Source organism: Rattus norvegicus, chromosome 2 (genome assembly GCF_036323735.1).
Source record: "Rattus norvegicus strain BN/NHsdMcwi chromosome 2, GRCr8, whole genome shotgun sequence".
In the NCBI taxonomy this organism is placed as follows: Eukaryota; Metazoa; Chordata; class Mammalia; order Rodentia; family Muridae; genus Rattus; species Rattus norvegicus.
The window spans coordinates 235,166,490-235,310,668 of record NC_086020.1 but is presented as its reverse complement, the minus strand read 5'-3'; the positions used below and the strand labels follow the sequence as shown (position 1 = coordinate 235,310,668).

General features: G+C 40.9%; 1 long non-coding RNA gene across 1 annotated transcript; it reads left to right on the top strand.

Annotated features, from left to right (window-relative positions):
• Window positions 1–45,384: 45,384 nt before the first annotated feature.
• Window positions 45,385–97,854, top strand: LOC102546938 (uncharacterized). The gene is made up of 7 exons (XR_591376.4): window positions 45,385–45,469; window positions 51,103–51,419; window positions 56,401–56,649; window positions 67,208–67,387; window positions 69,056–69,311; window positions 82,590–82,702; window positions 97,619–97,854. It is a non-coding gene; the product is annotated as an uncharacterized LOC102546938 (long non-coding RNA).
• Window positions 97,855–144,179: the final 46,325 nt, after the last annotated feature.

The window sequence follows — 144,179 nt, the reverse complement described above, 5'->3', positions numbered from 1 at the left end:
ACAAGATGGTCATGATTCCTATCGCTTTGGAGCTTAAGTTCTACTGGAAGGAACTTATCAGTAGTGACACAGAGTTGAGAGGGAGATATATTTGAAAGATTATGTGGAGAGTCAGAGGTGGGAAATTTGGGAGCTTATAATTTACTTTATACGTCAATAAAATTCTCAAGTATAAAGAAAAATTTAAAGACCCAAAGTAGTTATTCAAATAATTATTTATTGTCTGTGATAGTGGCTGTAAAGACCAAGAAGGAGCTCCCTCAATGATAGAGAATATGAACCCTGATCTGTTCCAATGGACATCTTTTTCTAGGTGGTAGCCTTTACACTAAGTCAAATTGGGCAGCAGAATGTGCCAGTGGGACTGCATGGGGGAAAGAGCATCAGACAGGAGAAACAGACAGCACAGGCTCCAAGGCCAAGGGAAAAATGCAATGGAAACCAGCATTGGCTAAATGTCTGTGATGGGAGAAAGGAGAGTAGGGTGAAGTGAGGCTGGGGGATGGAGAGGAATGCTATTCTGTTGGCACTCATATGCAAAAGCAAAGGTTTTAACACCTGCTAAATGTAATGGGAAGAATTTAAGACACAGATTTCTTCTTCAAATTAGCGCTTTGGGAATAAACTAGAAGGGGTTGGAAGCAAATGGGGTGCACCCATTAGAAGAATACCTCAATCGATGTTCATTTTATAGATGAAGAAAATATAAAGCCAGTGAGTTGCCCGCGTTCACAGTTTGTGTCAAAGCCAAGATTTGAATCCAGTTCTCTCTGAGAGTCGAGGCCACATAACTTTCAAAAACATCGACCTCTACTTATGATAATGACTTGTGTGTCACCACTTAGAGAATGGACCACGGGGTGAGGGTGGGGCTGGGAGACATTCTAACGGGCTAGCGCTCGGCATATGCTCTGTGGTACAGCCTCCTTTACTTTCCACGCTGCTACCTTTGCTGGGAGCCAACACTATGTTTCAAAATGATCCCTCTTAATGTTAAAAATGGAAACCCGCAAGTCTTAAATAACATTAGGGTCATAAATACAATGTGTGGAAATACCTGTCCAGTGTATTTCACAGGGTTGTTATTGAACTTGAGATAATGTGCATTGAAACACTTCATACATTGTCAAGTGTTCTACAGAAGTGAAGCATTACTGGTGTTTGTTACATAGAAAATCAGAGTGTCATAGCAACTTGTCCAGTAGGAGTGGGCCTCAGTCCTGAATGTTCCTATGAGTTGCCAAAAAGAGCTCGAAGAATGTAACATGTCTGTATATTTCCAAGATTCTTGTGAGTCAGGATGAGAGCCAGAGAAGCAATTGGATCCCTGTTTCCACCATGCTCTGTACACAGTTATGCCTATTTGCAGTTCAATTGGATAATCTTCACGATAATTACTTGTTCTACAGGAACCTGTGTGCCTCAGAGCGCTGCCCGATATGTCATTATTGGAACTCCTGTTTTACGAGGCAACGGCATCTTTCTTCACACCTGAAGCTGAGAATTTATCTTTGCAATTTAAATTCTCAAGGAGAATGAAACATGGGTACACAGACCAAATCAATAGTCATCTTTCTTCCATTAAAGAACTTTTAGGGTCTTTTATAGGATCCCATTTCTTGTTAGTAGCCAATTCCTAAAGATACTTTTGGTCTGACTCCGTGTTACTCAAACTACAAATCATGACTCATTGGTGGGGTATGAAATCAATTTAATGGTTATAAGTAGTATTTAAAACATGAACTAGAAGACAGGGAAACAATCTGAATGTAGCATAGGTAATTGCTTTGGGAAGCTGTCTTCAGCTGTAAATGCATGTCCCTGTGTCCTGGATTACAGTAGAAAACATGTTCACCACCACCACCACCACCACTACCATCATCATCATCATCACTATCATCATCATCATCATCATCATCATCATCACTATCATCATCATCACTATCATCATCATCACTATCATCATCATCATCATCACTATTTAATATCAGTCATACTAGAAAGATGTCTGTATCTAATTGGTATTTTACATTCAGGAACAATACTGATGTCTCTCCACCTTTATAAGATGGCTATATTTAAACTAGTGTCTGTCTTCAAGATGGGCAGTACCCATCGTGCCTGATGCAGTCACTGACTGCTTTAATTTAATTATTCCCTGAAAAGTTCTAAAAGCGGAACCACATGGAAAAGGTATGAGTTAGGTTGCAGCAAAAGCTGCTTGCAGAAGGAGCTCTGAGAGAATGGCGTCTTACAAGGGCTGAAGAATTTTCAGAGACTAACAACGAATAGGACTTCTTCAGACGTACAGATGAGATATCCAGGCTCCTCGTTATCTCAATTGTTTCATTAGTTTTCCAAATACCTGAGCGATCTATCTGATTTGCCAGGCCTTGCTCTTGGTTCTCTACACATGTTTATGCTTGTGACCCATGAGGCAGCTGTGTGCTATGTCTAACTCCACTCTGAAGAAGAAATTGTGCCAATAAGAAGACATTGTGGATGCCCTTCAATGTTCTGTAGCATTGGGGAGGATTCAGAGTACTCACTAATAAGAGTGTCTTGCCATGAAGTAAGAGTGTGTGTGTGTGTGTGTGTGTGTGTGTGTGTGTGTGTGTGTGCCATGTCCTACATGTTTGCATTCAAGAAAAGGCAGCTCATATGAAACTTGCCAACACAATCCTAAAAGGGACAAGTTGTAGTAAAATGCCAAATGTAATGACTTCCAGGCATGACTTTCAGTCTGCTGCTTCATGGCCCTGGTTAAGAAATAGATCAATAGTCATGAGATGTTGGGCAAGTTACCACTTTCCTCTCCTCTCCTCTCCTCTCCTCTCTGTCTCCTCTCCTCTCCTCTCCTCTCCTCTCCTCTCCTCTCCTCTCCTCTCCTCTCCTCTCCTCTCCTCTCCTCTCCTCTCCTCTCCTCCTCTTCTCTCCTCTCCTCTCCTCCTCTCTTCCTGCTCCTCTCTCTCCCTCTCGCTTCCCCTCTGTTATCAAGCTAAGTAAGATTTCTAAAGAAACTCTCTGTCTAAGGCCAGCTTTTGCATCCTGAGGGCTGGTATTAGAAGGAAAGAGAGATCTGGAGAGAGGCTATACATGATTAGCAAGTTTGAATGAAGCTTTGTTATAACTGGGGGTTAAATAGAAAACCCTTCTAAGGTGAGTGCAAAGGGCTTCCAAGACTGGCCAGAATGATTGAACAGTTTGCCTATTTAAAAAAAGAGTACTCAAAACACAAAAGGAACCTAGGCCTAAAAGGAAAGGAGAGTTAAGTAGCAATCCCTAAAATTAGCTTCACAATGCAAATAATATCTATCTTTTGCATGTAAAATCATTTCTTAGTGACCTTGGAGAATCATAAGTTTGCTGCCTAGGCTTGCTTGTCAGATACATTTTAAGGGAGAGGAAAAAGCTTCCTTGACCTTTTGTGAGACAGGACTGAAACTTTGCCTCAGGTAGGAATTATTTGACCTGACTGGAACATAAAAGATTACTGGATACCCAGAACCACAAAATCTCATTAGTCATTAACATTGCTTCCATGTGTTTTTACATGGCTGATAGGAGAATGATCCTGTTTAGATGTAAGTGTGAGGTGAGTAGAGCTGAGAGCGCTGGGAACTGGTCCCAGGAATAACTCTATTACCTGAAGGAAGTTTGATGGCCTGATTGGTATTTCAGAGCTCATGGGTGATCCTTGAGAGAAGCCATTTTCCTGACTCCTTCTTTACTTCTTTGCCTTCTTGATGCAATTTTACTCTATTTGGATTTCTACTTTAAATTTCTTATCACCCACATTAAGGTGAAAGTCCTTGGAAGGCAGAGACTGGGAAACTGGCTTTGTGGAACACACACACACAACCTGGAATGTTATGTTCCTTCCATAAATGTTTATTGAGTGACTGAGAGGCAAGTTCTAGACACAGAGACTTTGTGTACCCCTGCAGCTACCACGGGCACTGCGTTTTTCTTCTTTTTATGTTGCTTTTAAGAGCCTTCTAATCACTTGTTTGTATTATATCTTAGCCTTTTGGGATATTTGTTGGAGACCACCTCCCCAATCTCCAAAGTTTTGTCCCAAGTTGGCAGTGACCATGATGGAAAATTTAAACACACAGAGAAGATGCCTCTTCTCATTCCCTGGTGAATGCTAAAATGGAGGAAAAAAAGCCATCCTGCGTTGGAGTCTCAATTCCAGGCTATGGATCTCAGAGGCAGCTAGGCTGTTTTTTTTTGTTTGTTTGTTTGTTTGTTTTTTTGTTGTTGTTTGTTTGTTTTTTAAAGAGGAATCACAGCTTTCCTGAAACTGAGTCAATCCTCCTCAAAGTTGAAACCATGTACCCAAGCTGCCATACCCACTGTACCCATGGACACTGGTGAAAGCATGGTGGTCTCCTGACCTCTTCTGCTCCTGTAGTAAAGAATGAAGACACCAGAAGGTCAATAGTGTGGGATTTTAACTGGATCTTCCGATTATGGAAAGATTTATACACAGCGATGGGAAACCAGAGTGTCTGTTTGTGTGTAACACAACCCAGAGGAAAGAGGACATCAGCTTAGGCAATGCCAACTACTTTGCTACTTAGAGGTAACAAGGGACATTAGGAAAGGATGTCGGGGATGGGTGCTCAGTTCTCCATTTAATACTTTTTTACACAGAGTGTTCTAGGATGAAATGCTCTCCTTGGCTTCTATATCACAGGAATGTTGTTCTTTGGGCATCTCTGTCCTAAAATTACCAGAGTATTAGCAAGGAAGGATGATGGGAAGGAAGAACGTTGGGTGAGGGGAAAGAATGGCTCAGAAATGGATTCTAGAAATTCCTTCTTAGGCTCACCCAGTATCCACATGGTAGGTTAAGGAGCTTTATATGTGGGTGAACTCCATTCCTTCTCACACAGCACGGAGCAGCTCACAACCCTGCCACTGTCTCCTGTTGAATTTTGTTCGTGAAGCACCGTCCACACCCCAGCATGGGAGTTAGTGTCAGACCTGTGATTTCCTCATCAAGAGCCAGTGTGAGCTGTGAACAAAACCCTCTGTGCCCTCACTTACCTTGAAGTCCTGCCATCCAACCTTACCACACAACCTTGTGGTTCTTTACCCCTCACACCTGTTCCTCCTTTGCAATGTGCTTCCCACAGGTTTAGTTCACTGGATCTTTTGTTCATTCAACAATTGTTTTTATTGAGTGTCTATTTTGTAAACATCATTGTGCTGGGTGGTGATGGTGCAAAACTCACAAAATACATTCCTTGCTCTCAAGTTGCCCCTGGGAAAGCAGACACCTTAAGCAAATACTTCACACATTATCCTAGTCTGTTCTATGCCAAGTTGCTATGGGAACACACAAAAGAGGCACTTAACCCAGTCTGGGGTAGAGATGGGCAGGGCAGGATTCAGGAAGAAGTGGTGCTTGGGCAGTAGGAGATGATAAAGCATTAAACTGGGAATTTGTGGGAGGAAGAGAAGGAGGAAGGGAGCCAGGGGAGGTTTCTGGAAGCTTTTGCAAAGGCTTAGAATGGAGGAAAACCAGTGCCAGACTGGGGAATTGCAGGTTGCTCAGTACTGATTTAATGTGAGACAGGAAAAATAGACCGAGACTAGTGATGGAGAAGCATCTCGAGTGGTGTCAAGGAGTCTCGGCTTTCTCCTGAGGGCCATGGGGAATGCTGAAGGGTATAAGTGGGAGGGGCAGCTTTCATTTGCATTTTATAAAGGTCTTTCCAATCCCAGCCCGAGGAAAAGATTGGAACAGAAGAGAGACTAGCTATGCAGACCCTTTAGTGACCTAGAGAAGGCTGGGTCATGAGAAAGGTGTGGTGTGTGGCAGTAATGAAAGCTAGAGATGTCCCCTGGGTTCTGACGATGGCATGCCGCCAACCACCTAGCCAGCCAAGTGGTGTAACATGCAATTATCAGTTAAAATTTGATTGTTCATTTCCTCTTGTTATTTTATTCTATTTATTCTATTTATCTTTTATATGAGAAAATATCATTAACAGCTGTTGGCAGTGGCCTCTTTTCCTTTTCCTTTCTTTCTTTTTTTTTTCTTTTTTTGTAAAATTGGAAACCAATAATAGCACATACAGATGAAGCAAACTCACAAAAAAAAAAAGTTTAAGAACACTAATATTATTTTTTCAAAGGGAAGAAAAACCCTACACCATATGCAGAAACTTTCCAATTAGGTTAATGTACCTTAAACTGTATTAGTAATTAAGTGCTTTGGGTATTAAAATGCCTAATCTAGCTTCAGGCTATTTTTGATAAATCCTTTGACATTTTGCCAACTGAGTGGGAGAGACAGAGCTGAGGAGCCCTCGCCAAGGGATTAGGGAGTTTTGACTCTTATACCCGGCGTGGGCAGCTTACTGTATGACCTTGGTAGTCTTGCCTTCAGCTCCAAAACTGAAGTTGTCCTACCTGTTAAATGGCAAAAAACGACAAGGCAGCAATCATGATTATGTAACTGTTTCACCTTTCACAATTCTGGAAACTCAGTTATTTGTTTTTTGAGGGACTTTTGGGCACTGAGTAGGGGTGGGTTCAGTTTGGTTTTTCTGCAGTCTATCCTACTTAGAGTTATACTAACCTCCCAATAAGCCTATGGTCCTGGTGATTATATGTTATTGTAGGTGTAATTTGTGAGTGTGTGTATATTCTGTGTACGTCACAGAAGGAACCACTTGCCTCCTGACCCACCTCCTCATCCCCATCCCCACCCCCGACCCCCACCAGGAAGCATGAGCGACAGTGACCTGTTAATGTTCCAGATTTGAGTTTTCCACTCTGCTTTCCTTGTGGCTTGATATCTGGGTTTAGGCTACATCATTTCTACATAGGGCAGGACGCGAGCAGGAAGAGTTGATGCCAGCTGTAGTTTCCCCATTTGTTAAGAAGGAAAGCATAACTTCAGAGGCAGAGGCTTTACTGTAGTGGACGGTGATGGCATCCCGTGCACAGAACAAGGGAAGCATCATAGAGTTCTTCCTGCCTCCGCAGTAGAACACAGCAGGGGAAGAGGCTGAGAGGGTCACCATGGCAGGGTGCTGAACAAGGTTGGGGGAGTGAACTATTTTTGAGAATGGGATTTTCCAAGATGAATCTAGAACCACAACTGGGTTGTCTTTCACTTGGGGATTTGCTTGTTCAGTGGAAGCATTTTGTTTGTTTGGTTTTGATGCTGAAAATTGAACGTAGGGCCTAATGCAGGTTACCCGAATGCTCCACCACTACGCTGTAGTCCCATCCATGGCCTTTTGGTTTTTTAAGACATACTCTTTCATTTCTTTGGTTTACATTTATGAAAATCTGACAGAAATAAGGAAATTTCATTCTCTATTTACTTGGAGGATTTGACTCTGAACAGAAATTCACACTTAAGGGGACAAGAAAGAATGTCGTACTTAAAAAAGTAGAAGGCACACCAGTCATTGATGAAGCCTAGCTGTCTCTGACCTTTTTGACTTATTTACTATCAGACAGTATAAAGAGACATTAAGTCCAGGAAACCAGAATCAAACTGCATGCTGTCCCTGGAAGGGTACTGGCCCAGCGTACTGGGGCTCAGGACTCAGAGCTGGTCAGTCGTGCAAGCGCTCACAGTTTTCTTGTCCAATGTTCTCATGAAGAACTATAGAAAGATCTTGCCTTTTCCTGTAACAAGATAGCAGAGAATGGTTATTATGATATCACCATCAAATTTCAATCAGGTCTCAGTTTCCCCTTACAGATGATTAATGAACAAGTTCAGTCCTTCTTCTATGTATCTCTTTAAGCCCATTATGAGAGTAGGGGAAATTGCCACTGGTACTTTTAAAAACCTGAAAGCATGTAGAATTGTATTCTTAGAAAAACAGAATGACTCTGGGTCCGACCTATCTCTTTCTTCTGACAAATTTGTACCGGGCTTGCTAAGGGAGGCTCTCTAACTGTCATTCCTTGTGCATATTCTTTTATACAAGCTTTTATAGTCACTAAGATGCAGAGAGAAAGAGAGAGAGAGAGAGAGAGACAGAGACAGAGACAGAGACAGACAGAGACAGAGAGACATGAGACAAAGAGAGACAGAGAGAGACAGACAGAAAATCCTTTTTTTTTTCCCGGAGCTGAGGACCGAACCCAGGGCCTTGCGTTTGCTAGGCAAGCGCTCTACCACTGAGCTAAATCCTCAACCCCAGAAAATCCTCTTTTAAATTCATCTTCCTTAGGAAGACTGTCCCTTCCTCTTTTCTCCAACAACTTGTTTTTCTGGAGAGACACTGTTTATGTTTACAAATATCTCAGTCTGGTTCAGGACCTTAGCTAGAAGTACACCAGGGAACACATGGACTGCAGACGGAGCTGGGAGAGGAGAACCAGACTCCTGAACTGGTCTAAGTGAACTAACAACTCAATTTCAGGGACCCAGGAGAATTACCAGGCAGGCTCTGACTACAGAGCAGAGCCTTGACTGTGTATTTTTGCATGCATTTGTGCCACTACCAATCTGTCTGTTTGTAATGCTATAGCCCAGCTCCTTTGCTGGATCGAGTGGATCCAGGAGAAGAAAAGCAAGTTCACCCACAATTAGGACACATCCATGAACAGCACAGGGAGAGAAATTAAGGTCAATGCATACCAAGTCTATTTTCCTATTACATTGCTACCCCTTGCTCCAGTGACTCAAGCCATGTAGCTCTTAGTTTGAAAAACCACCAGAGAAACCTTGGTATCTTATGAAGCTTCCATATTATGTTTTTCCCAGAGAATTATCAATAATAGCAATACATTAAAGCCCTTGGGCGCCATGGTTTGCCAAACATGTCTAAAGAGAAAAGTATTGGTTCAATCGCCCCTTGATTCCTCCCAGAGAAGACATCTAAATAATGTCAGAACAAGAATTCTAAAGACACTCCTACTGTGAGTAGAAAGGGGTGACAAATATTCTCTGGGCTTCCACCTTTTCTACATAGTGCCAAGGAGGGAGGTTGGATGGAGGTCCCACAGAGACTGGCATTTGCTACAGAGTGAGTTATAGTGAGAGACCTTAAGGAGGCTATAATAACATGGCTTGATTTCTTTGGAGAGCTTTTCCTCTAAGGGGTTCAACGACAGCAGTTTCAAAAATCTTCTCAGGTTTGAAAAAGCAGGCACTCTGACTTTGTGTTTCAGGGCAGAGTGAATTCAATCAATTCTTCTCTTTCCAGCAGTTTTAAACTTTCTTTCAAACTCCTAGGCCATGGTAACAGTATCATGGTGATAACCTAATCCTCACTCAACCAATGCTCTGTAACACATTTATGATTTAAATCAGAGGAACCTTCCTTGATCTGATATATACCCATTTGACACAGGGGAAACTGAGGACTGATACAAAAAGAATCGTATTCTTGTCCTTGCTCAGAGTTAAACCAGGGAACTCTGTTTATATTTGACACATTCTGTTATAGTGGCTTGGTCCTTTTGAGTCCTTTGAGAAGTATCATCCAAGAGCCGATTTACTATATGAGGTGGCTCTGAAGCGAACTTGTCTCTATGAACTGTTACATTTTTTGGCATCCCTGTCAGTTCATCTGTGGCCCCTACAAGAGCCCAATGAATTCTGATTCCTTTTGGACACAGCCTGCTCAGATGGTCCAGATTCGGGTTAGTGTAATAAGCATTAGCCATAAGAGAATTAGCCATAATTCTCTCTTTTAGAAGAGAATGTGAAAATGTTCTGTAGGGGACAGGTCATGCTGGGTGTTTTCCATGGTAGCTGTGGCTCCCCCTGCTGCCAGGCTAATGGCGAGAGAGGACAGCTCCAGTAATCAGCATCTCTCGTAGCTGGTTAGCTCCAGCAGACAGAGCTCTAGACCCATGAATCCAGACAAAAACAATGAACAATTCATGCAGGCCTGCAGTGCTCATTTGGTGGTGAGAGTGGTGCAAGATAGAGTTTACAATGATGCCACCAAACTCTTGGTTAAAATCAAACAGACCTGCGGCCACAGGATGCGTGTTCATACAGAAGTGGTGCCCAGAGAGGTCTGTGTTCTTTCCGTTCTTTGTCTGTTTCAGGAGACATCGCTCTCGGTGTCTTCAAACATCATTCCTACCAGCTTAACCCAGGGAAATTTGCATAACCCTTGCCTTATGCTTCAGCTCTGAAAGTGGGGGTTTATGTATGAAAAATACAGAGACCCATGACAATGCCAGGCACTGCCAGAGAAGTCTTGTTCTTTTGAGTCCCACCAATACCATTTTTGTTAAAAAGCCTCTGTCCCCCATCACTAAAAGAATTTTTAAAACTACAATAATTATTATCATAGGTTATGGTTTCAGAGTTATCGCCAACACTCGAGTGTAAAGCCATTGTTCAAGGTCTCTTCACCATTCATGGGAATCCAGTGTCTCCAGAGAAGGAAAAGAACTGGATGGAGGAAGCCACCTGCTGCAGTGCTGGAGAAGCTTTGGGTCACAGGGAAATGCCTCACTCTTGGTGGGTCGTCCTGAGATCACAGCAACCGAGTCAGCCAGAGCATTTAAGACTCGTGGGTTTTACCCAGACCTACTAGCTCAGTCTTTATTTGAACAAGATCTCAATGTGATCTGAACAGATTCCATTTGGGAATCTCTCTCCTTCTCTCTCTTTTTCCCTTCCTCCTCTTCTTCCTCCATTTCCTCCTTCTTCTTGCTATGACTTCTTGGATTCAGTATATAATAAACAATTCCTTGGATATATATGACAAGGTGGGGGTTGGAGGAAGGCCCCAGGCCTTTATTTCAATAATCCTTTTAGATCGAAATCTCCATAAACTACATTTTTTTTCAGTTGTGAGCTTTAGTTAGAATTTCTAATGCCTGTCTCAACTCACAAGCACCCTCTTCATGAGTGCTGACAGACTACAGTGGGCCTCTTATACAGTCTCTAAAAGTATTCCTTATAGGGCTGGTGCAAAAGCCCTGTCAGGACAGGCTCTGGTCTGCTGTTGAGACAGGATCAACCTCTGACAGAGTATCTTTGGTCCGTCACAGCTGTGGGAGCAAATTTAGGGGATGATTGTTATTTACTAAGGGCTCAGGATAAAAACCAATCTTCCATCAGAACCCAGTCATTAAGGTTAGCAATGACCCCTAGGAAGAATGGAACACTGGCACTGTGACCACGTTTCCCCCAAAACACAATGCAAATGGGGTCAGCTAAAATGTGGGAGACAGGACTGACTGGCTTTGCAAGAAAAGGAAGGAGCAGAGTGAGTGTTTTAGGGAAAGGAATGGATCTCTATGGGAACTGCACTTCTTTCTGTCTCCCTCACTCTCCTACTTCAAAACATACAGTGAAGCATGAGTCTTAAAAGATTCATATTGAGACAGAAACATTACACAATCCCCTTTGCTCTCTCCCCATTTTTTCAGACTTATTTTCTTCCTAGAGGCATGGAGTCCTCTTTATGATGCTTTTATGTCTATAAATTGTTTAGGAGAAGCCACTGAAACCTAATCTCTAAACGTGCAAGGCCCCTGGATTGGTGGGGAGGGGCGGGGTGAGGGAGAGACACAAATTGCAAAGAGCAGAATAATCAGATACAGAGGGACTTTGATCTTCTGGAGACCTAAGCTAATAGATGTTAAGTGCAGTTCAGTGGAAGTAATAACCCATGAAGAAAACAAAATCTGCAAAATGATAAAATGCTGCAGTCTACTGATCAAGGAAGACATCGGAAAATTACCATGAAAGCATCCTTAGCCTGGCAGATCCAAGGTGAAGAAAGGGCTCCTTCTGCCAACCGGCAGCCAGACACTCCAGGCAGACCTAGCCGGCTCCCTTCCTCCAGCCAGATTATCACTCTATGTAACCTGAATGCTTTTCACTGCAGAGGCAGGCACTGGCACCATCGGAGGCCTGGGCTTCGTCATGTCTTCTCCTGACGCCACAGTGAATCACCATGTCCTCTGCTGAGGCATTTCAGAGGATGTTGTTTCTCAGAGTCCGTCAGATTTTCTCCAGGACTGATTCCTTTTGACAGCAAGACAACATATTAAAGACAAATATTAGGTATCTTTCAAGACATTGAAATCTCACCAAGCCAACTATTCAGGAAGACACTGGGAATTTATGAACACTTAAACACAATTGAAAAATAAGAGGTAACTCCTTCATGCTAGTTTGCTTAAGTATCTGTTTATTGAATAATGAGTATGTTATGCATCTTGGGCTGAATTAAATCTGCAGAGGTAATGAATTCCTTAGTATTAAAAGAAAAATGTAAAGATCGAAACCGCTAGATAATTTTATTATTAGGAGAACTAAACAAACAAACAAATAAACACAACCCCCAAATGTGAGTTTTAAAAACCAAGAAACTAGAAGAAGAGTAGCATCCGGTTTCAAAGCTTAGCCTCTTTATACTCCATGTAACGGCTAATTAAACATATGGCATATATTATCTGAACCACAAATTAATTTGTTTGGCTAGAGCGGGTACAAACAAATGAAAACAAAGGGAAACTGGCCATTTTAACTCAAGCCGGATGTGGACAGCTTTGCCGGCCACTGGCATTTGGTTCCTGTGTGAGCAGCTCATGGGACATTTACATCATGCCGAGAGGAGTCTCCTCTTTGAGTGGGAAAGTGAAACTGGCAAACTATGTAAGAGCACAGATGAGTGTAGTGATGGCCTTTATGACAGAAAGGAAAAGGAACTGAAATGGGGGGAAAGTGCAGAAGGGATCAGAGGGAAGAGGATGGGAGGTGGGAGGAGATAGGACAGGGAGGGGAAGATAGGATGGGAGGAGACTGATCCCAAGGCATTGAAGCCCTCCGGACAGCACAGTGAAGGGCGTCTACATCTATTTTTACTATGATGTTGACTCTTCGTCGCCATGTTTATAGAAAGACTAGCCCTTTAAAAGAAGTGCTTTACCCATAAGGGAAACTGAGAGACTACATGATATTAAGAAGAGTCACTGGAAAATCAAAACTTGGAGCCTTCAATTGATTGTTGGAGATTTTATGTAACATGTGCTTATTTTTCAAACAAATGGAGTCCTTGTCTGAAAGTCCTGTGGGTACAGGCCTGGTGCCCAGAGTAAAGTAACCAAGCGAGTGGTTAAGATGAGGAGGGCCCACTCTGGGTTAGCAGTCCATCACTCGGCGTGTCCTGCTGCCTGTACATCAGACGCAACCCTTCTTATCTGTTAAGTGCATAGAACAATTTAGACCAAGCATGCTGAGTGGATTAACTAATGATCGTGAACCACTTTGGAAATAGAAAATTCCCCATGTGCATGCAGAATTAATAATGATTAGATAACAGACTGTCCTAAATTTTACTTTTGATTCAAATAACCCTTTTCTCGATGGTGAAAGTTATGCTATTAAACAAAAGACTTTATTTTAACTAGAGGTTTTCACGGTATTTTCATTTGAGTTGAATTTCTGTTCTTCAGATCCATATTTCTGCCAATTTCTATCTCTTGTGCTTTCTCTGGCACAACCAAAAGAACAAAGTTAATAACAGAGAAAGGACAAGCTTTAAGAGCGCTGCATTTATCGTCGGCTGTAATTCTGCTATTAAATGGTCTTGGCATTTGCGAAATTCTTCTCAATCTTACATTTTTTTTCCTCAGAGGGGGGAGAAAAGCCACTGAAAACATGGAGTTTAATCCAAAAATAACCCTTCTCCACATTCTATGTTCTAAGATTTTTCTCTTGGCACTCAGAGTGTGACCTTATGTCTCCATGGGGCAATCTGCAAGATAAACTCCCTGCCTTTGTATCTTCTTAACCATTTTAGAAAGAACACATATGCATGCCCTTGTCCACACACACACACACACACACACACACACACACACACACACAGACGTGTGTGTGTGTGTGTGTGTGTGTTCATGTACCTATGAAACACAGAGGATCTGTACAGAATTATTTTTCCCTTTGATTTCTGCCTGTGGAACAGATTGAAGATTTTACTCCACTGTGATCTTCAGAACTTCCACTCAGTTGGTTCGCCTGCCAAGCGCAGTGACCAGTGCGGCCGCTCCTGATGGTGGGGAGCATATGGTACCGCTGGGAATAGTTTTGCTCTCACTGCTGTGAAATCCCACGCCTTCCTACAGAATGTGTTTGGAGGAGCAAATGGTAAGTGTTTCTCTTTGCTGTAGCTCCCCTTCCCTGCCTGCAGAACCCAGTCAGTCAGTTCCACAGCAGAAGGAAGGGAACCCTACAGACTCCTAGGCAATGGCTAATGCTCAGCTTGGGAGTTAATGGTACACGTTAACTATTTCTTCTGTCCACGGACTCATCCTGATTTTCCAAGTTCAATAATCCTAAACCAACCAGCCCTCACTCAGGTTTGCTTTATTCTCCTTCCTCTGTCTCTTTCTCTCTGTAAAAAGGAAAGTCTCAAAGCAGGGCAGGGTGTCTAGATTAAGCTGGTCACTTGTCCCTGGGTTTATGCCTGCACTGCCCTGGAGTGCTTCTGTGTATCCCTGTACAAAGCATGTTCTTTCTCTTCTGAATTTGGTGAAAGAGAACGACACTTTAGACTTTAGCTGTAGTAACTTTTCTTATTTATACCAGCTCTTCTTATGGCACTTTGAAGCTATGGTCCTTAAGACGTGCATCCTGATGTCCTTACAGTTGCTCTCTTGCCCCCTTTGGCCTCTGCCAGTCACCACTCTCCCGTTCCGCCAACACAGACATGGTCTGGGTTGGCTGCTGAGATGGAGCCCTTTGCAAGTTTGGCTGTGAGTCCCTGTGAGCCATATTTAGGTCTCCGAGAGCAGAGAGGTATGAGAGCAGACGCTCCTCTTGTGCTGAAGAGGGCTGTGCAAATGTCGGCCCTCCACATGCGACGTTGAGAGGTGAGAGGATGAGGATTTGCCTGATGGGAGGCTTCAAGTGCAGAGGCACTTGTACATCTACTTATCTTCAGTCTCGATGATGCTGTTTATGAGCGAGTGATTTAAATGGGAGAAGAAGCTCACAGAGAAGGAGAAATCACAGGTTGGAATGATTATGTTGAGCAGGAGAGGCCTGAACACAAGTCCAGTGGGAAAGAAGGAAGGGGATCAAATTAAGAATGATTAATGGCAGATCCCCAGTGGCTTCACTGCATCTGAAAGAGAGAACAGCTGAGAAAGAAGCACTTGATATAGAAAAAGAGCATGTGTGCGAAGGAAAATGCATCGCTCTGCAGATGTCAGCGGCTGCTGAGGAAGGGGAAGAGGCACTGTGGAAAGGAGGAGATGTACAACTTGTGCTCAAGGCACCCTCCCTGTCATTGCATCTTCCCTGGCCTTTCGGAGAACCCCTTTCAGATGCATTTTGATAGGGCCTTTCTAATGAACGACCATTGCCTCAGGATGGGATGCAACTCCAGAGCAACAGGTACCAGCCTGTGGGAAAACTAAGTGAAGGGGCTGCATTAACTCTGTTTTCGTTACATAATGAAATCATGTGACCAAAAGCAACTTAGAGGAGAACAGTGATCCTTTGGCTTCCAGACAGAGATGGATAGAATCCGTCTCGCTGGTCCTGGCCTGCTAACAGGCAGGGGGAGCATGGCCTCGTGAGCTCAAGCTGGCTTTCCACAATTTTATCTGTACCCTGGAAGCAAATAAGGAGAACAGGAATCCAGGTCCAGTTACAAAACCTAAAAACTAGCTCTCAATGACACACTTCCTCTAGCAAGGCTCTAACTCCTAAAGGTGCCACAACCTTCTCAAAGAGTGCCACCAACTAGGGACCAAGTGTTCAAATGCATATGCCTGTGGGGGACATTTCTCACTCAAGCCATCATAAGGGCCAGGGTACCCAAGGTACCTCTTCTTGTAAACATGCCCATGAAAGTCTTGTAAAGTGTGTGTGTGTGTGTGTGTGTGTGTGTGTGTGTGTCTGTGTGTGAATATATTTGCCTGAGAATAAGAAAACATAAGAAAATATTTCTAGTTGCAAAAGTCCCAGAGTCAAATTGGGGTGAGGGTGGGCACGTGTGTATGTGCAATGGGGGTAGGCACAGGAGTGCTGGTGTATGTGTGTGTGTGTGTGCTGGTGTGTGTGTGTGGAGGCAAGAGATAGATATCATATCTTCCTAGATTATTTTCCACCTCGTATATTGAGGCATAGTCTCTCACTTGAACCCAGAGTTTGAGAACTTGGCCACTCTAGCTACTCAGCTTGCCCTGGGGAACTCCTGTTTCTGTCTGGCAGTCTTGGGGATTCGAGGAAGCCTGTCATACTTTCGTGACATTTCAGTAGCTTCTCAGGACCTGACTGCAGTCTTCATGCTTTCACCCAGCTGAGCCGGTCCACCAACCCCATGGTCAGTTGTGTATGAGCCTCTTCCACATCCTCCTCACAGCAGTACTTTCTGTCTTGCCCATTAAGTGGAAGATCATATTCTGAGTGTTTCATGTATGTCATGCTATCATTTACCTCTTTTACACATGAGAAAACCGAGGAACAAAGACATAATCCGCCCATAGTCAAGGAGTTACTAGAAAAAAGAGTTTAGATGCTAAATAGTGTCTGTCTTCTGTCATCAAACTGCTAGCCTTGGAAGAATAACAATTACATTGCTTTTTTAACAGTATCCCTGATGCTTTGGTGTAGAGAGAACTCAAGCATGCTAGTCAAACAGTTGAATACAGACACTAAAGCTTTATTATCAATATGATGCCAGGTCCTCAGTAAATAATTGTTCTCCAAAATCAAGGGAAAAGCTAGACAATGATAACTAAGAGATTGATTCAATCCGCATTCACTCGGTTCATATTCATGGCACGTCATCTTTGTGCCAGGACCAAGTGTGCAGCCTTGTTCTTTTCCCATTGCGAGGGAAATTCCTGTTGTGTGACTTGTATTGGTCACCTCTTGTGCCCACTCAAGTTGGACTCTAACTTTTCTTGACAAGCTTGTGCCTCCTCCCAATGAGCCTGGCACCATCCAGAAACCAGTTCTGTTGCCATGCAAGTAGCTTAAGGCTATGTTTTTCTCCTTTCCCATCAGTCTTGGGCTTGTGGGACCCACTGGGGATAATGACTCCATTCTGGGGAGAGTGTGGTGATTGCGCATGGGGTGGGGTGCAAATTGCAGGCATTTTATTGTCCCCTCCCCTTTCACTCTGAAAACTTTCCAGAAGGAGAGATCTGTTTGAATAGTTTTCACAATCCTTCTTAAGGTCAGCTCTAATATAGTTAGGACCTGGCAACGGTATGATCTCAGCATCATTACGCAGCTGCCAACCCATACTAGATGCCACCTTCCCCTCAGGAGTGCGTCTCCGGCTGCCTGCACAGATGCCCTGCAGCCCCCTGGGTCAACCCAGTCTCTCAATTTCTGACATTGGTCAATGCCAAATAGAAAATCTGTCCGATGGATGGATGGAAATAAAAGGCTACAGGAGTGGGAATCTTGTTTTTTGGTAAATTTCAAGGTTGAGCATCCATCGAGTCCCACTGTAAATACACATATGACACTCCATTTCTCACCAGTTTAGTAATCTGCTTGGTGCTTTGGCAACAGAGACTCGGACTCACATAGTGTCTGGCACAAGCCAGCTATTCAATGAATATATGCCCAGTGACTAAAACGTAAAGCACAACGGAGAAATGAAGACTCAAGGAACCCTTGTCCTTGTGTCTCTAATTTTATAATTAGCATGGTAAGAACACTGGGAAAATCACCCTTCTTTGAATCAATCTCATTTGTAAAATGAGATTAAATAAAGCGAGTATTTATTTTTTCTCTTTGTGAGTTTTACGAAGAGAAGTTTCAAAACTTAATTCCACAGTAGAAATAAAATACACTAAACCCAGAATCAAAGGACCAGAGGTAGCTTTTGCCTCTGACTGTCCTTGACTGGCTATGAAAGTTCAGAGAAGGATGTAACTCAGTCAGCATATAGGCTTGAAGAGGAAGATAAAGAACACCTGGGGCAGAACAACCCTAGCCATGGCCAGTTTAGGCTGGCAGAATCACAGTTTAGCATATAAAAGCTAAATAAATCATTGCTTCAAGCCTCCAGACTTTTGTGTATGTTGTTACGCAGCAGTTCTACAGCAATGTCTAGCTGATACACTATGTGGTTACAACAGAAAGCAGGAGGGATAGTTTTGTTTTGAAATTGAAGTCTGTAAGCTACATTTTCAAATATATTTTCTCTTCTACATTTGATGAAATTTAATATATTTTGGTAAAACTTTAGAAGGTGAAAGAGTTGAAATTGGCTCAAATCATATTTTTGGTTCAAAATGGTGGTTTTAATGGTGTCAGAAGTATTTTCAGTGATACGTGATAAACATTTGAGACTCTATCATCAGCTCTGAGCATTCCAACTTTTGTTTTAGATTTGGGGAGTTTTATTACAAAGGGACTTAATATGTGGAAGCCCAAATTTGATTGCACAGTAGGTCTCTGCATTTCTTAACAATATAGTCCACTTGTAAAAACGCCAGCATTTTAGTAATAGCTTTATTCGGATTAGTGAAGTTATGAAACTGCATGTCAAAAGTAGACACTGATGGCTAAAAGAGCACCTGTTCACAAAGGCTGCTGGGTCAGTAAGAAGGAGGGAGCCTGGAAGAACCCCATCACCCGTGGTTTATCCTAAGCACTGAAGTACATACGTGAGTACACCAGGCTTTAGGACAGAAGCTTTATTCTTCTAAGCATTAGGACTGAAACTAGTTGGTAGGGTTCAGTGTAGCAGGTAAGAGGACATGCAGGCTGTTTGGTTAGCAGGAGACTAGCAAAAGTTCTCATCATGTAATACTCATCAGAAATGTAGTTCCAGCTGGAAGAATGTGTCAGTAACTGTCGGACACTACCCACCCCCGTGTCTCCCTCTTCCCATGGGTCAAAAGCCCCTCAAAGACAGGACACTTGCCTTCAAATACTTCTTTTGGATCCTCAAAGCCCACCAAGATAACTTCATGCAATGACTCTTCCATATCATGAAATGAATGGGCGATAGTGTCATCCTGACACTATCTGAGGCATCCTGACACAAAGCTGAGGGCGCAGAGAATCCGCAGGGTGAACTAATTTTGGACAAAGCTGAGAGTTAAACAAGAACTCAGGTGTGGCGAGTCAACAGCCTACCTTACCTCACACTTGAGTTGGGCTTTTGAGGCATTAAAGCAAATGCTCGTGTAAATCATGTAGCCTGTGGCAGACTCCAAGTAAATGCTCCTTGCCTTCTTCATAGCTCCTTCTGATTCCAGGAAATCTCACTCCTGGAGGGTCATTTTCCTCTCCTAAATGTTGTCTTCTTAGAAGATGCTGGTGCACTATCGACCAACAGAGAATAGAGAAGAAAGCAAACATTCCAGTGAATAAAGGCTAACTTATGACATTAAAATTAATCAGGTTATTGATCAGATTATTATTCATTACTATCTATGAATAGGAGCAGTTTAAATATCTCTGAAATCCAGTAGCGACAGTGCATTTTTTATTTGAAAGAGATCATATGGTATTTTTAATATATATGTATGTCTGCAGAATTATAACACACCGTTCTGAATACTGAAAAAGACATTCAAAACCACTGGAAATAAATCTTCGTGGTATCTTTCTTCAGGAGAGCAGGCTAATGCTTACTAGTTTACTGAAATTTCAAATTTCAGAAAATGAACAAGGGCCACCTGTAGTTATTGAAGATTTCACAATGGCCTCTAGGTTTCCATCTCTGTTTCTGCATCTGTTGCAGGAGGGAGACCACGGTCACTAATTAGCTTCAGCCTTATCAATGGCTCTCCACAGTTATCGTAGTATCTAAAGTCCTAGATTATAATTATTTCATATCAGCCTTGCCCGATACTTGAGCATAAACTCACTACATGTGTAATCTGCTCTAGCATATCCCTAGCACTTGCCGAGTGCAGTCTGTTGTGCATTTATAAATCTTTGCTAAATGAATAATATTCTCACTATGGAATTAAGAATCATTCCATGATCTCTAAGGCACTAGCGTAAGGGAGAAAATGCGTATATTTATGTCTGTGTGAAGTAACTGAGTCAGAGCTTCCAAATACTGTGTGACATGTTTTCAGGTCTTATTTCAATTTTGCACATGTACAAATTAAAAAATAAAATTTAAAATGTAGTGAGCTGTTTTTCCTCCCACATTGCCTTTTCTGAGTAACGATGAATAGTTCTCAATATGTCTGTTGGCCTAACACAAAGTCTGTAAATTTTCTGAATACAAGGGAAAATGTATGGAGATCACATCAGAACTAATTAAGTTTGCTTTCTTAAAATTAGGATGCAAAATATTTAGTTTCATGAGAAGAACAACTGATACAATTAGCGCTCATTCCTTGCCCACTCTTTTACTAAACAAATCAGTTAAGAAAATGCAGAGAAACACACTCAAGTTCGGAGCCTCCCCGTTAGGGTTCCAAGTTTCATATGTTAAACAAAGACAGACCAACCTTAAACCTTTTGATAAATATGAGGCTTGTGGTAACTGCAGCATTCACTTCGGATTCCATTTCTCCAAGTTCCTGTCAGCCAGATGTCACTTGCAATGCAAACACTAGAAAAATATGAAATAATAATTTCATACATCATCTATGTGTGCATGAGCCGGTCAAACATTCAATACAAATTCAAACTGCTACTACATACAGCAAATATCATCCAAATAATATTTAAAATGATTGAAAGGCTTTTGATTTGGAAGTGTATTCTCTTAAGCTAAGTGGTCCCCAAGACCATCTAGAAAATTCAATTGTTCCATTTTTAAAATGTTTTCTGCCCAAAATTATATCAAACCCTAATGTCTCAATAGAAATACATGAGATTGGATTGCTGACTGGGCGCCTGATGTCAAAGGAAAAATCTAATTTCACGATGGCATTTCCTCATACTGTCTCACCAAAATACAAAATTGATAAAATTTTAATGGATAATTTTCAGAAGCAGAATGTTAAGGTTGGAAGATCTCAAAGGAAACCGGCGTTGTGGTGCAGGCGCAGCAGAGGAGAGAGTGGACTATAAATTCACTGTATATGGTGCTATATAAAGAACACTCTAAAAGGGCCCTCTTATCAAAAACAGAACTTCAACTCGTGAAATGGCCCGGCGATCAAAATCTAAGCCTTGTGTGTGTGTCCCTTCTGCTTCTCTTTTCTAGTCCTTTCCTTTCCGTATGTAGTAGAAACAGGAATCAGACAGCTGCTTGCTTCAACTATTAGATATACATTAGTCCTGTGTCTATTTCTATTTTTGACATTGGCTACAAAAGTGGGCCTTTGGACACCTGGCTTCGATTAAGAGATAAGACAACAGTATCTGATTCTGCCCGCTTTTCTGCATTAAGGTTCTAAGCAAGCTCTGTTTTAACTTTCTGCAGAGCGGGGAGGTGCTCTGCCTGTTGAGGGGAAGGAAGAGCCCTCTCCCTTTGTTTTAGGGAGGGAAAACATAGTGCTACAAAGAGCACAGTTTCTGAGCAGGTAACCTTCCTCAGTAGCCTTTCCTCAGTAGCCTTCTGTCTGTCTGTCTCCTGTGTCTCTGTGCCTCACCACTCCCAAGAGAGTCAGCGGTCCTAAATATGCCATTTCCTTGTAAGGTCAGGAGCTTATATAGACTCTGCCGTCCTGCTTGGTGCAAAGTAGAATGGTGACATTATACTGTGTTTTTTTTACTTTAGTTTGTCTTAATAGTTTAATATCTGTAATCTTAGATTCTGCCTTTATTTTTTCTAACGAATCCTTATAACACACACTGCAGTCTTGAGTAGCTAAGAAAGGGAAGCCAACCTCATTACAGGATATGTTGGCCAAGGTCATTGTGGTCATTAGTGTGGCAAGTTGTGTGATGGTTTAAACCACTGCAGACATCCAAAGGTCATGGGGTAACCTAGAGCCATGGACTGTCAGGTCAGGAGATGGCATAAATGAAGGTACTGGGGACACCAGAGGGGCAGATGTGGTCTGCAGGAAGTGATCCCCCTTAGAGACTCAGAGGGTAGTTTCTGCTTTCTGGATCTCATCAAAATCAGCTCTACCCCATCTCCCTAACTCCTTCTCCTTCCTTACATAAACTTGGAAATGCACTCTTTCCTGTCTTTTGTCTTCATAAAGAACTTTGTATCTGGTGCCTGTTTAATAACTATTTTGTATTAAAACTGAAATTAACTTTTGCTCTTGAGGCAGCTTACTTAGCCAAGTAAAAGTTTAAATACCAGCTCTCTGCAAATGCTGAGATGAGAGGACTCTGTGGTCTAAGACTCTAGATGCGTATATATAAGGTTCTTAACCAGAGCCTGGGGAAATGGCTCAGTCAGTAAAGTGATCGTTATGCAAGCATGGCATGCTAAGTGTGGATTCCCAGCATTCACGTAGAAAGCCAGGCATAGCAACACTTCCCTGTAATCCCAGCACTGGAGAGGTGCAGACAGACAGATCCCTGGGGCTCTCTGGTCAGTCAACCTAGCCAAACCTCTGAACTCCAGGTTCATTGTCTCAAAAACACAGAGTGAACAACTGAGGAGGATTCCAGGTGTCAACCTCTTCTCCACTCAAGTACACGAGTGCCCACTCCCACAGGAAGACATACACACACACACACACACACACACACACATGAACACATGTACACACATATGTACACATGCACACACATACATACACATACATGCATACACATGCACACACACATACACACATGCACACACACGCACATACACACAGGCACACACACACACACACATTAAAATAGAGTTAGTCTGCTATTCATACTGTCATGAGTTATCATCAAGAGCAAATTTCTTAATGTTCAGTCTTTTTATCCTCAATGATAAATTGAGATTAATAACTCCTCTTCATGGTTATCAGTAAATTCCCAGAATAAAATAAAGGAAGCCTAGTTAAATATAAATTTCTGAAATATTGTTTGGAGCAAACATACTATTTGTCTGAAATACACATTTACTTGGTTAATATATACTTTTCTTTGCAAAATGAGGCAACCCTGAACCTAGTAACGATAATTGCTTGATTGTTATCATACCCCATCCTCTCTGCTGGAGTTGTCATGGGTGCAGTGCTTGGCCTAAGGCACCAAAACAATAGGCTTGCTGTTTCGCCTGAGGTTGTATCTCAAAAGAAGTTAGGACCTCTGGCTAAAAATGAGGGGCTAGCCTCAGCTGCTGGCGACACTGTCTCTAGGCTTCACTTCCTTCCTACTTCCTGATCTGTGCAGCAGGCAACAGAAGGTGTGGGTGGCCTTGTTAAAAGGACTAAACAGAAGGGACAGAGCCACTTCAGCAGTCTGCCCTCGATTTAAAGCAACTTAGTCTTTGACCGTCTGAACCTGCTGTGAGGCAGATGTACTAAGGCGTGATCACTCTCATTACTTTACAAAGTAAGCTGTCTGCAAAGGTCCAAAATAACTGGAGGAAGGGACGCAGCTTATGAAAGATAACTTGCTCAGAGAAGTCTGTCTCCTGGAATGAGTGACTTCTTTGCTTCCACAACCACCCCCACCCTGCACGTCACCTCTTTGGGACACTTTTATCTGGCAAGAAAGGCTTTCTATTGCAACTCTTGCCAAATGCCCTCTTGTTTGTGGCAATGCATGGACTTGAGTGTCCACAAAAGATATCATCAAGGGTCTTAAGGACATGTTGTTCGTGTTCTTCTGTGAGAAGCCAGAGATAGTGCATAGGGTATGATTCAATGGAAAGTCTTTGTAAGAGAGAGCCGCTCTTTGAGTGTGGGCTATCTGAGGATCAGCACATTTGGAGTCTGGCTGACCGTGTTTCCAGAATTACAGCTGGCTTTGCTGGACCGGAAGCAGCTGACAGCACCCAGCTCCTCTCAGGCAGAAACTGTCTCCTGTCCTAGTTCTGGGAAGAAAAAAAACCCACGTATGGAAAATAGCTAGGGCCTTGAGACCCAAAATATGTCTAGATCATATGTAGGGCAATTTCAAGGGGTCTACATGCTTGGTTGATAGCAGAAAGCAGGTCCTGTCCACTGTGTAGACTCCCAAGCTCATGTAAACAACTGGCCAGCACTTGGCACTGGCTGTGGCTGCTGGGTGGTCCTGCTAGGAAATTCCCATTGAATCACAAGGCAGTTCCATGGCTGGTGGTCCCACCTATAGGGCCAGCATCTGTGAGAGTAAGTAAAGTTATGTAGGCTATCTATGTTTTGGTCTGAGGTGGAAAACCAAATTAAATCAAATTTCCCAGAGAAATTTGTTTTCCAAAATTAAAAACAAAAAACCAGAACAGTGACCAAAGAAAACAAGAAGAAACCATAAAAGCAAAGAATGGGTTGATTGTACTGGCAGGCTGACCTGGATGTGCATCTCATTAGGGCTGGTTTCTTATTCTCTTGGCTATATGGAAGCACAGCCTCTTAAACGCATGCTAATGCACTGAGATTACTTCATACTAAAGTGTGATGCCATTGAGTGCCCAATGTCTTTTCTTAGGCAGGTGATTAGTGGATTAGTGGATTAGAATTCAACTGTTCAGCTTTTTTTTTTTTTGTTTTGTTTTTGTTTTTTTTTGTTTTTTTGTTTTTTTGTTTTTTTTATTAACTTGAGTATTTCTTATATACATTTCGAGTGTTATTCCCTTTCCCGGTTTCCGGGCAAACATCCCCCTCCCCCCTCCCCTTCCTTATGGGTGTTCCCCTCCCAACCCTCCCCCCATTGCCGCCCTCCCCCCATAGACTAGTTCACTGGGGGTTCAGTCTTAGCAGGACCCAGAGCTTCCCCTTCCACTGGTGCTCTTACTAGGATATTCATTGCTACCTATGGGGTCAGAGTCCAGGGTCAGTCCATGTATAGTCTTTAGGTAGTGGCTTAGTCCCTGGAAGCTCTGGTTGCTTGGCATTGTTGTACTTTTGGGGTCTCGAGTCCCTTCAAGCTCTTCGAGTTCTTTCTCTGATTCCTTCAATAGGGGACCTATTCTCAGTTCAGTGGTTTGCTGCTGGCATTCGCCTCTATATTTGCTGTATTCTGGCTGTGTCTCTCAGGAGCGATCTACATCCGGCTCCTGTCGGTCTGCACTTCTTTGCTTCATCCATCTTGTCTAATTGGGTGGCTGTATATGTATGGGCCACATGTGGGGCAGGCTCTGAATGGGTGTTCGTTCAGTCTCTGTTTTAATCTTTGCCTCTCCCTTCCCTGCCAAGGGTATTCTTTTTCCTCATTTAAAGAAGGAGTGAAGCATTCACATTTTGATCATCCGTCTTGAGTTTCGTTTGTTCTAGGGATCTAGGGTAATTCAAGCATTTGGGCTAATAGCCACTTATTAATGAGTGCATACCATGTATGTCTTTCTGTGATTGGGTTAGCTCACTCAGGATGATATTTTCCAGTTCCAACCATTTGCCTACGAATTTCATAAACTCGTTGTTTTTGATAGCTGAGTAATATTCCATTGTGTAGATGTACCACATTTTCTGTATCCATTCCTCTGTTGAAGGGCATCTGGGTTCTTTCCAGTTTCTGGCTATTATAAATAAGGCTGCGATGAACATAGTGGAGCACGTGTCTCTTTTATATGTTGAGGCATCTTTTGGGTATATGCCCAAGAGAGGTATAGCTGGATCCTCAGGCAGTTCAATGTCCAATTTTCTGAGGAACCTCCAGACTGATTTCCAGAATGGTTTTACCAGTCTGCAATCCCACCAACAATGGAGGAGTGTTCCTCTTTCTCCACATCCTCGCCAGCATCTGCTGTCACCTGAGTTTTTGATCTTAGCCAATCGCACTGGTGTGAGGTGAAATCTCAGGGTTGTTTTGATTTGCATTTCCCTTATGACTAAAGATGTTGAACATTTCTTTAGGTGTTTCTCCGCCATTCGGCATTGCTCAGCTGTGAATTCTTTGTTTAGCTCTGAACCCCATTTTTTAATAGGGTTATTTGTTTCCCTGCGGTCTAACTTCTTGAGTTCTTTGTATATTTTGGATATAAGGCCTCTATCTGTTGTAGGATTGGTAAAGATCTTTTCCCAATCTGTTGGTTGCCGTTTTGTCCTAACCACAGTGTCCTTTGCCTTACAGAAGCTTTGCAGTTTTATGAGATCCCATTTGTCGATTCTTGATCTTAGAGCATAAGCCATTGGTGTTTTGTTCAGGAAATTTTTTCCAGTGCCCATGTGTTCCAGATGCTTCCCTAGTTTTTCTTCTATTAGTTTGAGTGTGTCTGGTTTGATGTGGAGGTCCTTGATCCACTTGGACTTAAGCTTTGTACAGGGTGATAAGCATGGATAGATCTGCATTCTTCTACATGTTGCCCTCCAGTTGAACCAGCACCATTTGCTGAAAATGCTATCTTTTTTCCATTTGATGGTTTTGGCTCCTTTGTCAAAAATCAAGTGACCATAGGTGTGTGGGTTCATTTCTGGGTCTTCAATTCTATTCCATTGGTCTATCTGTCTGTCTCTGTACCAATACCATGCAGTTTTTATCACTATTGCTCTGTAATACTGCTTGAGTTCAGGGATAGTGATTCCCCCTGAAGTCCTTTTATTGTTGAGGATAGCTTTAGCTATCCTGGGTTTTTTGTTATTCCAGATGAATTTGCAAATTGTTCTGTCTAACTCTTTGAAGAATTGGATTGGTATTTTGATGGGGATTGCATTGAATCTGTAGATTGCTTTTGGTAAAATGGCCATTTTTACTATATTAATCCTGCCAATCCATGAGCATGGGAGATCTTTCCATCTTCTGAGGTCTTCTTCAATTTCTTTCCTCAGTGTCTTGAAGTTCTTATTGTACAGATCTTTTACTTGCTTGGTTAAAGTCACACCGAGGTACTTTATATTATTTGGGTCTATTATGAAGGGTGTCGTTTCCCTAATTTCTTTCTCGGCTTGTTTCTCTTTTGTATAGAGGAAGGCAACTGATTTATTTGAGTTAATTTTATACCCAGCCACTTTGCTGAAGTTGTTTATCAGCTTTAGTAGTTCTCTGGTGGAACTTTTGGGATCACTTAAATATACTATCATGTCATCTGCAAATAGTGATATTTTGACCTCTTCTTTTCCGATCTGTATCCCTTTGATCTCCTTTTGTTGTCTGATTGCTCTGGCTAGAACTTCAAGAACTATATTGAATAAGTAGGGAGAGAGTGGGCAGCCTTGTCTAGTCCCTGATTTTAGTGGGATTGCTTCAAGTTTCTCTCCATTTAGTTTAATGTTAGCAACTGGTTTGCTGTATATGGCTTTTACTATGTTTAGGTATGGGCCTTGAATTCCTATTCTTTCTAGGACTTTTATCATGAAGGGGTGTTGAATTTTGTCAAATGCTTTCTCAGCATCTAATGAAATGATCATGTGGTTCTGTTCTTTCAGTTTGTTTATATAATGGATCACGTTGATGGTTTTCCGTATATTAAACCATCCCTGCATGCCTGGGATGAAGCCTACTTGATCATGATGGATGATTGTTTTGATGTGCTCTTGAATTCGGTTTGCCAGAATTTTATTGAGTATTTTTGCGTCGATATTCATAAGGGAAATTGGTCTGAAGTTCTCTTTCTTTGTTGTGTCTTTGTGTGGTTTAGGTATAAGAGTAATTGTGGCTTCGTAGAAGGAATTCGGTAGGGCTCCATCTGTTTCAATTTTGTGGAATAGTTTGGATAATATTGGTATGGGGTCTTCTATGAAGGTTTGATAGAATTCTGCACTAAACCCGTCTGGACCTGGGCTCTTTTTGGTTGGGAGACCTTTAATGACTGCTTCTATTTCCTTAGGAGTTATGGGGTTGTTTAACTGGTTTATCTGTTCCTGATTTAACTTCGATACCTGGTATCTGTCTAGGAAATTGTCCATTTCCTGAAGATTTTCAAATTTGTTGAATATAGGTTTTTATAGTAAGATCTGATGATTTTTTGAATTTCCTCCGAATCTGTAGTTATGTCTCCCTTTTCATTTCTGATTTTGTTAATTTGGACACACTCTCTGTGTCCTCTCGTTAGTCTGGCTAAGGGTTTATCTATCTTGTTGATTTTCTCAAAGAACCAACTTTTGGTTCTGTTGATTCTTTCTATGGTCCTTTTTGTTTCTACTTGGTTGATTTCAGCTCTGAGTTTGATTATTTCCTGCCTTCTACTCCTCCTGGGTGTATTTGCTTCTTTTTGTTCTAGAGCTTTTAGGTGTGCTGTCAAGCTGCTGACATATGCTCTTTCCTGTTTCTTTCTGCAGGCACTCAGCGCTATGAGTTTTCCTCTTAGCACAGCTTTCATTGTGTCCCATAAGTTTGAGTATGTTGTATCTTCATTTTCATTAAATTCTAAAAAGTTTTTAATTTCTTTCTTTATTTCTTCCTTGACCAGGTTATCATTGAGTAGAGCATTGTTCAATTTCCACGTATATGTGGGCATTCTTCCCTTATTATTATTGAAGACCAGTTTTAGGCCATGGTGGTCCGATAGCACGCATGGGATTATTTCTATCTTTCTGTACCTGTTGAGGCCCGTTTTTTGACCAATTATATGGTCAATTTTGGAGAAAGTACCATGAGGAGCTGAGAAGAAGGTATATCCTTTTGCTTTAGGATAGAATGTTCTATAAATATCCGTTAAGTCCATTTGGCTCATGACTTCTCTTAGTCTGTCTACATCACTGTTTAATTTCTGTTTCCATGATCTGTCCATTGATGAGAGTGGGGTGTTGAAATCTCCCACTATTATTGTGTGAGGTGCAATGTGTGTTTTGAGCTTTAGTAAGGTTTCTTTTACGTATGTAGGTGCCCTTGTATTTGGGGCATAGATATTTAGGATTGAGAGTTCATCTTGGTTGATTTTTCCTTTGATGAATATGAAGTGTCCTTCCTTATCTTTTTTGATGACTTTTAGTTGGAAATTGATTTTATTTGATATTAGAATGGCTACTCCAGCTTGCTTCTTCTGACCATTTGCTTGGAAAGTTGTTTTCCAGCCTTTCACTCTGAGGTAGTGTCTGTCTTTGTCTCTGAGGTGTGTTTCCTGTAGGCAGCAGAATGCAGGGTCCTCGTTGCGTATCCAGTTTGTTAATCTATGTCTTTTTATTGGGGAGTTGAGGCCATTGATATTGAGAGATATTAAGGAATAGTGATTATTGCTTCCCGTTATATTCATATTTGATGTGAGGTTATGTTTGTGTGCTTTCATTCTCTTTGTTTTGTTGCCAAGACGATTAGTTTCTTGCTTCTTCTAGGGTATAGCTTGCCTCCTTATGTTGGGCTTTACCATTTATTATCCTTTGTAGTGCTGGATTTGTAGAAAGATATTGTGTAAATTTGGTTTTGTCATGGAATATCTTGGTTTCTCCATCAATGTTAATTGAGAGTTTTGCTGGATACAGTAACCTGGGCTGGCATTTGTGTTCTCTTAGGGTCTGTATGACATCAGTCCAGGATCTTCTGGCCTTCATAGTTTCTGGCGAGAAGTCTGGTGTGATTCTGATAGGTCTCCCTTTATATGTTACTTGACCTTTTTCCCTTACTGCTTTTAATATTCTTTCTTTATTTTGTGCGTTTGGTGTTTTGACAATTATGTGACGGGAGGTGTTTCTTTTCTGGTCCAATCTATTTGGAGTTCTGTAGGCTTCTTGTATGTCTATGGGTATCTCTTTTTTTAGGTTAGGGAAGTTTTCTTCTATGATTTTGTTGAAGATATTTACTGGTCCTTTGAGCTGGGAGTCTTCACTCTCTTCTATACCTATTATCCTTAGGTTTGATCTTCTCATTGAGTCCTGGATTTCCTGTATGTTTTGGACCAGTAGCTTTTTCCGCTTTACATTATCTTTGACAGTTGAGTCAATGATTTCTATGGAATCTTCTGCTCCTGAGATTCTCTCTTCCATCTCTTGTATTCTGTTGGTGAAGCTTGTATCTACAGCTCCTTGTCTCTTCTTTTGGTTTTCTATATCCAGGGTTGTTTCCATGTGTTCTTTCTTGATTGCTTCTATTTCCATTTTTAATTCCTTCAACTGTTTGATTGTGTTTTCCTGGAATTCTTTCAGGGATTTTTGCGATTCCTCTCTGTAGGCTTTTACTTGTTTATTAATGTTTTCCTGTGCTTCCCTAAGTGTGTTCATGTCTTTCTTGAAGTCCTCCAGCATCATGATCAAATATGATTTTGAAACTAGATCTTGCTTTTCTGGTGTGTTTGGATATTCCATGTTTGTTTTGGTGGGAGAATTGGGCTCCGATGATGGCATGTAGTCTTGGTTTCTGTTGCTTGGGTTCCTGCGCTTGCCTCTCGCCATCAGATTATCTCTAGTGTTACTTTGTTCTGCTGTTTCTGACAGTGGCTAGACTGTCCTATAAGCCTGTGTGTCAGGAGTGCTGTAGACCTGTTTTCCTTTCTTTCAGTCAGTTATGGGGACAGAGTGTTCTGCTTTCGGGCGTGTAGTTTTTCCTCTCTACAGGTCTTCAGCTGTTCCTGTGGGCCTGTGTCTTGAGGTCACCAGGCAGCTTTCTTGCAGCAGAAAATTTGGTCTTACCTGTGGTCCCGAGGCTCAGGTTTGCTCGTGGGGTGCTGCCCAGGGGCTCTCTGCAGGGGCAGCAACCAGGAAGACCTGTGCCGCCCCTTCCGGGAGCTTCAGTGCACCAGGGTTCCAGATGGTCTTTGGCTTTTTCCTCTGGCGTCCGAGATGTGTGTGCAGGGAGCAGTCTCTTCTGGTTTCCCAGGCTTGTCCGCCTCTCTGAAGGTTTAGCTCTCCCTCCCACGGGATTTGGGTGCAGAGAACTGTTTATCTGGTCTGTTTCCTTCAGGGTCCGGCGGGGTCCTGCCGCTCCTGGGCCCTCCCCCACGGGAGCCCAGAGGCCTTATACAGTTTCCTCTTGGGCCAGGGATGTGGGCAGGGGTGAGCAGTGTTGGTGGTCTCTTCCGCTCTGCAGCCTCAGGAGTGCCCACCTGACCAGGCGGTTGGGTTTCTCTCTCACCGGGTCTGGGAGCAGAGAGCTGCTGCGGGCCGGGATCCGCGGGTGGGGGACTTCCGGTAAACACAGAACGTGCTGGGTCCTAGAGAAATTCTGCTTCCATGTGTCCCAAGCTCACCAGGCAGCTTTCTTGCAGCAGAAAATTTGGTCTTACCTGTAGTCCCGAGGCTCAGGTTTGCTCGTGGGGTGCTGCCCAGGGGCTCTCTGCAGCGGCAGCAACCAGGAAGACCTGTGCCGCCCCTTCCGGGAGCTTCAGTGCACCAGGGTTCCAGATGGTCTTTGGCTTTTTCCTCTGGCGTCCGAGATGTGTGTGCAGGGAGCAGTCTCTTCTGGTTTCCCAGGCTTGTCCGCCTCTCTGAAGGTTTAGCTCTCCCTCCCAAGGGATTTGGGTGCAGAGAACTGTTTATCCGGTCTGTTTCTTTCAGGTTCCGACGGTGTCTCAGGCACAGGGGTCCTGCCGCTCCTGGGCCCTCCCCCACGGGAGCCCAGAGGCCTTATACAGTTTCCTCTTGGGCCAGGGATGTGGGCAGGGGTGAGCTGTGTTGGTGGTCTCTTCCGCTCTGCAGCCTCAGGAGTGCCCACCTGACCAGGCGGTTGGGTTTCTCTCTCACCGGGTCTGGGAGCAGAGAGCTGCTGCCAACTGTTCAGCTTTTGACAAATTACTTGACCTCTCTGTTCCTGTGTTTTGCCATCTGTAAAAAAAATGGCACTTGGAATTCTCTCAATGAGAAGATATATGATGTATTTACATACATAAATATTATACATATACATAAATATTATATGTGTGTGTGTTTAGAATGTCAAGTTTAGAATAGTACCAGGCATAAACTAAGCCCTAAGCAAATGTATAGTTTAAGTTACATACAAGAATAACTGTGTTGTCTCTCTGTGTGGTACCTAAGACGCCTCCTGTACCTTAACAGAGGAGGGATAAAATAAGCGTGATCATGGCTATATGATTTCATAGAAAGGGGTCTAAGGAGAAAGGTCAATCTGTGAAGTACTTGCCACTCACTCCTGTGCTCCAGAACTCACAACTAAAAAGCCAGATATAGTGGCCTAGGCATGGAATCCCCACCAATGGTGAGATCAGAGGTAGAGACACATATGTTTTCTGGGGACTTCTGGTCAGAGTCTAGCCTAACTGATATCTTCCCTGTCTCAAAAGAGAATGTGGGAGCACCCAGGGAACAACACATGATGTAGACCTCTGGCCTCTAGATGCATACATAGAGGCACATGCCAACACACACACACACACACACACACACACACACACACAGAGAGAGAGAGAGAGAGAGAGAGAGAGAGAGAGAGAGAGAGAGAGAGAGAGAGAAACAGAGAAACAGAGAAACAGAGAAACAGAGAAACAGGGAAACAGAGAAACAGAGAAACAGAGAAACAGAGACACATACAGAGACAAAGATACAGAGAGAGGAGATAGATAGATAGATAGATAGATAGATAGATAGATAGATAGATAGATACACACACACACACACACACACACACACACACACACAACCAGGAAATGTTGGTGTGTGTGATTAAGGATGTAAAAGATGGTTTCTATAATGAGATGAAGTAGACAACAACAGTGTTATTCAGGTCCAAAAGAACAACTGTGGAGACAGCCAAGAGACAGAAGCAGAATGTATCAGGCAAAAAGCTGTCATAGAGCTCACAATCCGAGCACTGAAGTTTTGGGGTGTGGGGTCAGACAGCTATGTGAAGCTACATGCAACAGTTTGAGAAAAAACTAACTTATGCATTTTACCCCAAAGTCAGTTGCAGGTGAATATTTAAGAGTTGAATACACAGAAAATTAAAGAGCGCAGTGTAACCAGGAGAAAATTGAGAATTTATCAAGCATTTGGGGCAAGTTTACTTTTCTAAGCCTATACTCGGTAGAAGGATATTAATATATAATGGCATTGTACAAATATGTTTGAGTATTCACATTTTCATTTTGATGCCTTTGAGCCAAATCAGGAAATTGATTTCAAGTCACATAGATATTACTTCCAGTAGAGACTCTTTGTTTCTCTGGGTCCTTCAAGACACTTAGTGCTGCATAATTTGTGGAGCCCATTGTGAAGAGAAAATTTGGAAGTTCTTGTTCAAAAGGTAAGAAAAGGTATTATTAAATGCACTCATTCCCTCCCTCTGTGGCATCTCTAGTATAAGGCCATGATGTTTGTAACTTTTTATTTAATGTCATTGTTAATAAGTAAAGGGAAACTAGCAGTTTTAATCATTGGCATAAATTCTCCTCCCTTTATATCGTATCCTATAATGCTAGCTCTAAATGTTTCTACTAGAGCATTTTCATTGTATATGACACTTATGAAGCTGCAATTGTAAGGCCAACATGCATACATATTTCATTACCAAAGCAGTGATACAAACTGAACTGTCCTTACTTAACAGCACTTCCTATTAATGCTCTGCTTTAAGATCTCTCATAAATAGGGACTCAAAGGAAAAGGAGCTTTGAGAGGTTCTACCATTTCTTCTATATTTACCTACCATGACCAGTATGAGTGACTGTATAACACACATTATACAGTACGAGTAGTTGTGACAGACTTCCGTGACTATTTCTACATGTTGAAATTCCATGCCTTCCTTCTGTGATCTGCATAGAATCCATTTTTTAGAATAATTGTTATTTATTCTCTCTCTCTGTGTGGGGGTGTGTGAGTGTGTGTGTTTGTGTGTGTAGGGGTTTGTGTTTGTATGTGTGAGTGTGTGAGTGTGTTTGTGTATTTGTATGTGAGTGTGTGTTTGTGTGTGTGGGGGGGGGAGTGGGTGTGTGTGCACGCACGCATGTGTACATATGTGTAGGTTTCTGAGGAGTCCAGAAGAAAATATCACATCCTCAGAAGTTGGAGTTAAGGACAGTTGTGAGTCTGGCATTAACCTGGAATCTGAGCGTGGGCTCTCTGCAAGAGCACAAAGTGCTCTTAACTGTGGAACTATCTCTCCAGCCACAAAAAGCCATTCATGCTAGAGTAGAAATAACCACCTCAGAATGATCCCAGTGCCCCATTCCTCAGAAGCTTTCCTCCTCAGATGACTCAGTCCTACATGCCGCACCTTAGCCTTGCACTTCCTCAGAATTTCCCTTTACTCTCACACATATAGTTTCCTATAGAATCATGTACACCAGGCATCAAGCACACTCCCTGTAAGGTGATACACTAGCAAAAACGGACATTTGGACTATTCTGCCCTATATAAGTCTCTGTGCATGCGCAAAGGTTTTCACCCTTTAGGACTCACTTCTAAATCACCAGCTCAATGATTACATTACTTAGAACTTCAATAGGGCAACATCAAGGACTGTAACAAGTAAGCAGTCTCCTGTGACTACACAGGCCTCTGATATAGGAATCCGCCAAAACCCTCGGCCAAGTTCTATTGTGCTGTCTTGGTTGTAAAGCAGTGAACCCCCTTTGCAACATCATCAGCACTTATGATTAAGTCGTGTTAAAAGGTTCATCCCAAGCCAGGAAGACTGTATTTTAAAACATTTTGCAGCATATTTTCATCTTCAGTGACTTAGCCACTACCTTGCATACACAGTAAGTAGCTTTTGTGGGTACCAGTCTTTGAGATAACAATAACCTCATGTACCACCAGACTCAGGCTCATGTTCTGATTTATGGAATCCCTTAACCCAGCAATGTTTGTTAGTCCACTCCTAGTTGACAAACTCTTTATTATCAAGTAAGAAAGGAACAAGGTGCTCTGACTAGTAATTCTGATTTTTTTAAGGGGAATTTCACATCTTAAAGTATTGTTTTTCTAATATGAATAAAACTTCTGGTTCTTTCCAAGCTCTCTGGAAACTAATTCAAACCAAATCTCAGTCCAAAGAAGTAAAAGATTCCTTTAGCACCTCTTCGTATATCTGCCATGAAGATGCTTTCCAGTATCTAGAGCCATGGTTTCTGGAGATTGAATAGTTTGGGTGTACAGGATGTAATTCTTACATATTCGAACACTTAACTCTCATTAACAAAGCAGAGAGAGATTACTGTGATTTAGGAACATACAACCCAGGCCAGCACACCCTAAGAACAGCCAAGATTCAGAAATGAGATGAAATGTTTGTCATGATGCTGAGTCTATTTCTCTTTGCCCCAAACCTAGACATTATAGTATAATTTAATAACCAGGTACGATGTTATGGGGAAAGATCTGGCAACATATCCTGGTTATGAATCCAGTGGATTTGCAAGTTGTATCTCTGGGTACAGAATCTATGAGGCCACAAGGAAAATACTTGCAAAGTGGAAAGGTCTTCCTAGATCAAGTAGGCGAGTATCCTCTTGGGAACTGAACCCTAGAATATTATGCATGCTCGAGACTGTAACAGACTACACACAGAAGGGCAAATCACAGGGAGTTTGGGTCAACTATTTGTAGGTTCAGCGGAATTTAAAGGCATGGAGTCTAGCCACTTGGTTACAGGATGAAGGACAAGACACAGTGGTCATTGTCCTTTTGAGGAGGCAGGGCCCCTCAAGGAAGGAAGAGAAATCAGGGAGTGCAAGTCATGTCCTTACTCCCCAGTGAGTGAGAGGGGAGCTGATCTTGGGTCAGTCTGGAGAAAAGTTGAATCTGCTCAGTGGATCAAATGGTAAGGGAAGATGTAGAAAAGGAAACAGGAGCAAATAAGAAGAGGAGACAAAGCAAGCTGCCATTTCCCCCAAAGCCCTTGGAGTGCACAAGACCCTATATGTGCTGGTGAGGTTATTTGAGGCCAATTGAAGACTGAAGAAATTAGAAAGAATATAAGCTGTGATTTAATTGGGCCTGGTGAAATTTTTCTCTTTGGCTCTGCCTGATAAAAAGGCCATGATTTACCCTGTGAGGAGAAGCTCGAAAGACAAACACTTAATTCAACTAGGTGGACGTCTTTCCTGAGGGTAGTCATTTTAGGATGGAGTCGAAGGCGAGGAAGGAAGGAAGGAAAATGAAGGAGAGAAAGATTGATACCTCACCCATCTATTTCCCATCTAAACCAGCTCAGGCAGCTCAGAGGGCAGCCCCTGTGGTATGGTTGCCAAACATACCATGGAGCCGTTGACTCCCTGGGATCCGCAGAGAGCAGACCAGCTGCGAAGGGCAAGCAGACAAAGGCAAGAAAGATCTCCTCAGCAGAGCTTCTCCAAGGGGCTATGGTTTCCGTGTTCATCAAGAAGCCTCGAAATCCTAGAAATTTGGAGGTAGTCAGAATTGATTTAATCCTTTTTTTACCATAAATCTCATTTCTGAAAATGATTAACAGAGGCAGAGACATCAATGGCAAAGTCTGGATCAGGGGAAATGCTGTCAGCGTATCATCTAGATAGATTAGAAAATGAACGCTCGGGTTTCTCTGAAGGAAGACTAATGACATTAAGTCAAGATGAAATAGAAAAGAGCATTGCACAGGCTCAAAAATCATAAACCATGTGCTCTCCCTGACAGAAGACCCCCAGCAACTTTCTGAACTGGAAAGCGACCAGAAGCTGGTAGGAGACTATTTTCTTAGGCCCCAGTCTCGGTCCCTGGCTTGTATATGGGGTTTGTCCTACAATTTGGGAAGACTTTGCCAAGGTTCTGACATCTGCACGATCCTTCTGCCTGAAGATTGTGGTGTAAGCAATTACACACCCAAGAAAACCCTAGAAAACAAGGGTTGGCTCACTGAAACAATAAATAAACATTGGAGATCCTTCCACACTGTGCAGTCATCTGATTGTCCATGTGTCACAACTCCAGTTCCCTGCAGAGAAATAAGACAGAGCTGTGGTCCTGAAATCAGTGGTGGCTAAAACCAACGTCCTTTGTTTAAATTCAGATCAAATGGTGAGGCAAGTATATAAATTCCTGACAAATGAAGCTAAAGCAGGCCTTCTGCTCTGTTTAGAAGTTCGATCATGCTGTACATCTGCTTCGCATGTGGCCCATCACTTGATTACTTAAGCCATGTCTCCATTTGAAACACACATGTGCGCAGGCGCAGGCACATGGGCATGCTCCCCTCCATAGGAGAGAGTGGGCTCAGGCAGAAGCACTATGTTTTAAAAATTAACCAGTGGAATGAATAATCTCCAACCTAAGTATCAGTTTGGTACCCTGGGCCTGTGATACGGTTAATAGAATCCATTCTGTTCTGATATAGCCTGCTTGCTTCAAGGACATAGAATGACCCAGGTGGAAACTGCTTCTGTTATCCTAGGACCAGGCATGGTAGTCCACACCTGAAATCCTACCATTCAGGAAACTGAGGCTGCCAGGAACATAGAGGAAGGACCTTTAGAAATCTTAAACAAAAAGGAGGGATCCCCTGTACACTAACTGCAAGTCTTTCCTACAAGAGGAACTTTGACCCTTGGGATTAGGGCACTGGCTTGTGCCTATCCTCAGAATGGTCTCCAAATTCCCTGACTGCATATAACTGATTTTTTGAAGATGAGAAACAGGCCTATAAGACTGTAATTCAAGGTAAATCTTCATCCTGTTTCAGAGTTGGGGTGGTTATATGAAAATTAATTCTGTAACCCTCCCTCCATCCCTTATTATGGCTATGCTATAAGGAGGCAAAAATAGACTGTTCTTCATCTCAAATTCTCAGAATTGCAGTATTTAATAGCTAGATGGATAGTTAGGTGGGCAGGTAGATACTTACTGTTCAATTCTACCATTTCTGACTTAAATTTTGAGGTCATTGTCTGCCTTCTGACACCTCTTACTACATCAACACCCCATTATATCATTACCGACTCATGAAGTAACTGCACTTTTACAGTTTGCAGGATAATGACTCTTTTGTATTTCAGTTTTTATCATAATATAAATCTTAAATTGTAATTTGCATATCTTTTGTTTAGAAAAAGAGAGCCCCTATTTAAGACTTTGTCATTTTAATACATAGGTTTTAAAGTGGCTTTTTTTTTAAAAAGAAAGAAATGCACAAAAATATTCCAATTTATTCCTCAACTGAATCTGATTCCACCTCTGCTGCTGCATCAATAAATTAGCAAGTGTCCTGAACAATACATTTCTAACAATGATGGCTCAAATGCTCAGGCCTCTATGCCAGTAGTCTGTCTGCTGTTAGAAGTTCAGTTGTAAATCCATAAAGACAATTTGGACAAGACTGTCAGAATGATATATGCATACATACACATGCAATCCATATGTGTGTATAAGTGTATGGTATTATTAAATTTATTTATTTCATATGAAAAATACACAGCCTACTCATCAGCTCCTTGATATCCCTCCTGTTTTTTTTTTTCCTTTGGTTCTTTTCTTTGCTACAACTGTCTTGAGGAAGCAATCTGGGAAATTGGTCACCATGGCAGACCTACAGGTGTCTTGAGAGAGCTTATAAGAGTCAGCGCTTCTGGTCTACCTCCACATAGCAGAAGGAAACAGTTAGAGGGGGAAAGGCATAGATAGCATTTGCATTGTATTCTACCTAACACAAAGGTATTTACCAAACAGCTGCTGAGGAGGGACTGAATGAAAGAACAGAAGAGACCTTGGGCCTTCACCCAACTGCTCCCAGGGGTCAGAATGACATCCCTCCAATTTCCTGTGTCCACTGTAAAGAAGAAAGTTTTATTTTCCTTTAAACATCTTGATCTTCAGATGTGGATAATCAAGGAGAGACAAGCTACAAGTTTATTTACTACAAGTTGGTGGGTACAGGACTTGCCTCCAGATCCCTAACACCCAGGTAAAGCTGGCCATGATGGCAAATACTTGTAACTCTGGTCTGAGGTTGGACAGGCAAATGCAGGAGGGTCTCTCTAGGCTTGGTGGCCAGTCAGTCTAGTGGAATGCATGAGTTCTAGGGCCAGTGAGAGACCCTGTGTCAAAAGCCAAGGTAGAGAGCACAGAAGAAGATACCAGAAACTGACAACCTCTAGCTTACACAGAAGCAAGCACAGTTGAGTCATATATACATAAATGGGCAGGAAAAAAAAGCAAAAACAAAATAAACATGAAGAAATCTCCATAGTCCATTAGCTAATATTTCAATTTCAGCTGTTACTGAACTTATTTAAGTCTCAACTTCCTAGTTTATCAAATGGCGGTAGTAATATCTGCTCCATGATACTTTTGTTAGGATTGCATGTGTCAGTGCACGTGGAATACTTGTTGAGTTGACGCTATTTTGCAACCCACGTTCACCTCCAGTCCTGACACTCCACCTCTACCCACATAATTTCAAATTAATTTTCCTTTTTGTTTATGGAAAAACTGGAACATTCACCTTTGGCTTCAAGGATTGCCAGAAGGGGGTAGAGAACTAAAATAACCGGAGCAGAAAGGCAGGCTAACTTGTGAAGGTAAGGACCTCCCTCTCAGGCCTTCGGCCTCCACTTGACCTTCCCCTTGGACCAGGAAGTGCTCCCTGGACACATCAAGAAGTCCACATTTGGCCAACCTGGCTGACAGTGACACTGTGGGAGCTTTGCAACCCCCCATAAACACAGGCAATTAAGCCCCTAAAAGCCCTTAGGCTTATTGCCCAGTAAACTCGCAATGAATAGCAACCTTAATAAATGTTATAAATCTCACCTCAGAGCCAACAGGAAATTCAAACTTTTGCATGTGTGGGAGCCAAAGAGCTGCTGAAACAAAAGGGAGGTTTGGGGACAAGGAGGACATTGTGCTCTGTCCTCCATCCCCTGGCAGCTCCAAAGAGCCCCGGGCCTGGGAAAGGCCCTTAATTGTATTTTGTGAGGCAGTTCTCTGGCCACCCTTCCCTGCCTTCCTTTACCTGACTTAACTCTTTCCCATCCCCATGGTCCAAGAGGCCATTCATGCACAAACATCTCCCACAGATTGAAAGAAATGACGGAAAGATTTGATGGGGGGTAAATTATAGAGCGCAAGTGGCTTCTTTAGGTCAACGTTTAAGTCAGAAGCAATTTTGGAAACTTAATTAAATCCTAAAACTGAAACATAAACTCAGCACTATTAAAGGGGCGTGGGGAAGAAATATCAAAGAAGAGAAATCAGTGGCTATTTTGATCCACACCCTCACAAAAGGGTGTTAGTTTTAATAAGCAGTCACAATTTAGGGTTGTTACGAACCATAAGGCACCCTCCTGGCCGTGTTTCCAATTTCCTCTCTTGCCTTTACTGCTATTGTATTAAGGTCTGTGCAGAGGCAAAATGTTTATTAAAAAAAGGTGAGGAGAGCAATATTCCAGATTAGATTATTGCACCTGTCCTAACTGCCCACCAGCCAATCAGAGCTGTGCACAGAAGGTTAAGACTGTCCTTAGTCAGTGCTCCTACCTCCTGGCTGAGGCGGGGGAGGCGTAGCCCGTGCTTTCAAAGCCGAATGCAGATTAGCTGATTTTAATTGCTGACTTCTGAATATGGAATACATTTTCCAGTCACAGGGAAAGGTGAATAAATGCACCCGGAGCCTCCTCCATGATGGAGATAATTACACTGGGGTTGAAAAACATCTTGGGGAGCAAAGAGCAAAGAGAGGATGGAGGCATTCAGACAGATCTTCCGAGATGTCCTTTGTGTCTGATGTGCCTTCCAAAGCAAACGGAGACTGTTCTCTTTGATGGTCCCCTTCCTGTGCAGAACCCCTCTTCAGATGAAATGGAGGGAAAGGTTCAGCGTGCTGGAAATAACCTAGAACGCAGTCCTCACACAGCAGAATCCCATTAAAACAGCACATGCCTTTGATTCTCTTGAGAGTTTCTTGAAGACAATAGACTTTCTTAAAGGGAATCCTCGGGGACTTCCAAACCCTTTAATTGTTCTGAATTTCTCTAATTGTAGGAGTTGCTGAAAAGTACTTTATATATTGAGCGAATTGTCTGTATTCCCCAGTGTTCATCCCCCTCCTTGAGCCCTTCCTTTCTTGTTGTCAGGTATACAATGCTGCTATTTCAAGCCAATGTCATGAAAGGGGCTTTACTGAAAACTTTATTACAGTTTAGGACAATCCGCTGGACACCGGTATCGCCCAATCTGTGTAATAACGAGGTGGTCTTTGGAAGCACGTTTAGAAATCGCTCATGTAAATGCTCGACTTCTCTCCTCCCACATTCAGCCTTCTGCTGGTATACATTCTGTAGTCCAGCAAACACCCACTGAAACCCATTCATGCCTCACACCCCACGGGCTGAGCCCCATTTGCAACTTCCCATTTTCTGTGGCCTCAAAACATTAAAAGGTACAGTTGAAATGAACATTAGCAGTACATTATCTGAACATAGCCCAAATTTTCTTACTTTTACATATATTTGGAGTCTTTTTTTCTGAGATAGGCCTTTTGAAAAATAAGACATTTTACAAGTTGGTTTTGTATCCCATAGACAGCCAATCTCCTTGATCGTGGTGATACTTCTCTGGCTCTCTGGTCACTGTGATCGTGGTATCTCCATTCTGCACATACTCACATCTTTCTAACTCGTTAAGGAGTTGAGCTGATTTCAGTCTTGGTTTTATTAGCTTTGGCATCTATCAGTGCTACTAGTTTCTTATCAGCTCCATGTGCTTCAAAACTCCACACGCCCTGTAAGGTCTGAGGAAAACCAGGGACCTATCATGTAACAACAGGCCCCTGTGGGCTCCAGTGAGCTAAACCTGATATATCTCAGTGTTTACTCTAAGTACATAAAGTCCTCTTCGTTTAAGATGCCTGTTTGCTTCATGTGTGTCCTCGGAACTACCAATCAGCACAAACAAGAAGAAAGGGCTTTTTCTGTGGGGGCAAAAAGCAAACCATCCAATCCTGTTCTCTGACCATGCTTTATTGAGTCCTGGCAATGGTTTCCAGTTCCTCTGGACTCTGTCTCCTCTCCATAGGACATTTTCAAACCCACGGCTTTGCAGAGTTTGTCTTTGGGCTGGCGTTCCTCTCTGGGCATTCTGCTACATGTTCACCCTGACAGGCTGTCACTGTAAACATCTCGAGCCTGTCCTCACCGTGAGATAATCAAGAAGGCCGTGCGGGTAGCTTTTAAGTTCAAACATTAAGAAATATATTAAATTCTCAATGCACATGTTTCTTCCCCCATCTTCCCATGCACCCCAATCAGAAAAGCCTGGAATTGGCTCTGTAATTGTTTCCCAAGGGGGGAAGAGTGTGGCCCGTGAAGGTGATCTTTAGCATCTGTCAGTATGAAGCAATGTCCTCTATGTTTACAGAGTCAAATTGCTTGAAATGTTCAGCTATGAAAGCAGCCACAAAGTAGGGGACGAGCTCATTAGTGAAGAAATAAACCTAAGGGCAGTTCCTTTCCCAGTTTCTCTTCTTATAAGACATGTCCTAGTATGTGTTCTAGAATTCTAACCCCTTCTGACCTGTGATCCAACTCGCTTTAAACTCTGCCGTACAACTTCAGAAGTCCGTGTTCCTAAAGACTGCCTTTTGATTTCATATTGTCTGCAACACAGTAAAAGCCTCAGCACATTAATTGTTAATGACTGGTGGGGTCAAAAATTTAGATTTAGAAGGAAAGTTAGTCACAAGTTACGTACTCATCTTTCAACTTTGTCCAACTTTATTTCCTTTCCAGTTGCTACATAATTGTTGGTATTTACTCATTAGATATTAGGATTGTGCTTATTAAAGAAAAGATATACATGAAATGATTTGAGTTTTAGTGGTTTCATTCACTTTTCTAGTTAATCAAGCCTGGGTACATGCTAGTTAAACCAAGACAACCAAGAGACGGAATGTTAACACTCATTTGATAGCAACTATCTGTGCCTCTGACATTGGACCAGCCTGATAGAGAAGGAAATAGATCAGTCCTTCAAATCGAAACCCACATGACAGAGGCAGAGCCCACAAAGCACTGGTTTCTGCTTTGGGTCTTGCTGTGGTTTCTGCTGCCATCTGAGCTGGGTCCTTCTTGCTGGGTCCAAATAGTGAGTCTTTGTTCAGACATAGCTTACAAGACTTTCTAGAGTGGGCAAATTGAAGCTTTAGGATTGCTTGAATGGCACAGACCCTATGTTCTCCCATCCTGAGGCTGAACCACGACACCCTGGTTGTGTTGTGGCAAAGGTCTGAGGCACTTTGAAGATGATGGATGAGAGGGCACTGTAAGTAAAGTGCAATGAGAGATGGGTACGAAAAGGCATAACAAAGTCTCTTATTTTGTCACTGACTAAAACAAGTTATGAGGAAAGGAACTGTTATGTTTTCATGTCCGATGAGATCTTATGAAAAGACCTGGTACAAAATTAAATGTATGCTATTAAGCAAAAGATGTCACCCCGGAAAGTTATGGTGTTAGCCCAGCCGAGACAGTCATGAAATTATAAAACTATAGAGCCCACAGAAAAATCCCAGATCCCCAGGGGCAACCCGATTTCGGGGCGAGTGGGCAGAACACAGAATACTTTTGAGGATGGGGAAACGCTTCTGTGATTCAATTGTGCGTGGTGGTACCTGTGATTTATACATTTGTTTAAAACCATGGCAGGTCCTGAAGTGGCCACTTCCTGTAGCCAGGCAGGACTCCCCGTGGAGGAATAAGGACAACAACCCACCCATAAAACCTTTGACCTAAAATGCATCCTGCTTACACGATATATAGGGACAAAGATGGAGGAGAGATAGAGGGAATGGCCAACCAATGACTGGCCCAAATTGAGACCATCCCATGGGTGAGAAGCAACCTCTGACATTATTAATGGTGCTCTGTTATGCTTGCAGACAGGATCCTAGCGTAACAGCCTTCTGAGAGGCTCCACCCAACAGCCAATAGAAACAGATGCAGAGACCCAGAGCCTAATATTTGATGGAGCTCACTGAGTCTTGCAAATGAGTTGGGGAAAGGATTGAGAGCCCCAAAGAGGACAGGACTCTACCAGAAGACCAGCAGGGTTATCTAACCTGGACCCTTGGAGGTTCCAGAGACTGAGCCACCAACCTAAGGTTGAACATGGGCTGGACCTTAACACACATATGTAGCAGAAGTGTAACTTGGGCTTCATGTAGGTCCCACAACAACTGGAGATAAGTCTGATGCCTGCCTGTGGATCCTGTTCCCCTAACTGGTCTATCATGTCTGGCCTCAGTGGAAGAAGGGGAAATTTCCCTTTTCAGAGTAGAAGAGGAGTGAGGAAAGGGAAGAAGAATCTGTGTGAGGGAGTACTGGAAGGGGGGCTGCTATTTGAATGTGAAGTGAATGAATAAATTGATAAAAATAATGAAAATAAAATAGAAATGACATAAAAATCCCATAGAATTTGCATTGCCAAAAGTCAACCTTGGTTAAACTGTGGACTTGGGGTGATGGCTATGTGTTGGTGGAAGTTCATCAGTCTTACAAATGTGACTTTCCAAGTGTCACGCAGGCCACGAGTGAGGCTTCACACATGCAGGGAGATACATGGAAAATCTTGTTAGCTTTTTATTAATTTTGTTTTCATGTAAAGCCTTTCTAAAACAACAATGTGTTTAATTTTTTTTTAAAGAAAGAAAAAGATCTTAACCATTAGCTAAAGGAATTTTGCCAGGCTGGTGTATCTCTCAGTGGTAAAGTGTTTGTTTAGCTTTCCCAAGCCCTTGGGGGCAATCTCCAGAAAACAAGAAAGGGAGAAAAGAAGGGAAGAAGGAAGGAGAGATGTGGAGAGAGAGAGAGAGAGAAAGGCAAGACAGAGGGGAAAGAGAGAAAGGGGAGAAGGGAGGGAACAGAAAATCCAGGAAATTTAGCTTTAAGTATATTAAGTGACTTAAGTAAAATCGAACACTTTAGGGAGGGAACAAGGGTTACATTATGTCAGTGATTTGGGAATTAAGAAGACAATGGAGCCAGTGCAAGCCTATGACAGTATTCTTGGGGGCTTGGACTGAAGGATCATGCATTTGAGACCACCTTGGTCTGTGTAGTGAGACCCTGCCTAAAATTAAGAAAAAATAAAGGTAAAGAACGAAAAGAAAAATGAAGGCATACCCTATGTGCAGCACCAGCTTGATAGCTCTTGTGTCTTTCGAATTAGAGCATCCTGAGACTTCAGAATATACCAGAAGTAAACCACATCCGGCTGGCTATTAAATGGCTAGGAAGCTGGGTATAGTTAGATTCTCTCTCTCTCTCTCTCTCTCTCTCTCTCTCTCTCTCTCTCTCTCTCTCTCTCTCTCTCTCTCTCCTACATGTAAAGATTTATCCCGAAAACACAACTGTGGGCCTTGGCTTTTGTTGTTGGCCCCAACTTCAGGACAGAAGGAATTGTTTCTATTTTCCCCTTTTCTGTCTCGGACTCAGTACCAGACGTAGGACATAACAAATAGATACTGAATGAACTAATGGACACATAGAGAAGGCAAGGATGAATTCTGAGAAGGAAAGTTCTTCATAGCAGCAAAACCCATTGATTTATATACACACTGTGCTCCAGTGAGGGTCTAGGAGGGGCTTGCCTCATCCTATCCGCAGAATTCTCTTCTACCTTCTGATGTCACAGCTTGGTGTAAGCATTCTCTTACCTCATTAACCATCTCAACTAACGCTGGCAACCAGACAGGAGCTTCCTAAAAGTCACACATTCTCCATGTGTTGGTGAGAACAAATGGCGCCTGCCTCCTGCATCTATTTTGTAAGTTGAGATCTCTGTGTGTGCCCCTACTGTTGCTTTATTACCTGGAGTCATCTGTCTAAAGCAAGACTGTAGCCACTACCAGCCAGGAACAAAAAGCGACACCTCTGAAAGGGCCGAGGCCCTGCGGTGCTGTGACAAGTGATTAAAAAGCAGAACAGGGCCATGCCTCAAGAACTCTTGCTCTCAGCTGCTCCCCTTGACCCCTGGGAGACCTGGGTTGCCATCAATTCTGTACCAAGTGAAGCTGTGTTTTTCAATTGAGAGGCAGTCAGGGGGACAGAGACAAACACCTTGGTATGTCAACCTTGAAGTCCCACCTGGAGGGCGCAAGCCTTTCACAGTTTAATAGTGGACAGAATGTCATGGTGAGGGCCTGGGTCAGGTGGTGAGCGAAGCAGCCACAGATCCCGAAACAACAGATGTCATGGTGACAGCTGTAATATCTAAGACTTATTTTTCTCTTTCAACAGCAGAAGCAAATAACAGACAACCACTCTCCCTATAGCGCAAGCAGCACTGCCTTTTCTTTATTAGTGTGTGGACTTAGGCTGCACATTGTTAAGGACTCACATCACGTGGGTTACACTGGAAGGGCCCAAATGTGCCAATCAGAAAGAGGGCCCATGCTGCTCCAAGGAGGCCTTTAACAGTTAATTAAAACAAATAACTACTTTGGTGCTCTGATCTCCAAATTCTCCCAGAAAGAAAAGTATCTGGCACCAGTAGAAGGGGAAGCCCTTGGTCCTGCCAAGGTTTGACCCCCAGTGCAGGGGAATATGGGGGGGCAGTAAGGGGGATGTATAGGGGGAATAACCATATGGGGGAGGGGGAGGGGAGGGAATGGGGGCTTATGGATTGGACACTGGGAAGGGGAATAACATTTGAATTATAAGTAAAGAAATATATCTAATAACAAATTTAAAAAAATAACTTTTGAGATTATATTTACACTTTTCCTGCTTTTACCATACTCCAAACTCTTCCTTGTTCCCCTCATCCCTCGCTCTCTTTTAAATTCACTACCTCTTTTTTCTCTTTAATTGTTGTTGTTACGTGTGTATGTGTGTGTTACAGAATACACAAATACAGTCTACTCGGTCTGTATAACGCTACCAGTGGATGTTATCAGAGCTAACCATTTAACACTGACAACCAATTGGTATGGCTTTTAAGAGCTTGCCAGCAGGTGGTAGACAATTACAATGGAGCAATAGCTTAAAGTCCAGAATATCACGATTATGAATATGCCATACAAGTTTTAAGTGGCCCAGTATATGGGATAGTATTTGAGGCTATAAATTTTATTGATTCATGAGACTCCGTGTTCATAATACTCTTTACAGTATTAAACAATGAACTGATAAAACTGTCCAACCTAACATGGGGCATAGTAGACGATAAATACTAAATAAATGAACCCCGAATGCCCCCAGGCTGATTCTGGAGCCTCAGTCAATTGTATCATGCTTTTAATGGTTTACTAACTTGCCCTCACACACACACTTTTCCTAACCCTAAATACCTTTCTGCCTTTCTCTATTTACACCTTGCTAATTAATCCTGTCCTACATAATATGATACACTGGGGTTTTTTTATTTGTTTGTACTTAAACTATATGAGGAGCAATAAAAGTAAATTAAATACCACAAGTTAAAAGAATTCTTAAGGAAAAACCCCAACAAAATGCCAGCATCCTTTACACTAGACTTTCACATGCCTTTGTCATCAGAATGACTGCTTGGTGGTTCTTAGCTTTGGGTGAAATTGGGTGAGCAGCTCCTGATGAGCCTACCCGTGTTCCTAGCCAAGCCAGCATCTTCTTGGAGGTGTTACCCACCATATCCTACCCAGAGACCAACAGATCTTGCCATCACTGTCCCTATCACAGCATTCTCTAGATCTTCAGCATGGTCCTAAATGTCTGGAATATCCCACAGGACATTCTCCATCAGTCTTAAACAAACTTGGTTAAGGCTATGGAATTATGGCCAGGGTTCAAATAGATGGTGGTTTTCCTGACGGTAGAAAGGAACAAATTGGACAGGACATGTCCTCTTGCTCATGACCATCATTGACTTGAAAGCCAGCCACAGCTTTTACACATGGAGACTGGGTTCAACTGAGAGATCTTCCTTCACTAAATAATGTAAAGAGCAATTGAGGAGGTCTCCAGATATCAGCCTCCAGCCTTCAAATAAACTAATGTGCACACAACACACACACACACACACACACACACACACACACACACACACACACACACACACACACGAAAACGTTATCTGAATTGGAAATCTAATACTGGCTGTCCCTAGAGGTATTATATACAAGTAGAAAGCACAACATGTTTTCTTGGAAATTCAGAAATGAGCACAAGAAGAAAACCAGCAACATAAAATTTGTAGCTCATGAACACAGCCCAAATGATGATGTAGGCCCCAACCGTGGGGTTGCAAGGAGGGCATGCACAATTGCAAAGCTATGGCTGAGACAGAATCCGATGACAGGGGAGAAGCCTAAGGCTGTTGAAACTAGAATTTTAAAGAAATAAAACCATGAAACGCCAAGAATAAAGGAGAGGGAGAGCAGAAAGAGAATGGAGAAGGAAGAGGAAGAAAAAAAGAAGATTGAGGAAGAGAGAGTTGATTCTTTTTCAAGCCAAAGTAAAAATAATCCCTAAAAGAAGAGTTTTATATTCGTAACTAGCAGATTAGAAACTAAGCCCAGTAAGGAATGTAATGAAAACAAGTTTGATTGCATGTGACTGTCAGAGTTGAAACTTTCGAATGATATCGTTGGGGGAAAAAAATCCCTGAACTTCTGGGAGCCTCTTGACAAGAGCCTACCTGTGGGTGGCCTGAGCTAATCATATGAGCGATTAGGACTGACTGTGGCAGGTCACAGCCTAGGTGAGCTCTCGAAATATAACCAAACATGAAGTGTTAAGAACAGAGAAGCGAAGACAAGGCAAGGAATCCTCAGCGGAATGAAACCCAATTTTAAGCCTCCAGAGCATAGCAGAGCCCGCTATTCATTAAGGGAGGTCCCACCAGCTATTTTCTCGGGAAGCTTGTGCTCACATTAATGAATGAAAGAGAGAATTTTAATGTGCACCTCTGAGAGAAGGAAGACCCCCCCAAAAGTTCATTCCCCAGATCCCTCTGGGTTTTCCCCCCTTCCCCTCTCCAAGTGCATAATAATGAGGTCTGATGGTTTGAGGAGGCAGAACCTCTGAACCACAGAGCTTCTGTTACCTGTGACCCTTGCTTTCTCCCACGCTCCTGTCTGTCTGTGGGCTCCAAGGAACGAGGCCTGTGGCAAGGATGTTCAGGAGAGCCCAGATCCACCATCATAGCCTGGGAGCAAGCTTCCACACACCTCCCAGCATTGGCAGCAGGCTCTCAGGGTGTCAGTCTGAACCCTTAACCATTCTCCCTCTCTCCAAAGCAAAGAATAAACCATCAGACTTAAAAGAATGGCTTAAAGGCAGCAAGCCAGAAGCCAGGATGTCCAAGTTATTTGCCCTCAAATATCCCTGAACTTGTAGAAATTCCTCCCTATTTGTTTATGTCGTAAGTGCACTAAATGAGCTAATTATAGTGATCACAACTCACAATTAAAAACAAACACAGTTAGAAATTTCAAAGACTTTCAATATCTTTTCTTTAATCATTCACCCAGGCTCAAAATATGCATTTTTCAGATTAAAGCATTAAAGTTGCTAATTATATTCTCAGAACTAACAATTATTTCCTTACCCTTTTACTACCTTCTTTTGGCAACAAAAAAATGTCAGCACTGATTTAATTTTTTGTTATTATAGGATTAAAAGAAGTTTCTAAAACTGCAATTAAATTCGCCCTGTAGCTAGGCTGACTTCCCTATCGCATCTGAAACCTCTTCCCTAAAACAATAAGCATTAAAGAAAAAAAATAAAATAAAAAAATTCCCGACTTTTGCCACGCGATCCTTCTGTGGTTATCGCCAATAAGGACTGAGCTGTTTTAATGAAACTCTCTGCATGTCACGTCCTCATGAAAGGTAGAACATATTAGATTAATAAAGAAAATGAAAGTTAAATTGACTGTCGGAGCACGAAGCCCTGCCTGTGTCATGCATGGGTTCCTCACCTTTGGGATGCTAGTTCAACTTCAGCCGGAGGCCCTAAGTGAAAAGTTCAGAAGGCTTGAGCGTGTCCCCACTTAACACATCACAAAATCAATTATTTTATAGTGGCACACTTGGTAACCTCTGCTCAGACAGAATCAAGTTTCGTTCCCACCGGGGATTCACCAATTATCTATTCAGTGAATTATTTTCGGATAGAGAAGAAACACCTGCCGTCAGCAGAGGGAGTATCTGCCTAGGACCTACGGTATCATTTGGAGCCTGACAAGTTTCTGCATTTGTCACGTGCAGGATGAGTACTTCGAGACTGTGGATGGATTTATCACATTGCCGCGATGCTTGATGGGACCCTCGAGCATGATTCAGTGCCCAAAGTCAGAGCTAAAGCACTGTAGCAAAGAGATCCAAAATGAAGCCAGGGGAAAAAAAATCAGGGAAGGGGGTAATCAAGTGTGCAGATGCCGCGACTCATCTGTCTTGCCTGATTTCCAATAAGTCAGCACAAATAAAATTTGTGATAATTCAGCACAATTTCCTTTTACTGGCTATTGACCTGGGCCAGATTCAAAGCAGAAACCAAAGAAGGGCACCACGGATGTTGATTCCATGATTGGGGCAAAGGTCAGACTTGAGACAAGGGTGGTTTATGAGGGCTGCTACCCTTCATTGTCTACCAGAACTCTGACTCTCTCAAGGTCTCTCTCTTCTCCTCAGAAGTCAGACAGTCTCAAGACACCCACAGTGCATATTTTTCTGTTGAGGGAAATTAATAATGTCTGAAACTCAAACAAAAGAACGAATGTAAGTCAAGGTATCTTACATTTCATATTTTCAGGGATTTAGCGCATGAACACCAGATCTCATGGTGACTTTCCCCCACCCCAAAGCAAACACCTACTGTATGGAGAGCATAATTGTGATAGAGGCTTCTGAGACTATCTACAGAGAAGTGTCGCTATCTGCCTTCTTGCCTGTTATGTTCTTCCCAAGAATCATTGTCTGTCAAAGATGCCAAGTCAGGAATGATGGAGAAAGATGTTATAAGATTATGAGGGAAGTTTATAGACGTGGTTAGATCTATATTCACATTCTACATCATCCTGATCATTAGGTGCATTATATGGGACATTGATTAAACTCTTTAAGCCTTCACTGTACCCCGAAGATGATGTACCATTTGAGCTGGTGAGATGGCTCAGCAGTAAGGACACTTGTCACCAAATCTGATGACCTCAGTTTAAGTCCTACAATTCACATGGTGGGAAGAGAGAAGTGTTTCCACTGCCCCTCGTCTGACTTTACATACCTAGAGTGCTATGTGCACATTTACATGAATAAATGGGGCTAGGGAGTCATAACAGTTTGAGAACTATCAAGCGGGCTCCTGACATAAGTAAACTTTGAGCACAATACTTTTCACATGAGAAGTTCTCTGAAAATTTGCATTGTTTTCAAGGCAGTGGTAATAGCTATGATTGTTATTATTCTGTTATTCATACAGAAGAGTCTGGCATGTAAATATGGAAGATGACTAAGACTGACCCACACAATTTTGGGTGGAAAGAAGCCAATAGCGAATGAGCCTGAAGCCAAAAAGGCAAAGAGGTGATGGTCTTGGAACAGTCATCAATATTGCTGCAAAGAATACTAAGTCAGCGCAGTTATCTCTGCTGGGAGAGGGGAGAAGAATGATCTAACACAACAGCTGACTCGACAAGCTGGCGCTTTGATCCTAATAAGAATCTCATGAGAGACACAGACACGCAACCTATCAGATTCTCCTCTGTATCTCGACTCTGCTCCTGGTTCTGCTTCCTGGTAGGTGCCTAGAACTCATTTCTGTCTGTGAGAGCTTAACCTTCCCGACAATACTCATACCACTGTCACACATCCCCTTAGGTCTCAGCTGTGAGACGGCTTTACTGAGACCCAACGTCACACGCGTTGTTCAACTATTCTCTTACTCAGGCCTCTATATTCTTCAGGTGGCTAATACATTATTTTATGGTCAGAAAAGTCTACTCATCTTAAGCCAAGTCTCTTTTGGATAGCTCATCATATTGTAAAGGTGTAACCTACACCGAGGCATGTGAATCTCCTTTCTCAAGTATAATAATTCTAGATCTTCCTAGGAGAAGCACATTTCTATTTCCCTGCTGGCTCTGCTCAGGACACAGTATTACACATTCAATGCATACTGCCAGAAGGGTTTGACATGGGACACAGGACGCATACCTTAAATGTGGACTCTCTTCTCAATCTCTGATTCCAAGACTCAGCCTTCTGCTCTCTGTCCCTCCACTCTGCCACAGCTGTTACTTCCTCAGCCCTGCTCAGCACCATAAACAAAAACCTGTGTTCACCGGGCCAACTTTTCTGACTATTTGAACAACTAGAAGAGACAAGTTAGTGGGGACATACAGGAAAAACACAGAACACATTTAAGCTTTTTATTCCTTGGCATGAAATTCAGGTGGAGTGTAGTTCAGGTGGAGTATAAGGTTGAGAAGAACTTTAGGTAAATATCAGCCTCCCATATCCTTTTTTATGCTGGGCACCACAATGCTTGCCTCTTCCCTTAACTCAAAACCTAATAGAACAGATAGCAGAATTGTAATGATTTGACAGAAATTCATTCATTATACAAATAATTATTCAACAGCAATTTATTAATTCATTCCTTCTGCAAATATTTGTACCAGCATGTACTGTCCTAAGGAGAGAGAGAGAGAGAGAGAGAGAGAGAGAGAGAGAGAGAAACAGAGACACAGAGACACAGAGACAGAGAAAGAGGGAGAGAATCTAAAATAGAAGCACAGATCCTTGATTCTAACCAGGGTGCATTTTTTTATCCACAATGTATTTTGCAAAATCCGAAGAAAACTTTGGTTGTTACAGCTGGTTAATGGGTGTGGCTGGATTCAGGAAGTAAAGGCTTTCATTAAGCATGGCCTAACAGAAGAAGGTTGGGAAGCCCATGAGACATAGGGGTTTCCGTACTTCTTCACTGACAACAGTCCTGTTTCTTTTGTCTACCTAAACTCCAGCACTTTGAAAGCTTTGGGGATACTGCATGAGAGAAAGTAAGAAGAAACTCAAAATTAATTTCATTTGACTTTGTTTGCACATGAATATGCTACATAGAAATTTGAAGGACTCTGGAGGAATCTGTCAGGATAGCATGTTCACAATAATACAGAGATAAAACTGTCCCCACTTGAGGGTTCCAGGGAAGTCATGTTGGAATCTGTTATGTGTGTTAAAGACTATATCCTTTCTCTCAGTACCCTATTAGACTGCCCCTCACAACTCAGTGGACACTCACACAACACATGGTAATTCAGCCTCAAATACTGTAGTACAGAGGTGAGCATCTTGAACTGTTAGTCATCACAAGCTGCATTTGATATGTGAGGGTGATAGAAGAAGGCAGGGAGGAGTGGGGGGACTCATTTTGCTCACAAGTAGAGTCTAATCTGAGAGGAAAGTGGTTTTTAACTACACACGGAATGTGGATGAGATTTTGAAAGATGGATATATAGTTACAGGAAGTAGAGAATAAGTTTCTAGCAAAGGGAAGAAAAAGTGGAGTTTTTAAAATGTGCTTTGGTCTCGGGGGAGCTCCATCAGTAAATAAAATGGAGTCAGTTGAGGAGCAAGATGGACAAGCAGGCAGAAGAAGAAACAGAATTTTCCAGGAATCAGATGCAGGCTGAAGAAATTAGCTTTTCCTTGTCAGAGACTATTCATTTGAACCATCAGACTGGTGAAAGCCAAAATAACTAATACTCTTACAGACTAAACTAACTTTATATCTGAAAACAAATGATGGGCTTCTTTTCATCAGATAGCTGTGTGTGACAGGCGAGGATGCTGAAGTTTAGGGAAGGTTTGCGAGTTGGCCATTCAGATAGAACCTGTTGCGAAAGATGAGGAATTACTCTCTTCCCTCAGCTTTTGTTATTCGACATTCATTGCTGTGATGAAATCAATTTACGGAAGGAAATCGTATTGTGGCACATTGGGTTAGCCCATGTTCAGCTGACTCCATTGGTTTAAGATCTGTGTAAACAAGGAGGGGAACTGAGAAAACTGTTTACCCATAGCAGCCGGAAGACATGCACAAAGAAAGTGAGCCAAGGACAAGATACAATCTTTTAGGACATGTTACCAGTGGCCCACTTCTTCCAACTATGCCTCACCTCCCACTTTTTAATTTTTCCCCATAATAGCATCAAGATCCAAAACTCTCCATGGATTAATGCACTGAAGAGGTTAGGCACTCACAACCCACTCCCTTCTCAATAGTTCATGGGCTGGGTTGAAGCCTACAAAACATGACTTCCAGGGACATTCATTCCTAAGCCAGGGCAGCAGTGTTGCTCCCTCCCGCATACTCTCCTTGATGGCAGAAGGTGCTACCGTCTACGTGTTGGATACCTTGTTATCTCATTTGGCCATAAACAGGAGAAGGTCAGTTGGCAATGCCTGGGAAGCCTATTTCAGCCATCCTCCACTGCTCTGTTGATGGTCTGTGGTAGTTGGTATAGGGAGAGTAACAGCATCGTCTAGTCAGCAATAAGCTGTTCAGAATCACTGAAGGATGTTCATCCAAATCAGCATAGCTCTTTAGATATTCTAATACATGCCCTGAGGTTTTCCAAGATGTCCAGCCAGAGGTGTTTGTGATTCACCACTTATGCCAATGGCCATCAAGCAAAAACAGAGTTGAGAGAAGTCACGTGGGCTTTAATAGACACAATAGATTCTGACATGACTTCCTTGGAATCCTTGAGCTGGGGGTGGTTTATCTCGGTGTTATTGTGCACATGCACTCTTGACATAGGTCCTGTCAGGGTCTTCCAAAATTCTGTGTCATGTGTCTATGTGTACATGAACTTAAATTAAATTGATTTTTGAGTTCCTTCTCACCACCTTCCCTGATGTAATACCTCAAACCTTTCAAAGAACTGTGGAGTTGAAATAGACAAAAAGAAATAGGGACGTTCTTGATAGTGAAGAGGTTAAGAACCCTATCTCTTGTGGACTTCCCATGACTGCTTTTATTAGTCCACACTTAATTAGCAGACTTCTATGTACGAAATGAAACTATGAACAAAGCCCACTATCTAACATGTCTGAGCCTTATAGGAATGCTGAGATGAGAAAATTGGATAACTTATCCACGCCCCCCCCCGACAAAAGGTTGACAACTGTTGAAACTTCATGTGTTGCCTGCATTTTCTTTTCCTTTTCCTTTTCCTTTTTCTTTTTCTTTGTATTTGCTTAAATAACTCTATGAAACAAAATGAAACACCCTCAAACTAGGAAAGTCTCTAAAAACGCAGCCCAGCAGGAAAGGGGTACAGGACATGTGATTGGGGTATAGTCTTCTCTGTGCAAACTTAATGTGCCAGTTGTTTTATTTAGGGAGAGAAGGGAGGGGTTGCATTAGAGAGAAAGTCCACAGCATAATTAGGAAACAATCAACACGTTTTTCTTGCTGTCCTAATTTTTTCTTCACTTTAAAATGCTCCATTGAGTTTAATTAAACTTGCCCTAGGCTTATACGCCTAGCAAACTGGGGAACATTTTTTTTGAATCTTGCTTTCCTGTCAGAAAGGTTTTCTTCAGCTGGCCCAGTACTGCTGTACTTCAAGGTTTCAGGGGATGTTAAAACAACTGCAACCAAATTAATGTAGATTATCTTCATTTTTTTCCTATTGATTTGAGCAGAAGGGATGGGGAAGCTGAACATGGCTGGATTTGGAAAGCAGAGTAAAGTTGGTTTTGTGCTGTTATAAAGGGAAAGGATAAAGCAGGCAAACTTTTGATGAATAATTACTGTCATTTCAATGGGTCCCTGTTAAGGATACCATTTCTTCTCTTCATCATGATGTTAGCATCTTCTGTGGCTTTGGGGAAGTAATTTCCTTTTCTGCAATTCCAAGGGGATTCTCAACTCTCTGACCCTGCCTTCCAGCACTAACACTTCCTTCTGTGCTAGGACAGGCTTCTGACTATTTGAACCGGAAGCAAATGTCTTCTCTACCAACCACCCCTACATTCCTCTCCTAAGTAATAGGATCTGGGCAGAGAGCCATACAAACAGAAAGTGCTTCATATAAATCATTAACACATCAAGACCATGTGAAGCTTGTCTGAGATGTCTTACCGTGTCCCAGATTCCAGGATACTTGATGTTTTGGTGTGTGTGTGTGTGTGTGTGTGTGTGTGTGTGTGTGTGTGTGTGTGTGTGTGTGTGTGTTGGAGGGAAGGGGGCAGTGTTCTTCAGCATTTAACTTTGTCATTTAGTTCATGGTCACACTAACAGAACCACAGCCCTGAAGCCTGACTGACTAACACAGGAGAAGGTAACATCTTGCTCATGTCAACTGTTGCCTGGAGATTTCCTGACATGCCATACACTCCTTACTCTCGGATGAAAATGTAATTTCTCTTTGGGAACTTGTCCCACTGGCAGCAAATAGAAAGGTACTACGAGGCAACCACACGGGGACCCCTAAATCCTCTTCTTGGGAGCAGCACGTTTCCCCTCACCTTCCTTGGCTCAGACAAGGTTGTCATAGTTGTTGCAAGCAAACTTCTGCTTCCAATAGGCCCTCCAGGGAGAAGACACAAAGAGGGCCAGCAAACATTTCACAGTAACACAAATGGAACTTCATTTCTGCCAAGTATTACTTGTGCAACAATGGAGAAATAAATGCCTGCAGCTCCTTGAGTTTCAATCTCTACCTTGAAAGAACTAAAGTCCTATACCTATCCTTTCTTTGTCTAGGCACATAGAAGATTGTACACTCATCCAGATGGATCCATGAAGCAAGCATCAGACAAAAGCATTACTTCCAGGATTTGCCACTTGAGATTCTCCAGAATTACTTTTCTGGAGATGCATCATATGAGAGACAGCAAGTTTCAGTGGGCGGAGTCAATGTCAGCTTGGGCACCTGAGTAACTATCACCCAGAGTAAAGTCCCTAGTATTGATCCAACTTGGACATCACAATGAAAGAAAAATCAGGCAATGGGTTGGTATTATAATATAAAGACTATTACAACATTGGCAGAGATGAGCCATTATATTTCTGATATTAAACGCCATCCTGTTTGAAATACTCAGAGTAGCTTTTAACTTCTTCACTAATAAAGCTAATATAGGTTCCCAACTCAACCAGGAGATGAGTAGGAGGGACCTCTTGTGATAAGTGACACCTGTCCTGTCTGAAGAAGAGCTCAGAATAAATGAGTTGGGAAAAGAAAGACCTGTTCAGACAGAGTGTACAGTGTCAGGAAAATCTCTGATGGAGAAAAAGTATTACAGCTATCTGTACTCCACTCTGTGGGCTCAGATTATAAAAATTATATATATTTGTGGAGATAAATAAGACATTTTCTTTCCTGCGATGGTGATAGCAGAGGGACGTTTTGTATCTAGTGCTAAGGTGAATTAAGTTACGATGCATATGTTGCATAGGAAAATTCTGCTAGATATTAAAGGGGAAAGGGAGGAGGTGAGAACATGGATTTTAGATAAATATCTTCATGTGCCACATGAAAGATGAGTTTGAAGGTGAGTCGGTGGATGAAGCGAAGACTGGGAAGTCATGGAGAAGGTTGTTGTTGGAAAAGGTAGTTGCCATAGTCAGTTTTAACTGGCTGTAGCTAGAGTTCCCAGAGAGGAAGGCCTCAGTGGAGGAACTATAGAGATTGGATTGGCTTGTGGGCATCTCGAGGGCATTGTTGAGCTTTTTTTTTAAACTTTTTTACTTATTTTATGGATGATGAGTACACTCTAGCTGTCTTCAGACACACCAGAAGTGGGCATCAGATCTCATTACAGATGGTTGTGAGCCACCATGTGGTTGCTGGGAATTGAACTCAGGACCTCTGGAAGAGCAGTCAGTGCTCTTAACTGCTGAGCCATCTCTCCAGCCCGAGTTGTTGAGTTTTAATTGATGCAGGAGGGCCCATCCCACTGTAGGTAGAAACCTCCTTAGACAGGTGATCTTGGACTACGTATGAAAGGTGCTAGCAGAAGACTAAATAAACCTCCAGAGACTGGGGTTTCTTAAAATTTAAAAAACAAGAACCCTGGAAACTTTCTAATCATCAGATCCCATGGTTAGAAATAGAGAAAGTTGTCTCAGAACTAGGTAATATGAGTTCTGAATATTTTTATGAGTGCTGAACAGAAACTTATAGTAGTTTATGAATTTAAGGGGACTTTTTCACTGATTCTAGTGACCACAATCCAAGGAGACGTGCACTGTAAAAGGCAGTGATAGTTATGACCCCAAAACTAGGGGATTTTACTGGGAATGTTTGACAGGACACATGGAAATTGAGAGGACAGAGCCCATTCAAAATTGAATTCAGAAGTATCCCAGCCTGGAAAATAAATAAAACAAAAAATTACCCTAGTGAAACAGAAAGTGAAATTTTAAGACTCACCTAAGTTTCAGCTATCAAAGGAGATGGAGATTAATTTTATGCATAGATTCAATATGTTGTGAGCCTGGAGAGATGACTCGGAGGTTAAGCAAGTTAAGAGCACTTTCTGTTCTTGGAAAGGATTTGTATTCCGTTCCCAGTACCCACATAGTGACTCATAACTGACTATAACCCCACTTTCAGGGAGTCTGAAACTGTCTTCTGGTCTCTATGGCCTTTGGACCTTCATATGGTACATACATGTAAACACTCAAAAATTCTAACAAAATAAGTCTCTTCAAAGCACAAGTAGGGAGCTCTGTGCTTAGGAGACGTTCTGGGAAGATGTTTGTACATGTGATTCCTTAAGTGTCTCCATGGTGACTGCATGACCCATAGGCCCTTCCTATTTGCTCTGTAAATTCCCCTCAGTCACGTGGCAAGCTCACTCTGACCTCATTACTCTCATCTCTCAAGCCTCATGTAATATCTCTACCTATGTTTAAATCTTCCACAGCTCAGTTTGAGTCATAGCTCTGTTATGAAACGGCCCGTGATTATAACCAGCTTTCTGGACTACTCTATTCAACGCACCACTGTGCACTTTTGGAATGTGTCAATGTGGGGTGCATCATTATAAGCTGTCTATGAATCACCGTGTTGACTTTGCTCCTCTAAATAGCTTGCAAACTCTTTGAAAGCGTGATCTGTCTGGTGGCTATTATGTTGGCTTCAATTTATTGCCCCATCCTCATGCTTTGAAGGAAGGGATTCTTGCCAACTGTAGCTAGACGTTTCTGTTGGAAATTGAGGTTGCCAGTTAAAATATTCACCCCATCTCTCCTCACAAAGAATTAACTGGGTAGCCATACCTCAGGATGACTAACCAGCATCCAGACCGACAATTACCCCAATGGAGAATGGGCAGGAAGGGAAGATTTCCTGTTTGCTTCATGCCTTTGGATGGAACGTCTTAGTTGATAGTGTACTCTCTGGTTGGTGAACTCTATGTATTAATTTGATTAGGCCACACAGCCCACAGACATATGATCCAACATTGCATGTGTTCTATGTGTGTGGATGTGCTTGCAAGTAGGAACCCATGTATGTATCAGCACATGCACGTAAAAACCAGGAGACAGTACCAAAACAGTTGTTCTACAGAAGTAGTTGACCTTGTTTTTTTGTTTGTTTGTTTGTTTTATTTTTTTTTTTTTTGAGACAAGGTCTTCTGAGCTAAGTAGCTTGCAGATTCTTTAGGCTGGAACTTACTAATGAACCTAGGCTGGGTGGCTGAAGAAATGGCTCAGAGGTTAAGAGTACTGGCTACTCTCTTCCAGAGGTTCTGAATTCAATTCCCAGCAGCCACATGGTGGCTCACAATCATCTATAATAGAACCAGATACCATCTTCTGATATGCAGGGGTACACACAGATAGAGCACTTATATATGCTAAATAAATAATTGTTTTATAAGAAGAGCCTCGGCCAGTTAGCCAGCATACCCAGGGACTTGTCTGGCTTTTATCCACCAGTGTTCTGATTGCAAGGAAGCGCCATTATACCCAGGTTTTAAAATTTTGGTGTTCTGGGTACGTACCTGAGCCATTTCCCTAACAATTTCCCTAACAATCTAGTCATGTTTAAAGAACATGTTTAAAGGATGTTCTTGTGAGAGTCTTTGCTGTTGGAATATCATTTCAGTTGGTAGGTTGAGTAAAACAGTTTGTTCCCCAAAATTTGAGTGGTTATCCTAAACGTAGTCAACATTCTAATGAGAACAGAAAAACTGATTCTCCCTTGGGTAATTCTTCTGTTTGGCTACCTTTGATTTGTTGTGTTTGTTGCCCTTAGTAGGACTGAGATACTGCCTCCTCCTTGGTCTTGATTCTACCAGCTACCCTACTAGACCTGCATCATTTCCATTGGGTTTAACCTCCTCTGGTCTCGGCTATCTGATGCTCTCAGGATGTCACAGGATTTAAACTTCTCCATAGTCCTACAATCATATGACCCTTTCAAAACAAGGAAATGGAGACTTAATGAAGCTGACACCTAAAGAGGCAGAAAGAAAGAGAAACATGACTTTAACATATTGCACTTTAAGACTTTACTTCACTGTTGATGTCTGTGTTTGCAGTAGTATGTCCTTCATTCTCTGACCTAACCCAGAGTCCTTCAATCAATTCACTTCTGGTGCTCTAACTAACATGAGTTGTGCTTCTGTGCCTTGTAACCCAAGGAATCTTACTATGCAAGCCTGATTTACATAACTAGACCTCTCACACTAAACACTGCAGAGAACAGAGCTGATTTAATGAAACTCATTGATTGATTGATTGATTGATTGATTGCTATTATTGGACTTACACTACTGTTTGGCTCAGACTGTATTCCTGGTCATCTCGATATTAAATTCTTAGTCTTATATTGAAGAAAATTTATCCAGACTTTCCCTAGGAGAGGTTCTAATTTTGAGAAAACAGCCTAGATTTCACAAAAATAAAACAGATTAGACAAACCAGAAACTTTTGGCTGAAATCATAAAAATGCTATTAGCCAAAGGCAAAATTGTTCCATGACTATTTGATCCTGAGTCTTGATAGTGTACATGGTAACGTGCTGGGTGTAGCGACTTCTGAAATCTTGATAGCTAAATTAATTTAAATTGACTGAATATGTAGATCTTAACATTTGAATACAGAAAACACGGGGTGAATATGATGTGGGGAGGTGTCTGTTTGGGATGTGAAGTCTGGATAATCAGATAATGGGGAATCAGTTTAGCTCTGTTATTGAACTGTCTTCGCTAATAGTATCTAAAGGGGTAAACATCATGTTAAGGAAATCTTCAAAGCATTGGTAAGAACATTAATAAATTAAACAAAGAACTTCAAGAGATATGAGAGATATGCTGACATAATAAAAGTTAGAATATTAGAGAGGAAAATATTCTTCAGATCACTTAGATCCCAAATGCTTAATTAGAAAGAAAAGGAAAGTGAGTTAAGTAAGATAAAGTTGTCAGATCTTAAAAGGATGCTAAGTCTCGAGTTAATTACACTGGAAGGCAAGCAGATATGACAGTCCAGAAAGTAAGTAGGGTAGAATGGTACATGTTCAGTCACGCCAATTTAAAATAGAAAATGCATACACAAATGTTATCTATGACCTTGAGAATCAACAGTTCTTCTAACAGCTGCCCCCACTTGCTCCTAATAGAGTGACCACTACAAGCTACTTTCCCTACTGCTCAATATGTAACTTTAAGGCATACATGCAATGTGTATAGTATGGGGAGGTGCCTGGTTAGAAAATGAAGACCTGATAAGCAGATAAAGAGGTATTGGTTTAACACTGTTATTGGGCCGTCTTTCCTAATAGTATCTAAAGAGACAAACAGCGCGTTAGGGCTTTATGGACAAGGACAAGATGAATACATTAAAATACAATCGACTACTTTGCAGCAGTATAAACCCAATCCTTTAGTGGACATTAAAAGGAAGTTTGCTCCTTTCTCACAGAGTCCTCTAGGTGTCAGTTGGTGAGGCAGCTTTGGTCTGATTATCCTCCAAAGTCTGTTATCACTAAAGAGATGACAATTACTTGATCATACTGAATGCAAGGTAGCCTGAGAAACACTGTCAAGCCCTGTGTTCAAAGGAGGGGAAAGAAGAGTCGAATGGCAAGCTTACATTCTCTACAGCCAGCACTGAAGAGTCAAGGTTCCGGATGGAACCATGGGATCCTTTCTTGGTGGTTTAAGGAATGACCAGCCCCAGAAGTGCATTCACTGACTGCGTTTGTTAACTCTTCAGGGGTTCTTCCATAGACTCCCCAGATCATCATAGCACCTCAGGTCTTAATGGTCCCATTAGGAGAATAAAACTGTGTAAGTATTTTCAAAATGTCTTTATATCATACTTTTAGCAAATGGAGAAGTCAAATTGAGATCTGTCTGATTTTATAGATGATCTCATTCTCTAGTCTACAGGACAGAGGGTAGATGAGCCCCGGAACACTTCATCTGTCCTATCTTGTTTAATGAAAGCCATATCTAAGCTTGTCACTAATGTTGTTCTTAGTCACTCAATTTCTAGCCAACATCAGTGAGAGCTTGATCTTTGGAGCCTTACTTCTGTCAATCCTTGAAGTCACTTCCTAGGGAGGGCATACTTATTTTCCACTATGTGCATATTTGGCCAAAGGGAAAAAAACACAAAACAAAAACATGACAACAAACAACCAAACAAACTGTGCATCAGCTCCTTATTCTGAAGCCCAGAGCTTCTTTGCCATCAAAATCATTGAGGTAGAGTCACCCAATTGCCCAGGTGGGGGATGGATATTGATTATGATCAATATTTTTAAAAAGGACACATTAAATAAACCCTTCCTTTGTTTTCAAACTACAACTTAATTGAGGGAAACAAAACACTTGAATCTACCCATTTGCATAAATAACACACACACACACACACACACACACACACACACACACACACACACACACACACAAGCAGAATGTAGTGGCATGGATTCCAGAGAAGGCCTGAATAATACACCTTAAAAATGCAATTAGACACATTAGATATGAAAGGATTGAGAGAGATGTCAGAGAAGAAAGAGAGAAAGGAAACAAGACAGAGTTCATCCAGGTTGGCAGAGGATCCCAGCCAGGGAATCTGGAAACAGACTTGGTTTTGTACAAGATAACCTGGTCTATAATACTTGTTGGAATAAAGGATGAGACAAGCAGAACTGCTTCATAAATTGGAGTTCTGGAGGCTTTGGTTCTGTTCCTTTCCCTCGTCTTGTGGCTGTCTTGAATTGGATTTTCTCTGAAGCACTTTAATTCTTGATCTGATTGCCTTCACCTATCCACTTTATGAATGAGTAAATGTCACAGTGCGAAGCTGGGCTGAGAAGCCTTCTGCCTCCAGAGACTGCACACATTGGTTGAGTAGTAGCTGCCAATGTTGCTCTTGTCATAGCTGTTTTCCTATGAAAGCATCTACAGTTAACTTTGTTTAGCAAGACTTAAACCTAGACACTTCCTGGAAAGCATGGGGCAGCACAGGAAGGATGGAATAAAATCCCTGAACTCCAAAACCCTTCCCGTTGTTGTCATTATTACTGCTCTGTTGTCTCACTGAACCAAGAGCTTCACATATTCGGTTCAGGGGTTCACTACTTTGACCAAGTTGTCAACGCTGGCCTTTATATCACAGGTGAGCATTGAGCAATTCTTCTCTTATCTGTCAAGTAGCTGGACTTACAGACCAACCACACCAGGCCCAGCCAAAAATTCTTTTTTAATGAAGTGATGAGTTGCTTTCTATCCTTCAAATAATATGGATACATTTTGAAGAAAAATATACCAGCCCTTTAGGAAAATTTTCTGCCCCCAAAATGAGCCTAAAGCCTCCCATTCGCTGAAAAAAAATATGGCTTCATGGGGTAAATGAGTCAAAGGGAGGAGATATGTATAAATCATAAGACACCCCAGTTGAGTCAGGTGTGTATTGGAGCCTTTTGAAGCACAGTTCTTGCTGTCCGACTTAACGTTGGTGCCAGAGATTTGAACCGAAGCCTGGATGAAAACTGACTGCTCATACCATCCTTCAATCTTGCAGACATTTATCATGAGGTAAATATTTATTTTTCTGCACCGTGAGTGAAGGCACACCTCTATGCATGAAGACCAGAGCAGTGGGCCTAACGAGATGATTAGTATTCAACCTACAGTTCTGTAAAGCACAATGCCTCAAGATAACAGGGGAAGAAAATGACAAGGACACATCTGAGTGACCTGCGAGGCATGATCCCGGAGGATGATGAAAAATCGGAGTAGCCTTGACTAGAATGAAGTGACAGGCAAGCCTGGTTGATATGAGCACAGTGTCAGATCATGAAGGGCTAAAGATACAGTCAGAGGGGCTAAGCAGAGGTAGAGTGAGCCATGAAGAAGGCCCATGTGACTGGTAAACAGTAACTTAAAGGGTGCACCGGGAGTGGGAGCAGTGGGGAGCAGGAAAATGTGGCTCCATTTGATCCTGAGTAACATTGGAAATGTTGCCATGGTTTGAACAGAGGAGTGGATTCGTCTAATTTGTTGTGTGCATGTGTATTTGTGGAGGTCAGGGGATGACAAATGTGTCTTTCCAAATCCCTCTCCCTCTTGTTTTTTTGAGACAGAGTTTCTCCTTGTGGTGGATTAATTATGCTTGGCTGAGGGAGTGACCCTATTAGGACTTGTGGCAATGTTGGAGTAGATGTGGCCTTGTTGGAGGATGTGTGTCACTGCAGGGGTGGGCTTTGAAGCTCCTATGTTAAAGCTCCACCCAGTACCAAAAAGACCCCCCCAAGCTGCCTGTGGGAGACAGTCTTTTCCTGGCTGCCTTCAGCTCAAGATGTAGAACTCTCAGCTCCTTCTTCAGCACCGGGTCTGCCTGGATGCTGCCATGCTTCCTGCCATGATGATAATGAACTGAACCTCTGAAACTGTAAGTCATCCCCAACGAGATGTTGTCCTTTATAAGAGTTGTCTTGGTCATGGTCCCTTCATAGTAATAAACTCCTAATTAAGACACTCACTGAAACTGGAGCTTGGTGATTTGAGGAGACCGGCTAGCCAGCAAAGCGATCTTTTTCTGTGTGTCGTCAGCGCCGGTTTTATAGGTGTGCACTACTATATCTAGCTTTTTACATGGATGTTGGAGATCCAAACTTGCACCCTTGTGCTTGTATCCCAAGCAAGCATTTTATAGGCTGAGCTATCTCGCCAACCCTTAAACTGACTTTTTAATGTTTTTTTTTTAATTCTTTAATCTTGCTTTCTTTCTTCATCCTCTCACAGTCCACCCTCTGATTGTTTCAAATGTCAGACCTCCCCACTTACGGAGTCCCAAGAGGATGTCCCTACCACAGCCCCACCACTCCTCCCTACTCCCTGGGGCCTCAAGTGTCTTGAGGGTTAGGTGCATCTTCTCTGACTGAACCTAGACCCGGCAGTCCTCTGCTGTATATGTGTTGTGAGCCTCATATGGGCTAGTGTATGCTGCCTGACTGGTGATCCAGTGTCTAAGCAATCTCAGGGGTCCAGGTTAGTTGGGACTGCTGGTCTTTCTATAGGTCACCCTCCTCCTCAGCTTCTTCCAGCTTTCCCCTAACTCAGCCGCAGGGGTCAGCAGCTTCTGTCCATTGGTTGGATGGAAGTCTCGGCATCTGACTCTTTCAGCTGCTTGTTGGACCTTTCAGACCCCTGCTAGACCCCTGTTTGTGAACACACCATAGCATCAGTATTACTGTCAGGCCTTGGAGCCTCCCCCTGAGCTAGATCCCAATTTCGACCTGTTACTGGACCTCCTCTCTCTGTCGTTTCTGCATTTTTGTCCCTTCAGTTCTTTCCGACAGGAACAATTCTGGGTCAGAGTTTTTGACTGTTGGATATCAATTCTATCTCTCTACTTGATGCCCTGTCTTTCTACTGGTGGTGAACTCTACAAGTTCCTCCTCTCCGTACTATCAAGCATTTCATCTAAGGTCCGTTCCTTTGAGTCCTGTGAATCTCTTACCTCCCAGGTCTCTGGTATATTCTAGAGGGTTCCCCCCACACCTCCTACCTCCTGAGGTTGCTTGTTTCCATTCTTTCTGCTGGTCCTCATGGGCTTCAGTCCTGTTCCTTTCCCCAGTACCTGATCATGTTCCCCTCTCCCCAACGCCCATGTCCCCTTTCCCACCCAGCCCCAGTCCCCAATCCCCCAGTGATTGCTTTCTTCTCCCTCTCAAGTGGAGTAGAGGCATCCTCACTTGGGCCCTTTGGCTAGTTAACCTTCTTGAGTTCTGTGGATTGTATCCTGGGTAGTCTGTACATTTTCTGGCTAATATCCATTTATTCATGAGTACATACCATGCATGTCCTTTGGGGTCTGAGTTACCTGAGTTAGGATATTTTCTAGTTCTATCCATTTGACTGCAAATCTCATGATGTCCTCTAAAAGCTGCATTTATTAGTAAGTATTGATGAATGTTCATGTACATCCGTGAATGTCATATGTGAGCATATGATGGATGTACACCTATGTAAGGGTGTACATCTGTGTAGGAGTGTGTGCATTTGTGCAGTCAGAGGGCAGAGCAGGATGTTGGGTGTCCTGCTCTATCTCCCTACACCTTGTTCTCTTGAGACAAGGTCTCTTGCTAAACCCGAGCTAGGCTGTTTGCCAGCCAGTCTCAAAGATTATCCAGTCTGCACCTCTCACAGTGCTGGAGTTAGGCACACTAGAAACAAAGTATGTTTTTTTATGTGGCTACTGAGCTAAACTCAAATTCTTCTGTGTACACATTGAGCACTCCCTCAACCACCAGACCATCTTTCCTGTATCCCCACTCCCACCCTTGGGAACTACCACTTAATTTCTAAAAGATACTTAGGTCCAGGTGTCTTGATACACCCGTAGAATCCCGGCAGTCAGGAGGCAGAGAGGACATGAAGACTATCCGGGTGAAGGTAAGCCTGAGAAGCACAACTGACGGTGCTAATTCAGAGTAGATGGCCATGGGGGACAGAAAGAAGATAGGAAACCACTCAGATACTCTGGTAACAATCCCAAATAGAGAAGGTGGTGGCCCAGGTCCCTGTCCTGTGGTGGGAGGTAAGTCAAAGTGATAAAAGAGGCTATGGTCCTATTTGGGTACAGTGAATAGAACTGTGTTGGTCAATGTTGTACATCATGAGGAAATGAAATTCGAATCAAGGATGATTGCTGGTTTGGGAACCTAAGTGAAGGAAGAGTGGATTTAGAATTCAATAATATAGGAAAAGAAGGCAGGAGTGAAGTGTTTAAGGTAGAATTAAACTGTCTGTGTGAAAGTGAGGTACTAATTACTCACATAACTGGGAAATGGATCCCGGGATGTAGGGACCTGGAGTGCAAGGGATGAGTTCAGCGGTATGAGTTCAGGGAGTAAGGAATGGGAGTGAGTGGTGAGGTTTTATTCCACTTGGAGGTTGGGAGTGTCACTGTGACTACAAATCAGTGGACAGCAGGTTTGTAGGAAAACCAACAGATAAGAAAACCCTGGAGGTGATTTTAAGAAACTGCTTCTGGAGGAGAAGGATTGAGAACCAGCTGAATGGCCACTGTCTTTCAGAAACCAAAAAAAAAGGAAGAAAGGAGACATCGTAGACTTGGCATCCCGAGACTCAGTTACAGCAGTGTGACCGTGAGTCACTTCTCTCTGGGGTTCCTGGTCTGTCCCCAAGCAGCTCCTCTGTTTTTCTCTTAGGATGTCAACTTCTGGCACATAATTACTTCCAAAGAGTAATACTAAGTAAGTATCTTAAGAGAAGACGTGATTGGATGTGTTCACGTACATGAGACACTCTTCTTACACAATCAGCCTTATTATATACCCATTGCTGCTGTCTTCCTTACCAGATCTATTCTGGTAGCATCTACAGGAGCCCCCGAACCAACATCTGTACATTCACACTGGTTCTCATTTTGGCAGCCACCCAAGAGCTACTTATTTCTCTTCTGTCTCTGCACAGGAGAAAACCGAGATGGGAGTGAAAAGCGCTCCCTGGCAAATGGCAGAGTGGGGACCCCAGGGTGCTTAAAGCCAGAGCCCATGATTTTAATCACCTCTCCACTTTTGATTTAGTAACTTTCTTGTGCCTGGTGCACTCTCAGTAAAACAAATTTTATTTTACTTAAAGCACCCCTCCCCAAGGGCACGTATTAATATTCGAAGAAAAAAAGTTGTAAATCTTCCACAAATCCTTATGCTATCTCTCAGAAAAATTTCTCATCTAATGCACCATTTTAAAACTCCTTTAGATATGAGTGTAATTGTGCACTTCCAACCCCATCCTTGATGCAAGAATTCTCTTATTGTTTCTTAAGGAATGGGGAGTGGGTTGGGTTTGGGTTTTGGTAGGCTATAATATAGATGTAATACTTATGGTTTTCATTATGATAAGGTATGCATTTCCTTACTGCTTATATCACTTCTCTGGTAAAGCTTTCATGACTTGTATCTATAACCTTAGTTAAAAGCCAAATTATATTTCTATATCTGGAAGGGAGCGATGTCTCTCTACCCATTACCTTTACTGCCTTAGAATCTCTAAAACTGTTAGGCTCTGCCATTTCTATCCCTGTTAAATCACGTTATTTATAAATTGTTGATATAACTTAAGTTCTATTTGTACTATATTGATCATTTTTTCTGCTATATAACATGCGTGGTACAAAGACTTTTAACCAGAGTGTTTAATATCATAGATTTTAGAACTGGTTCTCCAATTTTGATGGTAGAAAAATGGAAAAAAAAAGATTTGTACTTCTAAAAAAAAAACCAATGTAACTGGGCTCAACTCCATTTGCCTCTTTACGAGATATCCATTTCACTTTTCAGCTTAATGGAAACCAGAATAATATTTTAGTAGTCATGTAAATTGTACCCGACCATTATTTTTGGTTAATACATGTTTTTTGTTCTAGTTGTATGGTTTCTATCCCGTCATAAAGCTTACATTTATATTCCAATGGCTTTTTTAGAGACTACCCCTCAAAAACATTCGGTAACATACTCGTAACTTAATGGGCATTCAGACTCCACCAAGCCTCTCACAATTCCCAGTGACTCAGCCGGTAGAATTCAGGTCTTCCCTCTTTGAATTGCCTTTGTAACACACTGAATCATTCTGGAAGTTAAGATAGCAGATTTCCACTCTAAGCATAATGCATTAAAACTGATGGACAAATATAAAATACAAACCCACAGCACCTCTATACATGTATAGTATAAGTTGTATAATGCAACTTATTATTAAAAGTAAGACTTCGGGTAGATTTAAGTGTTCATTGATCCATGAGTACAGTATAGAGTGTCATCTCTCATCCTCCCTTTTACCTCAGAAACTAATTTTAATTTTGTCCTCATCAAAACAACAAACTGTATCTCTAGTTGTAATCACCTCTTTGCATTTTCTAGCTACTGATGGCGTCACCTTTCAGGCACCTACCCAAACACCCCCTCCATCTGCAAAGGCTACCATGGTGCCCAAGTTGGAGCAGTTTGGAGACTGGCGAGCATTTTACATCTCTGCTATCATAACGGTGATTGCACTTGAGCATCCTGATTTGCTTGTCTCCCATCAGCATCCTATTTTGGGTAATGAGGACAGAGACTCATCTTACGCACTTCATAACTCTGTGCGAGAAATGGAATGTGTCACTACAACAGCCAGGTAAATAAAACATTTGTATGCAATCGATCTAATCTGGTTTAAGATTCAGGCTTTCCTGAACGGAAAGGCACTAGACTCAGATTCAGCTTGAGCTGTTAACTAGTTTAATTTACTGTCCCTAGTAAATTCCTTATTATATCAGCTCCTCCACTGTGAAAAGGAGAGAGGAGTTGAAAATAGACATTTATTCAAAAAATATAATGATCTTTATATTAACATATGTAGCACTATATTTGATATATAAATGCCATCAGTAGATTAGTATTAATAATAATAAATATAATAAAATATGCTCACAGATCAAGATGAGGATTACTTTTGTAATAGTGGTTATGTATTTCACTGGTAACTTCAAAAATAACCAATGGAAATGTTCATTGAGTAAAAAAGCAATAACATATAGAAATTGTAGCCATTAATTTGTTAATAAGCAAAAGTTAAGGTAAGGACTGGCATTGGCCAACCCCTGAACAAATACAGATAACCTTCATATACCTAAACTGAAAAGCTATTAATGACAGCCTTAAGACAAAATTACTTCCAAATAGAGGAGCTTACAAAAACACATCCTATCTAGGGAGACAAAGAAAGGAAACATCGAGGTAGACAAAAAGAAATAAAAAATTAAAAAAAAAAGAAAGAAAGAAAAGAAAAGAAAAAAACCCCAGAACTCAGAAAGTATAGAAAATACAAGGCCAAAGATACTCATCACAAAGCTGTGTGTGTGTGTGTGTGTGTGTGTGTGTGTGTGTGTGCGCGCGCGCGCGCGTGTGTGTGTGTGTGCGCGTGTGTGTGTGATAGTGCTTATCAACATGGCAAGATCCAGAATCACCTACAAAAAAAAAACCTCTGGGTGCACCTGTGAGAGCTAATGTGGACTTGATGAGGCTCCGGGGTAAACTGAGGTAAGAAGACCCATCATCTGACAAGCTGAACTCCTGGGCATGAGATAAAGGAGAAAATGGGACATTGGCATTCATCACCTTGATCCCTGATGGTGGATGCCATCTTACCAATGACCTCACGTTCCAGTCACTGTGGAACTTCCCTCCCATAATGGGCCATACCCTTGAACTGTGATTCAAGATAAACTCTTCCCCTTGGAATTGCTATTGTCAGGAATTTAATGCAACAAGTGATTAAGACAATATGTGAAGACTATGCAGCCTACTAAAATTACACCTCTGAGAATGTAGTTTTAGAAATTAATTCCATTTTATACGTAACAATATGATTCTATACATATCAACGTGGAAGTCATTAACAATCAAACATCTTTTAATTTTAAGTTTTTGACAATAGAAGCTATTACTTCTTTTATTAGACAGAAAGTTGATCGAGTTAATACATGTTCAACTCTCAGTACAGTATCTGTCACAGAGTAAGTGCAAATTAAGGGCTGGTTTATAATCCTGGTCATTGTGCTGTCTGTGCCAATATCTTCTGTGTGTGCTACATCGAAATCAAGACATTAGCAATAGCTTCACAATGTGAAGTTCCCCAGGCCTTACTGCATAGTTGGTCCTATGTGGGCAGCTTCCGGGGTGAAGTCCCGGGCGGTGATGTCAGTTCCATGTGGCATGGCTCCATCATCATCATCATCCCCCTCATTTAGAGAGCAATGCATGGCATATAGTTAGATCCTTCCTTTCATTATTTTCACTAAAGAAGCCATAATGACATTTAAATTGCTCTGCAGTTTATAAAGTGGCTCCAGTTCTATATTCTGAGATAATAGATAAATTAGGCAAATTGTCATTTGCGTTTTCCCCCCTTCCCACTGTGCAAATTCAACTATAGCATTGATTTAATTCAGTCATTGACTTGTATGTCAGTCCCTTACCAGCTGCTGTGCACATGTATAAAGGTGAGTGAAAGTATGTGTGGGGTTCCTGTCCTTTGAAAGCTTATTTTCTATAGAAGACAAGAACTAATGCATTATCCAAACTAAAGGAAGTAAGCTATATTTGACTGAGCTCATGGTTTCCGAGGGTTAGATTTCATGAGCCAAAAGCAAAGGCTTGACATCAGGAACAACTAAAAGGTTACATCTTGACTCAAACCTTCAAGTTCAAAGCCTGACCCCAGAGACATACATTCTCTAGCAAGGCCACACCTCTTGACCCTTCCAACCATTATCAAATGGAGACCAAGTATTGAAACCTATGAACCAATGGGGCGCTCTTCTCATTCAAGCCACCACCTTCTACTCCCCAGCCCAATAGGATTATGGTCATAGCATAATGCAGAACATATTAACTTGAACTTTGAAAGTCCCCATAGTCTTTTACTGTTGAAACACCATTTTAAAGGAAAATCTTTTCTGAGATTTCAGGAAATCTCTTAATTAGAACTACTGCAAAATCAAAGTAATCTACTACTTCACCCATACAATGACACACAATTACCATGCCAAAAGGGAGGAGTGTGGGCAGGGTGAGGAAATAAATCCTGGACCAAAACAAGCCTGAACCCAGCAGGGTAAACTCCAAATCCTCTATCTTCATATCTGATGTGGAAGGACTTCTAGCTAGATCTACCCTTCCAGCTTCACTGCCTGCAAGATTCATCTCTCTGTGCTCAAACATACACACTTGGATCTGACATTGAAGAAACAGTCTCTCTTATATATAGTATCACTATTTGAGTGTTCACACTAGTAATGGTACTTGCCCATGCTTCCAAAATACATCAAAGGTTGTGTGTGTGTGTGTGTGTGTGTGTGTGTGTGCATGCATGCACATGTGCATTCAACCACACTCACGCACATGCACACAGATATGTTATGGGTGATACAAAAATTAACATAAATTAATATTTTTAAACAAAAATCATAACTCAAATGTCTTAATAACTCAAATGATAAGAAGTTAATTAAGCATATAAATTTAAGGAAAGATTTACTTTGGAGACTGAGATACACATAAATAAACTCATCTTTCTCAATAAATCTCAATATATATATATATATATATATATATATATATATATATACATATATATATATATATATACATATATATATATATATAACTCTTAATAGTATATGCCCAACTTGACTAAGAGCTGCTCTCTAAATTAATCAAGCCTGAGTTTAAATCTTCTCTAGAATTTTGTCTACATCTTATACTTGTGACAAGTCTGCCTGAAAGCTTCTTCGACTTTGCAAGGAAACATGGATTCTAAAGTGTCAGCTCTTAGAATAAGTCTTCTTTCACATTTGCAGAAAACAAAATGATATTTTTCTGTAGTCTTCTGAACTTACAGATTTCTTCCTTTCTTCCTTTTTTCCTTTCTTCCTTTCTCCCTCCCTTCCTCCCTTCCTCCCTCCCTCCCTTCCTTCCTTCCTTCCTTCCTTCCTTCCTTTCTTCCTTTCTTTCTTTCTCTCTTTCTCTGTCTGTCTCTTTCTCTCACTCTTTCTTTGTCTCTTTCTTTGTCTGTCTCTCTGTCTCTCTCTCTGTCTCTCTGTCTCTCTCTCTGTCTCCCTCCCTCTTTCTTTCCATGGCATAGGATCAGAAAAGCAGTAAAAGAAACAAAACCAGCCCATCCCTGCTTAGATTTCAGAAACTCTTTGTGATTCCTTCTAAAGTGCTCAAGAAGTACTTGCCTGTTGGTTGCTGAAGAGAGAGCAGTCAACAGAATGCTGTAGTCAGTAAAGCACATTCTGATTCCCTAAATGGAAGCTCTTAGCATGTATAACAACACACCACAGAACACTGTTTCCTTAAGCAAAACACTAACAACCCTGCTTAACCTGACACATGGTTGCTCTCTTGCCAAATTCTTTCATGGTATTACAAAATTCTTAAATGAATGCAACAAAGACTTTCCAAGCACAGTAAAAATCTGGTGGTAACCATGACCAAGTGGCTTGCCCAGACTCCTTTTCCAAATGGCCAGAAATTTGATTGTTTTGCATCTTCTTTATTCAAAAGCAAGTCTGAACCATCTTTCATTCAAATTACTCACAAGAGGGGATCTTGGGAGACAATTTTCAACCCTGTGATTTTAGAATCTATTAAACCTCTTGTTCTTATAATTATCTTCACATTTTCTCCATTACTTAATATAGATGGCAGAATAAAGAAGCTGCAATTTTGATTACAAGATTGTTTTAATCTCGTTACTTCTTCATAGCCACATTTTCTCTTTAATTTCTAATTTGAAACATATTAAAATAATAAAAAAATTTCAATGATTTTAATACTAATTATTTGACAGGTCTAAGATCCCAATCTTTCAAACATCTTAGTTATGTCAATGAAGCACCTACAATTTTAAGCACTGTGAAAAAATAATTTTAATTTATCAAATAAATGAAGAACATTATATTTAATTTGATATCTCGTCAGTTATCAAACTGAGTTTGAAGAGGAGAAATAACACACTATCAGAACCCTAAAGTAAAACTTTGTTTTCTTTGCTATAGAGATTAGCCTGGCATCTTTCATTTTATAGTCTTGGTACACAGTGTGAGACAGGTGTGTGCCTTTGTCACACATGACTCTGATCCTGGAACTGTCCCATATTCTTAGACACAAAGGCTAACAATATGCTGGCCTCAAGGAGATCACACATCATAAACTGTAGTATGGCTAACATAGTGAGGCAAAGAAAGGTGTGTGTGTGTGTGTGTGTGTGTGTGTGTGTGTGTGTGTGTGTGTGTGAGAGAGAGAGAGAGAGAGAGAGAGAGAGAGAGAGAGAGAGAGAGAGATGAGCCATTCTAAAAACCAATGGCCCTTCCTGGTTTTGTTAGAGTTGAATGGGATTTCAAAGAAGTTATAGGTGTACATTTTGATGACTGCAGTATGTAATTATTTATGAAATCTTTGCAGATTATTTCCTCTGCATACATATCTGCACAAGTTCTCTGCTTTGGTTCTTTACAAGACATTTGCGAAGTGCTGGCACAAGGGGAAAGGTGTAGGCCAAAGAAGGTTCTATTTTCTTCTTCCAGCTTCTGTGAGATACCTTCTTCCACTTCCACAGCATAAGATCTGTAGCTGTATTTTATACATGTAACTTGTGCTACAAAATGAAGACAGTGTATGCAGTGTCTGTATGTATGTGCATATACATGTATACATCTGTATCATAATGTAGATACAGTGTATGTTTTTAAATACACACATATAATTGTAAGTACATCTGTATCTAGTAATTGTCGTAGAGAAATATATACAAGTAGAAGATTCAAATCTTGAAGAAAAAGAACAAAAGGATCTCTAAGCTATCCTTCTGTCCACCTTGCATCAGAGACTTCGCACTCAGCAGAAAGCACGAGGTCAAGTTTAAGTAGAGTATATACCACTTTCTTTACTTATAGGAAAGGAACTTGCTGGAGCTGTGGCATTTCACAGCTGGAACTTCTCCGTGAAGTTACGGGTCTTGATTTTTCTGTTCTTTTCCCCATAAATTCTGTATCATAATACAATATCGTTAAAGCTAATCTAGGGATCCACACTAGCCTTGATCTTACTCTCAGACCTTGAAATCTTATTTAAACAATTTCATTTACCATGAGAACCCCATTTCTGTTTTCAAGGAAGACTAGTGTAAGAATTCCTTAGAGTCACCTCATAGAAACCCTCTTCGGAACCATAGAAGAGTGGGAAGAGAGTGACAGCAGTCTCCTCTCCAAGTTGTCTGTGAGAGTCCCACATTAAAAAGCAGATATCATTAATGAATGGAATACCATAGTATCTGGCTATTCAGGTTACATACACTTTTTTTTCTAGGATTTCCTTTCCACTGAACCACCCAAAGACAGACATGACTCTGTAGGTAGACACATTCTTATTCACACACAGGCTTTTCTCCTTGGATCATGATGCGTCTGAGAAAGATTATATCTATATCTATGTCTATGTCTATGTCTACGTCTACGTCTATGCCTACGTCTTTCACTCTCTCTATCATCTATCTATCATCTATCTATCATCTATCTATGTCTATATCTATCTTTCTCTAGATAGATATAGATATAGAGATAGATAAATGGAGAGAGAGAGAGAGAGAGAGAGAGAGAGAGAGAGAGAGAGAGAGTTAGTTTAGAGGTGGTCACTAATAAGAAACTTACTGTCACCAAGGTACAGCCACTGGCCAGCTATGGTGCACCCAGAAGAAACTTTGTTTTAATTTAGTCCCAATTTATGGTGTGTTGGTCTTCTTCCTGATAGGGGTGAATTTAACACTGGCATTTATAAAAAACTCTCTATTGGATTTGGTGTGAAGAAAGGAAATAGAGAAACAATCCTGCCCATGAAATTAAGAAAAAAGGAAGACTGGAGACAGGTGTAAAAGCAGGAGAGAAGAATATCTTCACCAGCTCTATGGATGAAACTATACGGAAGGGAAAGACACTTCCTAGCATCGCTAAACACTAAAGCATTTGAAAACAGAGACTAACAGTTCTTTTTTAAGTGGACCACAGCACACTGTGACCTACCCACCTTCATTGATGATTCAGCTACCTTCATAAATCTCTTATTCATACATAACCATCAGTATGTGATATTTTAAGAGGTCATACCAATATTCAGTAGTGTGATATGATATGAGAAACAAACAGCTGTCCCAGTAATTAGATGGAGAGTACTGAGTGACAATGTGACAGAAGCAGTGACTTGTGGGAAAGAAGTGTAAAGAAAGGTGCTGAGAATCCCATTTCTAGTAAAACAGAGACAAGTGGCCCTGGGGAACTAGACCTTTAGATTGGACAATTTGACCCAGATATACTTTTCCTCATGATCCCAATATTTAATTATAACCTGTACTTAGACTTCAGTAGAAAAATAATGAAGAGAAAGAGGAGTCACCAGGAGAGAAAAGAGGGAGGCAAAAGAGCTATATTCCTATTCCCAATATCGATTTAATCTCTGGGATTTGGGGATATTACTTAAAATCAAATCCTTAATGCATTATCCAACATTGCTTTCAAGCATGCCCTGTGAGAATGGTTTCATATGACTCCAAAATGTCTCTTGAACTTTGTCTCCCACTAAGTCCATTTGCTGTAATCTCATGGTTGACCAATATCCTCATTTGCTTTATATTGCTATGATAAGACATTCTAATCAAAAGCTACCTGAGAAGGGAAGGGCTTATTTCATCTTCAGCCTATAACTAATCATGAAAGAAGGCCAAGGCAGGAAGTCAAGGCAGGAACCGGGGGCTAAAAACTGAAGCAAAGACCATGGAGAAATGTTGCTTACTCAGCTTGCTTTCTTACACTGCCCAGGGTCACTTTCAGAAAGTGATACTTTCTCCATTGGGATGGGCCCTTGCATATCAATGGTTAATCAAGAAAATGCCCTATAGACTTGCCTACAGATGAGTCAGAAGGGGGAGTTTTCATAGCTGATGTTTCTTCTAATACAGCACTGGCTTGGATCAAGTTGACAAAACAAAACAAAACAAAACAAAACAAAACAAAACAAACAAGAGCAACAACAGAAACCAAACAGGAACATCTGTGATTCCACATTGGGTTGCTATTTCTCCCAAAGTGGAATAGTTCCTTCATGAAGAAGAGAAAACAAAAGAAAAGAAGAGGAGAGTAGAGAAGAGAAAAAGAAAGAAGAGGAAAGAAAAGAAAAGGAAAGAAAAGAGGAAATTTCATGAAGCCAATGAAGCTAGTACAAGGTATAAGGCTAAGGAAGCTCTCAAAACTTACAAAGATTCACAAATCTCTTCCCCCAAGTTACAAAATAGTATAATAATAATAATAATAATAATAATAATAATAATAACAATAATAAAAACAACAACAACAGTGGAGAGAAGTCTATCAGGTGAACATGACTGAATGATGTACAAGGAGTTCCAAGGATCCAAGGATCCATAATTTGCTTTGGGGCTATTTTGGGATCATCCATATGCCTATAAGTAATATCTTACCTGTACACTGTAAATAACCCCAGTAAATTCATTGGTCCAGCCAATTACACTTAAGATTGTTTCTATGGTCTTTCTTTGATAGTCTATCTGAGGTGCCTAGTTGTTTGTTTCCATTCTCTTAGGAGAAGTCACTCAGTGTACCAGAAAAAGCTAATATGGGGCAGACTTGAACTGGGCAGGCTCTCACCTCCTAAGGAAGCAGTAAGGAAAAAAAAGTGCCAAGTGACCACAGCACCAAAGACAACAGTGATCATCTCAGCATCCCTTGCTCATTTCTTGATAAGTAGGTGCAAATATTCTATCTACCCATCTCAGAGGATTGCATTACCTCTCAGGTAACGCACAAGTAAATCAAAGAGTGGGTTTTCTCTGCATTAATTTAGTTATTCTTTGTTGTTTACTGAATCAAATAACTGAGAACATGACTTCTTTAGTCTCTTAGCACTGTCTTCATTAGTATCCTGGAGACTTATGTATATGACCTGAATAAGAGGATTGGGGTCAGAACAAATTAATGCAAAGAAGAGAAAATTGGTCAGAATTTCACAAACTAATGCTGGTCTTATTTGTCACTGAGAATTGTCACTAATTCAGCTACTAGAATGTAAATCTCATGTTATTGGCTCTAAAGACAGACAAAGCAAAGGCACAAACTAGTTACTTCTCCCTGACTGCATTGTCTTTTCTGTCACATGTTTACCAGCTAGACTAGGTGCACACAGAATCTCAGCCCAGTGAGCTTGGTCTCAGAGCTCTTGCACCTCATTTATCCAACTTCTTGGAAACTTCAAACATCAGTATTATCTTCTCTAAAGGGTTTTCCTGTCTTTCTATCTAAAGCGACCCTCCCAAATACTTCAAGGTACACAGTTACTTTCTATCTAGCATGTATAATAATTAAAAATTCATTTAATCTCCTTATCACCAATTTATATCATGTCCCCTATCTATCTATCTATCTATCTATCTATCTATCTATCTATCTATCTATCTATCTACCTACCTACCTACCTATCTATCTATCTATCTATCTATCTATCTATCTATCTATCTATCCATACATCCTATATTAATCTATCACCTACCTAGATTTTATTGATCTAGTTATTTATCTAACTTAACAATTGCTCTTCTCTAGCTAGATAAAACATTCCCACTAGAGCATCTTTTCTGTCAGTTCTCCACAGCATGCACAACAATGTGTCTACCATACAGTAACTGGTCATGAACGGATACATACATTTAAAGATATTTGAGAAGGGGCTGGTTCAAGTTATCACTGTTTCTGATTTCTTTGCAGTAGCAAAGAATTTCTATCCAATCCTCAAAACTGAAGAGCGACACCTTCAATTAGATAATTTTGTTCATTGTTTAGTGACATTCTTCTGGGAATGTAGAAAGATTGTGCATAATTTTTAAACATTGTAAACTACCTGAGGGCTAAATTAAGTTAGCCCTTCCACAAATTAATATGTTTTTTAGGAACATAATGATGTATGATTCACCAAATATCTCAGACCCTTTTTCTTTGTTAAATAAAATCTAAAGGAAATGGCTAATTAGTCAATTTGAATGATTTCCAAATAACATCAGCAGTCTGTGTTTGTCTACACTATCAAGGTGAATAATTCATTAGCATTTATGAGAAGTGCCTGAAGAACACTAGCCGTGGGAGTAAAACAACCTGGAATGGTTTTTAAATGACCTTCCAAGCAGCTTAGATTAACGCGGGCATTATTCTCCCTGTACAAATCAAGTTAAAATTTTCCATGTGTCAGGTCTCAGAAGAAGGCTATGAAGAAGGGCTGCCTCACAGTGGAAGTGACCTTCTGCAGTTCTAGCAATTAGATCCTGCTTTCTTACTGTGTGCGTCTTACTCTGTGTGTGTGTGTGTCTCTCTGTGTGTGTGTGTGTGTGTGTGTGTGTGTGTGTACACATACGTGTGTGCCTGCCTGTCTATGTGAGAAACAGTGACAGAAAGCAGAAGGCAAGGTGACAAGAGAGTAAAAGTAACATGAAAAGGGAGACAAGAAAGAAATAAAACAGCAGTGAGAAAGATAAAAAAGAAAAGAAGACAAGGATACGTTATGGGAAAGGGGGAATGGGGAGAGGAAATAGAAAACAGATGTCAGAAGGCAAAAGGAAGAAAGGGACAGAGAAAGAGAGATGAGAGAGGGTGGGAGGGAGGCAGGGAGAGAGAGGGAGGGTGGGAGGGGAACACTGGTGACAGAAGTGGCAGACTCCAAGGCAGCTTTCCCTTGAGTTGGCATGCCGAGTTGCCAGGCACCCAGGAGTTCTCCCAGATGTGCAGGGTCACCTGATTTATAACTGATTAAAAGTGTAAATTGCAACACAAAAAGGTAAAAGAAAGTAATTGTCACTTTGCTTCTCTCCCGTGAGGTCACACTCCGGCTGGAGCTGAGCCTGCTGGTAGGCACACCCCTCTTGTTTAATAAAATTGTATTAACTTTATCCCTGCCCTTGATTTGTGGCTTTCTCACGTTGTGAGGAATAAATAATAAATGATTGTAAAGTACTCGTACATATGAAATGCCACATAAATGCTCAATACTCATCAGCCCAGTCCAGGAAGCTGGGGGGTTGAATAGAAATCATGGCACACAACCCTTCTTGTTTATGTGGCTAAAATCATCCTGTGTGCTCTGTCTCCTTCCAGTCCTGCAGCAGATTTAATTTTCCCTCATTGAGGAACCCACTTCTCTGCAAACTAAACAACCTTCCTTCCCCCTTTCCCTTGGCATTGTGGCTATGATGGCGGAACTCCTGCAAAGACGTTCATCCTCTCATTTCATCCTCTCACTTCAGCTACTTTCCTGAAGCCCTCCACTGGTGAAATATCTACCGTCTAGTCTGGGGTTTCATTCTGTTTATGTTCAGGTGGAAGGCCCGATGGCTGAGTGGGCCTTTCCTCTATGGTCTGCATTTCTGGAACCATCCATGCAGCAGTTGTGATTGAAGAGTTGTGCTGAATGCAGTCGTACAATCAAACTCAAGACCCTATGCATTGGTATGTCCCCAAGTCAAGCAGATTATTCCTGCTCACTGCATAAAATCTCACAACCATGGGGATCTCTACAAAGGTACAGAAAGTAAGAGGGAGGAAGTCGGATGTTCCTTCACGGTCTGATCCACTTTGCTTTCTTTCCCTTAAAAGTCTGTGTACATTCAATTTAATTTAGTTCGAACTCTCCAGACTTGTTCTGTGAGATAGGTAAGAAAAGGATTAGTCCAAGAAAAATAGCTCACCAAAGCCTCTGCTTGCTCTGCAATGCCAACTCGGTCTACCAGAGTCTGCACTTTGAGGGGGCGGGCTGGCAAGTATCAAGCACGTGCTGCTGTAACTGCTCATGTGGACTTGGAAAGTGTAATCTCAAAAGATATTGTTAGATGTTTCATTCGTATATTTACTGGCATCTGCTTTTATAGGAAAATAGTTAAAAATGAATAAACCCAACAAATGATAAATCTGCTATTTTATCAGTTGCGGCGGCCGTGTGTATCAGAAAGTGGATCATTTCAGATTATTGCTCAGTGTTTATATCATGTGCATGTGACCCCTAAGCCACCAGTGCTACATTCCTTATGAATGTGGGATTATTTCACTTTCTGTACTCATATCTATTGGTTTCCAAGTTTTCATTTGTTAAGAACATACCAAATATATAATTTCTCATAACATGATTTTATCATATTTTAAGAATGGCTCCATATTTATAGTACATATTAATTACTTCAAATATTGCCACATACATTATTTGCCAGTGTCAGTGTCCTCAAGGTGGAGTTACTAGGTGGAAGTTACTTTACTCAAGGCATTTGTTGCACTGCCAAATGTCACTGCATGGGGTTTGGACTGGTTTACATTCTGATCTCTGTGTGGAAGACCTACTCTTCTTATGCCCCACACACCTCTTAGTCAAATGAATTCTCTCAAGAACAATGCACTGGGGTCGCACTGGTTTAGCACTTTCTTCTCCTTTCCCATCCCTTCCCTCATGGCGCAAGAATTAGTGAGCCTTGGGTTTCCCAACAGGTGGAGAAGGCTGAAGGGTGGATAATTACTTTTGGTGCAACCATCAACAACCACGTAGCCTTCTTCCTGCTCCACTTCCTCTAACTCAATTAGCCTGTTCTTACCAGGGGGGAGCTTTCAAAGCATCAGATGAGGTGCTACCTCATGATTAATAATTCATGACAAGAAATGAGGATTGGGAAAGGTAATAATGTCCTCCAAGCTGTTTTCCCCTACCACTCTGCCGTTCTTGTTTGCATAAAATGCTCTGTTTCAATCGATAAAGTAAGCATGCACAGTTACTCTGCCCCATAAACCAAAAGCAGGGATTTGCAAGCGTTTGGAAGTCCTGAGTTCCTTGAAGGATCTTGCAGAAGGCCACAGTCTGTCTCTTAAGTGGAAGACCTGAGCTAGCAGTGGAGTGCACCAACCAAAGCACACAGTAAGACAGAGAAGCTGGTGACTGTGTGTGCACTCAGTATTCTGTACCCAAGTTTCCAGTGAAGTAAAGAAATCTCTCCCGTGGCAGTTTAATTACTTAGGCCTTTTGTGAGGGGATATGTGAAGAGGGCTAACATAAGAACAGTGTGATTTGGAAAATCACATATTTCATAATAACATAAATTATAAGACAAATCAATTACAGGTGTTGAGGCACAGTTGATGGTGGAGTCTATTTTGCAAGGCTGCCATCACGGATGCATATTTTTTTTTCCCTGCCAAATACTATCAGCCATGAAATGTCTCAGACACCGGTCACACCCACTGCTGCATGCTCTGCTGCTCCACATTCTTTTAAGTTCTTCCTCGATTGTCATGTCTCCACAGGCCATAACAAGGGACAACAGTCAGCAGCAATTCAATTTCAGCCTCCATCTGCTGGCAATAAGAACATAAGGGGGAAATTAATGTGCACTCACACACTTGTCATTATACTTCCCAAATTTGTTTTTATAGTAGGGCTTTCCTCCAAGGAAATTTTATACATATATACATATACATATATATACATATATGTGTATATATATATATGATATTCATATGTTCTCACATTTCTGATGAATAGCTCACCTGTTATATGATTAAAACCATCTTTGTTTTTGAAGATGTGGAGATGCCAAAACAATACCCAGTCAAGGCTACCAAGCATTTTCCTGGTGCACCGGTGCAATGCTACTATCAGGAATCCTCTCTAGGTGCCATGGTGGTATTTTTTTTAACAGGTTGATAGCTAATATCCAAGCCAGAAAGCAAGCTGTATTAACAGATCACTACTTTACATAAATACACAATGAAATGTTTGCTTTTTTACCCAGAACAGCCTCTTTTCATGTTTTTCCGTGCAGCTAATTCTCTTCTCCTAAGCACAAGACAAGCCCACTGACCAGCCTTATGGTCTTGAGAAAGCTGGCTACTCTTCTCCACTTCTTCCTCTGTGAAATGGAAGGAATGATAGATGGTAAGTCGCGGGTTTGCTGTGAGAATTAAGCAAAGAGTTCTTAGAAGGTTCCATAACATACAGAGGGGTCATAGAATCTAGATTCTTTAGCTGTCATAGGGGTTTACTAAGTGTTATCAAAATGAGATTGGTATCTCTATTACTTAAGGTAGATTCACTTTAGAAACAAAGTTCTAGATTCACTGATTCCCCCCTTTCTTTCTCTCTCTCTGTGTGTGTGTGTGTGTGTGTGTGTGTGTGTGTGTGTGTGTTGGGGGGGGGAGATTGTACATTTATAGGTGTGCCATAGGCATGAGTGGAGACCAGAGGTGAGTAAACCTCCTTAGGTCCTTTCCTCATATATCATCCCCTTATTTTTTGAGACAGAGTCTCTCAATAGCCTGGAGGTCACTGACAATAGTACACTGGCTAGGAAGCAAACTCCTCAGGTCTGCCAGTCTCCCATTCTCCAGCTTTCTGGTTGCACGAGTATGTCATTGTGCCCAGTCCTGGCAATCCAGCTCAGGTCCCCATGCTTACACTTTCCATACTGAGTTTTCTCTCCATCTCTGTTTATATTTTTGGAATAATCATTTTACCCCAGTGAGTAAGGGCTAAGGAATCATTAACTCACCAGTGATGGCAACGAGGCTTATTTACCCAGGGTCTATTGAGCTCTTCTGTCAGCAGGTTTACTATTCTGTCCCCTAATCCTTCAAGGAAACTCAAGTCAGGCACCTTTTCTTAACTCTCCTCCATAAAACCAGTGTTTGAAACTGGAAACTAGAAGTCTGTCCGTCTATTATTTTCTGTCCATTCTCTAATCAATGTTCTTTCTATAAAGAGATATTAGATTTAAGGTTGACTTTGATTCGCAGAAACAGGATACTTACTTAGGCTTGAAGTAATTATACAAAGAAGCACATATCTTCATGTGCACACAGTGATAACAACAGTTTATTTCTGATGGCTTGCATTGTGATCTCTGGAGAAGATTTAATGACAGATTTCTGACGAGCAGTTCCATAAAAAGCAATTATGAGCCAATTATCCATAGGACAATTTTGAAAAGCCTACTTGTGTTCCTTCCTAATCAAAATGCAGAGAACTTTTCTGATGAGTAGAAATGTGTATATTATGCAGTTCAAATAGTGTGTATATAGCATGCTGTCCCATAAAAGGGACACGCTGCATCAAGTACCACAGGTTGATCTTTGCTCTCTTACTCGGGCTGATGGCCATGATGCCAGGTGATTTAAAAGAGAAGTTCGGAAAGATCTGTTTTCAGTACAACAATGTACGTTGGTGTCAACGGGTATAATGACATGCACAGACACCAGAGTTGCAAGAGCACCTGAAGAGTGTCACAGGATGCTTACAAATGAAGCCCAATTTGGAAAAGTCCAGATCCTCCATTAGTCTCTTATTTAACAAGTATATCTAAAAACGTCTTTATTCCAGAAGCTAAGGTTGCTACGGAGAAAGAAATTATATTTTTGTAATCATTCAACTCCCATACTTGCTGTGAATTCAGAACTTTGCTGGGAATCAGAGTGTATAAAAACTAAATAACCACCAAGAGCATGAAACCAAAATTGTCCACATAGACTGCTAGCTTGAAGCATACAGAAGCTATATACATTCAACCAACCGGGATGGCTTCCGGCTTTTTGAAGAAGAGAGTTCAGTATGGATGTCAGAAAAAAAGGTTAGAAACTAATCAGGGACAAATACCCAGAGCACTGACAACTCAGGAAATGGAGGCAAGGGATTGCTTGAGTTCCCTACTTTAGGATAGCCTGGGCTGCACTGTGATATTCCCATATCAGGAAAAAAGTAGACTCTCTTAAGATAATAATTAGCTTTCTAATGGGAAGGAAGCTCACATACTAAACGAATATAATTTAGGAGAGTTGACGAACTAAAATATTTGCAAAGGTGAGGAGAGTAAGGTTTAAGGAAATACAAAGGATATTGTTAAATATCTTAAGGAATAATAAGTACTAATAATGAGACTTCCCTCTGCACATGAACTAGGGAGAGGAAGAACACAGCAGAGTGGATAGGGAGAGCCACTTCCGCAAAGGCACCCACAGGGACAAAACAGAGGCTGTCAGCATTCTGATCTCACTTTTGCATCCACCCCCAACTTACAAGTATAGTCAAGGACACTGATGCTATCTCCAGGTTTGAGAAGGCATAAAAGGCCAACATCCTCGGAGCCGCTGCCAGCTCAGCTTACAGCTCTCCCTTCAAAAGGGAACTTTAAGGAAGGAAAATGGGCACAGAGAGACTGGGCTTCCAGCGAGCTGGATTCCATCCGCAAATTTGTCTTCCTGATTTCTACTCTGCCTTGTGAAGGCCAAACATCTGAGAATTACCGTGTTTATTTCCTTCATTAATTTAGAATGCAGATTGTCTTCATGGCTCCGATGTTTGAAAGTTTCAATTTGTATTCCTTATAAATCATATAAGCTTTAAATATACACCAGCAATTACAGTTATTATCAGAATTTATTATCAAGAAGGGTGATCAGCCCTGAAGTATCATTTCGTCATCTCAGTCACCACTGAAAGTAAAATTGGACAGAAATTTCCCCAGTTGGAACTTCTTAGGAAGATGTTCTATGGAGATGGACTGGGAAAAATAGAACCTTTATTTACATTTACTTAGCAGCACATTTGTTTTAAGTTTCTATTTTCAAATGTTTTATGACATATTTCAAGTATCTATACTACAAGGATTGAACATATTTACAAATTAAATAAATATTCAATTTATTGGAAGGCAGGATTGGTGAAGTAAGGGTTGCCAAAACTCTCTCTTTTCCTAAAATTAACAAGAACACTGCTAAACAGTGGTCAAAACGATCCTTTCAAACGCTCTGGAAATCAACCAAATGCTCGCAACATCCATGCGAGTTTATTTAAGGAATTCGGTTGACTGTCAGTGGTGTCACTCAGCTCTGTGACATTTAGGCTCTAATCCTGCTCCATTCTGCCCACTGCTAGAGTAGCGCTGAACACCAAGACGTTTCTAACAGGTTAAGTATACAACACGGTGGTGTAGACTGTGCTGGGAAGTACATCTTTCCCCCAAACCCTGTTCCCGTGGAACTATTATCAGGTCTGCCTTGGAGTCACTTGGAAAGATTCCATTCTCAGGACCCTTATGCGACCACTGGGACCTCAATGGGAAGAGAGTTGTCTGTTTGGACATCAGAGTACTCCACCCCAGAAAAGAATAAAAGGAAATCCATAAACATCTTACCTCTCTGAGGTGTCCAGGTCACTTGGAATAATCGCAAACCCCGGAAATTAAAAAGAAAATAAAAATACTACGTTCTCCATAGGTGAGTTTGTACCGTTCTTATATGTGCCTGGGAAGCCCAGGAAGTCTCTTGAGTGGGCAAAGCTGTGCAAATGCCAAAGCAGGGTAGGGGTGGGGCGTCTTGAGCCCTATTTATTCCTCCATTATGTCTATCCTTATCCAAGTCAGGTCAGACCTGAGATTCTGTGGAAGCAAGGAGCCACGATTAACATCAGTTGTAAGCTAGTGGTAATTTTTCACAAGTATTCAAAGATAATTCAATGAGGGAAAAATCTTGTCAAGAAATTGTACTGGGACAGCTGGATACTTTCATAGGGGAAAAAAACCTCCAAATTTCTAATCTTATACCAAATTTCCAAATCAAATCAAAATGAGTTGTTACCTAAAATGAAGCATTTGAACTTTAAACTCCTTAGAAGAAAGCAGACTGAGCCTTTAGTGTCTTTGAACCAGGTGATGCTATTAAACAAGTCGCTGAAAGTGAATATATAAAAGATAAATTGGACTCCATCAAAGTGTTCTAAAATTACTTTGTTTCTATAAAGCATATGAACAGTATAGTGCAGGGACAGCCCACAGCATGTCGGGGAGTGTTGAAGGAACTGCTGTGGTAAGAATGTGTATCTGGGTTACACAGTTCGCCCTTGCAATTTAATAATCAGGTGAAAATGACCACGATTCAAAAATTCTTTAGCTTTAGGGACTTCATAGAAATGTCTTTAAAGAAGATACACAAATGACCACAGAGCACATAAATATTCTCATCCTGAGTTTTTAAAGAAAATACAAATTAAAAGCAAAAGAAGAGATTCTTTCTTACACACTGAGTGGCAGAATTTATAGTTAAGGAAAGTATTGAAAAAACATGGACAATGGAACTCACGTACATTGCTGGTGAGGATGTAAAACAGGGAACCATTCTTTAGAGTTTAGAAAAGCTTCAAAAGTTAAACACAGCGCTTACATATGGCCCCACCTCTCCATCCCAAGCTATGTAATAAGTGACATGAAAACATGTATCCAAATCATATAGCTTTTATTGATATAGTTCCCATCAGCGAAAAACTCACATACAAAACAACCAAAAGTCCCAACAACAACAACAAAAACCAGATCAATCCACAGGCTCATTTATGAGCTAAAAAAGAGAACTTAAACTATGGTACAGCTGTAGAAGGGAGTACTACTGAGCAATGAAAAAGGGATTAAGTATGGATTCACAGACAACACAGATATACTTTGAAGACATTGTACCAAGTGGCAGAAGCCTGTCACAGAAAAGCATAGCCTGCTATTTCTTCTTCCTAAAATATTCGAGAGAGGTGACCCCATATAACCAAGAACCAGTTAGAGATCTCCAGAAACTAGATCAATGATTGCTAACCGACAGAGCTGTCTTTGCGGCTGACAAAAATATAATGTTGGTAATTATCACAGAAAACCTAAAATAGAGTTGATGGTCATACTGAGTCATACCCTCTTAAAAAGCAAACTTTACGATCTGTAATTACATCTCAATAAAAATCATAGAAAGTTATTGAAGTTTGCTGCATCATATATATTAGAATGTAAGATGAAAATAACCAGAGATGGGTTAGGGGTCCTGAGGTGAAATTAGTTCTGTCAGGCTGGCAGTCCAAAATACATCAACTTTAATGTTAGTTAAAAGAAAAAACAAAACAAAAAGGCAACTACAAAAGAAGTTGGTAATAGTAGACAGAGTTTTGAAGAATACAAGGTAAAAAGAAAAGAGACAAACATAAGAGTAAATGAACCAAAGTGTTCACACAATTTCAGTAAACAATAAACTTGGCAATGTGACACCCACAGGTTCAATTTCAAATTGCGTAAATCTTAGCCTGAGAACATATTGAAGCTGAAATTGATAAACAATACTTGGTCATGAAGAGGTGGGTAGAGCTCAGGGAGTCTGTGAATCTGAGCTGCTGGGAAGAGAAGGGAGAGAGGAGGGAGTAACGTGACAGAAGGGAACTCCATCTACCGTAAACTCAGTTCAGATACTGGCCAATGCTGAGGTGATAGTCCTGAGACAGATCAGAAGGGCACAGATGGGACTAAACATGAAACTAACAACAACAGCAACAAAACCTTAACTGCCTTTTGGATCTGAACAGGAAACAGTACCACAGAAACATGGCTGATGGCTCACCACTCTAATCCTAGCACTCTGCAGCCAACAGGATATGACATCTTCACACTCACAGGGAGTTTGAAACCAGCCTGGGCTAAAAGACCCTGTCAAACAAACAACAACGAAATCAGTGTTCTGCTGGCCTAAGTAATAATTTCAAAAGATCTATTTGAACATTTACTGAAGCCTCAGAATAAACAGTGGGGACTGAAACAGAACAGATTTCAAAGACATAATAACAAGTTTTGCAAAATGGGTAAAAGAAATAAAGTTGAAGATGTAAAAACCTCTAAGATCAGCAAAGAGAAAGAAATGAAGAGATGCGGGCTTAGGCAGACAGAAGTGCATAGAAGCAAAGGAAAAGAAGTATGTGGAAGTGACCAAAAACAATTCAATATTGTGTGGAAATGATAAGAAAAGTCATTTTCTTATGAGAAACCAGGGACCAGAAAATAGTGACCAAGTATGATAAGGGTGTTAAAAGAAAAAAAATCAAACAGAAACCATGTCAACCAACTATTTTGTAACCAGACGTTAGTAAAACTACAGTCTTGGGTGAAAAGTATACAAGAAAGTCAGTAACCAGCAGACATAAAGGAAAAGAATCGTGAAGGAAGCTCAGAGGCTGAGAAGAAATGCAGGTGGCTGAAAAGTCCATCTTCCAAAAAGGGAAGTGCACTGAATGTTGGAAATGTGTGTTAAAGATAAGCAACTCTTGTTTTCCCTCTGAATGCCTGCAAAATTCTTGAGACGACTCAAAGCACAATCATAGCAATGTCTCTGTGGTTTCGGTTGAATATAGAAGCAAAGCAGATGATGACAGGGAGATCAAGATGGGGCCGGAAAGGAGTGTGTGCACATACACAGACACACAGACACCTTGTCAGACACATGCATATAACACACTCACTCATATACACACACACACAGACACATACACACTCACACAACTCTCTCTCTCTCACACACACACACACGCACACACACACACACACGCGCGCACACACACACACGCACACACAGATGCTCACACACACAAAGTATAAATACCTTAGCACTGCCAGCTGTGTGAATTCTATGTGAAATGAATCACTATATCCTAGTTTCACTGTGAAAAAAATAGGCGTATATATTTATGTCTAATATAAATATATGTATATATAAATATATACATATTTTCTATATAACAATTACTAAAAATCTACAAAAGGAGGAATGTAAAATGGAAATCGATAAAACAATAGTGTCACCTAGCAGACTTGAAAACAGATACTGCATGAAAGTCCTGGACATGTGGACCAGCGGGCTTGCAGTTTTCTCAAATAGCCATAAGACAGCAAACGTGAGGATCATCTTATGCCTGATAAGTAAAGCGAGCGACAATCAAATGCTTTCCCCAAGAGAACACTCCAAGACATGGTGGTTTCAATTATGCTCAATCACACACGTAGGAAGAAACTTTGCTATATAAACAGAAGCAGAAGAGCTACCCACTCGGTCAGGAGGAAGGCCGGTACAACCCTACCAGTTAGCAGAGATCCTCAAGGTTGATTTCCCTCACGAACAGAGAAGCAAAAACCACTTATCGATATATTGCAGGCTTGGATTTTAGATCTATTCAGAATAGTTAAAGGTTGAAAATAACCAGGTATACACAAAATACCTGGTGACAGAATATAGTCAATGTGGTATGATCATAAAATACTCTCTAGCAATTCAGACAGCAAGTTCCGGAGACATACAACACAAAGGAATATTAAAACACACTGCACACAAGATATCTAACAGACAGGGCAGGTGTGGCAGATTCTCATAGCTCGAGTTTTAAAACAGACAAAGAAAATACAGTGAATATCCCAGGAGCAACATCAGCCTTTGGATCACAACTTAGGAATTAACTGGTAAGTGCACAGAATTTTGTCACGGTCTGATTTTCAGTAAGAGTTAGAAGTGCACAGAGAAAGTAAAGGAAATCAGGATATATCTTTGTCCTTAAGATCCAGGAATTGCCTTCTACATTAATTTTGCACCAAAACAGGCCAAAAATATTGACCTCTGTCAATGTCACATGTATTGCAGTGTGCAGAAAGGCCTTGACATGTGAGCCTTTTCAATCAGTGGAATGAAAGGGTTAATATTCGTATGACCAGATTAGCAACTGCAGGTAATTTTTGTATAGATGTGCAATGAAATGTTGATTTTAAAATACACAATAGAGTTCACCATGCAATTATTCAACTTCGCCCTATTTGTTATGCTTCATGATAAAGGTGATGGGAAATTAGGGAGACTTTCAAAAGTTTACACTCAGGGAAATTTCTTCTTTGGGTTTTGGAAAACAGATAATTAACAGTCCTACACAAGAATGCATTTATCTGAAAGAGGTGCACTGTGTGAATCCACTATGGAGAGACTCCTATTATAACCGTGGAGGGAACTGTGCCAGCCCCATCTGATGGGTCAGGACTAAGGAACCCAGTTCATTGCCATAATACTCTCGCTCCCCTCCCCTTAAATCTCCCATCAAACAGACCATTTGAGCAATTGACTCTGGTTGTTCTTGCTTTTATGCCATTATCACAAATTTCCTCTGGGCAAATGCTCATTTTTTAAAGGCAAATGCACTAGAAAAAAACAAAGTCCTGTCAAAAGTTTCTGTTTGTTCCCATGTTCTGTGAGCTGATGAGTTCCCAGTTAATTTGATGAGCTGTTAAGAGATCTTCTTATTCTTCAAATTAACCCCACACAAGAAAGAAAGTCAGAGAAACAAAAGAAAAATATCCAACTCAATGATGTGAAGGAAGGATGTGAATAAATATGATGCTCCCAAAACCAATAACTCTGCCGGAAAGTCTGCCCATTAGACTTCCAAAGCTCTGGGGCTCAGGGGTGTGTGGGCATGCTCTGCACACGGAATCTAATCCTGCTTGTCCTCAGAGACCGAAGAGGAATGTTCCTATCCAAATATAAGAAAACGGAAAAGATAACACATAAGACAAAAAGGAGAAAGAAATCCTGAAATATAGAAAATTGGACTCTACAAATGGCTGGATCTGGATGGCATAGAAAATTACTGCAAAAACGTATTCTTTGTTTTGTCTGGGGCCGTGGTTGCATTGGTAAAACGCTGCGAGAGTGTGAGGGCCTGAGTCTGGATCTCAAGCATTTATTTAGAGAAGGAAAGGCAGCCCTGGTAGCACACACCTGTGATCTCAGCACTGGAGGAAGATCCCTGGAGCTTGTGCTAACCACCTCCGACTCAGGTCAGTTAGCTGCATGCTCACTGGGAGACCCTCTCTCAAAATGAATGAATGAGGTTGACATCTGACCTCCACACAAATGTGTAAGCCTGTGCACAGGCCTCAGCTGATACACACGCAGTGTTTGCGTTGTATCCTCAATGTAAGTAGATATTAAGTAGTAAGTAAGTAGATATTCCCATCTTTGTGCTCTCTAGCATCTGCCACAAAGTAAATGTATTATTCCAAATAATTAAAGCATAAACACAACTATCACTGCACTTTAGGGTTGAAAACTTTAATAACCAAGTCAGTAAATATGACTGATTCCATACATCTGAGGGACTACAAAGTTAATGGTAACCTCGAGAGAGGATGGCTTTCTATTTACTGCTGTAGTGACTATTAAGTTATCTACGTTAAAAACCACAAAGCCCACTCACGCTTAACAAAGCAGCCCTAACGACCGATCTGAACCGATTAAGGGGAGGCAGCATCAGTGCGGAAGGGGAGACAGGAGCAATGGCTCAGCAGTTCAGAGCGCTGGCTAAGGACCTGGCTTCCATTCCCAACACTCACCTCAGTTGTTTACTCTTTGGAACTTCACTCCCAGGGCATCCAACTCCATCTTCTGGATTCTGTGGGCACTCTCTGCACATAGAAACACACGCAGGCACGTATTCACGCACTTAAAATAAAGACAAATGAAACATTTTAAAGCAAAAGGAAGCCTTGTTTGGGAAAAAGGTTTCAGTGGGGAAGGAAGGGAAGGGAAGAGTAACAAAAGGGAGGTGAAGATGACCAAAACTCAGTTTTTATTTGAACCGGTCGGTCAAAAAGACAAAAACTTACATAGAGTTGAACATGTTTCTAAGCTAAAGAATCAAAACTTAACATTAGAGGAAAATTCTAGATACAGATGCCATTGGTACTCAGAAGGCTGCAGCACGAAGCTTTCGAGTTCTAGGCCAGTGTGGGCTACATAGAGCATAATGGGACCTTGAGTCAAAGAGGAGGAGAGAATAGAGCAGCAAAGCAAGCAGTAAGTGGGCTCATGAACAAACGCACGCGGGTTTGCTTTGGTGTTTCGAACTTCAGAATCGCTAACACAAAACGGGAGAGACAAGACAGAAAAACAAAGCTGAGAAAGACCGCATCTCCTTTTTCTTCTCTTTTTCAAAATTTCTTTGGCTTCTTTTATCTTTTTTTCATTAATCATTTTATTCATTTGCATTTCAAATGATATCCCCCTTCCCAGTTACCCTCTAGAAATCCCATATCCCTTTCCCCGTGCCCCTGCTTCTATGAGGATGCTCCTCCACCCACCCTCCAACTCGCCCACTCCCACCCCACAGCTCTAGAATCCCCTTATGCTGGGGGATTGAGCCTCCACAGGACCAAGGGTCTCCCCTCCCGTTGATGCCAGATAAGGCCATCCTCTGCTACATATGCAGCTGAAGCCATGGATCCCTCCATGTGTACTCTTTGGTTGGTGGTTTAGTCCCTGGGAGCTCTGGGTGGTCCAGTTAGTTGAGGTTCTTCCTATGAGGTTCTTCCTATTGCAATCCCCTTCAGCTCCTTCGGTCCTTCCCTTAGCAATTCTATTGGGGTCCCTATGCTCAGTCTGGTGTTTGGCTGTAAGTATCTGCATCTGTATTAGTCGGGTGCTGGTAGGACTTGTCAGGGATCAGCCATTTGAGGCTCCTGTCAGTAAGCACTTCTAGGCATCAGCGATGATAGTGTCAAGGTTTGGTGTCTGCAGACAGGACGGATGCCCAGGTGGGACGGCCTCTGGCATTTTCCAAACAGAATTTGCATCTTTCCTGCTTTCAGGATGAAAACCTAAGAAAAGCTCCACCAGGCCCCAAATTCAGAATTCAGAGTTCTCACCATTTTCTCATATACCACCTCTCCCTCCCCACTCCCCTCCTCTCTTCTCCCCCTCCCTCTCCCCCTCCCTCTCCCTCCCTCCCTCTCTCTCTCTCTCTCTCTCTCTCTCTCTCTCTCTCTCTCTCTCTCTGCACAATATTAATAAAAAAATATGATGCTTTCTTAGATATTGGTGGTGACTTTACCTGGTACCTAATGTAAGTTCCCTTCTAGTACAAGACCTAAAACAAATGTCTGCATCCCTGTAATTGACCTTAGAGGTGATTACAGAAAGCAAGAAAGACAAATGGAAAAGGGACACAAAAGAGAGAAGACAATAGAAGAGTGTGTTGTACAGGTCTCCGTGGAGGGAGACCTGTCTCAGTCCCACTGAGAATATTCTGAGGAATGCAGAATCTCAGAATAACCAGAGAGTGAGTTAGGTTATCTCTGTGATCACGAGTCCATTAGCTTCTTTCTCTACTCATGAGAAGATGTCCTGGAGGGCATCAACTCCTGTTCCCCTGCAGATTCCCCAGGTCAAGAGCTCCTCCCCATATTCTATGAAAGAAGCTAGGTAGAAAGTGAGCGACATTTGCACACTAGTTCTGCACTGCAGCAAGACACTATCCGTGAAATCCTCCAGGATTCGACAAGGCTGATGCTAAAACCAGAGGGAGGCTAAGAGTATCCTGCTCAGAACAAGGAGGTCTTTGTTTCTTGGATGGAGCACTTGCACGTCTGTAAGCTAGACAGCCATGGCAAACTCCTTCCATTCTTCTTCCTGATGCATTTGGCCAAATTCCTTTTGTTAGCATTGAGAGATGCTTCTATAATGGGAATTAAAAGTTTACATAAGTTTCTTTAAAAGTTGTTACTGAAGATACAAAACACAAACATATTCTGTATATGAATGCATTATTAACTGTTACAGACATTTATAGTATGCATTTGTCATGCATTTATAATTTTGCATGTGCATTATATATAATAGGCATGTGAATCATATCTTGCTTGTGTCTTGCACTCTACAGTCAACTTTACGGAACTAAGAAATTTTAGCCGGGGACAGATTGGTCCCCTGCTGCAATACCAACTCCAGCATGCAGCGTCAAGTTCAGACTCATATAGCTGTCCACATGGTCTATCAGCTTTGCATCTGCTGACATCACTCTTTATATCTGTTCCTCCTTCCTTTCCTCTCCTTTCCTTTCCTTTCCTTTCCTTTCCTCTCCTTTTCTTTCCTCTCCTTTCCCCTTCCCTCTCCTCCCCTCCCTTCCCCTCCCCTCCCCTCCGCTCCGCTCTCCTCTCCTTCTCTTTCCTTTCCTTTTCTTTCCCTTCCCCTCTGTCTGTTCCTGTCCAACTCTCCCCATCTCCTCAGCTTCATGGGCTGAAACTTGATCCTTAAGATGAAAGCACCAGGAGGTATCATTTTGAAGGAATGATTAGGTAATAAGAACTATGTTGTCTTGGAGCTCAGGCCCTTATGAAAGGGATTCCAGGGAGCCGACGTGCCCCTCCCACCATATGAGGGCTTAGGGAAGAGACGCAATCTTCATATCAGCAAAATGAGCGCTCACTAGACAATGGTTCAACTTGCTGGAGCCTTGATTTGGATGTCCTCTCAAGCCTTAAAGTCACTTAGCAAATCATCCTAGCTATCCAAGCAGGTAAGGCTTCACCCCAGGGCTTTCGAGGCACACTCTCAACTCTCCACACAAAATTCTGCTGAAAATGCCTTTGAGTTTTTATTTCCCCAAGTTGATCTTTATTTTTAATATATAAATGTTTGGTCAAAAAAAGTACTCTTGGTTTCTTTTTACCTCAGAACTTTGTAGAGAATTCCAGAATATTTTTGTCTTTATTTTTTCTTATGAGAGAAAAATCCAGAAAGTAGCATGCCTTTTGTTACACGATATTTCAGGGTTTTTATTTATTTGTGTGCGGTGGGGGAGGCTTGCACGTGCACCCCTGCACCCCCTTTCTTTCATCTTCTCCTCTCCCAGGTGTTAGTTTTTCATGTCTGAGGCTCACAGCATCGCCTGTCTGCACATGCACACGGGCAAGAGCCTTCATAAATCTTGTACACTTAAAATTCTGTTTTGGCATCTGTTTATCCAAGAGCCTGAACCAACATGGTAGGGGATGCAATTTTGATAGATTACTCCAGTTTCTGATTAGAAGAATTCAGCAGAAAGCATACCTGAGGAAAAGAGACTCATCACCGGCTCTTTCAGGAAAATGTGCTTTCTGGGGTCACAGGTACTTGTTCGTGTATCTATGTGGATGTGCACGTGATCATATGTGCATACATGTAAAGACCGCTGGTCAACATTAAAAGTCTTTACAAATTACTCTCCCCCTTCTTTTGTGAGGCAGAGTCTCTCTCACTGAGCTGGAGGTCGTTGATCCTGCTGAGATGCCTGGCCAAAGATCTCCTAGAATCTGCCAGCCTGTATGGCCCGGGGTGCTATGGTCAGACTCCAAACACGCTTCTTATCCCTACAAACGTGCTTCTGCATGGTGCTAAGGAGACGAACTCAGACCCTCATGTCTGTGAGGCATGACTTTCTGAGCTGTTTCACTGGCTCTGAAATGTGCTTTGACTAGCTTCTTACCGACTTTAAAATTTGTTATGAAGGCTCTCATATTCATAGCTTAAATAAACTTATTTTTAAGTTTATTTAAATGTAGAGGTATATAAAATAAACCACCATACACTCAAGGAAAAAAATTCAGGGTTTTTAAACAGAGCCTTCTTCCTTGTTAAGAGGAAAGGGCAAGAAAATACTAAACTCTTAAAAATTAAAGAGCTAATGTACAAGATGGGGACCTGACTTTATAAAGCAAAATTGGGTTAAAATACATGAGGTATGTAAGACAAAGTCTAGTTTACTATACGGTATTTTAAATATTACAGTGAAATAAGCTAACATCTAAACATACTATTAATATATAAACAACTACGTTCTGTACATATATGTATATGTATATATGTGTGCATATATATGTATATGTATACATATACACATATATATCAACATCACTCTTGCACTAGTCAGCAAAAGCACTAAATGAGGCTCGATCCTCATACTGTTAAGAGTGACTAAATGCTGAGGTGGAAGAACCTGAGGGAACTTTACTAACTGAAGGATGCACTCTTCTATCCTCAGCTGATGAAAGTTTCTTCCTCCCAAGCTCCCTCTCAGACACACGTGATGTTCACCAAAAGGCACGCTCTATGGTTGTGCTTGGTTACTATGTCTCAGCGAAAGCATAAATTTCCTATCTCAGCGGAGAACATATGGAGCCCGAAGAAAGGGAGAAAATATATTGGTTGAAAAACAACTAATTAAAGCTGGTGACTGGACCAGAAATATCTTCTACCTTTCCACTAAATCACATAGAATTAGCCTCTGATAGAAAGTGGAAAATCTAAAAATCCTTCCTTTACTCTAGGAGTAATTTCTCCGTTCTTGGCTTACATGTGATGGCCCAGATAAAAGGGTAACAGAACATGCAGGCTTAAGCTAGCTACATTTTATGGGTCTGTGGCTTCTGTTAAATTTCCCCAAACTGCATGAAACTGACATAGGAATCCACCTTTGGTCCTCAGAAAGAGAAAACAGAGCAAGTCATCAATGGAGTCACTTAGTAAAGGCACAGTGTGGAATTCCCCACAGAACCCTGCAGAGCTAATCTCTGGCACCGCCATCTCCTTTCCCAGCTACCTATTCTAGAAAACTTATGTCTATTTAGGTCTTTTCACTATAATTGATTTAACTCTACTTCATCAATTCCTCTTAAATGTCTTCCTAAACCCCATCTGCATTCCAACCCCACAGTACCAACACAGTGGTGGCCACTCTCTCCCTAGATTATTAAGATAGATTCCTTTCTGAATGCCTTGTCTCTTCATGGTCACCTCGACAATCAACCACGGACATCAAACATTAAATCACTTAATTCTCTTAGCTCTTGATTCTGAGAGCTATGATGGCTTTCCATTGGCTCCCAGAGAAAGAAATGCTCATGGAACAGACTAATAAAATGAGGCTTTGACTTGAGCATTTTCCCAATCCTTTTCAACTCTGATTTGTGCTTCCTCATTTGACCATGTGAAGTGCAATTCCAGGGCAACTTTGTAGCTAAACAAACAGGTAAGTCTGGCCATGTGTTAATGTTTTTAATTATGGAATTCACTGTCATTTATGTGCCTGTCATTGTTTTCTCTCTCTTTCTGTGCTCCTGTTTGACACAGCCATGCCCAATGGTAATGGTACAGTATATAAACAAATTAATATGCTATTTATATATATTAACATGTATACTATTTTATATTTCAGTATCAGATGAATCTGAAAGTCTAATACCTCGGAGGGAAATCAATCGTTTCTAATAAAATAGATACCTCACGTTAACGTTCCTTTTTCACTTCAGAGAATATGAAGAAACTTCAGAACAGCAACAATAACAATAAAAAGCACCATAGAGGGACGATCACTGTTCATGGTACTGGTGTTTGTACGTGGTTCTCTTTCTGAATGTCAGACAGTTTAAAAATTAAAACGTTATGGCTCTATTTGTGTTGATGTTATTCCACGGTACTTAGCCTTGTAACTTCATCACATTCTATGTTTAAAAAACAACTCTTTTAGGAGCTGGAGAGATGGCTCAGCTCAGCTCACATACTGGTTTTGAGGTGACTGAGTGGCAGCGGCTTACATCCACCTTGACCTCCAGCTTTGGGCGACCCAGGGCCCTCTTCTGGCTTTTGAGCTACCTTCGCCTTGGTGCACATAACCCCCCACACAGACTTAATAAAATAAGTTTTAAAATTGTGTTAATTAATCAATTAGGTGTAGGTATGTGTGTGTGTGTGCATACTTAAGTGTTCACATGGTGGTCAGAGAATAATTTGCAGGAATTGGTTCTCTCTGTCTACATCATGGACTCCAAGGATCAAATAGAAGTGGGTAGGCTTGACAGCAAGCACTTCTACCTGCTACACCATTGGATCGGCCCCATTAAATGCTTTTCCAAAGGGACTTTAGGAGATATGCAATTCAGTTAGCCACTCTCTGATTGTTCAATCTTTAAATATCAACAAATCCTTAACTACGCCCTAGTTATTGGTAGGATCCTACCAATCTGGGCTGTGAGAAAAGAATAGTTTTTGTTTCCTGTGTACTTTGCCATGATGTTTTCGTGATAGTGTACTGGCCCTATGGGAAAGTGTTTATCTCACCCATGTCCTCCCAGGACCATGCACCATCTGTACAGACAAGTACTTGGCCTTTTAGAACTAGATTTGTTTTTTTATGAGTTGAGCACTTTTTCATACAGGTATTGCTTCCATGTTCTATTGTGAATTGTCTAGTCGTGCCCCCCCCCCTTTTTTTCCATAGGAGAATGAAATAACATACTTTTACCAGTGGGTTTCAACACACATGGGGAAAAGCTGTATTCATGGACTCTGCCTTTGAACCTGGATTCCAAAGACCTCAGGCAGACGTTAGTGGTGAATAAAGCAGAGTCGCTTTTGCTTAATGGCACAGGTGGGAGAAAAATTTGTAGAATATATTTTTTCTTGAAAATAAAATATCTGTGGCTCACCATGAGGGTGCAGGAACAAATCTCCAAATTGGCTCAGAAGCGCTTTCATAGCCAGAGCCACTGGATGCATGGTATAAATATCTGTCTTTTGTATCACAACAGCCCTCTAGAAGGGAGGAAATAACTGCGCTTTCAAGACTAAATTTAGGAATTGATAATTCACAGGGCAGAGGAGTTAGAAACTTCAGAGACATCCTTGGCATGTCCCCTGCCTGATTGCTAATAGGTTCCTGGTCATTTTTCTTGACTTCCAATGCAATAGATCTTTCTGGATCCATCCTCTTGGCACTGTGTTAGGCAGAGTTATGACGCCTCACCAAGATCTCTGCAGGAGCCTCCCAGGGTCTAACATTACTCCCAATTAGTAGCTTCTCCTTGAAGTAAAGAAGAATTATACTTTCTAAATATAATCGCTTGCCCCCAAATAGAAAGGGGGAAAGATATGGATGACAGAAAATGCAAAGGTATTAGTCACAGTCCCTGAGAGTAAAACTAAAACATTGCTTTATTTTCTCTCAACCTTTCCACTTAAATAAACATGGAATCATCCTGCTTCTGTGTGTGCAGAATCCGTGCTGTTTGTAGGGTAATGTTTTTCTTTACAAATGTCTTCATGTGTGATCTTATAGATCTGTTCGTGAGAGCTATGAGCGCCAGTTTGCCATGTTGTGGCCATGTCAATCACTTTGTTGTTACATTTTGTTACTACATGCAGTGCCACAGAAAACATCATCATAATGAAGTGTTTCAAACATTTTTTCCTTCATTACTTAACATCAGTTTTTTTGTTTGCTTCCAAAGCAACCATTAAGGATTCTGCTGTCCATCCCAGTCTCTTCCCGATGACAAGGGAATGGCTTTTCTTGTCAGGTGGGGAGTGGAGTGTACTTTTTGTCTGAATTATTTACTCCCCGGGTAAGGTTTTCTTTGCCTTTCTTGTTTGACTTTCTATAATTATTCATGTTGCATCTTCCACTTTTAAAAACAGATGGGACAATTCTCTCCATTGTTTCTAAATAGTTTTTCATAATATTTTTTTTCCTTTTCTCATGGGACTTTAGATAATAACAGTTCTGTCTTCCATATCACTCTGTGTTCCTGAGTACCACTTAACCATCTTCTGCCTTCAGGGGGAGTTTCTCAGTCTGATCTTTTAATTCATTAACTGCTGCTTGGGCTGTGTCTGTAGAACTCTACCTTATTATCATCAGTCCTTGCCACTCTTTCCTTATTACATGCATTTTACCCACACACAGACTTAGACAAACGTGTTCACAGAGGTATTTGCTGCCCACTGTAGTGTGTGTGTGTGTGTGTGTGTGTGTGTGTGTGTGTGTGTGCATGTGCATATGTGTGTGTGAATGCAACAGATGGCCAGTGTGTATCCTTGTCTGAGTAGCCACGTAGATGCTTGTATTGTTATGTTAATTTGTGTTCCCCCAAACTGCATGACTACATCTCCACATGTAGCTTCTGGAGAGCCTACCCCCAGTTGGTCTGATTGGTAAATAAAGGTGCCCAGAGCCAATGGCAGGGCAGGGCAGACAGAGGCAAGACTTAGGATTTCCAGGTTAGGGACAGAAAGGAAGGAAAAGGAGAAGGCAATCCACCATACAAGGAAAGAAGCGGGAGAGGAGACACCAAGTTTGAGGAGATACAAGACAGAGAACATAGCTGCCATGTAGGAGCCAGGAGAGCTGTCTGAGAGGACTGCCTGACTGGGTCCAGAACAACCAAGATGGACGATAGGATTTAGTAAGTAATAACTTGAGATTATTATTGGTGGGAGGTGGATTAAACAAGTGGAGATTAGGAAGTGGCCCAGCCATTGAGGCACATCAAAATATAAAGGCTGTGTGCGTCTTTTATTTGGGAATGCAGAACACTGGGGCGGGTAGCAAAGAACACACTGCCGGGATTTATTCTAATAATTTAATTCTACATATCCATCATTATGTGCTGTTGTCTGTGCAGTGGAAGAACTGAAGTACCAAAGTCTTACCTCAGCTATAATAGTTAATTCTAAGAAAGGAAGTATGAGCCTAGACCAGAGCTGCAAATTCATATGCAGCCGTTGTCATGCATCTGATTTCACTGCAACATCATGAAGAAAGTCTTTTCAGAAAGTCTTCTCTTAGCAGTAAAACTGACAGAAGAGTCCAGCATCATAGTCCATCAGTCATATGAAGTCACATGTAAATGCACATGAGTGGGTGAAGAAATCTGCGGTATGGGAATTTCTTCCCCTACAAATCTTTATTCCTTGAGGAATTTTACTCTCTCATGTTGGTCTGACATCTCAGGTCTAGAGACCCAAAGTCTGTGCCAACAACCAAATGATAGACATTTATGCTTCCTACACAGTAGTAGGAAAGATAAAAAGACAAATTAAAATGTTCACCCCAGGTTCATGTATTCACAAGCATAGCCAATCACCCTTTACTTCTGTTGCTATCTCTTTCTCTTCTTTGTATCTATCCAGTCATGGCCTCAGACCCCAGTGTCAGATCTCCTGCGTGCTCCCATACTGCTGTACCACCATATTGTGATACTTTTTGTTCCTGGAATCTATTTCCCAGGGTTTTCGTTTTCTTCTTTTGGGCAGAATGTGCAGTAGCCCTTGTTTTCTGTCTTGATAGAATATGAAAGCTGAAAATGCAATCTTGATTCACACCCATGCTGGATTCTCTGGGATAAATCCTTAGATAGAGTAAGGCTGTGGAGCAACATACCTATGTCACTAGGGCTTGCCAAATGGCCAGAATTTACATGGAGATATTATATATTGAAATACAGATATTGATCAGTTATACCTAATCTTGTTTGTCCATTTTGATGTCCTCATCAGGAGACTGTTGTAAAATCAAGTGTGTCATTACCCAACCATACTGGAAATTTCTCAAACAAAGAACCCACTTCTCTCCTATTTCTGCTTTGCTGCTTAGGGTAGTGTTGCTTTGTTCTTCCTGGGTTTCCTTTTCCCATCTTATATAATATAGAAGCTTCTCCTAACCCCTCATTCAGTCTCCCTCATGTTTTGTGATTAGAGACTTTATCTCTGTCATCTTTTCTTGCCAGGACCTTGAGACTGCACATCCATGTTGGCAGAACCAGCAAATAAATTTGCAAATGCTCAATGGAGCCAATGCAAAGTCTTTAAAAACACTTTTAAACACCTCAACCTTCAGAAGTGCTTGGATTACCATCTCTGTGTTGTAGAAGAGAGAGCTAACATCTAGAGAGGAACGTGCAGCTTTCCCAGGGCAATGCTAGGATGTGAATGCCTCTGAGGTTCCAGGGTTGAGATTTGATTACTAGGACCTTAAGATCTGTGCACAGACAAACTTGAGACTATTAGTAAGTAAAGAAGATTGACATTATTCTTTGGAAGCTGCTATTTCCACTATTTGAGAAACACTACTTTCAACACTCAGCTATTGCAGACTAAGTCTGAAACTAAAAGGATTAGATTACACTCCTTGCAAGAAATAACCTCGGCGCCTCTTTTTATAATGATCATGTGAAGAGGCCACTAAAAGAACTGGCTTGGAAATATTCATTCTCCCACGTGTGATGTGACCATGTGCCCATTGACCAGTCCCACCTTCCTCTAGTCTTTAGCTTGGACAGTTGTTTCTGTTATTTCCTGGTAAGGGACAGGATAGAGAACTGGTGCTGAAAGAAAAATAATTGTAATAAAATGTCACTTTGAGGTAATGAGTTAAGTCCTAAATATGTGTTCTTTAATCTCTGCTGCTGCCCTAGTAATTTTCAGTATCTAAGCAAGTATGATGATCGCCAAAAAGCATCCATAGTTATATCCTGAAAGCAAATGTTGAGTTACCTGATTCTCATGTGCTGGCAGAGACTTAGAAGATGCCAGACAGAATTTCCAGGTCAAGTTTACAATGGTCTCTGTCGTCTCCTCCATGGTGGTCAAGCCGACCAAGGAGAGGGAATAGATGACCTGTGCCACCTGATCTGCTCTGCCACCCTCCTGTTCTTACAGGCATGGAGACACGGTCCAAGGTAAATGTCACTGTTATGTATTCCCCTAAAGCTGAGTAAAAACAAAGGCAGAGTTTATTGACTTTTTAAAATTAATTTCTTTCTGCCAGACTTCATTTAGACCCATTGCTTACTTACTTTGAGACCACCTGGGCAAGCAGAAATTTCCATAGCAGATTCAGAACATGGAAAACAAAACAATGAAGATTTTGAAAGGGGACATGTTGATAGCTCCAATGGCTAAGGGGAGAAACCTGGCTACGAAGATGTCTTGAAGATACAGGGATAATGACCATACTCGGCTGTCACTCTCCTGCCTGAAGCTAGAAATTCTTGGTTTGGAAGATTCTTGGTCTGGTCAACAAATTTCCATCCCCACTTATGCACTCTAACTGTTCACTTCATTAAAGCCATGACATTCAGGCCAGGTTGGTAAAATATATGTTGGGATTACTAAACACAAATGGCAAAAATCTCATCATCTTGAAGTTTTTTGTCACAAAAGGCAATATAATGCCCCCAAACATAGTCTTCAAAGGCTACCCAAGGTTGCAGCCATTATAATTTTATGCAAGCATTTACCCAAGGGGTTTTCACTTAGAAATAACAAAGTTTTGAGATCCAGCATGTTCTGTATCCTGAGTGTGACTCCATTTGAAAAGCAAATGTGAAGGACTACTCCCAGAAGAATACAGTTGCACTAGCAGAGTCTCATCTGCTTTCTCCAGGAGACATAAAATTAACCTTTGAAGCCTTCCTCCCTTGCTGCTATGAACAGGAGCACCCCCTATTAGACACGGTGAAAACGGCTTGCAATGGGTCCAAATTGTGGGCTCAATGAGAGAAGAGAAGGTGTGATTTATGTATGCTCAGGAAGGAATGACCCTGTAGATCTTTCAAGCCTTTTGATTGCTTGATCCTGACCCTGAGAGCAGAGATAAACCAAATCAGATGCGACCTGATGTTCAGAAATGGTGCTTATGCTATGCATACTGTAGGAGTGCATATTTTACTTTATTCAAGCTATAGAATTTTACTGAACTGGAGCCTTTTTCTTTGTCTCTCAAAACACACATACACACACAAATGCGTGCGCATGTGTACACACACACACACACACACACACACACAGAGAGAGAGAGAGAGAGAGAGAGAGAGAGAGAGAGAGAGAGAGAGAGATTCTAGTAACTTAGAAACAAAACGCAAACTTCAAACCCATGTCACAATATGCTAAAGATGGCCTAGGTCTGGTTGCTAGGCAGATATCCCTGTTGCCTGTGCAAACGTATGTTAAGCCACAATTGTTTTGTGCAAGGGAACAGATAAATGACATGGATTGAAATTATGGTAAATTTAAATTGATGGCCTAATTAGTATTATCTCTTTTTGTATTCGTTGTAAGAAAAATTATCCAGGAGGAACTCATCTTGCATTAATGTTGATATAAAGTGTAATTCTCCGGGATTTTCATTGTAATTTGGCATTAATTAATGCATCATTATTTTAAAGTGTTAATTAAATTGTTACAGAAAGGGACATCTGCAGTGGCTCAGAAAGGAAATCACATGAACAATTAGTTTTGTGGCGGTTGGTCTGGGGTGCAGCATCTGAGATCACATACAGAGCTGCAGCAGAAAGGCCAAGGGAAGAGCCCTTGGAAGGGAAGAGCCCTTCCCAGTGTGGCACAGTAAGGTTTTGACACTCTGTGGCCACTTCTCCTTGTTCTTTATGTCTATGGGAACCATGAGCAGTCTTCAGTGCATGGAGACTCGCTCTGTGCTTCAGACCAGATGCATATTAGTAATACGGCTCTTGATATGATTTTTTTTCTGGGCACTTGGCAGAAGTCACTCACAATTCTCTGTGTCAATAAAAAAGAATACATGATTCCTTTTGGGTATGTGGTGAGGGTCTCATGCAGAGGCTGTGGCAGGCAGGCAGGTTAATATTTCTACTGGTCATAAATTCCATACAAAATGATGACAAATCAAAGAGGAGAGAATCTGTGGTGAGTCCTGACGTTGTGGACCATCATTATCAAAGCATCTGGAAGTCATTGAATGCTATCATGGCTTAAGATATATAATTCCAAGGAAATTCCACCCAGATTTCTGATGTCAAGGACTCATGGCAATTAGATAGCAATGCAGACTGTTGACTCAATGAATCCTGAAATTTAGAGGCACTGTAAAAGTGGGCCCCAAATGCCCTGTCATCATAGTCCTATAGGACACAAACAACTTGGGGATCTTATTCTGTGAGCAATATTATACTAAATTTGGCCCTGTGTTGCTCTGCTCCCCTTAATAAGGAGTCTTTGTTAATTGTTTCAATCCAAGGCATCTACAGGAAGACTAGAGAAAGCTCCTTTTATTCACAAGCAACATCTTTCTTTTGTAGACACAAAGGGATTCTTGAATTTTTCAGGTTTGGTGAAATGTTTCTTACTGAGAACTCTGTTATCTGACTATATAAGAGAAAATTCAAACACCAATGGGCAGTCCAGTCTTGCATCAGATGATAAGGTAAGTGGAAGAGAGTTCTCTCTCTCTCTCTCTCTCTCTCTCTCTCTCTCTCTCTTTCTCTCTCTCTCTCTCTCTGCCCTGGCTTTTGAGTTTCCCTTATAAAAATGCAAACAGTCCATCCCTGTGTCTTTCAGTCAACTCTCAGCCTAGGGCTAGATTGACTCAGTTAATGGTTCACAGATCCATAAAGCTCACGATGTGGTCACAGAATGGTCATAGGTGCACAGTGTTGTATTTGGAGATGACTCCCTTTCACGAACAGTGTCCTTTAAAAGAATAGTGGCCTTGAGAGACCCATGATGCTAACATCCATGGCTCTAGAGCTCCACACAGGATGCAGCTGTGCACTCTGCTGGCCTTGAAACTGAATCCTGGTGCCATGCAAGGAGGAAGGTGCAGTTGTGAAAAACAGTCTCTAGATCTCTATTGGCAGAGGCAGAAATGTCTTCACCACAACACAAACAGAAAAGAAGATGGAGTTGGAGGAGAAGAGAAGTTAGGTAGGATAAAGACTTGGTTTATTCTGTGACAACGTCACATATCTCAGAGGTGCCATGAGTGAGAAGTTCTGGAAAAAAGCTGTGTCTCTGAAGGCTAATTGACTGACTAAAACTTCAGTGACTGCTGTGAGGTTGGAGTGCTGCTGGTACGGAGCCTAATTGCAGTTTCTTGGAGGCTGTCTTTAGCTTCCTAAACAGTCATTCCTTGACCCCTCTGTGTCAGACCTCATAGTCTGATAAACACAAAAACAACTGAACAAAACTCTATTCTCCACAAATGAAAGGGCTAAATATATTCCCAGGAAGCATCCAAGGTCTATAGCTGTCATTTCTCTGCCTGGCTGTAACTGGCCTGTGGTGGTCTGAATAGGAATGGCTGCCATAGAGTCATGTGTCTGTATGCTTGTCCATAAAGAGAGGCACTATTAGGAGGTGTGGCCTTGTTGGAGTAGGTTTGGTCTTGTCAGAGGAAGTGTGTCACTTTGAGGGCGGGTTTTGAGGTCATTTATGCTCAAGCTATGCCCATGGTGGCACAGGCACACAGACTTCTGTTGACTGCAGATCAGGATGTAGAACTCTCTGGAGCTCCGGCACCAGGTCTAGCCACATGATGTCATGCTTCCTACCGTGATGATAATTGACTGAACCTCTGAAACTGTAAGCCAACTCCCATTAAATGTTTGTTTTTTATAACAGCTGCCACAGTTCATGGTGTCTCTTCATAGCAATAAAACCCTAAGACACTGCCTCTCCGATTACACTTTTGTTTTTTGTTTTGTTTTTGTTTTTTTAATGCCATGATTTTGAGCTTTGTTCTGTCACAAGAAAAGCACCATGAAACTGCTTCCATGTTGGAAGGGAACTTGGAGTAACCTAAATATGTGTCCCTGCAGTCCCTCGCCACTCAAATAACTCCAGAATAAATAATTTCTTATTTCCTTTGAGGTGAGAATGTTTATGCACCAATGATGTCGATGGTGATGACATTCACTCTCATCCTTGTTTATTTCAAAGTGAAGCCCAGTCTTTTATGAAAGTCCTCTCTGGCTTTCTCAGCTATCCTAAAGGTCAGGGAGAATGGGTATTCCTGGTTCAACAGTAATAGTTTAGTTTGTTGACTCTAATGATTTACTTCTCTAAAACTGTTTATTTCAGTTTGGACTCTCAATTTGTAAAACACTTGGGGAATGAGACCAAAAGGGTGAATTTAAAAGGCAGAAGAACATTTTAAATCGAACTTAACATTGATATGCAATTCAAGGTCACAACCCCAGCCCTGTAGTCAGCAGCTCCTACCCAGTTGTTCCAGTCCTATCTCTATCCTATTCAGACATCCGGAACTTTCTCCCTCTTCTTCCTTCAGGGAACCACCCAACACAGTCAGTTCCTTCACACAAAGTAGTAACTGCCTCTTTGTTTTGCTTCAGCCTTCCTATCTTGCCCCAGGCCTTACACTCTGAACCACAGTGTGTCTGTCAAGTTAATTTGGCCAAACAAAAGGCTATTTAGGCTTTGTAGGAAACAGAAGTAGCATTCAACTGTGGGTTTTAAGTAAGTTTCTCCACCCCCCTTCCTGTTGGGCTTTGTGATCTTACAGTTTCAAAGGCTATATTGGGCTTTTTAGTGATTTTTTTTTTAAAACAGTGTTTCTGCCACTCTGCAGATGCCAGTTCCTTGCTGCAAATAACATGTGTCTGGTTCCCTTTGTCAATGTTTGTGCAAGCCAAGAGTAGCTCTTCTGCCCCACTTTGGGCACTAGGTAAATGCTGCTGAGAGCTACGGCTCACAGAAATTCAGAAATGACACTGAAACATTTCCAGACCTTGGGACTCGATGTGGGAAAGAAAATGAACACCCGCTCTATCGCTGCCTTCCCATAAACGAGGGGACTCCTGGAACCCCAAGAAACCCGTTGAAATTTTTAAGCGTCAGATGCTCCACATCCCTTGCTCTAAATTTAGTGCTGTGGTACTCAGTTTAAACCACCTTGTGTCCAATAATATACTTTCTGGCCTGCCCCGGGGTCCTCAGGAAGCATTTTATCTTTGATATAATTGCCAGGGTGAATCCCTAGTTATAACATACTCTATAGCATATAAAATAATTGTTGCAACTGAACCCATCACATAAATATTAGTGATTGAAGAGACTGGTTGGGATAAATCAATGTGGGTGACATATTTAATAAACTTTGTATAAACATTGTTTGCAACAGCTATAAATAAAAATTGTCTTGGGGAATTTTACATATTGCACATCTCTCTATCCACGGAGAAGGCACTGGCTTGATTATAGCTGCAGGAAGTGGCAAGCAAAGGGTTTTAAAACCCACCCAGACAGGGCAGCTGAGCCAAGCCAGGGCATGAGGATGCCATAGGCGAGGTGAGTACTGAGGCCTACACTCGTCTCTGACCCTCTGTGTGGCCATGTGAACCAGGCTGGGTCCAGGAGGCCAGCCTCAAACCAACATTCTTCTCCCTCTCTCCCACCCCCCCTTCTCTCTCTCTCTCTCTCTCTCTCTCTCTCTCTCTCTCTCTCTCTTTAAGAAAAAAGCCACACCATAAATAAAGCTTGATGGATATGGCATTTTACACTCACACAGATTTTGGCATAAATAAATAAAAGGGATGTTATTCAAATTCTGTCGTCGTTATATGCCATTTTAAAATTATCTTTCCCTACTGGTTGATCATATTCAGTTATACTGTGTGAATCCTGCTGGCTCCCTCCAGTGGCTGACTGAGCTTTGATGAAAGACAGGGGTATCTCTCAAGGCTGCCAGGCCTAGTGGTTCAGCATGGAGTCACTTACTGAGGAGAAAATGAGGTCAAATCCCTTCAGGAATTCAGCCTCACTTTTAACATACCTGACCAATTGGGGGAAAATTTGATGTGTGTCTTGATTTGAATTAACCAGCTTAGTCAGAGTCTTTGATTCAAACGGATACATTCCATTGTCCCCATTTTATGGATGTAAAGCAAACCACTGCGACGTAGTAGTAGAGTGAGCAAGGATGCCGGGAAGCCATGTGGTGCCTCACATCTGACCCCTGTCTGGAATACTTCCACAATCGTCTCTCAGTCTACAACAGACCGTTTCATAGACCCTGACTTACTGTTCTTCTACTCCAAAGGATGACAAATCCTGGAATTATTTAGGTTCCTTTTCTAAAGAGGTCACACATAATACAGTGTGTTTTCAGCTCTAATCTTAATGAAATGCCACATACTCACTTAAGAATCCAGGTACGGGCTCTGCATCTTCCATTGTTTAAAATTTACAACCTTCACATTTATTTTTATTAGTAATATTTTAGTCCCTCAATATATTTCTCTGACATTAATGGAAAAAACATGGTATCTTCAGGCAGCAAAATAATCCTGCTAAATTCCCATGGAGTTTAATCAAAGGCCATGAGATTTAATGGCTAAAGTTCTTGCTATGTATTTCCAGTGTGCTGGGTTCAAATTCCATTACATTGGGCTCTAATTAAAATTCATCTGAACTATTTTTTTCATTGTGTAATTGTTTTTTAATTCCTAATGGCTCACATTAACCTCTCTTTTACCCAAGGGGGAAAAAAATAAAGAATTGAAATAAAAAGAACAGTTGAATTAGAGGCTGATAGGATGCCTTTTAAGAAAACACCCTGAGAATTGGGTCTGCCAAGCAAGTGATCAAGAGGAGACTTAATTAGGGCTCAACTGCTCAGTTCATAGTTCTTGGGTTTTTATGAAAGCTAAAAGCAAAGCTAAATTGTGTGTAATTCGCCATTATTTTCTCAGATAGCTCTTGCTGAAACATTATTTTTCACTCTCTTTTCTTTTCTTTTTTTCCCCTCTGATCCTGAGAGTATGGTATCATGCCTTGTATATACAGCTTGCCACTTGCCTGCTGTCAGAGAGAGAAGTGACAACACTTGTCACTACCAATCTCTTCATGTCTGGTCTTGTCTGAGCGACACACACAGCCTGATTTCCAGGTGTTTGTTGAAACCCTGAGTTATGTAACATGCCGTCTCTGGCTCAGAATTGAAAACGGCAGCAGCACAAGGGAGATGCATTTTTAACTTTCCAGGAAACAAGTGTGTGTGTGTGTGTGTGTGTGTGTGTGTGTGTGTGTGTGTGTGTGTACACGTGCATGCCTGCATGCACAGAGCACCAAGCTAACCCATTCTGGATGACTTAAGGGCAATTTTGGGATTGAACCTTGAGGCTTTACAAATTTGAGGTGACCAAGCAGCACTGATGAACAATTTTTTAACAACCTTTTAAAAAGCAAGGTAACATGACTGCACAGTTTAAGGAGGTAAACACTTGTAAAACGACTCCATGTGAAAGTAAGCAGAAAGTCTTGTCTCTCTGTGCTTGCTGGCTTACAGAGCAGGGAAAGCATCTGTGGCCACCCAACTCAACTGTGACTTACCGGGTTTAAGCACCATCGATCTCTGACAAGTGTAGACTAAAAGCTCACCTTTTACACACATACATGCCTGCACACAACCTTGCTCCCTTCCTGTAATGCTTTAGACACTGATAGTTTATCAATTTGGGATGAAGTTCATGTCTGTAACGTTGTTGTTAGACGTACAAATTTTCCCTACAAGTAAACCAGTTGACTCTGCTTAGATTTACTTTCTTTCAGTGTGTGTGATGAATATATATACATATATATCTGCATATATATATATATTCCTTATTGTGTACATGTGCATGCCATGTGAGCATGTGTGTAGGTGTGCAGGCAACACACACACACACCCACACACTCGCACACCCACATGCACACACACACACACACACACACACACACACACACACACACACACACACACACCGAAGCAGACATTGATGTCTAGTTTCTTCCTCAGTCTCTTTCTACCTCATTATTTGGGGCAGAATCCCTTACTGAGCCTATCACTCACTTATCTGTTAGACTACCTTCCTCAACACTGGGATTAATGGTGTGTGACACCTGCACCCAGATTTTTTATGTGGGTGTTGAGGAAGAAATTCAGGTCCTTGTGCCTACATGTTAACCATTTCCTAATTGAGCCACCTCTCTAATTTCCACATCTTTTTCTTATACAGTGTATTTTCTTAATACAGTACAGAATGGCTTTTGCTTCCTTTAGTATCTAATCACTGACCCTGGCCATGAAGCACATTTTCTCCAACCCTAGAGTCATGATCCCAGGAGGAAAGGAGAGAAAAACCATAGAACACTGGTATTCTAAGTTTTCTCAGATCACAATAGCTAGAACTTGTCTAAGAAAAATCAAACAAGTAATGAATCTGAGGTATTTCTTGTAGTGCTCACCTGTGTTTGCTCATGAAAGTCCATTGTAGCCTTGCTTACACGTGCCCTGTGTCATGTGGTACGCTCTGCACTGTTTATGGTGCTATGCCACAGACTGCTTCTGAAGCACCTCAGGTCACATTAAAGACTGTTGTGCATTACAAATTATAATTACTTAACTGTATGTGTAATGTTTGGCTCTTATAGAAATATAATGTCTTAATTACAGAAAACAAAGACAGTGTTTTTCTCCCATCATTCCTCAGCATGCAAATGACAAGTTGGTTGATACCTTGATTGTATTGTGTTGGGATTTTGGTTTTAATAATTACTAATGGTCAGGTTATGACTGGATGCCTTTAATCGTGCATTTGTGAAGCAGAGGCACAGGGATCTTTATGAGTCCTAGCCCAGCCTAATCCAAGCAGTGAATTTCAGGTCAGCCAGGGCTAAATCAGAGAGATCATGACAAAAATTACTGTTTGAGATGCAAACTTAAAATTTCATTAAAGCAAATTATTATTGAGTTTTGGTTTAGAGTATGACAGAATTTTCAACAGTGTGAAATGGCCATTTTGTAATACATATTTATGCCAAGGGATGGTTTCATCATTGATGATTATAAAATCAAAATATCAATCAACTCTGAAATGTGTTGAAGGGACTCTGTGCCCACAAATATTAACTATTATGCCAAGAATTAATTCTTTATTTAAAAAATAAACAAGCACATATAACTTACGAATGTGAAATTTTATTGTATTTTTAATAAATAAGATTAAACGTTTGCTAAATAGTTCTAAAACAAATTTATGACAAGTGATATATACATATATCCATCCAATGGGATCATGAGGGGGAAAACATTAAAGAATCCATACTCCAATTGTTGCTCTAACTCAGTTTTTCACCCTGAGTTTGTCATTTTGAATTATCTCATTATCTCATTGCATAAAAGGTGACCAGTTATGTGTCCATCATACCATCTGACTATTGTGATCTACATCTGACTATTGTGATCTACAGGGCTGTAGTTATTTAATCTATGAATGATGGTCCTCAAAATGTCATCTTCTGCCAACATCTGGAGTTGCGCACAGGAATTAGGCTGGCATGGGATTGAGTGAAAAAGCCTCAATCTTCATATTACCAACAACTACCTTTACCTTCAAAATTTATAGTTCCTGCCCTTCCCAACCTTATCTCCTCTTTGTGTACCTGGGAGTTCACTATATTGTATTTTGATTCACAATCACATAGAGTCAAAAAAATCAACTTGGCAAATCAAACAATATCTTCAGTAATCAATCTCTGGCTGTAAAAATAGCATTGCATATAATGTTCCTTTGCATTGATTTTGGCTTAGAGAAAGTGCAATTACTGTTCTAGGACAGGTGTAACCAATTGTAGAACTAGTGTGGAAAAAGTGTCAGCTGCACCATCCTTCATTCAAACCTTAATGAGACCCAGGTCATTTTACACACCCAACTTTATATGTGCTTGTTTGCTCTCCTTTCCTCACACGATCAACTTGAGTAGTTGCAGAACAGGGAGTAGAGAGAACTTAAGAATTTTGCTTTTATATCTGAGGGCAATTCAAACCCTGAGATCTGGAAGTAGAGAGGGATGTACTTGAACTCAATCCCAATGATCTTCAATTTTACTGTATTTCAATGTCCTCATTATTTAAAAACAAGCTAACTTGTCTGAGAATTACATGCATGATTACATGTAATTTACATTGCACATACACTCTAAAAAATCTCTATATTTACTTTTTTTCAAGTAGGATTGAAATGAACAAACAAAAACTAAACTTAAAGCAAATGCAACTAAACAAGATTTCAGTGGACACCTTGGTGTTTGATATGATGCAGACTCTTTCTATCATTCTACCCTAACCTTTAAAAATGAAGATATTGGTAATATTGCCATCATTTAGATACTAGAAAAATGAAATGAATGTTAAGTGTTTATATACAAAAACATGGCATCTTTTCCTCTCCCATATAGAGTCTGGAAATATGGAATGTTTATCAAGGTGTATGAAGAGTGCACTCACCCAAAACCTGTTATCATATTTTGATTCACAATTTCATAGAGTCAAAACAACCAACTTAACAATTTAAACAAGAGTTTCATTAGCAAATCTCTGAATGTAGGATCATTCTCCTGGGTCTACCCTCCTCTCCCTCAACTTTTGCACAAATGTCTTTGTTCTCGTGGTATCTTCCTTCTTATGTTGGGCGGGCATATTACATTCCTTCTAAGGCAAAATTATATATCACGGGATTTAAAATATTTCACTTTCCCTACTAAGACTATAATTTCTCTGGAATTCTCTACTCAGATTCATCTAAATAAATGGCAGGTGAATAAACAATTCATTAAGGAATCTGCTAGAAAAACCTCAGACAATTCTTTATTTTTGCTTATTGACCTGGAAATTTTTATTTCCCTGCGTCTTTCTAGAACATACAAGAGCCACTTAATTCATTAATGTGCTCTAATCCTTCAGTGTTCTCTATGTAAATTTCTAAAAGTAACATTTTCTATGTGACATACAAACATGTTGATTCATAAGAGCATATCACCCCTGTCATGCCTGGGATGATTTATTCCTTCATAATCCCAACCAAAGAGAGCAGATCCAAACAATCTATAAAGTCCAAGTTTATTTATTCTGTAGAGCCGTCAATTTCCTGTTGGGTTCAGTATTCTTTTCTCTGAATAATGGGCAGAGAGTGAAATGTGCTCTCTCTCTCTCTCTCTCTCTCTCTCTATATATATATATATATATATATATATATATATATATATATATATATATATATATATGAGAGTCATCAGCTTAGGGATGGGTTTTCTTTGAAATTATGCCCAAATGAATCATGACCTTAGTCCATTTGGTCTTCTGACGTTTCCTGTAAGCATCAGTGGCCATAAAAATCTTTCACTGTCAATAGGATTCATCACTTGCCAATGGAGTCCCTGTTCCTAAAATACAAAGTCTAAGAAAGATTTGAATTAGGTGGCAAGCAAGGTCAGCTGAGACATCTGTAAAATGTCACAAAGGGCTCTGTGCCAGCCCCTTCAGGTATTTCTCTACTTCTTTCTAGGATAACAATAGAGTTCTTTGAATAGGTGTCATGTTGAGTAGAGGAATCCTCCTAAATTCACAGAATACACCAGTTCTTGGCTTCCCAACTTCTCACCTTATACAAGGATTCATTTTATGTTTTTGGAGTCAATAAATGACTGGTTCTTGTCCCAAGTCAGAGATCTCCTAGATCCTCTAGGAGGATACACAAACTGTATTCTCCCTCCTAGCATGTCACCAACATGCTACTTTGCTCTTGATCTTAAGACTCACCTCTACTTTGAGGATAATGGGATCTTTAGGAGGTAGGGAAGTAGGTCACTAAGGGTTGCTAGCTGGCCACTTCTATATCTACCAGTCCTATGAGGAGTTCTCATACATTTTCTCTATGAACTCTACCATGCCATCCCAGTCATGACTGACAGAACCACCAGAAACTGTGAGCTCTAATCAACCCTTTCTACCTCAAGTTTTCCTGTCAGATATTTTGGTCACAAAGATGTAAAAGTGACTAATTTACCCTCAACTGGTGGCCTTTGCCCACCTGAATTGTCTCAGTTCTGTGAAAACATCAGACTTGCCCAGGGGGCTCTGTTTGCAGACAACTTCCAGTCTATCACTCAGATCTGTGCACAGGCAGAACAAAGCTGAAGAGAGATGCCTGGCACCACTTTTTAGAACAATAAGACACCTGACAGACAGCGGGCAGCTTGTTTCACTGATGAACCTCTAGTATGTCAGCAGTGACAGGCATGTCATAGACAGCCTTGGGAGAGACAACCTAAGTATGGTGAAGGGGCTGGAGACTAGGCTTCTGAGAAACTCAAAGAAACAGCCATGCATGTTAGCATAAAAGAAGCTCTCGTTGTGGTTTGGGGATTTTGGTGGCATGATTCTAAACAAGTTGTGTAAATTCTAGAGTCTGACCTCTCTTGTTCTGTTAATAAATTTGTACCCTCTCATCCATGTACTCTCTAATCTCTGATTGCGAGTTTCCTCAGAGTGTTGCAGGCATGACGTTTTGCTGCAATAGATAAGAGGGGTAAGCAAAGCCATAAAGAATCCTGTATTCAGTATAGGATAGATGGTACTTAGCAACTGGGATTCCTTTCCTCTGTTCTTGGACATGATCCCACAGGGAAACCAAAGAATCTTGGGTCAAATTCAAAGCACTCTATTGCAGAGTTTTACTGTGTTCAGGTACAGTGTGGAAAAAGAGACTTACAGCCCTCAGGCACAGCAAAGTTTCTTTGTGGAGATGGCACCTGGCTAGTAGGGTGCTAAGAATCATGCAGAGCTTCTGGACTAGAAAGCATGCCTGGCCTTGTGAGAAGAGACAGAGACGTCTCTCAATAGCCAGTCAAGTCAGACATCATTGTCTCTCAGTATTGCTCTCTCTCTCTCTCTCTCTTCACGCTGAACAAGGTCAGCTCATGGTGTCAAAATGTCGTCCAGGCAATGGTGACCCAGTGAATTCTGAGACTCTGGCTTCAGAAAGTCAGGATGGGCCTTGTTAGGGACATGAGCTTTCTTCATAAGGATAACTCTCTTGAGCAATAGCAGCCACTGCTGCAAGAACAAAACAAAAAACAAACTTTAAATGTTTGCTCACATACCAATAATTTTCTTAAATCTACATGGAAAATTAGCACCAATTTTGAAGACAGATGAAAGATCTAAAATAATAACTTCCCAAGCAATGTTTCTCCCTCATTTCCTCTAATTTCAAAATTTAAAATGATTACCATTTTAAAATCTTGTTCTATGTGTACACATGCAAGTGAGTGTGTTTCAGGCTGTGTGTGTGTGTGTGTGTGTGTGTTTGCCTATAGTGTGTGTATCAGTACATTTCTGTTATTTCCCTCCAAAGGAAAACAGATTGGAGAGACAAAACTCTCAGCTGACAATATATAGTTTTGTAAATACAACATGGAACAATGCAAGCATTTACCAACAGGCATTAGCTGCAACAATATGAACCCCGCCACTGAGCAGTGTAAAACGTATTTATAGCACTGCTTTACGGCATGCTTCTCATGTCCTAGGGTCATGTTTATTGAGATGTACACAGCAAAACCCGAGGAGCCGATCCTGGTTGAGAGAGGCGTCTAAATTGACTTCTCCAAATTTTCAATGCTTTTATGTCATAAAAACCTAACAGTCTGGACTCTATACCAAATCTCTATCAAAATGGATTGTTAGCCTGAGATCTCGTCAAAAACATCAGCCTGGGAAAAAAGTCAACAGTTCAGTTTTTTGTTCTGCTGAGAGGTTTTTTTTCTTCTTCTTATTTCCTGTATAGTTCTGTTTGTTTTCTGTTCTCCTCGCTATTGATACATCAGACATCCAATCATGAAAAACAATGTCCATGTCACTAAAATGGCCTCCAGGCATCCAGTATATGTACATTGGGGTTAACCATCTATGTGGGGATGTGACAGCACACCCTATAAAAGGTATTATTGAGTAATATAGACTTTCTGTAATAACCAAACAGTAAAGAATATAGCTTTTTAAAGGTCTCCCTGTGGCTGATCTCATGACTCAAAGATAAGACACTATGCTGCAAGCTAAGTAATAAAATCTGGTGGATACTCTAGGCTAGCTTGTGACAAATCATATCAAAGTATTATTAAAGAAAGAACTTGAGACCCAAGACTATTATTGATTCTTGACAGAATTTCTTATAAATAAAGTGTTGCAATCAGGCCCTGGACTTGCCAAGGTCCTGGTAGAATTCTTCCTATTATAGGGGAGACTTCAAAATAGTAACGCTCCATTAGCCTGAGCCAAAAAAGCTTCTGTGCACAATGCTACAAGGATGGGTCATGGTCAACAGGCAGCCAATAAGAACACAATTTCCAAAGGCCTTTTAAGATGTTCCTCGCCAACCCTTTTTTCAAATGGGTAAAGCTATGTGCTAGCTTCCATGCGGTCTGGTGTGTGTCCTGGCTGTTTTCAAGAATGAATCTGTGACCCTCTAGGGCACTGAGGACACACCTCCATTAGTGTCCATATTCTTCCAGTGAAGAGCCTGATACAGTCAACTGAAATGACAGGGTGATAAATATAAAACCACTCTCATCAATAAGAGTGGGATGTAAAAGCACTTAGTTTCAGCCTAAGTAACTCACGGAAAGTTTGGTTTCAAGAACCAGCGTGTCATCCATCACAACTCTAGCTTCTGTTGACAAAGTAATTGTAAGATATCTAGAATGGAGGCTCGATGTGAGCTGACATTTCTGAAAGGGGGAATTGTGTGCCGTACTTACTCATTAAATGTATTTTTCCTCTACTAAAGATGTTTCCTTTTTTAGTTTATGTATGAATAACTTTAACTAAAGTTCCCTTGACACGCTGACTTTGCTCTGAATAGCACCTATGTTCATTAACATAAAACCTGAAAGAAAATAATTTTAATGTAGTTTTTTTAACACTTCAAAAGCCTCTAACGAATTGATCGAGCACAATTATGCATTCTGAGGGGAATTATAAAGAGATCACAGAAGGTTGAAAAGTTCTAGTTAAAAAAAAAGAAAAGAAAACTTTGGGGTAAAAAAGAAAATAGGCAGTTACTGCAAAACTTTGATAGACATTGAATAAAAGTCAACTTTTAATGTTGAGTTGTTTTTTTTTTTGTTTTTTTGTTTTTGATTTTTCAATGAATTCAGTGTTCACAGAGAGGAATAAACAAAAACTTGCAACATCAGGAGACTTGGTCATTTCTCAAATGAGACACTCTTTACCCAAAGCATTAACTTTAGAATCAACTCAGAATTTGAAGTTCTGCCCCCACTGCTGCTACCTTCATGGTGATGGCCATGTTACTTTTCCTGAGACTCAGTTTCCCTTGTTCTTTCAATGTCAATAGGAAAGTAACAGAATACAATAGCTCTTCTGTTGAAACGGGTCACCTTAATGTCACTCACATTGGCTTCTGAAGTCACAACCTTCTTTCCTGGCCCCCGAGTGCTGGCGATGCAGATGAAAGTTACCTCCCAGGTTCCATATACAATGTTTAAAACCTCAAACTACACCCCTTTGCATGCGCAATCCTCCATCTCATATCATGAGAGCCTCTGTCCTGTGTTCCTTAAATTCCACAGAGATATTTTAGGGGTGTGGTGAACTGTCCCATTAGTGTTTCTATGTAGGAATTAGACTGCTTTCTCCTAAGGTGGCTGGATCAACTCAGGATTAATTCTATTCACTAGCAAATGAAGAATTCTTGCCCTTTCTTGGTTTAGTGCGTTTTCCTCCCAGGAGCCACGGCACAGTCTTCCATTTGGCGTATCACTCTTCTGCTGCTATATCGCTGGATTTAATTTCCATTGAACTGTGAGTTTCTGCAAGGTAAAAGTCATCACCTCTTTGCTGTCCGAGTACCTAGCCCTGAATGGTCTTGACTGATGAGGAGTGTTCAGGAAACAACACGAAGAAACAAACAAACAAATAAACACCTACAGTATCTGTCAGTTCAGTGTCATAAAACCAAGTTAAGGTACAGAGTCCAAAGACTTAAAATAAAATTCCAAACCATCTGAATCATGACCTCAAGCCCTTCTACATTTTTGCAAATTTAGTCATTTTGACTGCCCTGCAGAGTTATTATAATTCAGGCAGTCAATCAAAGCCATTTACTGAGCCCCAAAGAGTTGTAAGCAGGAGTTGTGCAAGAAAAGTAAAAAGCTGTCCACCAACCTTTGAGAGACTCACTGTCTCACTAAGAAAATATACATGAGGGGGACTGCGAAAAACATACCACCACCATATGTAGGTTATAAATCTCAGCCTACCATGCAATAAACCACAGCGGATGTGTTCCCAGTTGCCCCAAGCCATTGTATTTAAGTTATAGCATGAAGAGTGTATCAGTAAAACTATATTGGACCTGTTGCTCCACATGAGGCTAGATTTATACTTATGTAGCAAGAGCAAGAGGCCAGAACAAATGTCCTTTCTTTGTTTCAGAATCAGCCTTTCCTAGTGAAGGATGTTTGACTTCTGAAGACTTCAGCTTGGCTCAGTTCCTCAGTGGTCAGTGTTCGTCTACCTGTTAGAGTCTTTGGTGAGTCATTTACAACTTTTCATATCTTGCTTCACTCATCTGTAAAGCAGGAGTAAAGAAAGTATCTTTCCTCATAGCATTTTGTGAGATGGGCGATTAAAAGAGGACTCAAGTCAAGCACTTAGAACAATAGCCAGCCTGCAGTGGATACCTAATCTACTCTGGTTCTCATCGTGGTGAGTTGGGATTAGCCCATCTGATGAAACATCACTTATTGTTAACTTTTAACTCCATGACAAAATTGATCCACCTGAAGTGATTCATTCACTCCTTCCTTCTCAGAAGGTAGGATGTGCCATAGCATGGGCAACTGCAGTCTTTGGTCTTAGACAGATCATCTAATATTTCCCATCCGAATTCCCATGTGTGCATACTTCCAGAAACTTTGCCAGAGGTTTTACGAGCCCAGGTTGGTATTCAGAAAATGGAGGCTGAGGGACTGTAAGAGACTAGTACAGGACGAGAGAGCATTTAGTGTTAGATTTGGCTTCACTCTCAAGTTCCTTGAAGACTGCCTTCTAACTACAAAAGAGTCCTCAAAAGAAGGGAAAGACCGCCTTACCAAGAATCAGAGGTACAGCCTGCTTTTCTCTGTGCACACAGATTTGAGCCACTGGTGAACTAGGGAGCAACTGGCTTTATCCAGATCCAGCCTCTATATCTGTTATACCAACAAGAAAACCTCTGACAACTCGCCTTGAAACCTTCTCTGCTCCAGTGCAAACTCTAAGAGACAAAAATCAAACATTCCTTTGCTGCTGAGATGCTCTGCTGCCGGCCGGCCGGCCTTCCACAGGGGTACTTGTTTCCCAGGAGCACCTGAACCCATTTATTCTCCATCTGTTTCTTGCCTTCCTAAAGCAATTTTATTGCACCCCAGAAGGTTTCGCTTCTCTCAATTAGAGAGGGGAGAAACACTCAAAGACATCCAGGAGACACCAGAGACTTTGCAGGTAGGTGGGGAGGATAAACAGGTTCATGAACCCAGCAACATGATATCTGATCTTTCGGCACTTAAACACGCATTGGCCTGGTTGGTGCTAGCCTGGGAGAGTCCAATTCAAGGAGACCTGTGCCTAGGAGCCTGCGGGGGGTGGCAGGGGGTTGGAGGGGGGAGGAATCAGACTGACTTTGCTCCGTGTAAGCACACAAGAGGCTGCTATGGTTGGAAAGCAAACAGTGAAAGGTGGTGAAAGCCCGTTCCTTTGATATGTGTGAAGCAGGATTTGGAACTCAGGTTGCTCAGAGCCCTTGGGGACCCACCTGTCTCTCTAAACATGTTCTCAGATTTGCCTCTATGAAGTAAGAACATTTGAAAATCTGTGGTTTAGATCAACAATGTAGATGCTAGCTGCTTCTGGGGGGAGATTCCCCTGTGAGAAGGGAAAGGGCTTCCTCTGAGGAATGCCAGGCTTCTCTTTGGAAGTAATTAGGACAGCTTGGGGAATCAAAGCAGGAAAGCACAGAATCTGCAGGGGCAGAGATGCGGCAGAGGGCAGAAGGGACTCAGTTCACAGCTGAGTCAGGTATTTAGAAATGGTACTCAGTTATGGAGTCCTTTCACCCCCTCTAGGTACGAGGACCAATTACCTATGATGGTTTTAATGTGAGACCAATAAGTCAAACCCAATATAACAACTACAAATTACAGTTGATATAAAATGTTTGATTTGGGGCTAATAACATATGCTACGTTATAGACAGATGAGACTTAAAATGATGAAGGTAAGAAATTGGGTTCATAATGGACACATTAATGGGCTACTAAACTGACTTTAAAGACTCTGGCAGACACAGTCAAGACACCAAATATATAACGAGTCCATCCATCTTGCACTTCCTCACCATGTCACCTAATAGCACAGTTAACACACTAATAAATGGTTATTATATATTACCATGCATATTCCCTTCCAATTAGACAACAGAGCGAGCATCTGCTGCTCTCTTGTATTGGGTCAACTTCCCTCTTGACGGCAAAACACTGAGCTTCATTCCCACAGACTGGCTGAACAGCCATGTTTGCTTTCCTAACTATGGGGGTGTGGTGGGAGCCTCTGGTGTTGGAGACGATTGTGTGTTTCACAGGCAAAGTATCCAGAAGAGCCTGAGCTCTGAAAGCTATTTGCGGCAGCTGCTTTGTGGTAAAACTGGCCTATATCCTAGAGGACAGGATATATTCTGCATTGCTACCTCTGTGGGGCTAAGAACAAGTATGTTATTTTGATGGAGGGTTTTCCTTTACTTGTTTGTGCAGTGTGTGTGTGTGTGTGTGTGTGTGTGTGTGTGTGTGTGTGTGTGTGATCACTTATTGTCAACATGCATTGAGTCACCAAATACTCTTTGAAGCCACTATTTTAAGTCAGGCTAATTACCAAGAATCTGGTAGGCAACAACAATAATAAAAAATTCATGACTTTTTGGATTCATATGGCTTCCTGGTTTGTGTATGATATGCCTATTGTGGTGGTTTGGATGCGAACAGCCCCCATAGGATCATGTTTGAATGCTTGATCCACAGTTAGTGGAACTGTTTGGGAAGTATTAGGAGGTGTGGCCTTGTTGGAGGAGGTGTGGGTTTTAAAAGAATAGACCCACATAACAGACCTCGTCTCTTTCTCTCTGTTTCTCTGTCTCTCTCCTCCCTGCTCCCCCCTGCTTTGCTCACTGCTTGTGGATCAAGGTACAAAGGTATAAAACTCACAACTACTTCTCTAGCACCATGTTTGTGTGTTTCTGATCATCAACTAATTGTCTAAAACTATAAGCAAGATTCCAAATAAATTCTATTTTATAAGTGTTGCCTTGGTTACTGGGGGATGGTGATGCTCCGTTAATCTCAGTGCTCAAAAGGGAGAGGCATGGGGATGTCTGTGAATTTGAGGTCAGCCCATCTTACAGAGTGAGTTCTGAGTTCGGCTGGGGCTACACAGAGAAACCTGTCCTGAAAAACCAAAACCAAAACCAAATAAAAGAGTTGCCTTGGTCATGGTATCTTATTACAGAAATAAAATAGTAACTAAGATAGCTATCAAACAAAAAAGCAAAAAACAATTACAAATATCATATGAGATTTATAGCTCAGTCAGTAAACTGATTGACACACAAACAAGAGGACCTATGCTAAAACCCCAGAATCCACATTTTTAAAAAAAGCTAGACAGGTGGCACACACTTGTAATTCTAGCTCTAACTTGCCTAGTTTAATTGGTGAGTTCCAGGCCAGTGAGAGATTCTGTGTCAAGAAACAAACTGACTAAGGTGTAAGACACCTGAGGAACAACATCCAAGGTTGACCTCTGGCTTCCACATGGCCAAATACTACAGTGTACACACACACACACACACACACACACACACACACACACACACACACACACACACACGATGCAAAAAAGTGTTAAAGAAAAATCCTCCATCAAAATAGTATACCCGTTTCTCCTTTAAGCGTGATGTTTTATATTTTATCTTTCAGCACTTACAAGCCCATTAAATAGTGAAATTAAACTGTGCAGAAATAAATGACCCTTCAGAGTAGCCAGGACTTCTCCATCAGAATTTAGAAAAGAAATGAGAATTCATCATTTACAATGTGGAAAAAAATCCCATGTGGAAAATAGTGACTTTCCAGTTTCTGGACCAGATTTGTCTAAAAAAGATACTCACTTTGCTATTCTTTCTGTGCCCTGACATATAAATGAATGTTTCTATTGTTGCTTTGATTTCTTATTTATTTCCCTTTTTGGGACATACCTTCCATAACTTTATGTCTTTAGGCTCCTTATTATTGGTAAGACATTAGAATTTCAGGAGTTGTAATTATGCATGTGAGAAAAGGCATCCTCAGCTAAGGGGAGAATTTCTCAAAGGTCAGTAAATAGATAGCCTAATTGGACTGTTGAGGACTGATTTCTAATCAAAGCCCTATATTTATATCAGAGGGTCCTCAAGGATATTCTGGGACCGGGGAGAAGAGGTCACCGCTAAAGACAGAGCTAAACTCATGGGAGAGCAAACATGGAATGTGTTCATATGAGTGGAACAAACACCCATAGGCTGGCACAGCAGTGAGACAATATGACACTGACCACACAGTAAATGCCCATTTGATGGGCTGCGATGGCAGTTCTGAACTGGCCTGCCTTTTCCCCACCTACTCACTTAACAAGGAAGGGTGAGTATTTGAAGCATAGACTACTACTGGACTCTCCATGAAGAGGAGATCCTATGGTAAGTCAAGTGCAGGATTGGCCATGAAGCCTTGTTACTAACATATGCTAATCGTAGGGTCCTTATTGGTCTATGTTAATTGTTACCTAGCCAGCAGCATAGAAGGGTACAAATAGAGCTCCAGGAAAACGGAACTAAGAATGTGACAAACGGGGACCTAAAAGCGAGAAACTCTAACTCTATCCCAGGAGAGACTCAAAAATAATATGTAACACCTCTAAACACGATTAGATCTCTCTCTTAAAGAGGAGTAATCAGAAAATCAGGCAGATATTTTCTGAAATCAAGGTTTCTAAAAAGTAAAACACGATGAAGAAAAGAACTGAGGAGTAAATGAGCATAGCTGCAAACGAGCTTGAGTGATCTGACACGTCTTCATTAAAGTAGCATCTACAATCAGGTAAAAGAGTCCATTAGAGTCCATTACGATTCTATAGGAAAGATGAGAAATACGACCAAAGAAACAAAGGAAGAAAGTTTATCTAATGTAAAAGCATAACTGATTATAGAAACCGATAAACTAGATATATCTTCAATTTAGGAACAATACAAAAGCAGAAATCCTGGAAAGAAATCATCTACGAAGAATCAAAAATCAGGGTAGCTTCATGTTTTTAAATCAGGAGTAAAAGTGCAGGCACTGCTAAAACTGTAGTCAAACAACTATTCCTGCTGGTGATTGATAAGCATTCTCTGTCTCTCTCTGAATAGATACATAGATGATGCATAGATAAATAGATAGATAGATAGATAGATAGATAGATAGAGATATAACATATATAGATATAGTTGTGTCAGTACATATTTAATTGTGTATATATTGTTGAAAAATAGATTATTCTCTCATATAATATATCCCAACCAGAGTTTCCCACCCTCCACTCCTCACAGATCCCTGCCACCTTTCTTCTTCCCAGAATCCATTCCCCCTCTGTCTCCCATGTGAAAAAAAGCAGGTTTCCAAGTGACAACAACCAAATACAACAAAGCGAAATAGAATAAGGCAAGAACCCTTACACCGAAGCTGCATAAGGCAACCTAATCAGCGGGAAAGTGTTCTAATAGCAGGCAAGAGTCAGAGACACACCAACTCCCCCCAGCTAAGAGTCCCACCAAAACACCAAACAGCTACGACATACATTCAGAGGACCTGGTACAGACCAATGCAGGCCTCTGGGCTTGCTGTTTCTGTCTAGGAGCCCATATGTGTCCTGCTTAGATCATTCAGTGAACCATGATTCAGTGAACCAGTGAACACTCCTGGTGTCCTCCATGGTCAGACTCCTAGACTCTTTCTGTGTTCTCTTCCAAGGGATTTCCTGAGCTCTGAAGGAAGGGACATAATAGAATCTTCCAATTTGGACTCTCTCCTCATAATGCCTGGGTGTGGATCTCTGTACCTTCTCCCATCTGCTGCTGAAGGAAGCTTCTCTGATGATGACTGGACAAGGCTTTGAGCTATGAGCACAACAGAATATCTTTAAGAATCATTTCATTATTTTTTGTTTTTGTTTTTTGTTTTGTTTTGTTTTTGACCAGTGGTGTCTGGTTCTAATCTAGGTCTTCAGGTTATCTAATCTCTGGTTTCTGGTCATCCAAGCAGTGTTGGGCATGGGCTCCATCTCCTGGAGAAGGCCTCAAGTTAAATTGGACATTGGTGGGCCACTCCCACAAGTTCTGTGCCTCCACTGCCCTTGAACCTCTTGCAGGCAGGACAGATAGTAGGTTGAAGGTTTTGTGTCTGGATTGGTGTCCAGTTTGTCTTTTGGTAGCCCACGGAGTCCCACTGAACACCAAAGAAGTTTGAACATAGGGTGAAGGCTCCATTCAGACACCCATTTAACCTTTCTACATTCCATGAGCTCTGTAGATGTGTCCTCCAAAATGGGGCTTCAAGGTCAGTTTTCAGGGAATAACCCTCTCTCAGAGCATAAGTCTGAATTGTTTGAAATCTCCATAGGACCTACCTCAGCCAACAACTCAATGAAATGTCAGACCCTCCTGGGCCCCCTCTGTGTTTGCCCCATGCTGACCCTTGCTGAGGCATGTGGAAACTTTTGTTTTTAAGAAAAGACCATCTTGGCCTTTGCTGTTTGACTGATGGGTGATAACACCTAAGTCAGTTCCTGTTTTTATCCTGAGAACGTAACCTTTCTTCCGGGATTTTTTTTCCACCTGGTGGACTTGGTGTTTATATACTGTGAACCTCAGTAAAGCTTTGGCGTTCTTGTAGCATGAATGACCCGAGTCTCTGTCTTCTGTTAAATTCCCTAGGCCTATGCCTGGTTCTTGGTACTGTGATGGCCAGGGCACCATCAATGAAATGCGACCTATGTAGAACCCATTGGAAGCATTATGGCTCCAAAAGATGGGCAGCTGAGACTTGCTATCCCCTGTTGCCTTATGTTTCCACACTGTCCTACAAATGCCTCTCAATTCCAGTCATCACTCCTTTCACTTTCTCCTTTGATCCCATCTCCCCATACACCTGATCCCTTTCAGTCCTATCTATACCAACCCACATTCCACCCCAAAATCTATTCTATTTCTCCTTCCCACAGAGATCCATGAATACCCCAGAGCCTTCCTCTTTACCTAACTTCTGTGGATCTACAGATTGTGGATTGGTTAACATGTACTTAATGGGCAATATCCATTTATAAGTGAATACGTACCCTCTTTGTCCTTCTAAGTCTGGGTTACCTCATTCAGGATGATTGTTTTTTCTAGTTTTATCCATTTGCCTGGAAATTTCGTGACATTTTTTTTTGTTTTTAATAGTTGAATAGTATCCCGTGGTGTAGATGTACCACGTTTTGTTTATTCATTCTGTTGAGGGACATTTAGGTTGTATTCATTTTATGGCTATTATGAATAAGGCCGCAATGAACATAGTTAAGCAAATGTCCTTGTGCTGGGATAGAGCATCTTTTGGGTGTAGCTGTGTCTTGAAGTACATCAATTCCCAGTCTCTGAGGATTTGCCATATTGTATTCTCTAGTGGCTCTACAAGTTTGTATTCCCACCAGCAAGTAAGGAGTGTTTCCTTGTTCCAATTCCTTGCCACCATGAGCTGTCACTTGTGTTACTGACATTGTGACAGGTATATGATGGAATCTCAGAGTAGTTTTGATTTGCATTTCCCTGATGGCTAAGGATGTTGGGACATTTCTTTAAGTGTTTCTCAGACATTTGAGATTCCTTTGTTGAAAATCCTGTTTAGATCGGTACCCCATATTTTAATTGGATTGTCTGGTTCAATGATGTCTAGTATCTTTAGTTCTTTATATATTTTGGATATTATCCCACACATACGGAACTAGAAAATCTTCCCTCATTCTATATGCTGCAGTTTTGAGCTACATCAATGTCCTTTGCCTTGCAGAAGCTTTTCAGTTTCATGAGGGTCATTTGTTAATTGTTGATCTTAGTGCCTGCTCTATCAGTGTTCTGTTCAGGAAGTCATCTCCTGTGCCAAGGCTACTCCCCACTTTCTCTTCTACCAGGTTCAGTGTGTCTGGTGTTATGTTGAAGTCTTTGATGCAATTAGACTTAAGTTTTGTGCAAAGTAATGAATATGGACCTACTTCCATTATTCTACTTGCAGATATCCAGTTTCATAAGAGCCATTTGTGCTGTCATTTGCCAGGGTATATTTCTGTCTTCTTTATCAAAAGTTGGGTGTCCATAGATGTGAGAATTTATGTCTGGTCTTCAGTTTCATTCCAATAATCAGTGTGTTTGTGTTTATGCCAATACCATGTGGGTTTATTACTGTAGCTTTGTAGGGCAACTTGAAATCAAGAATGGTGAGACCTCCAGAATTTCGTTTATTGTATGGGATAGTTTTAGCTCTCCTGTGATTTTTACTTTTCCATATGAGGTTAAGAATTGTTTCAAGGTCTTTAAAGAATTGTGTCAGATGGGGATTACATTGAATGTGAAGATTGCTTTTGGTAGGAAGGTCACTTTTAGTATGTTAATCCTACCAATCCATGAGCATGGATGATCTTTCCATTTTCTCATATCTTCAATTTCTTCCTTCACAGACTAAGTTTTTATAGTACAAATGTTTAACTTGTTTGGTTAGAGTTACCCCAAAGTACTTTATATTATTTGAGGCTATTGTGAAGAGTATTGTTTCCCTGATTTCTTTCTCAGTTTGGTTGGCATTTGTATGTAGGACGGATACTGATTTTGTTTTTGTTTTTGAACTTACTTTTGTATCCAGCCACTTCGCTAAAAGTGTTTATCAGCTATAGGAGTTCCCTGATGGAAAATTTCAGGTCACTCTTCCTTTCTAATTTGTATCCCCTTGATTTCCTTTAGTTGTATTATCGCTCTAGCTAAGACTTCAAATACTGTATTGAATACACATGGAGATGGTAGAAAGCCTTGCCTTGTTGCTGATTTTAGTGGATTTGCTTTGAGTTTTTATATGAAGTTTGATGTTGACTCCAGGCTCGCTGTAAATTCCCTTTATTAAGTTTAGGTGTGTCCCTTGTGTCCCTAATCTCTCCAGAACATTTACCACGAAAGGGTGTAGGACTTTTTTTAAAGGCCTTTTCTGTATTTAATGAGATTATCATGTGATCATGTTTTCTTCCTTCCTTCCTTCCTTCCTTCCTTCCTTCCTTCCTTCCTTCCTTCCTTCCTTCCTTCTCTCTCTTCATATAGTATATTATATTTACTGATTTTCATATATTGACCTATACCTATCCCTACATCTCTGGGATGAAGCCTATTTGGTCATGGTAGATGATCTTTTTGATGTGGTTTTGAATTTGGTTTGCAAGTATTTTGTGGATCATTTTTGAATCTGTGTTCGTAAGGGAAATTGGTCTGTAATTATTTTTCATTCTTGATTCTTAATATGGTTTTGGTATCAGGGTGACTGTTCTCATGAATTTGGCAATGTTCCTTCTGTTTCTATTTTAAGGAATAATTTGAGGAATATTACCATTAACTCTTCTTTGATAGACTTGCAGAATTCTGTGCCAAAACCATATTTTTTGGTTTTTGTTTGTTTTTATTTTTGTTTTTTGTTTTTTTTGGGGGGGGAGGGGATGAGCGACTTTTAACAGCTGGTTCTATGCTTCTAGTTTCTTAGCAGTTATAGGTCTAATTAAATTGTCTGATCTTTCCTTAACTTTGGTATGTGGTATCTATCAAGAATATTATTCATTTCTTTCTGAATTTCAATTGGTAGAATATAGGTTTTTAAAAATATGTCCTTGTCCTTGTGATTCTCTAGATTTCATCAGAGTCTATTGTATGTTCTCTTTTCTATTTCTGGTTTTGTTAATTTGGTTCTTCTCTGTCTTTTAGTTAGTTTGGATAAGGGTTTGTCCTCTTGTTGATTTTCTCAAGAACTGACTCTGTTTTATTGACTCTGTTTTGTTCTCTTTGTTCCAGTTTTATTGATTTCGCCCTTCAGTTTCATTATTTCTTGCCACTTACTTCTTTCGGGTGTGATTCCTTCCTTTGGCTCTTTATTGTACACTGGTAAGTGTTAAGTTGCTAGTATGAGACCTTTCCTTTTTTCGTTATTGATGTAGGCACCCAGTGCTTTGAATCTTCCTCTTTGCACCATTTTCATAAGTTTGGGTATACTATACATTCATTTTCACTGAATCATAGAACGTCTTTAATTTCTTTATTTCTGTCTTGACACAATCTTCACTCAGCAGAGACTTGTTCAGTTTCTATGAGTTTGTAACCTTTCTGTTGTTTCTGATGTTGTTGATGTCCTGCTTTAATCCACAGTGGTCTGATAGCATACAGGGAGTTATTTCAATGTTTTAGAAGTAACTGTTGGGACATCTTAGTACGTGGCCAGTTCCATGAGGTACAGAGTAGAAGGTATAGTCTTTGAGTTTAGAATATTCTGTAAATATCTATTAAGCTGTTTTGCTTATAATGCTTGTTGGGTCTAGTATTTCTCTTTTTAGTTGTAATTTTTTTCTGGATGTCCTGTCCATTCGTGAAAGAAAGTCAATGAAATCTCCCACTATTAATGTGTGAGGGTCAATATGTGATTTAAGCTGTAATACTCTTTCTTTTCCAAAAGTGAGTGCCCTTGTGTTTGATGCATAGGTATTAAAAAAGTTGAAATGTCATCTTGGTAGATTTTTCTCTTGGTGAGGATGTAGTGTCCTTCCCCATCTCTTTGGATCAGTCTTGTTTTGAAGTCTATTTTGTTAGATTTTAAAATAGCTACACAAGCTTGCTTCTTAGCTTCATCTTCTTGGAATATCTTTTTCCAACCTTTTCCCCTGAGGTAATGTCTATCCTTGATGTTGAGGTATTTTTCTTGAATGTGGCAGAATGGAACCTGTTTTTTTCATTCAATCTGTTAACCTGTGACTTTTTATGTGGAAATTGAAACTACTGATATGGAGAGATGTCAATGACAAATGATTGTTCATTCCTGTAATTTTTTGTTTATTGTTTTTGGTAGTTGTGGTAGTGATGATGCTGGTGGTAATGCTGGTGGTTATGGTAACACTTACTTCTGTAGTTCCTGTTCACATTCCTAAATGTTTCAGTTTTGAAATTCCCTCAGTTTATTTTTTTTTATTGCTTCTATTTTCCACTTTTAGGTCTTGAAGAGTTTTATTCATTCTTTCCACTGTCTGTATTTTCCTGTATTTCCTTAAGACGTTTGTTCATTTTCTCTTTAAGGACCTCTATCATCTTCATATATCTAGTTTTGAGGTTGATTTCTTGTGCTTCAGCTATGCTATAATATTCAGGGCCTGCTCCAGTAGGATAGTTGGGTTGCAGTGGGTGCAAATGTCCTGGTTATTTGATTGTATTCTTTTGGTGGCATCTAGGCATCTTAGTTTATGCTGATAACAGATCTAGGTGCTGAATTCTGGGTTTGATTTTGTTGGGTGTGTGTTTTGATCTTAGTTTCTGTTTCCTCTGGAATTTCAGAGTGCGATTTCTGTGTGTTGCCTACTTTACTGACCTGCTTGGCTATGTGTTCAAAGGGACTGCCTGCTGCTGTTGGAGCCTGCAACTCAGAGACAAGAAGGGAAGATAGGAGGGGATGGTCCTGGGATCCACAGGAGACATGGGCAGGAGAGAAGGGAGGTGATATCTGGTGATCTGTTCCTCTGCTAGGGAAGAGATTTGAGGGTTGGGTCTAGGAGAACAGAGAGAGTGGAGAAAGTATGCAGGCAGCCTATCTTGGTTTTTGGTAAGCATGATCTACAGTTGAGCAGGGACAACTGCTTGAGTTGGGGGTTCAGATATAGCAAAAAATGCGGTAGAGAAGCTAAGAGGAATTGGTCTGTTGGATCTACAAGAGATGTGGGGAGGAGGTAGGCAGGCTGCAGTTGGTGTTCCTGTCTTGGGGAACAGAAAAGGTCTGCTGGTAACCAGGTAGACTTCTGCATAAGAATTCTTTGCAAACAGTAACAAATAAAATGCTTCAGGATGCATTCTAGCAAAATGAAGCAAGAATCCTTAAAAGTATAAGAGAATTTAAATACAATGTAGTATCATAGGGCAATGAAAAAAGAAGATGATTTGGGATGGGCTTAATAATCAAAATTAATGAATACAATGTAAATAATTTCCTTAAGAGGCAAATCAATTCTATATTGTGAATTGCATAATTCTGACATTGAAAGTTCTCTGTGGTAATACAGAGTCTTGTTCAATAAAAAAAAAGGCATTTAACATAAACGCGTGCAATGAACACTTCAAACAAACTCACTGTGAAGAAGAGAACAAGCAGAGCTCGGCACACAGGTCCTTTTCACTATCAGTTGTGTCTGACCTACGGCCTCAGGGCCAGTGCAGCTGTGGATAGATGTGAATGCAACCCTACAGAAAATGGCGAATGCTTTGATATGAGATATTTTAAGGGCTTTTGTAACTCTGTTATATGGATCTTTAATGATAATTTTATAGGTGGCAATGCTGTACTGCTATGACAAAAGGTTGCACATTCCTGAAAAGTGTTTGGACTTGACATCCTCTTCCAAGAGGGAGCAATTCAATGATGTAGATGATGTCTGCTCTTGTGGCTACAATCACTTCATTCTGCTAAAAGTAATATTTTATACAATGATATAGAGTAAGTTTATTTATATTCAATTTGTAACAACTTATAGAGAAAGGAGAGCAGACAATTATAGTCACAGAGCATAAAAATTTAACAGGATTTAAATTCCAAAATTAATTTTGGAATCTGGTAAAAGGTATAGAAAAGTAGAAAGAGTAGGTTTGTTAATTTTCTCACTTATATCCATAGCTCTTAATAAAATTCATGAGTAATTTATTAAATATCTAATGACAACACACTGATGAGACAGTGGGCCAAAGAAACAAAACAATCAAAAATCTATTAAAATGCTCTATACAATGGACAAAGAATAAGTAGGAAACCAGATGTATTGTTTAGTTATTAATGTGGCTGTTAGAAATAGTAATGGCATAACTAATAAAACTGAGAGATTATGTGCTGTTAAAATACTAATATCCTCATTGTTTGGTATAACTAGATACAATCTAGTCAATTAATTGACAAACAGACACATGAATGCATTGTTTTGAATTTATGTAACAGGATGTGATGTTGAACTCATTACACATCCTTTCATCAGATACTCAGGAAACCAGTTCTCAGTCATCAGTGATAAACGGCTCAACTGTCATTCAAGTTGTATTCTAATTTCTCAACAAGGAGAGTATGCCCGCATTTGTATATAAACAGTTACCTCACTTTGATATCTCTGGAGAATAAAAGCCATCAACAATAGCAACAGAATATCTAGTTTTTAAGAAATGAAAAATGAATGAATGAATGAATAAATAAATAAATAAATAAATAAATAAATAAATAAATAAATATGAACTCAGAAGTTCTCTAAAGAAACTGGATAACCTGGGTCCTTCTCAAAGCTGTGAAGACAGTGCATTTGCTGTTGCTTATGCATGAGCAAATGCATATGTGTGTGGAGGTCAGAGGACAACTTTTGGTGTTATTGTCTAGTAGCTATCATTTTTAAAAATGTGTTCTTATTTTCTAATGTATGTATGTTTTGTTTAATATACATATGTGTATTATGTCTGTGTCCAAAGCCTTTGATGCATTGGCTCTCCTGAACATGGATTTACAGATGACCATGAGAGTTCCCATGCATTCTGGGGACCAAACCTGTGTCCTCTGCAAGGACAGCAAGTGTTCTGACCATTGAAGCAGCTCTTCAGGCCCTCCACTTTATTTTTTGAGACAAGGTGTCTTACTGATGCCTGAGGCTCTCAAATTAGGTTACACTGACTGGCCAGCAAGCTCTAAAGCTCAGAATACAAGAAGGTGTCACAACACCTGGCTGTATGTATGTGTTAAGAATGAAATTTGGGGTCTCATACCTGTAAGGACAGCACTTAACTGGAGCCATAGCCCAGTCTACCTCTGTCTATGCTTCTTGGCAATGAGCTCTGACTATAGGAAAGTGGGAAGACTCACTAGCTCCTCTCAAGTCTTAGACACACTTCTTGTGCTTTGGAGACTTGTCTTTGACTAGTCTGTCTTCTATCTAGACACATTCAACTGGTTTAGAAAAGGATATCATGGACCATGATTTATATGCAGTCAAATTCCTTTCTGATCCACTATGAGCAAGCTCAATGCTATTTCATAGCAAATCCAAATCTCTCATTAGGATGCTCTCTTATTATTTAGTGAAGAAATGAATAAGACATGAAATTTAAGGGATTATGCCCTAGAGAACTCAGGAAATACACCCCAGAACATAGCACCGACAACCGGACTTGTTGACATCACAGCCACACTGTATGCATCATGGGGTTTACAACAAAGCATCAGACAGACTAGAGGACTTCTTATGTTTTCCTTATGACTGCATAGCACTTCACAATTGCTTCCCTCCACATATTATTATGCCTGTGGAAAGAGTGAAGATCAGTAGACATATTCTATCTACCTCATGGATGTTTGCTGGTCATTAAAGATCCCTTGTAGATAACTTGTGTTAGCATTATGCCCATTGCTCTATTGAAGGACAGATTGTCATCACAGCTACTTGACTTGCCCTCTCTTTGCCTCTCTCCTGGCACTGACTGTAGTGTAAAAGATGTCCAAAGGTTGTTCTCCCTCATTGGTTTTTCTGTTCCCATTTCTGCTCAAGAGGCACTGGAGATTCAAATCAGTGAGATAGTATTTGCAATCATAGAGGTGGGCTACTCCTGCTATCAGACTTATTGAGTGGTTCCTTCCTCCACACTTCTTTGCCAGGTCCTTTCATCTCAACTCTTTCTCCACATCACATTCTACAATCATTGTCATCAGCTTTTGTCTGTCTTTGGTTTGCCAGAGTCTCTGCTCCTTTGTCTCATACCTGTCCTCATGTAATAGCAATAAGTCAGCACCAGGGGCTGAACAAATTGCTAGGGTCTGCGTCATGTGAAGCACTTGAGGTGTCAATGATCGGTTTGCCTGAGGAAGACCACTTTTAGAGCTTATGAAAAAGAGGGGGGAATATCACTTTTTAAATAGGAAAACTTCCAATAAAATTAAAAATGCTTCTGCAGACATGCATTTCTTCTCATTATCCATTTGAGATCATGAATGCCATACCATTTAATTTTTGTGTGTCTTCTCTAGTAAATAAGAGAATTAAAAAATGAAAACAAAGCGGCAAGTTAGTGACCTATTATTTTTACAATAATTTAGAAGGCTAATTGAAAAGCAATCTATGTACTCGAATCCTTCCTTGAAGTGGTCCTTTTTATACAATTTATTTTTTAAAAGAGTCTATAGATCATGAGAGGGTTGTTTCTTTTATTTTCTAAGCAGCATGTAATAATTTTAATCTATCTATCACAATGAATTTATTATGTAGAAATCATTTTTATGGGAATAGGAATATTCAGTGGGCAAGAGTGCTTGCTTTTCAAGCACGGAAATCTGAGGTCAAATTTTCAGTGCCCATCTAAAAAAGTAGGTATGGAAGTGCATGCCTGTAACACCATGAGTACAAAACAGGAGCATCCCAGGGCCTCACTAGTCAGTCAGTGTAGGCAAAAGAACAGCCAGTTCTGTGAGAGACCTTATGTCAAATGAATAAAGAGCGTGATACAGGGAGATGATGAATGTTTTCCTCTGTCGTCCAAATGGCATCTGCACAGGGCACATCCAAATGCATGCTTGTACCATAGGCAACACACACACACACACACACACACACACACACACACACACACACACACGGAAGTACACACTGGCGGGAGGGATCTGGGACACAGTGTATAGCTGTGTTCTTCACGTATCCCCACTTCATGATCCCTCCATTCCCCAAACTATAAACACATCCTTCACACTCTGGATCTCCTCCTTTTATTGCTTTGTCCCCCACCCCCAGTTTACAACCCTGTGTTCACTAAACCCACTAAGTTTTATACACAGGTGCTTAAGCCAATCTTACCATTTAAAAATAAACTGAACTCTGCCAACTGCTCCTCTTACATTATTCCTCTTATCTGTATGTTATTTGGCTAATTCTCTACCGAGGGTCATATTTCCAGCACATATTCCTGTGCTGCAGTTGTGGACCACCCACTATCAGAGTCCAAGCAGCAAAAAGGTGGAGACCATGAAGACTATTTAACAAGACAGAGCAAACCACTGCCGATGCTGTGATGTCTGAGTATGACAAATGAAATGAGGGGTTCTCAACTTTCTTCAAGATTCGGACCTTTAATATAATTTTTCATTGTAGAGACTCCCAACCATAAAATTATTTCTTGCTACTTCATAACTGTAATTCTGCTACTGTTGAGAATCATGATGTAAATACTTGATATGTGACCCCTGTGAAAGCAACATTCAACACCAACGAGGCTGAGGCCCACAGATTGAGAACTACTGAATTAAGGTAAGGCAGAGCAGTGAGTTTTCTGAGCACAGCTGAAAGTACCAAGTGATAACATCAGGAGGGATACACAGAATATTGAAGGCTATAAAGGAAGAAAGAAAAATGGAAAGAGAGAGAGGGAGGAAAGGGAGAGAGAAAGAGAAAGAGAGGGGGAAGGAAGAGACTGAATTAAAGTAGGAAGAATGAAAGACAGAAAGAACAAAAGAATGAAAGAAACAAAGAAAGATGAGGACAAAGAGGGAGGAAGGGAGGGAGAGAGGGAGGGAAGGATGAAGAAAATTATGCCTGGTACTGAAAACCAAGTGAACTATCAGGGCTAGGGATGTTGTAGCTCTTAGAGGAGAGTCTGCTACAAAATGGTTTGTCAGTCTTGAATCATCTAATTCCATAACAATTCTCCAAGTGATCAGAATTTTATAATTAAACATCTATAGAGCTCAATTTATGAAAGCATCAGCATCTTATATTTTAAAGTAATAGTTGGTTAGAAATAGAATATGCATCACAAATACAATAATATAATAAAGTATTCTAAAAAGCCCTAAACAACACCTATGCTTCTCTGTATTAAAGAACAGTGAACTGCAGAGTTCACCCTGTTTTTGAAAAGGAAAAATCATTGGGGAAAATCCATTGGACTTCTCAATGGCTAAATAATATGAAATAATGTGTCAACTGTTTCTTAGCCTTTGAATTATTTCAAAGACCAAAGTTTGAAGGATCAGACTTTCAGAGGAGACTCATATGTGACCTATTTTCCTAGTACTGATGGTTTTGCCAAACGTCTGATTTGCTCTTTGGATGACAGTATCTGATCTAAATATTTATAAGATTATCTCTCTTAAATCGTCACTTTTATTTTTTTTTGTGTGTGTGTGCAGTTACCCTTGTAATCTCTACACATGGGGATGACGAAGACAGGAAGATCACTTAAATTTGAGACTTTTGGCCTATAGGAACAGAAAAGCTAAAGAAGAACTCATCTACAGAATATTCCCATGTGAAGACAGAAGCTGAAGTTGCTCCCATGGCCTCCTTTGCTTATAGTCAAGTGTACTATGTGTTTCCTGACTCTCTCTGGTGCTATGTCCACTACATTCCCAGTGAAGTCTGTGGTAAAATGATACAGATGTCTTTAGTCTGTTTTGGGTTTTGAACAGGACAGTGCATGACTTTGTTTAAGACGGATATCTGTATGAAACCAGAAGCCCCCAGTCTGATGCTTTCTTTGTGACTTGCGTTAATCATGGTGTTTTAGCATGTTAGCACATAAGTAACTAAGACACACAGTGCCCTTTTACATTCAGGGGCTCTTTGTAGAAGCACGTCTTGAAATGCTGTTTTATCTTGGCTCTTCCTCTTCTCCTCAGTTCCCATTCTGTTCATCAGTACATCCTGTCAGATGCACGTTTAAAATGTTTTCTAAATTGGACTATTTCTCCCCACATCTGCATATTTCAATTTAATCCAATCGTCATCACCTCTACCTGACAGTAGCAGTGGCTTCTTAGCATTCCTGGTGTCCATTCCTACTGCACAGTCAACACTGAAATGATTAAATTTCACCAGAATAATCACCAGAATGATGGTTTTCCAGAAGCTTACTGAGTTGTACCAGTAAGTTCAGAACCTTTGTCAAGGCCTCCAAGGATCTATGTGAACTAGCAGCTGGCCATTTCTCTGTTCTATTCCATGTAGCCACTCCACTATCCCATGCCCACTTTATATCACACTGGCTCTCCAACCTAACCAGAAGCGGTGAGCTTAGGGTTAAGCAGGAGACACTGCCTCAATAAATAAATTAGATTAAGGCATCTAATGTCAACTTTAACTTTCCACATGGACATGAATGTATTTGTATCCACATGTATACATGTGCATCTAAAATCATGTAAATATAACTACACAAGTGCAAATACTACACACACACACACACACACACACACACACACACACACACGCTAAACCATAAAGGTGAGAATCCCCACTTTTCATCTCTTATGTCAATGCTTAGCTTGCCTATGCGCCTTACCATCATTTACTTTGGGGCTACACAATTGACATGTGAAAATCAGAAGATGTAAATCTGCTGACATTGCCTCAACATCTATTTCAAAAGTTCATGGTTACTTTAAAGGCTGTGCCCCCAACCGCTAATTTAACCGACACGGTTACCTAACACATGTTTACAAATCATTCTGTAAACCAGGGCTTTTTGCTGAGATCAAAGGACTATTGTTTAAACTGCCTTTGCTTTCATTTCAAGTTGCATTTTGTTTTTGTTTCATACATGCATGAAAAGTGAAGCTGAGAAGTCCACATGTTGAGCTCTTCAACGATGATGATAGTTTCTTATATACGCCAGGTACGAAATCATTTCACTTGATCATTTCATCGATAGTTCGATTTTATCAATCAATTCACTGACTCAATGGAAAACATTGGACGTTTACTCTGTTTAAAAACAATGAAACATTTGAAATTAGTGTGAAGGCTGTTGTAAATGGAGGAGTAAAGCACCAAGCTATGATTATCTGCTATGTTTATAAAAGTAAGAGGAACACAATATCCTGGTTAAAATATAGCTATTACCATACTAAGTCTTTGATGAAATAAACATGTAAAAGGAATGTATGTGATGTACATAAAAATTGTAAAAATATCCAAAAACCTTGGAATTTTTCAATTAGGGAAAACAGGTGCTGTAACTCTATACATATACCACACATGTGTGTACACTATCCACTTTTGTACACACACAGACACACACACACACAAACCACTCATACACAAACCACACACATCACAAACACCTATCCTCCTCACCCCACACAATATGCACACACACACACACACACACATACACACACCCCAAACACACAGCCAAACAGAACATGAAAATACTGATGTTGAAAATAGGAGAAGGATTTAAACTTTTTTCTGTGCTTTCTATCCATCATCAAATGAGTTATTAGAAATGTCTAAATCTTTGAAGGACTGCTTTTAAATCAATCTTCTCATCCCATGACGATATGCATTTTTATGTATGACCAAGTTTTTGGACTATGTCTTTGTCAAATTTCTTATAAATCTTCAATTAGTTATAAAACAAGTGGAGTCCCAACAGAATTCGGCTTTTGAATCTTTCTGGAAATTGCAATTAGGGGCTCAAATATCTGAATAACGTGATGACATTTATTCCTGCAAAACAGAGGGGACAAATGAATAAAACAGGGAATGCTTAAATATGGTGGAGGACTGACTCTGAGATTTTATGAGTAGCCTCTAGAATAAGACTGGGAGAACCCTATGATACGTTTCCTATTTGTAACATATCATTATGCTGGAATTCAATGAAGTTAAAACAGTTGATGATTTATAAGTGTCTACAACCTCCAAATAATGCATATAAACTCACTTGTGTGGTATTATCTTGAAAAATACTTGTCAAAGAAAGACATTAAAACATGGTACCTGTGAAAACAGTTGGTGTAAAATATTTACACACTTCTATATAAAGATAGATGTGAGGATGGCTTTTTTTTTTTTTTTTTTAGATTTTACAGAAAATGCTCTGAGGCTACTGATGCCCAACACTTATGCAAAAGAGACCCCCAATTCTAAATATTATGTTACATAGAGAAAATTGAACTGAAAATATAAAACATTTAAAATTCAGTAACCTTAAAGTACAGCTTGAAAAGAGAATACAAGAAGGTTTATGAGGAAAAAATAAAAATAAGATTCATATTGAGAAGAGTCAGTCTTCAGAAAGGAAAGCCCTATGACAGTAAAGTAAAAATGGCTTAAAACTAATTAAAGCATATGATTATAAGTATAATATTTGGCATCTATTATTTTAACTGGTCAGATTGTTACTACTATATTTTTATTTTGCTTATGATATCTTTACTACTTGAACAATTAGTGGTAATGCATTATTTCCCTAAGGTTTTATCTCCCCCAATTGATTATATTGCGAACAGTTTGGGATACCACTTTTATTGCTTACAAGGCAATGAATCCTGACACCATACTTATTAGGGCTATTTTGGAGAAATAGGGACATGACGGCAGAGCACTTAACGGTGTGTACATCATAATTTTTATAAAGGTAGTAGCTTAGTAGCTATTACTATGAATTTTAAAAAATAAACACCAATTTAGATGTATCCTGTAATAGTTGTGTCCCAAGTAGCAAGGCCCTAGCAGGGTATATTCAGAACAATGTGGATAAAGATAGCCATACTCTTCCTCATTCAGCTTTTTTCTGTAATTAGCAACATTCTCCAATTACCTTGTATACAGTTCCATTAATATCAGGGATCAATATTCCTGGAAGTGTTTGAAGTAACTGTCCAAAGGATAGGCAACAGTTGTTATCATTGCCACATAATATTAAGATCTATTTTGAATAACTTATTTAAACACATGTTATGAATCATATATGAGTATTTGTGAGTGTGCATTTGATTTGAATTTATTCTACCCACCATGAATTTTGACTCCATAGCCTTCCTTTTGTGTACATGTGTATAAACACATGGAAATAGAATTGCACACTTGATAATCTTTCATCCACCTCCCAATCACTCTAGAGTTAAAGGACATGCATGAAACTAAAACTAAAATTCCTAACTTGTATGAAATTTATCATCTACATAATGGAAACCAGAAATAATATTCTCAAAGCAAATTAGATAGTATGTGTAAAGGAAGTGCAATGTACAGCGAGGGGCATATATGTTATGACTAAAGTTCTTGAAATGGGAAGGAGACATAGTATGGCTGCCCAGAAGCAGAGCAAGCAAGAAGCAGAACAGAGATGATAACATCCCAAGAACAGTTGCTTTGATGGAAGGAAATGGATTGATTTATGAATGTCTTTTCTTCCTGGCAATAAAGTGCCCTTTCCTCAAGAGGAAACTGGAAGCCTGGGTTATTCATGTCAGCTATATGTAAGGGTGAAGGCAATATTTGCTAGTAAAGGGTGAAGGCAAAACCTCCTAGCTGTCTCTATGAACACTTTCACATGTGAAATATGTTTAAGTAACGTGGCCTGGAACAAAGCAAAGGGACCATAGCTAAGGAAAGAAAAGTGGCAGTTCTTAATAAGCAACTGACAGAACATCAAACCTGGGACTCTTTTACCTGACAGAATGAGCCTCAGTCCATTTCCATGGTAGCCTTTGTAAAAGTGATTGATTCTCATCACTTTAAGCTGCTGAACTCTACACTGTCAGGGGATGATGGACAGGAGGACCGGATGCAACTCTTACTCAATATGGAATCCCTGGACCACTATCTCATCATCACCTGTGGATACTCACGAAAATGCAGATGACCAGCATTGGATTGTGCTATCCAGGTAACTTTATGCTCCTAAGACCCGAGGATACTTAACAGAAAGATAGCTCTTTCAGAGTCCTCCAGTTTCCATGCCAGGACTTCCAAATGTTTAGTGTTACGTTTCATTCATGGGTTTTCAGGGATGCATTAGTGTTTTGTTTTGCTTTACTCTGTTTGGTTTGTTTGTCTCCATTGCTATGATAGGGTGGCAGAAAAAGCAGCCAAGAGAGTGAAAGGTTTGTTGTGGCTCCTGGTTGGGATGGTACAGTCTATCATGGTATGAGAGACATTCCAGGACAGTGGCTTTGAAACTGGCGTAACACAGAGAGGGACTGGTAGTTACACCACTGAACAGTTTCAAAGCAAAAGGACAGACTTTGTGTAGAAGTGGGCCAGAAAGACAGAGTCTTTAGCAAGGCCTCACATTCAAAAGGTTCTACAACCTTTCCAAACAACTTTACCACCTGGGGACCAAATGTTTAAACACATGAACCTGTGTATGGGATTTCACATGCAAACTACAAGAAAGGCTATCATGGATCATTGGATTAAGTCAAAAGGAAGGGTTAAGGAATATACCCCCAAATATGATCTTATGGAGGTCAAGGTGCTTTAAATTAAATTTAAATACATTTCTCATTTCTTTAGCTACCCAAATATTAAATGTTATAAACAGTCGTTAGGCAGAGGTCCCGGGTACAGCTCTGTTGGGAATTGAGGCTTTATTATATCCTGTGAGTGTACATGCTATTGATCTTGATGATTTGGGCTGAGGAGAAGTAATGATAGCTAAATATCTAAGATCTATTGCCTTGTTAGCTGCGGTAACAGCCAAAGACAACATAATCTGAAGAGATTTACTGTTTGACTTTAGAAGTCTCAAGTTAAAGTATAATTAAATGTTTCTTAACCTGCCAAGTTGGAAAAAAAAGTGAGTTAGGACTTGTCCTGTGTGAAGAGCTGCAACACCTCATTTCCCCTTGTGCCTCATGCCCACCTTGTCCATGGAATACCCCGCCCGCCCCACCTGAACAGAAGAAATGGGCTCACTACTTTTTCTTAATTTGTAGTTGGAGAGCCGAAAAGACACACGGAAAATCCTTTGTTGCAAAACCCTGTGATTATTGAAATTCCGTAATTACCTTGTCTCAGACTTTCCTTCATACTGACTGAGATCATGCAAACCATTCTTGATTTTTTTAAAGGTCAAATTACCTTGCTTCAGCATCTTCTAGTGATTGTCCAAATGAGACTAGCTTAATTTAATATGTCTCTGCTACTTTTCTTTCAATCCAAGGGGGCATCCATCATGGGCTCCTCATTCAGGCTGATATTGATCAGGTAATTGCCCTCAGCTTGTCAGACCATCATGATTTTTAAAGAATGACTCTTTTCTAGAAGAAAGTAGAGCTAGAGAACAAGAAAAAGACGAGGATTTTGATTAGATATTTGCCCCAAAGCAAGTCAAAGTAGAGGGAAAGTTTGGGGAGAAAAGAGAGGAGCCAAGGGAAGGGAGAGGGGATTGTTTTCAGGTGTGAAAAACTCTTGGGAGAAGCACTAATTATCCACTTGGTGTGGTACAGAAGACATTCCAGGCTAAATCATGGTCCAATTCAGAATAATATAATTTTAAGATTAACCAAATATGTGGCTGTTCAAAGTACGTGTTCAAAACATTACCTGCCTATGTTAGTTTCTTTTCTCCTTAGTGTGATTAAATAGGAAGCATCAAGGGAGGTGGTGCTTATTTTGGCTTACCATTCAAGGGGATACAGTCCTTCCTGTGGCCTCGGCAGGGTCATGAGTTCAACTGGTCCCATTGCATCTGCAGCAGCTAGGAGCAGAGTAAACAGGAAGTTGAACTGGACTATAGCACTGCCACCGAGGCCCACCTTATCAGTGACTCACTTCCTACGTGGAGGTCCACTACCTAAAGATTCTATAACCTTCCTAATAGCACCACCATCCAGGGACTATGTTCAAACATGTGAACTTCTATATGAAGTTCACAGTTCTCAACCATGTCTAGCTTAGCCTTGGGTCTCAGAATGAGAATGGATCTCTTGATGTAATCAAAGAATAGCATTATCTCTCTTTACTTGCCTAGCATAGGTAATAAGTCCAACTCTTCTTTTTATTTTAGATTCCTAAACTGAAATGAAACCCAAAGTGAGAGGAAAAGCTTCGGCCAGGAAAGGGGTTGCTACTGGAGATGGTCAAGTGCCATTGTAGAGAACATCTTCCCAACTTGCCTCTTCAGCTGGGCGTGGTCATCAGAGATGCAGCTCAGGAGGTGGGGTTGTGGGGCAGGATAGGAGTGGAGCTAAGGGATGGGAGGGAAGGCATTTTCATCAAGATACACCACAGAAAACCCCAGTAGGACGTCTTATAGTAGAGCAAGCTTGCAATAGCCCCACTGAAGAATCTACAAAGTCCAAGTGTGAGCGTGTGTATCATTACTGTCAGTGGAGTTTCAGCTCAGGGTGTTCAGCTGTTTGGAGCCAGCATGGAGAGTGGGCCTGTTGCAAGACCTTCATCTAATCACACTGCACCTCCAACTTGGTGTCTTCAGTGGAGAGTGTGTGTCTTGTCACCTTCAGAGAAATCCTCAGACATAATCCTTTAAATGTCAGTAGCTTCGATAAAGGTACTTTGTTAAAACAGTTGACTCTTTACCCTGGATTTTGCCATATCCAAATTTAAAGCTGCCAAGACTGCCCCACAAGGTAACACTGTATAAAAGCCCAAATGTGACCCACATGAAACCTAATATCACTGTATAGCTTTGAAATGATATTTGCAAATTTGCTTTTGAAATAATTTGCTTCCAAGTGACTGGCTTGATTCACAATTTGTTATGAGCTCTCAGAAATCATAAAGGTGGAGAGGTGGAACTTTACAAAGTGAGAAAACTTAAAAGTCACACTTATTTTCAAAGAGTGAAGTTTTAATGAATATTAAATTTAACAATTAGGTTGACATAATATCACATGAAAGCATTTTGTAGAACATTTACTAACATCTGTACTACAGTTTTCCTTTTAGCATTTTTGAAGTCTGTTTTTTTTTAAGCAAAAAGCTTCATCTAAGCTCACACCTTAGCAGTCTATTCTACTAGAAGGTGCTTTTCACAACATGACTATAACATTAAATATAGTGCTGATTTAATCCTCCTGATAGATACATAGTTGACTATTTTAAAGTCTCCCTAGTTAGGTCACCTCTTACTGGGGCCTGGAAATATCAGGGAAATTCAAGGAACTTTAGAACAATATAGTAGGATAAGACAATTGTGTTCTCA